This window comes from Urocampus carinirostris, chromosome 11, assembly GCF_059441175.1.
Source record: "Urocampus carinirostris isolate Australia breed hairy pipefish chromosome 11, RoL_Ucar_1.0, whole genome shotgun sequence".
NCBI classification, from domain to species: Eukaryota; Metazoa; Chordata; class Actinopteri; order Syngnathiformes; family Syngnathidae; genus Urocampus; species Urocampus carinirostris.
In genome coordinates, this window is record NC_142359.1 from 15,161,556 (window position 1) to 15,272,320 (window position 110,765).

The 110,765-nt window shown below is 41.0% G+C and overlaps 4 protein-coding genes, 2 long non-coding RNA genes and 1 pseudogene across 9 annotated transcripts; 3 read left to right on the top strand and 4 right to left on the bottom strand.

Moving 5' to 3' along the window:
• Nucleotides 1–4,421: 4,421 nt before the first annotated feature.
• Nucleotides 4,422–15,763, bottom strand: nicol1 (NELL2 interacting cell ontogeny regulator 1). Its single transcript, XM_088346940.1, has 5 exons — nt 15,650–15,763; nt 10,651–10,760; nt 10,462–10,583; nt 7,581–7,669; nt 4,422–4,925 (listed from the first exon to the last, which is right to left on the bottom strand). The coding sequence occupies exons 3-5, from the start codon at nt 10,580–10,582 to the stop codon at nt 4,857–4,859; spliced, it is 279 nt and encodes a 92-aa protein (XP_088203066.1). The 5' UTR covers nt 10,583; nt 10,651–10,760; nt 15,650–15,763; the 3' UTR covers nt 4,422–4,856.
• Nucleotides 5,830–5,970, top strand: LOC148356533 (U2 spliceosomal RNA; annotated as a pseudogene).
• On the top strand, nt 15,198–21,899 carry nelfa (negative elongation factor complex member A). The gene is made up of 11 exons (XM_088346937.1): nt 15,198–15,458; nt 17,394–17,565; nt 17,645–17,806; nt 17,878–17,967; nt 18,132–18,259; nt 18,354–18,423; nt 18,515–18,603; nt 19,435–19,543; nt 20,523–20,854; nt 20,944–21,043; nt 21,434–21,899. Exons 1-11 carry the CDS (start codon nt 15,249–15,251, stop codon nt 21,616–21,618), a joined length of 1,647 nt encoding a protein of 548 aa, XP_088203063.1. The 5' UTR covers nt 15,198–15,248; the 3' UTR covers nt 21,619–21,899.
• A 1,383-nt stretch (nt 21,900–23,282) lies between these two features.
• Nucleotides 23,283–43,055, bottom strand: faah2b (fatty acid amide hydrolase 2b). Of its 2 annotated transcripts, none has more exons than XM_088346938.1 (11): nt 42,754–43,055; nt 39,431–39,513; nt 35,052–35,188; nt 32,921–33,130; nt 31,693–31,812; nt 29,751–29,886; nt 28,568–28,685; nt 28,384–28,503; nt 25,371–25,482; nt 25,120–25,308; nt 23,283–23,751 (listed from the first exon to the last, which is right to left on the bottom strand). In XM_088346938.1, exons 1-11 carry the CDS (start codon nt 42,934–42,936, stop codon nt 23,555–23,557), a joined length of 1,605 nt encoding a protein of 534 aa, XP_088203064.1. In that variant the 5' UTR covers nt 42,937–43,055; the 3' UTR covers nt 23,283–23,554. The 2 variants fall into 2 exon arrangements, with proteins under 2 accessions (XP_088203064.1, XP_088203065.1); XM_088346939.1 differs by lacking the exon at nt 42,754–43,055 and adding an exon at nt 39,657–39,729 and having other exon boundaries at nt 23,284–23,751.
• A 6,040-nt stretch (nt 43,056–49,095) lies between these two features.
• tesk1b (testis associated actin remodelling kinase 1b) lies at nt 49,096–68,696 on the top strand. 3 transcript variants are annotated; one of them, XM_088347686.1, is made up of 11 exons: nt 49,096–49,221; nt 52,515–52,791; nt 56,429–56,550; nt 57,265–57,313; nt 57,387–57,533; nt 57,602–57,684; nt 64,068–64,158; nt 64,404–64,487; nt 64,798–64,884; nt 64,956–65,157; nt 67,093–68,696. In XM_088347686.1, exons 2-11 carry the CDS (start codon nt 52,618–52,620, stop codon nt 67,755–67,757), a joined length of 1,704 nt encoding a protein of 567 aa, XP_088203812.1. In that variant the 5' UTR covers nt 49,096–49,221; nt 52,515–52,617; the 3' UTR covers nt 67,758–68,696. The 3 variants fall into 3 exon arrangements, with proteins under 3 accessions (XP_088203812.1, XP_088203811.1, XP_088203813.1); XM_088347685.1 differs by lacking the exon at nt 49,096–49,221 and adding an exon at nt 49,295–49,577; XM_088347687.1 differs by lacking the exon at nt 49,096–49,221 and adding an exon at nt 49,295–49,510.
• A 16,186-nt stretch (nt 68,697–84,882) lies between these two features.
• LOC148356537 (uncharacterized) lies at nt 84,883–89,170 on the bottom strand. The gene is made up of 3 exons (XR_015852037.1): nt 89,069–89,170; nt 88,892–88,985; nt 84,883–85,435 (listed from the first exon to the last, which is right to left on the bottom strand). It is a non-coding gene; the product is annotated as an uncharacterized LOC148356537 (long non-coding RNA).
• A 1,917-nt stretch (nt 89,171–91,087) lies between these two features.
• Nucleotides 91,088–107,826, bottom strand: LOC148356538 (uncharacterized). The gene is made up of 3 exons (XR_015852036.1): nt 107,709–107,826; nt 105,008–105,109; nt 91,088–91,540 (listed from the first exon to the last, which is right to left on the bottom strand). It is a non-coding gene; the product is annotated as an uncharacterized LOC148356538 (long non-coding RNA).
• Nucleotides 107,827–110,765: the final 2,939 nt, after the last annotated feature.

Sequence of the window (110,765 nt, forward strand, 5' to 3'; positions counted from 1 at the left end):
TGACACTTGACCATTAAGAAGAAAGTGCTGTTTATGTCACGGTTGCGATGGCGCCCAGTTGGTCCGAGCCGGGTGGCGCTGGATTCCAATTGGCCCCGCCCATGGACACCGCCTGAGACGCATTGACTGATTGCTCCTTGGCAGTACTTAAACGTGCTCCTTCGAGCCGTTAGTTGTCTGAGCGTCTGTGATACTTCTGTGAAACTTCTGCAAGACCCCTGTTTAATTCTGATTGGTTCCCCGTCCTACTTAAGCTCAGTCCTTTCACTCGCCTGTTGTCAGTCCGTCAGCGAACCTCTGTTTCTACAACGCAAGCACTTTGACTCTGACTTTTGTCGGTGCCGCTTAATGCACCCGTTTTCCACTCGTCCGTTCCTGATTTCTCCGTTTGTCTCCGGCTACGACCTGTTTTTTGACCCCGACCACGTTTTGTTCTCCCGTCCCGGCTTACGACCGTTTTTTGATCCCGACCACATTTTGCTCTCCTTTCCCGGCTATCAACCTTTTTTTCCATCCTCGACACCACGATCTCCCGCTCCGGAAGATCCACTTCTGTATTTGGATCACGTTCCAATTCTGTGAGCAGCTTGCCTCCTGCGTCCAGCAAGCACCGGATCGCTGGCGCTGCCTTTCCTCTATATCTCAATACAGTGGGACCTCGCTACTTCGCGGTTCCACGTTTGCGGGTTCAGAGCTTCGCAGGTCTAAAAATAATAATAATAATAAAATAAAATGCTTTTAAAAAAATGAATTTTTAAAAACATTTTTGAAGGGGCGTCGCTACTTCGCAGATTTTCACTTTTCGCGGGTGGTTTTGGTCCCCATTAACCGCGATAACCGAGGGTTTACTGTAAACTTGTGAGAAACGTTACGCGATTGGTCGACCCTTTGTTCTGGACGTGACAATTTATAGTTCATACATGTCTCCATTTTAATGTATTTCAATCCATTTATATAAAAAAATAAAGATTTCTGATGAGAAAATGATAAATAAAAATTGCTATTAAACACGGGCATTCCTATTAATGTCCAGTCAGTTATTTTAATTGATTGCAACAACAGGTTCCTACGGTGCTTTTTAAAACAATTGTTTTCTCTTAGAATTGCAAAAAGCGTGGTGCATAAACTTGCGATTTGTGCAACTCTAAAGACGCAACTCACGATACAAATGTTCTCTCGCTCCATTCCAAGTCGAACTGCTCCTCCCGCTGTTTTGAGTCAAGAACGCGCACGCATCCTGGGCTGATCCGGTGATGACGTAGGTTGGGAAAGGGGTGTGAAGACATTCGTCCAAACGTGAACTCCATTCTATCCCTTGATGAGCATTCATAAATTCGTGAATTTGTTATGAAACAACACTTGCAGACATAAAAACTAGGATTATTGTGATTTTTGTTTTGTTTTGAAGGACTGCACATGCTGCAGAAGCTCCTGGGCCATGAACCCTATCAAAGAGTTCAACTTTGGCTACTGGCTTTCCGTTGGAGATATCAGGTGACTTTTGCAGTGTGCATCACATTTTTGCAGTTTGCATCACAAACCCAAGAAAATCTAACGGTATTGCATTAGGGCAACTGCAGGTAGCGCTTCGATTGCAATTAATCCCCTCATAGAAGATTTTGGCGCATCGCTGCGACACGTCAACCTCCCCGAGTTGTATACTAGCGTCCTCTAGTGGAATATACGGAGCTATAATCAAATTATTTATCTATTTCAATGAATAAATAACTAGATGGGTACAAAAAGAAATGGTTCCTTTGAAAAATAATGATTCCAAATAAGTTACATAAATACAAAATACAATAAAATGGTTCCATTAAAATACATAAATTGTTCAATAAAATATTTCCTCGAGAAATGTATAGATAAATAACTTTCTAAATAATTAGAGGTGAATATATACGGATGTTAAAAAAAGTGGATCAGAAACACAAAAATATGGACGTACTGTATTTTTTTTGTGTGTATAGCTGCGAAAATAACTGTGTTTGAATGTAACATTTTTTCGTATTGTATCCCAAAGTTAATTGATTCAGTGTAACCTTACTAAACATGTAATTCTTGAGACCTGCGACATATTTTTAAAACTACAAAATAAGCGTCACTTTTGAGGTTGTATGTTTAAAATATTATTAGATATAACCAGTGTCGGGCGCATTTAAAAGTAGTAGCACGTTATTCTGAAAGTAACTATCTAGTTACAAAGTACTGTATGTGCATTGTTATTGCAACATCCGATTCAGCCTGGTCATCCTGGAAGGGGGATTACCTCATGTGCAGTCCGACCTGTTTGAACTGCTTAAAATAGCCACATAATGAATTAAATAGAAGAAGACGTATACACCAACCTGTGAAAGCGGTGAGCCCTTTATGTTTCCTTGCATGAGAAATCTTAAGAGCTTGGATTCGAACACTTAACCGAGACACTCCATATACATTTTGTCTCTGGGCTCCAAACCACTCGAAATTCTCCATCCCGGGTTATTGTCACGGTTGCCCATTGCCCACACTTGGCCCTGCCCTTTTGGCGCCAGCTGCGGCTCGTTGCTTGATTGGCTTCCCTCCTGTTTAAGCCCAGTGCTCCTACTCACCCCTTGTCAGTCTATCAACGAACCTCTGCACCCGGAAGACGTGTGTTTTGACTCTGTCTGGTATCCTGCTTGTGAATCCTGTCCGGTATCGATCCCGTCTATCTCGTCCTGTTTGATATCTGACTCCAGTCCCCAGTGTCTGGTATCAATCCCGTCTGTCTCGTCCTGCCTGATATCTGACTCCAGTCTTTAGTATCGGCCTCCGGTATCCTCTATTGATTCCGCCTGTCTCATCCTGTCCGATATCCTACGCCTGTCTCCAGTATTCGGTATCAATCCCCTCCGTCTCGTCCCGTCTGAGATCTGACTCCAGTCTCCAGTATCCAGTATCGATCCAGTCTGTCTTGTCCTGTCTGATATCTCACTCCAGTCTCCAGTATCTGGTATCGATCCTATCTGTCCCGTCCTGTCCGGTATCTGCTCGTGTATCTGGTATCGATCCTGGCTGTCTGTCCTGTCCAGTATCGACCCCGTCAGTCCGCTATCTGCTCCTGTATCTGCTCCTGTATCTGCTCCTGTATCTGCTCCTGTATCTGCTCCTGTATCTGGTATCGATGTCGTCGGCCTCTGTTTTCCTGTTTTTCTACGCCGGACTTCTGTCTTACTTCTTCAGCCCAGCGATTGCCGAATCACTGGCGTTTGTGTTCACACGCATGACTGCCCCATTCCCGTGAAATAAAGCTTGTGTGAAAACGTTACGCATCTGGGCCCTCCTCCTGTTCTGGTTCTGACAGTTATATCCAAGATTTTTTCTTCTTTTTCCAGGAATGGTTTATTGCAAAAATAATTTTACAACTAAAAGACCAAAATTCAGCACTCTTACGGTACCCCATTGATTTCATTGTTCCTGTTTAAGACATGCCCCTGCCTACAATTCTCAAATGAACCCCTGATTGTAGTATTTTCATGTCGTAAACATGGCTTGGATGCAAGTATATACGGTAGGGAGAATATTAGAATATCTCTGCATGAAACTGCACCACCGTAACTGCATTCAGTTGTATTTTATAGGTAGATATAAACATGCCCACCGTTTCTAAATGTTGTGTTCATTGTTGTGTTGCTGGTGGATTGGGAGTTGTTAGTTGTTATCAAAGAACAGAATTCATTGTAATTCATGATCCGCTACCTAAAAGTAGCAGAGTGACGCACCATTTTGTAACGGGAATTGAGTTACAAAATGTCAGGACCTGAACAGAGACAGAACCCACTTGTGTTGCGTTTCTCACGAGTTTTATTGGGAAGAAAGAGAAAGGGTTGCGCCCACGATCCGGTGATTGCTGGACGTGGGAAGCAGGTCGCTCTGAATACAGAAGTGGATCTTCCGTGGCGCGCGATGGCGGTTAAAGGAACGGAAAATGGGTCAGTAGCCGGGACAGGAGAGCGAAAACGCGGTCGGGATCGGAAGCGAGTCGTAAGCCAGAAAAGGAGAGTAGACATGGTCGGGGACAAAAGAGGTCAAAAGCCGGGACGGGAGAGTAGACGTGGTCAGGATAAAAAACGGGTCGCAGCCGAGGGACAGACAGGAGCAAAAACAGGTGGGAGTCAGGGTCGAAAAAGGCTTGCCTAGTGTTGACTGAGGTTCGCAGACGGACTGACAAAAGGGGACGGATAGAGTGGGTTTGAATAGGGACAGGGAGCGAATCGGAGTCCGAGGCAGTTGGCGCCAAAGGAGCGGGCACGGGTGATTCTCATCGGTAATCATGAGACAAAATTGCATTAATAATGTGAGAAGTTGTTACAGAGAAAAGTAACTTTGTTCCAGGAACACGCTCCTTTGTAATGTGTCACTCCAAGCACTAGATATAACTAATAATCAATGACAACATGTAAGTACATACATTTTATTTAACTACTGACCGACATAAAACAGTGACAATAACATGTCAAATTTTCACATTGGCGCTCATTACAATCCTTTTAAGTATCTCCACTCCAGTGAGCATTATAGTAAATCGTGGATAAATAATTGTTACTTATTTCAATTCCTAATATATACAAACACATTCTACGTTTACAAAAAAGGTGCCATGGATTCATGCTACAGTGCTGTGCTAAAGAAAGCTCAACAAATACAAGTGTAGTCTCTCTCAAGTAGTCTTGCTTAAAACAAACATTCAACTCAATTCCGTGTTTTAAATATCCTTTTACAAGTAAACCGGTCGCCAGACAAGAGAGAAACCTCAAATAAAGTGTCCGCTGCTTTTAGGGTGAAAAATTCATTGTACACAAGTGTGATGGAAGATCTGTCTGCATTGGGAGTATTCAGCGCAGTGAGCTGGGCATGCAGTCGCAAAGAGCTCTCCTCTCCGCCCTGAGTACCAGCGTCTCCGTCTGTGGCACAAAAACAACAAACGCAGTCAGTTAGTCTACTACTACTGCTTTGATTGCCAAAAAATAAAGCCGATACGTGTTCTACAAAGTAGTGTCTGAGGCGATGAATGTGCATGGCTGCAATCACCATTGCTAATATGACACCATCATGCTACAGTGTTCCAATACATAGGAGGATTTTAGCGAGTTTAATTGGTCACGCCTGAGACTCACAAACTTGTATCATTAAAAAAATATATAGTAACATCTTTAAATACAGTGGAACCTCGGTTCTCGACCATAATCCGTTCCAGAACCCTGTTCGAAAACCGATTTGTTCAATCACCGAAATCGTTTTTCCCATTAGATAGATAGATAGATAGATAGATACTTTATTCATCCCCGAAGGGAAATTCACTTTTCCAGCAGCATCCCTAAGCTGAGAACAATCGAAAATAACTGAGAACAATCGAAAATAACACGGGAGCTGCTGGAGTGGCTGCCATTCGTGACGGCGCCGGAGAAACGATTCAATTTGAATCATGTACAAACAAACAAACAATTGAATCATGTACAAGAAACGATTCAATCTGAATCATGTACAAACAAACAAACAATTGAATCATGTACAACAAACAAACAAAATATTTATGTTTCATTAAAAGTAATTTAAAATAGTTTTCCAAGTGTGGAGCCACGACCATGAAGATAACCCAGGCTAATCGTACGTTCGCATTAGCGTAATCTTTCGTACAGAGAGAAAAATCATCAAAAGTTTTTCAACCTCTTCCAAAACTTGCGGCAGTTGCTTGCTTATAGCGCTAACTTCCTTAGCCGCATCACTCGATTTCACAGCCTCCTTATTCTTTACTATCATACTGAAAGTCAACTGTAGTTCTGGAATTGTGTACTATCTAATTGCTGTTACTCTTCATTTTTATGAAGTTACAACACTGTGCACTATGCTCAGTTGATTTTTGCAATTGGGAGATGGAATAAGAGCTTTCTCTGTCCACTCCACACATCGGCCCGGTATTGCGGTACCTCTGGGATCGGTGCATTCGAATTGATCGCTGCTTGGCCCTGTGGCTAGGACCTTGACTCAGACTCTTGGCTGGGAACAAGTGTCTCGGCCTCTTGGCTGTGCAGTATATTATGATTTGACCGATAACGGATAATGGATAATTGATAAAGAATATAGAACAATAACCCTCTACAAAACCCCCACTGATAGTAGATTTAGCCATGCTGTATTCACTAGCAAGATCGGAAATTCGTACACCTCTCATATTTAGCTATTATGTCTTTCTTAAAGGCAATAGTTGGACGAACAACTTGTCTTTTTTCACCTGTCCTGCTTGCACCGACCTTCTTCTGTGGCATAATTAGGGGCTAAAACACCTGTACGCCGCTCAGCATCGCACCCTAGCGTACCGGCGTTCGAACTCCGATTTTTTGACCGAACAGCAAGAATTTCTCGAAATTTTTGGTCTTGCTAGTGAATACAGCATGGCTAAATCTACTATCAGTACGATAGTAAAGAATAAGGAGGCTGTGAAATCGAGTGATGCGGCTATGGAAGTTAGCACTATAAGCAAGCAACTGCCGCAAGTTTTGGAAGAGGTTGAAAAACTTTTGAGGATTTTTCTCTCCCCACCGTCCACCACAAAGGTAAGAAATCCTATTCATAATCCTTTTTTTATTTTTACACGTTCATGTTAGCGTAAGGCAGCACGGCGGCTTAGTGGTTAGCGCATGTGCGGCACAGTTCTAAGGTCTTGGGAATCTCCTGTGTGGGTTCAAATCCAGCTACCAGACTTCCTGTGCGGAGTTTGTATGTTCTCCCCGTGCTTGCGTGGGTTTCCTCCGGGCACTCCGGTTTCCTCCCACATTCCAAAGACATGCATTTCAGGTGGATTGGTCGGTCCAAATTGTCCCTAAGTGTGAATGAGCGAGCGAGTTGTCTGTCCCTGTGTGCCCTGCGATTGGCCGGCAACAAGTTAAGGGTGTCCCCTGCCCACTGCCTGATGATTGCTAGGATGGCTCCAGCACCCCCGCGACCCTACTGAGGATAAGCGGTGCAGCTGATGAGATGAGATGTTAGCGTAATCTTTCGTACGGAAGATTACGATAACGCGAACGTACGAGTAGCCTGGGTTAGCTTTGTTTACGTAAAACATTTAGGGTGTTGGAATGCAGCTCCCTTTCCAATGAAGCGCTAGCCACTTGTTGTGGAGACCAAGGTGCTAAATGACGTGTAAACGACCTGATTTTTTTATTTTTACACGTCCATGTAGCGTAATCTTTCGTACAGAAGATTACGCTAACGCGAACGTACGATTAGCCTAGGTTAGCTTCAAGTTTACGTTCATGTTGAACATTCAGGGTGTTGAAACGGATTAAAATGATTTTACATTACTTTTATTGGGAAAAACGATTTTCGGTGATCGACCAAATCGGTTTTCGAACAGGGTTCTGGAACGGATTAGGGTCGAGAACCGAGGTTCCACTGTATACATATTAAAATAAATATTGGTTAGGGTTTATTTATTTATTTGTAATCATTTAAGATCTTAATTCTCCCGTCTGACTGGTGAAATCGAGGTTATATTTTTGGGTTATGTCGACCTACTTTAATACAGTATGTTCGGAATATTTTAAATTCTCAATACATACCCTGGCGTCTAGGTTGAATGCAGTCTTTTTTAGGTCCTGCAGTGCCCTCTGCATGAACTCAAATGCATGGCAGTCAACGCATGGGCGACCTAGAAAAAAGAGACAGCATTGCGCCATTATTTCTAGTTCGAGCACATATTGAATATTTATAAGCATATGTCATCAGTACCCTGCTTACAGAGCTACATGATGAGCCCAAGTGTTTCTTATGCACAAACAGTATGGGATGGTACTGTATAGGTACAAAACTCTGACGTGCAGTCAGAGGAGGCAGTTGAGGCACAGTTAAGTTTAAACTTTAGTAGATACTCAAAACAAGGAGAGAAGACATCAATTGATTTTGAACATGCAAGTAGAAACAGAGAGAGATGCCTTCAGATAAGTGAATTCCGTTCCCCATTTCTGTCAACACAACCCCCTTCCAACCGCTAGCCTTCTCTTTTCGTTAAATCTTCATTGTTACAAAAAAACGACTCAGCCCTAAGAGGTGTAGAAAATAAACAACAAAAGCGACAATGATGTCAAAACAACAAAAAACAGAGGGTAATAATAGTCAAAATAAGGAATTGGCAACGTTTGAAATCAACTTTGCATTTCTCCAATATTGAAAACAGAATAAACTTACACCTGTCGTCATTTAAATTAATGATTTATTACACAGTCAGTGATAATGTAGATGGCAGCATATTTTTGTAGTATTTCTACTGTAGTATTTTCGTATTATTTCAATACTAGGATTTTTGTAGTATTTATATAGTGTTTTTGTTGTATTATTTTAAGTCTGAAAATCCTACTTCAGAGTATTTTTGTCCTATTTCTATAGTGTGATGAATGCAGTATTTCTATAATATTCTTGTAGTATTTGTATAGAAAGATTTTCTTAGTATATCTGTAGTACTCTTGTAGTATTTCTGCAGTAGTGTTTAGTAGGATTCTTGTTGTAAATCTGCAGTAGTATTGTTGTACCATTTCCGTAGTAATTACCTAACAAAGATGCTGGTTTGTGTTCTTTACTTGGTAAATAAAATTGTTTACACAATGTATCTATTTTTCATTTTACACAGTCTGTCTTGCTGTGAGTAAATAGGTACCTTGTTGTGTTTGTAAAGTTTATTATCTCTTAATAAGAGGAATTGCAAACATTAATAATGTAGATGTCAGCATATTTTTGTAGTGTTACTGCTGTAGTATTGTTATAGCCTGCCAAGAAGCGGACCGGGAAGCAGGAAGTCGGAACTTATATGCGTAGACGATCTGTCACTTTAATTTGAGAAAGTAAAGTTGTCCAACACACAAACGGACCAAAAACAAAACAAAGCAGGTTCAAAGGCAGGCAAAATTACAAACTAGGCATTACTCAGATCAAACGGGCATGAACAGGGTTTCAACGAGGGTTAGACAATGGTCTGGCAACGGGCAGTCCCAAAAAGGAGCGATTAAGTACTCCAAAAGCAATCAGTCCAATGTGTCTCAGCCGGTGTCAAGGAGCGGGGCCAGCTGGGCGCCATGACAACCGTGCAGGACATGACAATAGCCGTAGTTTTGTAGTATTTTTGTAACATTTAAATACTAGGATTTTTGAAGTATTTCAATATTATTCTTGTAGTATATATGCAAGTATTTTGGTGGTATTTCTACAGCAGTACTCTAGTTGCAGGATTTTTGTAGTATTTATGTAGTAGGTTTTTCTGAGTATTTTTGTACTTTTTCTTTAGTGGGATTTTTGGAGTATTTCTATGATATTCTTACAGTATTTCTAGAGAAGGAATTTTATAGTATTTCTGTGGTACTCTTGTAGTATTTCTGCAGTAGTGTTTTGTCGGATTCTTGTCGTGAATCTGCAATAGTATTTTTGTACTTTTTTCGTAGTAATTAACTAAGAAAGATGCTGGTTTGTGTTGTTTACTTGGGAAATAAAATTATTTTGACAATTTATCTTTGTTTTCATTTTACATCCATCTTGCTGTGAGTACATAGGTACCTTGTTGCGTTTGTAAAGTCTATTATCGCTTAATAAGAGGAATTGTAGATGTTAGCATATTTTTTGTAGTATGTCTGCTGTAATATTGTTATAGCAGTAGTTTTGTAGTATTTTGTACTACAGTATTTCAAGACTAGGATTTTGGAAGTATTTCTGTAGTATTCTTGATTTATATCTGCAAAAGTATGTTTGTGGTATTTCTGTAGCAGTACTTTAGTAGCAAGAGTTTTGTAGTATTTTTGTAGTGTTTTTTGTTGTTGTATTCATGTATTTCTGTAGTAGGTTTTTCTGAGTATTTTTGTACTATTTCTTTGTGGGATTATCACAGTATTCCTATAGTATTCTTGCAGTATTTCTAGAGAGGGATTTTTATAATATCTCTGCAGTAGTATTTTGTTGTATCATTTTTGTATATCTGCAGTAGTATTTTTGTATTATTTCTGTAGTAATTAACTAATAAATATGCTGGCTTGTGTTGTTTATTTGGAAAATAAAATACCTCTTTGTTTTCATTCAACATACTGTAGTCTGCCTTGCTGTGAGTAAATAGATGCTGGGTTGTGTTAGTAGAGTTAGTATTATCGCTTAATGAGGGGAATTGCAATCATTTACAAGGAGAGTAATTGGCTGAGGTTGTCTGGTATATTAGCTCGTTTTTACTCCATTTTAATATTTACTGCAAATAGTGGTTTGTGCGTATGTTTCTTTTCTTTCATTACGAAAAAAAGGATTTTCCTTGTAATCGGGAATTATTAAAGCGAATGCCTCGCACAGATTCGGGTTCGTTTGGATTATTACGTCGCAGTGGTTGGAACGGACATTCTTTGTAAACCGAGAACTCATTCCCTCCTGTTGTTTGAGCTATTTAGCGACAGTAACTAATTAATCAGGAGCACGTACTTTCTGCAGGGATGACGGTTCCAGCCTCCCGGTCCAAATCCGCAGCGCCACCGCGGCATAGGACGAGCTGGGCCGCCAACAGGAGCATCCCTGCCCGCATCATCCCTCCGGATGCCATCATCCTAAACGTTTGAATAGACGTTTGTATTTGCACCGAAACGTTTTATGAATGAGGTGGAAGTGGTTTACCTATCTCGGATCCGTCGACGGTATTCCTATTTTAAACTGAAGAGCAGGTCAACACGAAATGCCCGTGGAGATGTCTTTTTAATGTGAAGGTTGCGCATGCGCACGGGCCCCTGCGTTTATTGTGGGCGAAATATAAACAAAAATGGAGATTGCACATTTTAAAGACAATAGTCAAGTCAAATCACGTTTATTTTTATAGCCCTTAATCGCAAGAAGTCTCAAAGGTCTGCACAGACCACAGACAACAATTACAGGAACGCCTACACCAGGGCATAATATACAAATATGGCGATCTCTCGCCATAATGCGGTTTTCTTTTCACAGTTTTGCTATCTGACCGATTTGCATCGTCCATCTGCATTCTGATTGGCCAAACAGTCACTTTTTCTCTTCGCTACATGTGCGTCAATAATTTTAATATGCAAACAGCTTGCCAAATTGACATGACGTAAGTGCATATTCTTTAGCTATTTTGAGTTTATTTAATGAGTTTCTTTAAACCCTAGAATGCCGACAAAACGCTCTGGACCAACAAAAGCACCAGCAGGGGGGGTTACAAGATAGCGGAAGATGCTATCTATTGCAGATGAAGTTAAACTACTGGACATGCTAAGGCAGGGGTGTCAAACTCATTTTAACTCGGGGGGCACACGATAGAGCAAACATTCTGTCGGGGGCCGGACTAGTAGATTAAAGAGAAAGAAAAAGAGGGATACAAAATAAGAGAAAGGGGAGGGAAAAGGAGAGAGGGCAGGACAAAGAAAGAAAAAGAGAGAGGGAGAGAGCGTGAGAAACTAAAGATAAAAAGTCGTGAGAGAAGGGGAAAAGAAAGGGAGAGGAAGAAAGAAATCCAAAGAGAAATAGAAAGACGAAAGGAGTGAAAAGAGAAAGGAAAATGCAAAGAATATGAAGAGAGAAAGAGAAAAGAGAGAAAAGGAAAAAAGGAAGTTAGAGCAAAAGAGGTTAAAAGACACCGAGAGAGAAAGAGACAAAGAGCAACAAAGGAAGAGAAAAAGAGAGACACACAGAGTGAAAGAGACAGAGACAGAGTGGGAGAAAAGGGGTGGAGAAGAAAGAGAGAGAGAGAGAGAGAGAGAGAGAGAGAGAGAGAGAGAGAGAAAGAGAGAGGGAGACAGAGAGAGAGAAATAAATACAAGCACAGTGTCTTTGTGAGAGGCACCTGGCTTTGGCAACATCAAGTTGACATATTCCAACCGGCAGCTTGATTTTCTCTTGCACTTCTCTGAGTGTTGTCTCGCGGGCCGGATTCAATCCCTTAGCGGGCCTGATCTGGCCCGCGGGCCGCCTTTTTGACACCTGTGTGCTAAGGTAAGGGGAAAATTAGGCAGTTCTGGGTGAAACAAAATTAAGGAGTCTCACATTTGATCTATAAAGAGCCATCCGCCCCGACCAGAGGAATTGGATTGAACAGGATAAAATGAAAATTATTCTAAAAAAATGCAAGGTACACTCGGAAAAATAGTGACTTAGGTGTATTTCATTGCTCTTCTGAAAGAGCCACTGTATCCTGGCTCCACTCTGAAGAATTTTCTTCTTCTGAAGTCCGCAGTGCAGGTGTGTATTTTTGAGAGAAGAACACAATAATGGGCATTTGCAACCCTTTTTTGCATTGTTATTGAACATATAGGTCATGATTTGTCAATTGCCCTCACCTACGTTCACTCTTTCAGCCCCAGCTGCCACTCGTTCCCTAATCAGTCCTCCTCCTTTTTAAGCACGTCATTCTCGTTCACTCCTTGTCAGTCCGTCAGCGAACCTCCGCACATGCAAGGCAAGCATTTTTGACTCTGGCTCCCATTCTGTTCCTGACCTATTCCTGTATCCTGCTCAATTCCGTCCCTTATTTCCTGTATCGAGCCCCTGTCTTCCAGATCATCTCCGGTTACCTGACTTCTTTCGATCTCCGACCACACTCCCTTCTCCCATCCCGGCTACTCGACTTGTTCCGATCTCCGACCACGCTCCGTCTGCTGTCCCAGCTACCCAACTTGCTTCCGATCTCCAACCCCGCTCTGTTCTCTTGTCCCGGCTACCCGACTTGTTTACGATCTCCAACCACGCTTCGTTCTCCAGTCCCGGCTGCCCGACTTGTTCCGATCGCCGACCACATTTCGTTTGCGAGGGCTTCCTGCTCCTCCTGCCCAGCGAGCACCAGATCGCAGTCTTTTCCCTCTCGCCCTGACTTCCCCGATCCCTAAATAAAGCATTGTGTAAAACGCTACGCATTTGGGTCCACTGCATGAACCGGTCGTGACAGTATATGCTTTCTCTTCCTCCTTTATAGATCAATGGACCATTCGAGTTAGAAATAATTTATTAAACTCACTTTATATTTTTTACTGTCGATTGTTTTCTTATTATATTGTTTACTGTCACGGTTGCCATGGCGCCCAATTGGCCCTGCCCGTGTGGCGCCAGCTGCGACTTGTTGACAGATTGGCTTTCCGTCTATTCAAGCACAGTGCTCTCACTCTTCCTCAGTCAGTCCGTCAACGAACCTTCGCAAGACGTGGGTTTTGACTCGGTCCAGTTTCCAGTTGGTATTTCCTGTCCGGTATTGTTCCCATTTATTTTGTCCTGTTTAATATCGTTTTCCAGTATCGTTCCCGTCTAGTTTGTCCTGTTTAATTTCGATATCCTGTTTTGATATCAATCCTGTCTGTCCCGTTCTGTCCGGTATCGACCCCATCTGTCCGATATCTGCTCGGGCAATTGGTATCGATCTCGTCGGCCTCTGACTTCCTATCATTCCACGCCAAACCGCTGCCTAACGTGCATGACTCCCCATTCCCTGTAAAATAAAAGGCTTGTGTGAGAAACGTCACGCATTTGGGTCCTGATCCTGCTCCAGTTTTTGACAGTTTACTGTTGATTTTAAAGTGTAGGATAAATCTGTTTCTGGTGAGATGCAATAAATATTACAAGGTTCTATAACGCGGCTCAGCACGGCGGCGCAGTGATTAGCGCGTGTGCGGCACAGTTCTGAGGTCATGAGATCAAACCTTCCTGTGTGGAGTTTGCATGTTCTTCCCGTGCTTGCGTGGGTTTCCTCCGGGTACTCTGGTTTAAAAAAAAAATTGGCCGGTCCAAATTGTCCCTAGGTGCGAATGAGTGAACGAATTGTCTGTCCCTGTGTGCCCTGCGACTGGCTGGCAACCAATTCAGGGTGTCCCGTGCCCACTGCTCCAGCACCCCCGCGACCCTACTGAGGATAAGCGGTCCAGATAATGGATGTTTGGGTTCTATAACACGACTCCCTGTCTGTTCTTGGCTATTCAACTGACTCAAATAATGCGCAAAAAAATAAAATTATTTGAAATACAACTATTTTTAAGTCGCGAAAATAGTTACTTTCAGTGGTGACAAGTTACTTTTACTGTGGAGTAATTCAGTTACTCGGTTACTTTTTTGGAAGAAGTTGCAACTATAACTAATTACTTTTTTTAGAATAACGTTCCCAATACAGCAATTAAGCTTCAAATCAAGTCATGTTTATTTTTAAGTATAGCCTTTAATCACAAGGAGTCTCAAAGTGCTGTATAGACCACAGATTATTGCAAACCGCAGACTATTGTTGCACCATCCCGATCTAAAACCTTCATGAGGGCAAGGAAAAATTCAAAAACATGAGGAAAATGAAGAAACCTTGAGAAGGTAATCCCCTTCCAGGATGACCAGCCTGCAACAAATGTTGCAATAACAAATAATGCACAGATATTGTCAACATGAAATATAGGTCATTCATAAGCTATGGAATAGAAGTGTGTTTTAAGGCCTAGATTTAAACAAGATTCAGTACAATATTTATAGAACTCTTTATTTATTAGAAATATGTGACAAGAAATGCATGGAATAGAGCAAAATGCTTGTGTCAAATAACTACAGAACTAAATTTCATACCTGTCAACCTGTACATTTTTGCCGTACAAAGTACGTTTATTATGCATTTTAAGACGTGTACAACAAACAAGAAAATCTGTTCGGAAAAACGCAAATTTATCAATCATGGGTTCCATCCGGTAAACAATGACTCACAAAACGGCAAATCAACCAAGTCTAACGAGTTCGCCGCGCTAGCCTCTATCTCGGTATCGTTTTTTTTCGTTGCAAACGAAGCGAGGGGTTTGATGCTACTGTGCGCATGCGTCTGCCGCCTGGGGATTTCCCATCATGCATTATTCCGAAAAAAAAAATATATATATATATATATATATGGTGCAAGGAGGAGGTTGGCATGTATGAAATTTGATGTAGATCTTCAAAAATTGGCTTGCACCCGCTCATTTGAGAAACGTCTGGCATTGAACGAGTTAATGAAACATTGTGAACTGACTGCGCATGCGCACCACTGGCACCGTAAAATGACTACTTATTAGTTTATCTTTGTATTTTGGGTTGATAGTGAACCAAAAAAATAAAACCTAATTGTAACCTAGTGCCATCAAAATGTAAAAACATAAAATAAAGATACTTCGATGTTGTTAAATGGCCTCAAAACAGTCGTGGGCGGGGTCCTGACGGCAGTTTTCTTAGTAGTCCATTAAAATGCCCGAACTCGAAGCACTCCTTTTTCCAAGATGGCGTCGGTGAAGGACAGCGACACTGGCCTGTGGCTTCACAACAAATTGGGCAGTACAGACGAATTATGGACGCCGCCGAGCATTGCTTCGCTCCTCACAGTGTCCGTCATCGACAATATACGCCTGTGCTTCTCCAGCTTGTCGCCGCCCGTCAAGCTCAAGCTGCTTCTCGGGATGTTGCATCTTCCCCGGCGGACCGTGGACGAGGTTGGCGCCCCCGTGCTTATATTATTTACTTGTATTTAAGCAGGTTAGCTTAAAGTGAGAAATTACATTTTTATTCTAACCTTCCCCCTCCGAACCTCGGTGCAATTGTGCATCGCCGCCACACATAAACATTGATAAACTGCACGTTAGCATTAGCACGCTAGCTTCCTTAAACGATGACGAGTAGTTACCTAGCGGAATTAAGAAGGAACCTGACGTGTTTCCTACATCGCCGAGTTATTCCTTCGAGAAAATCGAACGTCGCCATGCAAGAATCCACTCGTTAGCATTCATCATCGATTGTCTGCTGTTCTCAATGCGGACATTGGGACTGACTGGGACAAACACAGAACAGAGGGGGCGGTACCGTCTTTGCGTATTTGTTTTGCAGCCTTGTATTGGGCTGAGTCTCCCTATTTCAATTCAGTTCATATTATATTTGCATAGCACTTTTCAGACGCCGAAATGCAACTCAAAGTTATGTATAAAATGTTTAATGTACAATCAAAAAAATCTGCCCGCTCACCTCCCCTTCCCCCTACCCAACATCCCGGAATGTCAAATACAGAGTATAATGAGTAGAGCGACATGCCAGATTCGTCCATAATTGACAGAATACAGGAACAAATTGCATTATTTTTCTTCAGAGTTTTAATATTTTTCACAATTCTCATTCCCTAGAACAGTGTTTTTCAACCTTTTTTGAGCCAGGGCACGTTTTTCACATTGGAAAATCTTTGCGGCACACCACTAACCAAAAACGTTATAAAATGACACTGAACAGTATGTTTAAATACAATATAATTTATATTACCCCCAGTTTCTACAGCACAGACACTTGATAATGACATAATATTTGCAGAAAATGATTCATAAATCTTTTATAAAAGTTTAAATTTGAAAAAGTGACATTGGATAATTTCTCATGGCACACCTGACGATCTCCCACGGGTCACTAGTGTGTCGCGGCACAGTGGTTGAAAATCACTGCCTTATAAAAACATCCCGCTTGTGATTCCTAAAAGGGACACTGTGTATTATTTAACCATTGATGGCGCTGTATTGACCATTTTTGTGTGACGTCACACGCAGACCCTTAGTAGACAGTCAGCCATACTACTTGGGTCCCACAAACTCTGGTGTTATCAGAACAGAAAAGCACGGCGGCGCAGTGGTTAGCGCATGTGCGGCACAGTTCTGAGGTTATGAGATCGAACCTCCTTTGTGGGTTCAAATTCAGCTCCTGGCCTTACTGTGCGAAGTTTGTATGTTCTCCCCGTGCTTGCGTGGGTTTCCTCCGAGCTCTCCGGTTTCCAACCGCATTCCAAAAACATGCATGTCAGGTGAATTGGGTGGTCCAAATTGTCCCTAGGTGTGAATGAGCAAGCGAGTTGTCTGTCTCTGTGTGCCCTGTGACTGGCTGGCAACCAGTTCAGGGTGTCCACTGCCCAAAGATAGCTGGGATGGGCTCCAGCACCTCAACGACCCTACTGAGGATACGCGGTGCAGATAACGGATGGATGGCGCTGTATTGACCTTTTTTGTGTGACGTCACCCATATACCCATAGTAGACAGTCGGCCATACCAGTTGGGTCCCACAAACTCTGGTGTTATAAGAATAGAATAGAATATACTTTTATTATCATTGTTACAAAATGTGTTTAACATATTGTGACAACGGAATTGGACATGGCACTCCAGTTATACAGGGCTACACTTATTTTGCTGGATGTTCAAATGAAAGAGGAACGTGTAAGGTTTTATTTTTTGTGACTTCAGTCTGTTTCTCAGGAACTGCTTGTCTCTCAGCTTCTATTACGAAAAAAAAAAACTATCTCCTTGCTTACTGGGATCTGGAACACGCAGAAGGACAAAACGTTTATTTACAACAGTTTGAAAAGTATATTGATTCTAAAAAATACTGTCTTCCCCAGATGAAAGAGTCTCTCTCAGAGATAATTCAGCTGGCAACGGTGGACTCCGAGCCATGGGTGCTCATGGTCGCGGACATCCTCAAATCTTTCCCCGAGACGGGCTCGCTAAATCTGGATTTGGAGGAGCAGAATCCAAACGTGCAGGACATCCTTGGTGAACTCCGGGAGAAAGGTAAGCATTTTTAATTTTAATTTTTGCTGTGCGAGATATTTTTATGAATAAATCTCCCTCTCTTGATATGCCCCTGTAGTTGGGGAGTGTGAAGCGTCTGCCATGCTTCCTTTAGAATGCCAGTACCTGAATAAGAGTGCATTGACTTCACTGGTGGGACCCCTCACGCCCCCTGTTAAACATTTCCAGCTGAAAAGGAAACCCAAGAGTGCCACCCTCAGAGCTGAGCTGTTGCAGAAATGTAACACTTTTCCATTTTGCTCCCCAACGACTGGAGTACGCCTCGCTAAATGTGCTGGTTTTGTGTTTCAGCCACAGAGACGGCGCAGCAGCTGAAGAAGACTGCCGGAGTGCCTTTTCATGCCAAAGGACGAGGTTTAGTCAAAAAAATTGATACAACCAGTGAGTGTCACACTAAACAACATGTAGTATTGTTGTTTTGTCTGATGGGAAATGGCCAGCTCAATCCCTCAATATGGCAGAAGCTCAATACTGCAACCATTTAAGATGAGTACATGGCTCCTCATTTGCTAAGTGCTTACATGTATGTCATTGTTATGCTTTAGCCCCTCTCAAAGGAATTCCTAAGGCCCCGTTTCGGAGCCCCACAGCTCCAAGCATGTTCAGCCCCCCCAGCAACCGAACCCCCATTGCCCCTGCGCGCACACCCCTGCGAAAGGAGCGTGGGGTTAAGGTATGTAAACATACAACCAAACCAACATGGGACGATCAATTCCGATTTTTGACTGAAAGGTTGAGAGGTTGAATTTTTTGCTCTTCTTTTGCAGCTTTTGGATATCAAAGAGTTGAACATGGTTGGTGTGGGAAGAGAAGCAAAAAGGCGTAGAAAAACTTTGGGTAAATACAACTCATCTGCAGTTCAACCATGTGGACTTAGTTTCAAGTATCTTGACTCTCAAACGAATGGTTGTCATGTGTGACTTTGTAGAAACTGAAGCGGAAGAAAAAGCAGCCAAAGAAGAAGCAGTGGTGGAGAACACCACGCCGGATTATGCCGCTGGCCTAGTCTCCGCACAGGTGCTCTAATATCAAAGCACTGCTCTTTTCAAACACAGCTATACATGTGGGGCAAGGGCGTATGTTTGAACTTGGCATTCGTTTGGGGACCAGATCATATGTGAAATGGGGGAAAGTCACAGCCAATCATGTTGTTTCTATGCGTCAGCATATTATATTTGTGGGGGCAAACCGATGATTGCTCAATATTATTTGGGACACGTAACCTCCGACCATACTAAATCCACGCCCCTGAAGTGGAGATTTTGTACTACGCTATTACCAAGGCTTTATTCTGTGCAAAAATATGTTAAGTGCTTGAACACATGCAGGTTTTTAAGTCCTGGGTATAGGAGTTAATACGTAAAATATGGTGGTGATATTTTAATTTTGCAAGGTTTGAATAAAACTTTATTTGGAACATAACAAAAACAAGTCGAAAAACAAAAACAATGTTAACGTAAAATGTTCGAAAAGGAGTAGGAGGAAGTATATGCTTATTTAATCCTACCACCTTCGACTTCCTTAATTGTCTCATAGTTAGCTCTTCTGTGTATTTACATATAACAAACACCTCACATATATACATATTTACATACAGTCCTATTACAAAACACTAGGGAACAAACAATAATGAATAAGAGTAATACATTTATATTCTGCTCTGCAAAAATCAGATGAAAAAAATCACATGAAGGAGGGTAGCAAATGATAGCACGAGAGGGGAATGGGTAGCAGATGTGATTATTTGGTCCCACGCCCTCATTCAGTCTTATATTTGGGTTATGCTGGAATATATGACTATAAACAGGGTATCAGTGAAAGAGCTGTTTGGTCTGTTTTCTGTTGTAGAAACTTGGCGCGCTGAATGAGAACCCACTGCCGTCAACAAGCTACCTGCCGGCCACCCCCAGCATGGTCCCCTCCTCATCCTACATTCCCAGCTCTGAGGCTCAGCCAGGTCAGGGATCCAGTGCTTCTCAACTATTTTCTGTCATGCCCCCCCTTAGGAAAACGAACACTGCTCCGTCTCTGCTTGTCTTCACATCCCAGTTAAATGTTTTTTTCAGTGTGCAACTTGAGGTTCTGCTCTAGTTACTGTTTCCTCTTCATACTTTGCTATCATGCTATGGGCCAAGCGTCAATGCTCAATGGCAACAACTCCTTTTGACACCGAGCGCACACTCTGCCAATGAAAGAGTCACTGCCCCCAAATGTAGTGGAGGTACAATATCCATTTATTCTCAGGTAGAAAGAAAAAAAAATCCCAGAGGTTGATTGTGTGTGTGTGTTTGAATGTGACCAGTAGCCTCCAAAACAGCTGAACAAATTTCGTGAAAATGTACACAAGTTGTAGTTTAAAACTCTGCAGGTGTCGTGGCACCCGCAACAAAATCAATAAAGATTGTTGGCGTTGCTGGGCATGAATCTTTGGCAAAGTTTTTGGGGCCGTGGTTTGTTTAAACATGTGCGTTAAAATTGAGCATTGGACAAAGCATAGCGTAGCTCATTGGTGGTGAGAGCTTGTGAGGTGAGACGTCTTTATTTATTTTTGGTAGCCATTTGTGGCGGGCGACACTTTCACAGGCGGGGTGAGAAGCCATACTGCAGCAATCTTATACCGGGCCGTAAAGACATAGGAGTGCCGGGCAAGAGGTTCATGAGTTAGTTACGCCGGGTCCTTTTCGGACGAGTGATACATTGGCGTGCAACGGCCCGCAATTCATATTTTTAATAATACAAGTTTATGAGACTCTGGTAGGACCATATGAAAACCTGGCGGCTTGCCAAAATCATCCTATGAAATGGGAAATAATGCCTCCTAAATTGAGACCCCTCTTTAGAATTGGCAACTTAAAAAACTTTTGCTGCTTGAGTGAAGTTGTAAAAAAATATTCTGAGTGTCAACTTTGTTGGTGTTGTTTGGCCTTTTTTTACAGCAAATGCAGGTGGGTCTGGCTGGGATAACATGCAAACTGCTCGGCAACCGGAGGAGTCGGCGACTGTGGGCGCAGGCGCCCCTGCCGCCACACTCCCTGGTCAGTACAAGCAGAGGACGCCCATGTATAACGCGAGCACAGCCACCAACCCGGCAACCCCCACGTCCCCAAGCACACCAGCCTCAACCCCTGCCAGCAACGGACCCCCGGCAGCAGCAACTGCCGGCCAACCCGAAACGCCTGCTCAGCCCCCCAGCACACCTCAAACGCCTACACCTACTCCCACCCCAACACCGCAGCAGCCTCAGCCCAAAAAGAATCTCTCTCTCACGGTAGAATGTCACTTGTGGTTTGCCGTTCGCTCGTTTCAGTGCTTCATACCAAAACCTGTCTTGAACTGATTTTTTTGCATGCCGTTCAGAGGGACCAGATGTATGCAGCTCAGGAGATGTTCAAGACGGCCAACAAGGTTACCAGACCAGAGAAGGCTCTCATCTTAGGCTTTATGGCAGGCTCCAGAGGTATGTCCTAAGTTGTACTGGCATATATATATTTGGTTTGTCAAAGGTAAAGTGAGGAAGGCCCATGCAAGGCACTCGTTTTTCTATAGCTTTACTTCTCTAAGCAGAGGGGAATAGTGCAAGTTTTGTTAGCTTCCAGGTAGTCAAAAAACATAACTTATCTAGTAGTTTGCAAGCACAAACTGGAACAAACTCTTATATATAGATATATATTTATGTCTTGAATCAAAATAGTAGAATTTGTGTTCGTCTAAAGAGGTACCATTGTTTTTTTAATGATATTTTTATGACTTTTATTTTGAGAGCCAGATTGAAAAGCCTGGTCTGTGGCCTGCGGCTCATAGTTTTCCCACCTTTGATCTAGCTACAATAATCCTTTTTTTCTTAAAGAGAACCCGTGCCCGGAGCAGGGGGACATCATTCAGATCAAGCTGAGCGAGCACACGGAGGTGTTGCCCAAAGCGGACGGCACGGGCAGCACCACAATGCTAGTGGACACGGTCTTCGAAATGAACTACTCGACGGGTCAATGGACCCGACTGAAAAAGTACAAGCCCATAACAAACACCTCGTGAAAACAGGTGGACTCCACTCACTCATGAACACATTCGCTCACATCCGGCAGTTCGCTTTTGGGCCGAAAACAAACAGCAGGGGGTGCTGACAACAGGAGAGAAGGTCCTTCCTCCTGCACAAACGTATCACATTTCTTCATTCATTTCCTTCTCTCATTTAATTTTGGCGTACATGTAAATGTTTCGCAACTCACACTGGAGGTAACATGGCTCCGTTTCCCCTGTGCAGCCTTTTTTTTTCAGACAAAAGGAAAGAAAATAAAACAACAAAAGACTGTTAACATTGTTGTTTACAAGTTCTGTGTGATGTGCAGTAAAGCAAGCTCGGATGTTCAGTGGCATTGACAGAACTAATGTTGCAAAATGGATTTTTAAAGCTTTTGGCTGCAGAACGTCAACGGCGTCGTGCCCCTCCACACATGAAGCCGTTTTTAGCTGCACCCATTTCCTCTTCTTTCTAATTTGCCTCGGACCCAGGTAGGTAAGCCAATATTTTGCGAGGGTTATAAGGAACCACCCAAAAGAAGAAATAAGTGGAGCTGCAAAAATTAAAAGCCTTATATAAAACCATTTTTAAATGGAAAAGAAAAAGGGGATTCATACAGATACCTTCGTCATTCAATATGTAATATTCATGTAAAACAAATTTGGGGCATTGGAAAAGTTAAGTGTGAGGTGTGTCGTTTAAGGTTTCCTTGAAAATTTGAAAGTATTTTCTTCTATTGGGTATGGTTTAACAATGCCCAATTGAGTCCAAGGACTCTATATATTTTCCCCCCTACCTGCTTTTAGCACCGCTGTTAAGATACTTTCATCACATTAGCGGAATGGGGGGCAGGGGAGGTGATTTCATGCTCATCCTGGGGTTTGTTTTCTTATTGTAGCCAAAAATGGTAAAAGTAAGAAAAGGCCCAAAACCGGAAAAAGGTGAAAAAAGTTTTTAAGTACTTGAGGAATGAGCTGACTGATGCTGTGTCACTCAAATTGTTAGCCCAATATATGTCAGCGGAAGTCATGTTGTCATTGGCGGTTGCCACGGTAACAAACCATTTTGCATGCGCTTGCCATAGTTCCTCAAAGATTAAAGGAAACTCCGTCCAAAGACTTCAATCCGGTGTTTTGTACTTGGAGCCCATGTGTTCTGGTAAATGGTTAACTGACGCCAGAAGCAAAATGCTGTTTGCCAGTATTGGGCATTTATTCTGGGCCATGCAAAAAATTAAGGTTGTGTTTCCTAGTGGTAAATTGTTATGAGAAGATCTTCCTGCAATCGAAAATGTAAGCTACATATTACTGTCATATTCACCCAACACCTATACAGGGAGAGATTTGTCTAAAACTATTTTTGCAATTTACTCAAGTTTGGAAAAAATCTTAGGTCTTTATAAATGTACACACAAGATTAATATGCGCATTGCAGATATTCGTTTCACTGCAAAATATATGTTTAACACAGGATTTCTTTTATTTGTGCTGGAGGAATTGGAAAGTTGGCTTTTAAAGTCCCTAAAAGTGCTTGAATTATGCCATGAAAAAGGTGAAAGAACCCTGTAACATAAAATGTTGAGGCCAAGGTAGAAATTGGAGTTTTATTATACGGTGCAATGGCAAACTCCGCTAATATTCCTTGGTCAAATAGGGAACTTTGGGCATATGCATGGAAATCAAGGAAATCACATACTGTAATTTTATAATTGTCTTGTTTAATAGAATAGATCTTTATCTTCAATAACAACGAAGTGTACATTGTTTTCAACAGAATTAGACGTGGTTCACCAGGACAAACATGTAATCAGAGATGTTAAAGAGAAAAAGAATACAAAGATAAGCAATATTCACAAAGCAATTCACCATACATGTAAAATCATTTACAGTTCTGTATTGGGAGCACATAAAAAAACACTTTTGCATAAATGATCTGCTTTTGTAGCAGTCACTACATCATCTTCATTCTGTGGATGTTACCTGGGGGCTCCTTCCAGCCTCCGAAAGCCTTTTCCAGGTAGAGCGCCACAGCCAGTGGGAGGCGATCCTGCAGCTTTCCACTCACCACCTGCACACCCATGGGAAGACCCTCCTTGTTTAGTCCCAGAGGGACTTGAGTGATTGGCAAACCCAGAACATTGAAGATCCCTGAGTGGGGAAACATTAAGTACGGTAAAGTGAGTATTTGTCCTGAGTAACGCGTTACAAATGAAGCCAGTTCTAGAATGCAATTACTTTTCTCGGTAAGTATGGAACTCAATTGTCATTACAACATTAAAAGCAGATCGAGATGTATGTTTTATGCTGTTTACTGTTCATCCATTGCTTCCAATAAGTCCTCCTCAATCTGCCAGCAACATAATGCTGAAGTGAACAAATAGGCAGTCTGTGCATGTTTATATCTGTACAAAATACAGGGTTCATACGGGTGTTTGAAATCCTGGAAAAGTGATTGAAATTTGGGTTAAGTCCTTGTGTATGCTTAAAATTCTTGCCATGTTGCACCACAAGTCTGCTTAAAGTAAGTCCGACACTGCTCTATAGTGGCTTTGCTATTTTATGTTTTCCCATGTGATTAACGGCAGCTGGTATTAGTTTTATGACTATGTCCTACGAAGCATCATTGCCCTTACAGGTCCCTACATATTAACAGGGCACTATGAACTGTGTATTAGTGCAAGCATTACATATAAATTATGGAGATTATCATTGGATATGCAAAAAATTAAGGCAACGTTTCCCGTGGGTAAATTCTCATGGGAAGGATTTCCTGCAACTGAACATGAAAGCTACATATTATTTTTACTTATTACCTATATGGGGAGAGACTTGTTCAGATCCACAAGTATATTGGTGATATATTTCGGATCTAACAATCATGTCCTAATAAATGTACATGAAAGATATATTTGTGGCTCTGCTAAATACATGATACACACAGGATTTCTTCTTGTAATGGTACTGGAGAAAATTTAAAAAATGGCTTTGAAAGTCCTTAAAATGTGCTCTAATTTGGCCATGAAAAAACTCAACATACCCAGATATTCGCCCTACTAAAGAAAACTCCTTTCTTAGCCGTAATCACAACTACAATATCAAATACTGAACTCAAGTGTCAGTTTTTAAGCTCACATTTGATTGTGTGTCACTTGTAACAAAAGGTAGGAGGGGAAGTGGCTTATTCAGGAACAACAAGATCAATGGGGCAATGGTGAGCACAGAATTTATGGTAAAGTGCAACATGTTGGTCTGCATTTGTGAAAATATTTCCAGGAACAATAAAACACCTTGGACATTACCCTGAAATGGAAATCTACAAGTGGTTCGTAGACAAAAAACAAAATGAATATGGAGTGTCTCCGTTGTGTTACCTCAAGCTTTCAAGATTGCACAAGAAAAACAAAGGCTGGGGGATTAATTACAATTACTTTTTAAATGGAGTAACTGTAACTTCTTTTTTTTCCCAGTAACACTCTGTCTTACATAGCAGAACGGTTACCCGGTGGTGTTACGTACCAGTATAGGCAAAATCGAACGGTCGGAAAAGCGCATGGTGATGTTTCGGGGCCACCCGAGGATGCGTCGGGTAAAGAAGTATGCCGTCCGTTCCGAGTATTTCCTCCACATCCTTCTGTAGTTTTTCCTTAGTCTTCAACAAGAATTTGGACGGTGTGGAACTTGACATATTCTCAAAAACGGCCAGACCTGCAGATGTCACTCAGGTAAAGATTCTACCTCGAAATGCTGCCTTGCATTTTGACACTCACCAATGGCGGCGACCGTATGATCTGATTTTCCTACGAGACGTTTCAGCGCCTCCCAAACGGGATAAATCGGCCGGCCAGGCACCCCCACCTCCTCGACGAACGGAACCGGAGGCTACGGTAGAACATTAATCATTTTAGCTCGGGGGCCACATGGTAGAAAAACACTCTCACAGGGGCCAGGCCCGTACAATAATGGCATCAAAAGTTTGCCCTAGAAGCATAGTCTTCTCCGAGGCTTAAACTGTGATACAGGGATGTCTTATGTGTAGGAGTTATCTTGCGCTCCCGTTTAATTTAACGGATAGTTTTGCATTCTTTTTTTCTTAACGTTTATCCTCAAGGGCCGCAGGAGTATATAATATATTTTTTGATGCAGTATGCGATAATACAAAACTAATTCAGTGCCGTACGTAGAGCAGCCTTAAATTACTATAGCATTTCTTTTGACCAGGGATGCTAAGTGTGCCTTGGCTGGAAGGTTGGAGGTCTTTTCGGAGACTCGCAATACAATTATGATTAGGGGTTGTACGATTCGATTATAAAACGATTATTGAGATTTTTTTTCCTCTACATTTTTTTAAAATTCACTCAGATTCAATCTCTAGTGTTTATCAACTGTGCATTTAAAATAATAAAAAAATGCAAAACAACAATTAACTTGGGAAATTCTTGCAGACTGAAATGTGACAAAAATGGAATTTAAACACTAGATATAATGATTTAAAAGTCTGCTTACCTATGTATGGGAACTTCGCTGTAAGGCTTAGAAAGGAGCTAAAGCTTCTTTAAACTTTTGCAACGACACCCAATTGCTATTTTATTTTAATATTCTATGTTTTGTATTTGCTCAAACAGCACAAATGTATGTGACGTTTAAATAAAATAAGATCAGGATGGAGTGACTCAATGTTTTCTCATACATGCCAACCTATTGACATTAAGGTGGTGGATTTTCTCTCACACATTTTTATATATGAACTACTATGCGTCTCCAGAATATTAAGACAAATAAAACGAGCATGTTCTTGTTTAAAAACGGAAGTGGCAAATATTTACATAAAACGAAATCTAGGAAAATTAACATTGTGGTGAAACAGTTGAAACGTTTAATGCAGTGTCTGAAACGGTGAAAAAGTTACCGGATACCAGGGCAGACAATTCTGAAAAGTTGCCTGCCCAGCCATAAAGTTGCCTGCCCCATTTTTCACAACTTGAAACACAAGAAGACGACTTATCGCAAAAAAAAAAAAAAACATTGTCGCAAAGTATTACGGATTGATAATCAGAGTATATAACGGAACAACACTTTAAGTTTATTATAAATCTACTTATAATATTTATTGCATGTAAATGACATCACTGTTTTCCATCTGCCATCAGTATCTACCTGTATTTACTCATCTTCATTCATGCAATGTTTGCGTTACGTCGTCTGCTACAAGCCACGTGTACTCCTCTTTCCACGATGCTTTTAATGTACGTTTACGTTTTGTAGCGTCATCAATTTTGTTAGCTTCTTTTGAATATTTCTTCTGGGGCTGAGGTTTTGGCTTGATTCCTAACCACTTTTCATTTTTTCTTGTGTTCTCTGTGCGTCTACTTTGGAAAATTATATGCAAATGCACGACCTTATAACGAGAGTCCGGAAGCACGAAGTTTTTCGATGCATGCTTCTGATTGGCTGCCGAGTATGCAAATTGCCAAACGAATTGAAATTCAGAAATTTCCAAACCGAACGAAAATTTCGAAATCGGAATAAAGCAAACGTTTGATTTGAAAAAAAAAAAAAGTCTGCCACACGGGCGGAAACGTTTTGTAAGTTGTACGCCCGACGTAAAAGATGCACGCCCCGGCGTTCGGGCAGACGTTATTTCAGACACTGCTTTAATGATAAGAAACATTTGTTTCATAATTCATTTATAAATACATATGTAGTCAAATTCTACTGCTATAAGGGAGAAACCACTCATAATAGTTACAAAATCAGAAAGTGGTCAATGGTTATCTACTATCGTAGGAGTAAACTAACTAACTTTTAACTTGTTGTTGTTTTGGAGGCTAGATTATGTGTACTTAGCTCCATGTTTGGTGTCAACTAGAGGCAAGATCTTGGGCCTGAACCCAACCTTAAAGTCAGGTTGGGCTAAAATGTCAAACATTAAGTTCGGGTTCGGGCCAGGCTGGGATTCCATTTCGTTTTGTTTTTTTCTTATCTAAAATAGTCCACTCGTCTACACGTTCTTTGTTTCTTTTTCTTTGTGTCACATGGTGAAGGATCCGCACGATGGATTTAGCCCCCTTCTTACACGGCGCATCCTGCGCCGCCTCGTTCGGTGGTGGCACATTTGGCGAAGCGCTTGACAGTGTGTGAGAAGCGGACTGAATCTATCGCCCAGATCCTCCACCGTACAAAACAAAAAAGAACAGAAGGATTTTTTTCTTGAAGCAGCGAGAGAGAAGCCCCTCTCAGGTTTTCTTAAGGCTTGGTTCCTCAAATCAAGTTAAGTGGTCCAACTCAGGCTGTTTCGAGCTTTAATACCCGCGGGTCGGGTTGGATTTTTTTAGGCCCAGTCTTACCTCTACTGTCAACTGACATGTCAACCTTTTGCCCTTAAAAAGCATTTTATCGCGCCTTATTGTTGTGCACAAAACAACCCGTCTCCAGAATATTAAAATAACGTGCTTGTGAAAAACAGAAGTGGCAAACTTTTAACCAAAAAGAAATCTCATGCGATCGTTAAAGCACAAAGACTTCTTCTCGCTTCAAAATAAAGCAGCTCTACACTATAACACGAGTGTAGAGTCAAGATTTTTTTGTTTGAATTTTAAAAAGTGTTTGTTTTTTTAAACAGTGGTGGGCCTTTTTTTAGGGGCGAAATGCGGTAGTGTTGGTAGGTATGTTCTCTGGTTGATTAATGGTAGTCAGAAAATTCAACTACAGTGGGTTCACTGCGAGTAGTGCCTGTCCTTGGCGACATCCAGTGGACAGTTTTAAAGCTGCATCTATTTGCACCTTGCCATCCTTGTCCGGTAAAGCCATGAACGTCTCCCAGATGCGGAACCCGTAGCGGAGTTCGGGGAAGCGCACTTCTCGGACCGACACCCCGAGATCCGTCTGCAGACGTTCCACTACCTGAGAAGAAATAATTGTGAGTGAATAACTTTTCTTTTTATGGAGAACAAAAACAACGACTCACTTGCTTCTGTATTTGTTTAAGTTCCGTGCTAACTGGGGACGTCAAGGGAGAATCGCCGTCATCGGGGACTGTGAAGAACCGAAGTTTTTTTAAGTCCACCTTCTGGTCCAGGGACAACCTGCACAAAAACACAAAGTTGTGACCAGTGCGCACTGTTCGCACATTCTCAGCGCACAAAAATGAGGGCTCAAAATTACTAATTAAGAAGCGAATTAAGTCAAAGTTGCAGTGCATGAAGGTAAAAATACATGGGTTCCCCTGACGTTGTGTCCTAAATGCGGTATTTTGAAGTCGAGTAAAGTTAGTACAGTTTGTCGAGAACCGGCTTCTTCAGCTCGGCTTACTAAAAGGAATTGGCTCCTTCGGGTCCTAAACGGCTCTTCAGGTTGTTTTTGCTTTTTTAATCCCAATATGACCAAAAATTATGCACAAAATGACTTAAAGGAAGGGGGGAATAGAACAAAAAAAAAAAATACCAAAATGAAAAAGTAGTGAAAAGCTGAGAAAAAAAGAAACAAAAGGTAGTGAAAAAATGAGTGAAAAATTTAGAAAAAAGCCAGGAAAAAAAGAAAAGAAAGAAATGTAGGAAAAAAGTAAATAGAGAACAAAAAGAAAAAAGCAACAGCTCAGAAAAAATAAACACAATGAGATTTTTTTTAAAGGAATTTTTAAAAAAGTAGAAAAAAAACACAGAAAAAAAGAAAGTTTGTGTTGCATTCAAATAATTTCCAATTATATCAGGTGAATCTTGTTGCCAACATTGTACTTCCACTAAAACATGTGATTAAGTACAGTTCTGTATCTTGCAACCGACTAAATAAGCCCCCAAAAATGTTCATATTATGCGACAAAATATATCAGGACATAAAAAGAAATGGATATCTCGTGAAAAAATTGTAAGAACAAACGACGTTTGTAGGCCGTACAACCTTTGCAATAGTACATGAGTCAATTCATTCAAAAGAGAAAAATCATTTTGCATTGCCGGAAACTCAGCAAAATGTAACTTGATGTCAAATTTTGTTTGATAATTACTTATCTTGCCACACTTGGGATTATGGTTGCTCACTGTTGTTTCAAGCGTTGCTCACCGACTTTGTGTGAACGCTCAGACCCGTGGAAAATTACATGGAACATTGGTTGTGACCTCTTGGTTGCATCTGCTAAGAGTGAAGACACTTACATATTTGCGTTTGGTCCGGCCATGATTTTCAACATGGGTATGAGGTCCTCGGCGTAGCGGCACATTGGCCCTGTGCTCACGTATTCTTCGTGTCTGCCTGTGTATGGCGGGTACTGGTTGTCGTTGGACACGATACCTGCGCGTACAGTATACATCATGAAAAGTGAAGAATATTTAATCATCTAGCAAAGGGGTGGGCAAACTACAGACTTTTTAACCCAGCCAGCTGAACAAAAATAGTAGCGATATAACTATTAAAAAAAAAAGTAGTACTAATTCCGTCAATGCTGAGGTCTGGCTTTTCTTAAAAGACACGACACCCAAAAAATAGACAGTGACCAGATGATGTAAGTGCTGTATTTTAGTCAGACAAAACTGCTTGCATGGGCACTCCCAGGTTGCACTTGCCCAAGACACACCACAAGAAGTGGTGCCCCTACAACTCCTTGTGGTCAATGGAACTGTGAAAAAACATTGTTTTTGATGCTTTGTCCTTATTTCACCTTTGTGTGCCAACTACAAAAACAGTACTCTAGAAATACTATTAAAAAAATCAAATTGCTTTAAAAAACAGTTCCTAATATTTTATTTTGCTTTATTTCTGAAAAGGACATAATACTGCAGGAATACTGTAATACCAAAATAGTACAGGAATGCTTTTACAGGAATCTTACCAAAATACCACAATAGATATACTACAGTAGTGATACTAAAAATGACTACAGAAATACAAGTACTACAGGAATACGACAACAAAAATACTATAAAAATACCTGAACAGAAGTACTACTTCAGTCATACTACAAAAATACAACTACAGCTATACTCAAAAAAATAACACTATGGAAATTCTTTAATAATACCACTATGAAAACACTACAATATACAAATACAGTAATACTACAAAAAATACTCCAGGAAAAGTACTACAGAAATACTTTAAAAATGTGATGACGAATAGACTAAACAAAAACCACTATGGAAATAGTACTAGAGAAACAATCCAAATATACTACTAAAGAAATCCGGAAAAATAAACTAATAAAATACTACTGCAAAAATACTACTTTTATAGTGCAGCAGAAATACTACTATCAGTAATACAGAAGTACTGCACAAATACCACAACATAACTTTTACTACAGTAATACTACAACAGAAATACTATAAAAAGTACAACTAAAGTATTACTCCACAAATACTACTAAGGAATCTTAAAAATAATGCAATTTCAGTAATATTACAGAAATACTACAAAACTTAAATTAAACTTAAATTAACTCAAATCAAGTGCTTTGAACAGGGACCTTTTATATAATTTTGCTTTTTTTGTTAGTGTTTCAAAACCACTTTAAGGAAATGAATTTATCAAATAACTAATATAAAAATAACTTTTACATGTGCATGTCTACATCTATATTTATTCATGATTGCAAATGAGAAAAATAGGATAGTTCTGCAGGCTGGAACCCTGGCCAAATTACTTTCATCCAATGTGACTCCCAAAAACATAAACCTTGTGAAAGGCTGGGCAAAAAAATGCGGAGAAAAATGGCAGTTTGGTCACTTTAAATCTCTGTAGTTAAGTTTTTTTTGATCATCCTTGTGATTTGTAGCACTTGTTTTTGGTTGCACGACACAAAAAGTGGGGCGGGCATGTTTGACTTGGGGGAAAGATCCCCCTTGATACACAATGTCCCTTAAATTTGTAAAAATGGTTCTGATGTTGAGGTTTTCCTTGCCCTCATGTAGGTTTTAGATCAGGGGATGGTGTCATAATAGTCTGTAGTTTGCAATAGTCTGTGCAGTCCTTTGAGACTCCTTGTGATTACGAGATATGCAAATAAACATGACTTGATCTAGCAAGAACCTGAGGCTCATCTATCTAGCATACTTAAGAAATCAACAAAAAGTGGATGTATATATCAGTTAACAGTCTTACCTGGTGTAGTTTTGTGACCAAATATTCCATTAAAGAAGCACGGCATGCGGATGCTACCGCCAATGTCGGAGCCCAGACCGATGACAGAGCCGGCCGCGCCCAGCAAGCTGCCCTCGCCACCTATGCGTGACAAAATAAGTCAAGTCAAGTCATTTTTATTTGTATAGCCCTTAATCACAAATAGTCTCAAAGTCATATTGTCTCCCCAGTTGAAAGTATAGCATAGTGGGCACCAACCTCTTTGAAACTGAGAGCTACTTATTTGCAGGGTTGGGTAGGGTTACTTTAACTTGATTAATTTTAATTACTTTTGGATTACTCCGATACCAAATATGCTAATAAAAGACAAAAGAAACTAAATATAAATACTAGGAATAAGCTATGTTCTCTCACCACACTGCTTTAGTATGCATACTCGCCACGGAGGGTTACCCACACACTCTCATTTAGTTGATACAGGAACCAACACTAGAAAGTGGGGGCTCCCTCAATGTGGGGACAAAGGTCTGATCAAAACCACTCCTGCCACTAATGGTGGTTTTTCATGCTGAAATCACTCCTGAGGCTTGATACTTACTGATGAGCACGATATGTCATGGTTGCCATGGTGCCCAATTGGCCGCGCCCGTGTGTGACACGGTTGCCATGGTGCCCAATTGGCCCTGCCCGTGTGGCGCCAGCTGCGGCTCGTTGAGAGATTGGCTTTCTGTCTATATTAAGCTCAGCGCTCTCTTGCTTCCTTTGTCAGCTCGTCAAACAAACTTCTGCCTCACAAGACGTGGGTTCTGACTCGGTCCTGTTTTCCTGTTGGTATTTCCAGTCCGGTATTGTTCCTGTTTATTTTCGTCCTGTTTAATTTCGGGTTCCAGTTTTGTTTCCGTCTGTTTTTGTCCTGTTTGTTATTTTTTCCAGTTTTTGTTCCCGTCTAATTTCTCCTGTTTATTTTCGATATCCTGATTCGTTATCTATCTTGTCTGTTCCGTCCTATCTGTCCGGTATCACTCGGGCAATTGGAATCGATCTCATCGGTCTCTGGCTTCCTGTCTTTCCACGCCAGACCGGCTGACTAAGTGCATGACTCCCCGTTTCCCGTAAAATGAAGGCTTGTGTGAGAACGTCACGCGATTGGGTCCTGATCCCGTTCTGGTTCTTGACACGTTACGGCACTTAAGGAGTTAATATCACTGCAAAAGAGTATGCCTTAAATGTACTAGAGAATAATACTGACCTGAGCTCCCTCCCGGAATCCTCTCCAAGTCGTAGGGGTTGTTGGTGATGCCGTAGAGGTGGTTGTTGGACTCGGCCCACATGCAACCCTCGCTGGTGTTGGTGACACCGAGCGGAATGGCGCCCGCCCTTTTGAGATTGGAAACGGGCGGAGCATCGGCGGTCGCTAACGCTCTCCGCCTGGACACTATGCCGCTGCTGTTGGGCATGCCTTGGTTGCAGATTAAGTCAAATGTCAATGTGTAACCAATGTGAGTCCATTACCTCAAATATCGGTGAAGTTTGTGTGCTTTTCTTCTGTTGATGTTTATTTTCCTGTCCTTTGATACTAAGGCTGAAACTAGCGGCCATTTTAAGAGTCGACTAGACTATTTTAAACGTTTAGTCAAATGATCGGATAATTTTTCTTTGATTTCGCATGGAGTCGATTTTATTTTGTGGCAAATGATAGTAAACACAAGAAACATTATTAAACATATTGCAGATTCGTATAAAAAAATCAATAATAATGCACATCTAAAACCAATTAGGCGTAGTGCTCGCTCGGTCCAGGGACAAATTCTATAAATAAGTCTCAATTTTTAGGGACAGGCAAATAAACAATAACTTAAAATCAAGTTAACATGTTTTTACCCTTGTTAACCAAGAACAAGCTCATTAGCAGTTGTAAAACAGTGAATAAAACACATACAGGGTTGGGTAGGGTTACTTTAACTGGATTACTTTCAATTACTTTTGTATTACTCTAATACCAAATATGCTAATAAAAGACAAAATAAACTAAATATGAATAAAATGACGATTCACAACACGTGGTAAGCTTTCTCTCCTGGCTTTGATCTCTTTGATCTCGGCAAAACTAACATAAAATGCGACGGAAACAAAATGAAAATAAATACAAACTGCTTGCCAACATCATTTTTGCCGTTCCATGTATTCCGTTATTCCCCAAGCCTGCACAAAATTTAGTAATTGTATTCATATTTAGTTTCTTTTGTCTTTTATTAGCATATTTGCTATTGGAGTAACCCAAAAGTAATTGAAAGTAATCCAGTTAAAGTAACTTTACCCAACCCTGAACACATTTGTGCATTGTGTAAAGTACTTTCAGTGGTCAACTGTGAGGTCTGTAGGAAGAGTACTTAAAGGGACAGTGTTTAATATTAAGTGCCTCATAGTGGTGCAAAAAACTTTCATTCAGTAAAAAAAACACTTGGATTAAAACAATAATCAGACAAACCTGAACTATCCTACTAATGTTATGTTCCATTCATAACAAATTATCGGTCGATAAATGTGTATTTCCTTTACATTCCTACCTAATGTCGCCGCCATGTTTGTCTGGCAACTTGCTGCCACGCTGTCCTCTGTTGACCAAGTTTCAAGTGGCATTAGACAATGCAGTCCCATCTAGTGATCAAATATTACACACTGGGGCTTTAAGGATTCCCCTCAGTTTAGAAACAAATGTTTTTAACAACCGACGTTTTTACTGCTGAGACTGGTTCTTCGGACTTCATGCATTTAATTTTTAATCTGTCAGTCTGGCATAAAGCTTAAATTTTCTTTTATAGAAAAATATACACATAAAATTGTACAATGCATTTGATCAAAACTTCATGCTTCGACGTTACTTGAATCTTACCGAGGCGAGTCAGACTCGTTCAACTGTCCGACTGTTCTCATTGCGAACGTTGCTTGCCACGGAGGGTCACCCACACACTCTCATTCAGCTTATAATAATAATAATAATAATAATAATAATTTCCTTGTATTGTCATTCTACAGTATGTAACAATGCACACAGAACGAAATGTCGATACACCTGACCCGTACAGTTAAACTGTAGCGAAGCCGATGCAAAGCAACACTAGAAAGTGGGGGCTCCCTCAATGTGGGGACAAAGATCTGATCAAAGCCACTCGTGCCACTAATGGTGATTTTTCATGCTCGGATTAAATTGCTACCAAATTTAAAAAGCCGTCATTTCTGTATTTTTCCCGCTAGAGAAGTGATGCTATTGCGCACAAGTGCCTCTAGGTGGAACTTATTTTTCATTTTGTCCCAGAAACTATAAATTGGAAACTAAAATACTGCACAAAACGTTCTGTGTATCAAATAGAACACCTTACCTTGCAGGCCGAAAGCCTCTTTGACGGAAAAAGGAACGCCGAGGAAAGGCAATCGGTCCGCAAGCACTTCCTCGCCGCCATTTTCTTCTTCGATTAGTTTGTCGACCTGCGCCGCTTCCTGGAGTGCGGCCGAGAACCTACACAGTGGTTTTAAGAAAAACAAATATAGTAACGGCACGTGGCAAAAAGAACGGAACTGTGTGAATTATTTGATCACTAGATGGTACTGTATCGCAGGCGTGGATCGTGATCTACAAGTGGGTCTCTGGGGTAGTACTTGTAGATGGTTGGAAAGTATTGAGTGCTTTGTATATGTTGGATTACGCTGCAATCTAGCAGTCAAATGCAGTATTTCAGCATAGAAATCAATGTTTCTTAGCAGTCGTGGCAAATTGGAGAACTTCAAATTTGGTCAATTTAATGTGTAATTTATTACAATTATTACTGTTTTACTTATATGTAGCAAGTATTTCATGACTAAGAGTCATACAAATACTGTTAACTAAATTACTATTTAAGTATATGTTGAAATTTTGATTACTAAACCACAAATGTATTTAGAAGTATTCACCTAGTTAGAGTACAGGTTGGTTAAGATTTTCCGATTAATCAAATCACTTCAACAGTACAGTTATACTTATTAAGTGCATGATTGGACAAAAACCTTGGCGAAGAAAGAGTGAATCATGGTGTTAACAATTGTATTCGATATATTTATTTTGAAATAAATGTATTTGATTTATTTAAGTATGCATTGAGAAATATCATGAGACTTCGATTTCACTAATTAGGACCCTTTTTTTGAACGCTAGACTGCTCTTGATTCTCCATTTTTTTTTTGGTGGGTAGATGATTTTGACTTGGTCATTTTGTAAGTAGCTCGCGTACTGAAAAAGTGTGAGTACTGCATTGTAAAATGCAACTGATCCACCATTTTCATCAATTTAATAAGGCAATATTTTGGTGATATCAAGGTTGCCGTGGAGCCCAATTGGCCCCTCCCGTGTGGCGCCAGCTGAGGCTAGTTGACAGATTGGCTTTCGGTCTATTTAAGCTCAGTGCTCTCACTCTTTCTTTGTCAGTCCGTCAACTAACCTCTGCCCCACAAGACGTGGGTTTTGACTCGGTTTTGTTTCCTGTTGGTATTTCCGAACCGGATGGTTCCTGTTTATTTTGTCCTGTTTAATATTGGTTTCCAATTTCGTTCCCGTCTAGTTTGTCCTGTTTAATTTCGATACCCTGTTTTGATATCAATCCTGGCTTGTGTGAGAAACGTCATGCATTTGGGTCCTAATTCTGTTCCGGTCCTTGACAGGTGAGCTATGTTTCATTTGCTCACAATTGTTTTTACCACTCGTTTTTTAGCCAATCTGTTCAATGCAAAATTTGAGGCAAATGTCCTAAATGAATGCAAGAAATGTGCAGAACTAAACTTCACTTTTATATTGTTGCTTTTACCACATGATAACTTTTATGGTTCCAAGGCACTATGTGGAATTGTGCTGAGGAGCTTCATCCAGACACGATCAAAGCGTTAAAGCAGGGGTCTCAAAATTTCCTTGGGGGCTTTAGGAGCTGAATTAGGTTTTCCATAAGAAAACATTAGAAGGATATTCCACTGTAATCTTAAAAGTATGCTACACAAATTAAGATCTAAATTAAAAAACCCATCAAGAATTAATCTGAAAATAAATCTATCAATCAGTAATAAATGAATCCATAATGTGCATGTAATTTACTTACATTGAAGGAACAATTAGGTATTGGACCACTAAATGTCGGTGTAACGTGTAGTGTAACTGAAAACAAGTGCTACACACAGGCAAATACGAACTACAGACACTCAATGACCAAACCATTTTACTTCTCATTTTTTTGTCCAGGCTTTAGCAAGTGTTTTTTTCATACTCTTAGGAAGATGGCTGAAAATTATGCCAGCTCCCCATAGGTGAGGTTTATGTTATTTAAAATAGATTACTATTACTATGTTGCTACCATGTTATTACCAGATTGTGATTTTTAGAAGTAGAGCTAAAATAGGCTTTGCCAGTCACTATAACATCACGCTAGTTAAAGATCGAATTTCCGAGAAAATCACGATGCCACATCATTGATGAGCTGTTTTCAGAACCTTTCTGTGGGCTACTCTGGTATGCTTAGGGGGCTACCTGGTGCCAAGGAGCATCATATTTGAGACCCCTACGCTAGATAATACAAACTATTCCTTTAAATTGAGAAAAATAATTCGTAAATCCCCATATATTATTTTTTGTACTTTTTGCATTGAGGGCCTGACAATTGCAGAAAAAAATCTAATCAAACAAGAAAAAGTGTTCAACATTTAAATATGAGCATAAGAGAATGATAAAAAAATACTTACAAACATTAACTTTAAATATTTAACTTCAAATGTTTGCAGAATACTGTGTTCTGACTGGGAGCATGACTAAATTGCCCAATGTTTGCTTTTAAATCCAGTTCCGTTTGATACAATTATAACATATGACAGAAAAATAATCCCCTTGTTCCTATAAAACAGTGTTTTAGGTTTAAGATTGCACTGTAAAAATAATGAAATTAATATTTAAACCCGGGCAGCACGGCGGCGCAGTGGTTAGCGCGTGTGCGGCACATTTCTGAGGTCGTGAGAACCTCCTTTGTGGGTTCAAATTCAGCTCCTGGCCTTACTGTGCGGAGTTTGTATGTTCTCCCCGTGCTTGCTTGTGTTTCCTCCGGGCACTCCGGTTTCCTCCCACATTCCAAAAACATGCATTTCAGGTGAATTGGCCGGTCCAAATTGTCCCTAGGTGTGACTGAGCGAGTGAGTTGTCTGTGTGCCCTGCGATTGGCTGGCAACCAGTCCAGGGTGTCCCCTGCCCACTGCCTGATGATTGCTGGGATGGGCTCCAGCATCCCCGTGACCCTACTGCAGCTGATGAGATGAGATAATTAAACCCCCAAGAAAAAGTATGGAATCACCAGTCTTGGCCAAGCCCTCACACAGACATTTTATTCTGTCGAAAAAAAAATCAGATCACGAACATGAAACAATCGTAAAGACATTCCAAAGTGCTACATATTAGCATTCAGAAACACAAAAACAAATTCAGAAAAAAACATTGCAATGGCCAGTAAATATTCCTTTTATAGAGAAAGTGCAGGGAAATAAATATGAACTCACTCCAGTCTGAGGGAAAAAAACGGAATCAGTGCATTTTGAGTAGAAAATAAGGACACCCAGTCAATTTTCTTTTCTTAGTTGGGCACCTGGCTTAGATTGAATCTGCTCGATAGCCAGCAGTTAAAAACAGTGCAGTTATTACACCTTGGAGGGCTCCTGGACTAAGTGGATTGGCAAGAATCATGGCCCCATGAAGAGAGATGTCTCTTGAGACCGAAGACGGGATCGTCATACTTCTTGAAGACGGTAACTCTGGTTGTATGGTTGCCAAAGATGTGGGCTGTTCACAATCAGTTGTATCGAAGATTTGGACCAAGTCCCAACAGCATGAGAAGGTTGTTAAAGTCAAGCATACTGGTAGGCCAAGGAAGACATGTAGGCGTCAAGACGAACAACTGAAGGCCATATGTCTTGAAAACAGAAAATGCACAACAAGAAAAATGAAGAGGAAATGGGAAGAAATGGGAGTCAATGTACGTGACAGAACTGCAATATTGACTAAAGGAAATGGGATTTTCATATAAGAAAGCTAAAAGGAAACCATCGTTGATGCTTAAACACAAAAGAACAAGACTGCAGTGGGCTAAGGAGAGGCAATCATGGACTGTGGATGACTAGATGACGGTTATATTCAGTGAGGAGTCACGAATCTACATTGGAGTGATTCCATAATGGTTTTTCCTGTGCTTAGTCTATAAATGTAGCATTTACTGACCACCACAAGGTTTTTTAATTTTTTTTTAGTTTTTCTGAATGGCAAGGGGTTGCACTTTTGAAAAAACGTTATTTTTTTCATGCTTTTTATGAGTTTTTTCTACAGAATAAAATGTCTGAATGAGGGCCCTCCCAAGACTGGTAATTCCAGGCTTTTTTGCTAGGGGTTTTATAACTTTTCTGACTTTGATTAGAAAAAAACAGGAAATATTAGAACTCAATTAAAAGTATTTTTCCACTTAGCTCATTTTCAGATAAGTTTTATTATTCTGAATATATTCACTTTTTTCGAAAGGACAGTGTGTTATATTTGACCACTAGATGTCGCTGTATTGTGTTTTGAAACAAAAAAAGCACGGGGGACAAACAAACTAAGGAGACTCAAAGTGACCAAAATGCACTGTTTTTCGTCTTATTTCTTGCCCAGCTGTTTGTGAATGAAATCTACACCGTATTTCCTTGGGGGAGGTATAAACGAGCTTGCCTGTCCTTGACCATGGCGTTGACCAAAGGGTTGACTTGCTGAATCCGGTCAATATAAGCTTGTACCACCTCCACACTTGACACCTGAATGTAGTGACAGAAAAAAAAAAGAAATATAGATTACCATACAGTTGTGGTCTTCCGCAGGGTTCAGTACTTGGCCCACTTCTTTTTAGCATTTACATGCTTCCATTAGGTGATATTATTCGCAAGTATGACCACTCAACTATATCTTCCGACGGAGGAGTCTGCCCCACTAAACTGTGGAAATTTGGAGGTCTGCCTCAATGAGATAAAAAGATGGATGTCACTCAACTTCTTGCGCCTCAACTCTGAAAAGACCGAAATTTTAATTATTGTCCCATCTAAATGCCTCAAAAACTGCTCTGAATATTGACATGTAATATCACCCAGAGTGACTCAGTGAAAAATGTAGGTCTCCCATTTGACCCCAATCTGTCTTTCTAAACACACGTTAACAATATTACTAGAACAGCTTTTTTCCATATTCGCAATAAAATATAGGCTTGAAACACAATTATATTCTATAGCTTATGAATAACCTATATTTCACGTTGACAATATCTGTGTATTATTTGTTATTACAACATCTGGTTATCCTGGAAGGGGGGATTACCTCATGTGCGTTCCCTTCTCAAGGTTTCTTCATTTTCCTCATGTTGAGGTTTTTGAGTTTTTCCTTCCCCTCATGTAGGTTTTAGATCAGGGGATGGTGTAATAGAAGTCTGTAGTCTGTAATAGTGATGTGTGCAGCCCTTTGAAACTCCTTGTGATTAAGGGTGTCACAAATAAACATGACTTGACTTGACAACTTATTTTGGAGATGAGTGCGGTTATTGATTCATTGATAGACATTCGTTTTCTTCTGTTCATCAAATATAAAGTTACAATGAATTCAAAATGGACAACTTGGATAAACGATTAAGAAAACAAGAGAAAAAGGGAGCATTGGGAAAAGCCGGAGCTTATCTTGATATCTCCAACTTGACAATCAAAACACTTTTCTCATTGATCAAATCGTGAAACCGGTTTTTACAACAAAGTATTGTAGTGGCTAGTGTTGGCCTTCCAAGAACTTTTGTCCTACTGCCAGATTTCAGACTTCAAAATTAAAGCTGAAAACCTGGAAATATTTTCTAAGAATCAACATATGAGACAACTATCATGTAGAAAAACCTAAATGACTTCAACAATTTATATTTTATTTAAAATGGAAAAAAAAAAAGAAAAGTAGTGGTTGCAAAAATATAGATCCTTGTTCTCTCAGCTCAGCCAACTGACTTCAAAAGTTCCCCGATGACTTCTAAAAGATCCAATGTCGACCTTAATGACTAACAATGGAAAAACAGAGTACACCAGTATGTCATTAAGTCCCAGTTAAAAATGAAAAAGAGCATAAAATCACTGCAAACCTACCAAGACCTGGCTGTCCCTCTAAACCAGGGGTCGGGAACCTATGGCTCGCGAGCCATATATGGCTCTTTCTATGAATATCAATGGCTCAGAGACAAATTTGATTGCATGCAAAATTTCTCCATCTTGTTCGATACTTGAGTTGTTCATCCTATTCAGGTACACGCAAATCCAATCCAAAGCTAAGCGTCCGAAGTTACTTCGCAGTATATATAGGGCACGTTTTTCACTACAATTTACAGTCAAGGTGTCACACAAAAAAGGGGGGAAAAAACTCGTTTTGGCTGTACAACGCTAAAGAATCCTTTATATAAAAGTTCACTATATAATCTGTGTTCAGTGTTCAGATACCTTATGATGAATCCACAGAACACACTGTAAATACGCAAAAACACCAGAAGAGAACTTAGTCTTTTGATTGGGTGAGTGGGAGGGATGGGTGGAGCCATGCAAAAAGCGCAAGCACTCCCTCCCATCTCTCGCCCTACGCCATCTGCGCCAAAAGTGAGCTCATCAGGCTCCCTATTTGCAGAATGTTGTGACGTTTTTACACAATAACTGCTTGCATCTGGTTTTGAAACCAATATGTATGAAAAAAAAGGGTCAAAAGGAGTTTAACCGATCTTGAGTTATTGCAAGAAAGAGACAAGTTTAAAGTGGTATGTTTGTTGATTTTGGGACAGGGGCTCTGGCATTATTCTCTTTTCATATTTTTTATCAAATCATCAAAAATAAATGTGCTGAAGACTAAGCTTTTGTCTGGGGTGCGGGTTTAGCAATTTTGTAAATTTGTCTCATAATATATGGTGTGGCTCTTTCCCAAAATAAAATTAATATTTTTTGCTTTTATGGCTCTTTGAGTCAAAAAGGTTCCCGACCCCTGCTCTAAACTTTTGGCCAGAAATACTAAAACAAAATCCTACTACAGAAATAGATAGATAGATAGATAGATAGATAGATAGATAGATAGATAGATAGATACTTTGTTCATCCCCGAAGGGAAATTTACATTTCCAGCAGCATCCCTGAGCTGAGAACAAACAATCGAGAACAATCGAAAATAACACGGGAGCTGCTGGAGTGGCTGCCATTCAAAGTACAAAAAGAACCCTACCATAGAAATACTGTATTACAGTAATACCACAGAAACACTCCTCCTATTAAACGATAATAAACTTCACAAAAGCAATGCGGCACCAATCTATGTCGAAAAAAAGGTGATTTGTGCAAAAAGATTTATATTATATTTTTCCAAAATAAAGAACACAAACAATTATTTCAGCATCTTTCTTAGTTTTTTTCCCCACTTGCAGTAAATTTAGTGTTTATTACACGTAGCAGTGCAGAATGTCATCTTAAATAGCATTCTACGATTATATCGTCTGCTCCCAGTGATCGAGACGATCTGAAATTAGAGCCGAAATGAGCAAGACTAAATTGGTGTAAATATAGAAACGAGTTTTCTCCTCTCTTCTATTCTATACTACATTAAATTACATAATTATTTCACATTATATTATATCATATTAAATCTGCTGTCATTCCTATAAGGTCTTCTTCCTCACATGGTTATTCTTTGCCTTGCTATGATTGGATTTTATTTCAATTATTCTATTATTATTTTGTTTTTATTTTTTTAACCATGTTGTGTGTCTGTGTATGAGGTGTTCCAAGTCGTTGGGTGGGGGGGAAATGAAGAGAGTTTATTGTGTTATTGGACAGCTCTTATTTTGTACCACACTTTAAGATATACGGGGCACCTAATTTGAAATGATTAAAAAACATATAAAATGGGGGGAGAAGTATAAATTGACAGGTATGATAAAAAGCTAAGTAAGGAGATTTTTGGAGTAAATCAATCTTTTTGAAAAATCTCGACGTGACGCTCACCTCTCGTCGCCGGATACGGTCGGCAAGTTGCGTTGCTGATGCTGTCAAGAGCGGGTTGCTTATTGGCGGCAACTTCCGCTTGTCCTCAACCGGACAACAAAGGAAGCGATACAAGGCGAAGCACACGGCCAGAGACGTGTCGTAGAGCAATTTTAGGAGATAATCGCAGAAACTAGAAGCCATTTTCGACGAGACTCAAGTCAGACCGGCCAGACGCGTCTGCAGCACGCCTGTCACATTCATTTAAGTTCGCGCAGCCAGCCAATCGGCGTTGAGCGTTGCCGGCTATTGTCCCGTGTCAAGCTTACGTTAACTAATCCACGAGGACGAGAAACCGAAAATCGGATGCCAAAATAATGTGTTGTTGAGAATTCTGGCGAACATCAGATAATCCAACCGTGCAATAAAAATGATTGACTTAGTTTATAGCTAGCTGGTGGGGCAAATGTTTAACTCCGTGACATTAAATGAACCTGACTGGGGCTAAAGAATACTTCAAGGATATTGTTTTTGTAATGGATGAGTGGTTGGCACATCTGGATCAGGGTTAAAATGTCGCGGGTTCAATTCCAAGCAAAGGCCTCACTGTGAGGGTTTGTTTGTTCGCCGGGTGGTTTTTTTTTGCGGGCACATGGTTACATCTGATTATCAACCCTTAATATTTCGCAACAATGGTTTTTTTAGCGATTAGTCTTTTTGTGAAATGGGGCAGGCAACTACAGTAAGACCTCGGTTATCGCGGTTAACGGGGACCAAAACCACCCGCTATAAGTGAAAATCCGCGAAGTAGCGGCGCACCTTCAAAAAAAAAAATTAAAAAAAAATCTTTTTTAATTATTATTTTCAGACCTGGTTAATGGGGAACAAAACCACCCGCAAAAAGTGAAAATCTGCGAAGTAGCGACGACCCTTCAAAAAGAAATTAAAAAACTTCTCATCTCATTATCTGCACCGCTTATCCTTATTAAGGTGACGCCGCGTCCGCCGAACTCGCTCCATCACGCGGCCCGGGAGTGACCTCCGCCGACTCCCTCCCATCCCCCGTCACATCCAGCCGGCCGCCTTATCCCGTGTCCGCTGACGTTCCGCCGAAAAAACCTGCAAAAAGTGAAAATCTGCGAAGCAGCGAGGCCCCTTCAAAAAAAAAAAAATTTTTTTTTAACCATTGCAGACCGCGAAGCTCTGAAGCCGCGAACGTCGAACCGCGAAGTAGCGAGGTCCCACTGTATATGGCTGGGCAGGCAACTTTTCAGAGTTGTCTGCCCTGGTGGCCGGTAACTTTTTGTCATTAGTTTCAGACACTGTTAAAAGCTATGTAAACAAAACAGTATTTGGAAGCAGTGAAAGAGTCAAATAATACTAAATAAAAAACGAAAATGATTAGTACTCGCCACGTTTAAAGGTATAAATCGCTATCAATGTGCGCACTGGGTATTGGTAGGACATCTCGAGGGTTAGGATGGAATTTCAGAACACAGGTCAGGAGCTAGTAAGTGAATATTTGAGGCAAAGCCAACATAAGAGACAAGAGCTTATTTGTCATTTTACAAACGGGATCCTCTGCTCCTCAGGACTTTAGCAGGATTGTGTCCATCAGGTAGATTTACTGTGATATACTTGTTTTAATAATTTAATAACAAGTATATTGAAGATGGCGTGCCACATGTATTATTTACAAAACTGTAATGTTATTGTGTGCATGAATGTGTACTTCTATGGACGTTATTTTTCAAACAAAATGTGGCGTAAAAATACTTTTACCTTACTTTGGCATCGTGGTTCCTAAATCCGTCAAGGTCGGCGCAGGCGGGTTGGATTTAAAACAAAACATTAAGTGCAATTGCACCTTAACTACACTAGGGAGCAGTAAAAAGCTGTGCACTGTATTGCAAAACGTGCTGATTTATTCATTTCGCCTTTGAGTAAAAAACAATCAGCACGAATTACTAAATATATTAGTTTTCCAGATTTTGAAATATTGTATACGTGAGTTAAGGATAGTGTTTACATGTTTTAATGGGGCAGCATGGCGGCGCAGTGGTTAGCGGATGTGCGGCACAGTTCCATACCTGTCAACCTCCACTGCTCCACGCCCTTACAAACTGTCGTATTTTCCCTTACAAAATACAAAATAATCTTACACCATATATTATTTTTCCCAAACGTGTTTATTTATGTAGTTTAACATGTTATATTGTACATGTGTTTCGTTATCATATATATTGTTAATTAACATTTTCTTGTAAGATACTGAGTTGCTCGACATGAATGAGGTTTATTATAAAAAAGGTTCAAAAATTAAGTACCTTGGATGTTCATTGTAGATGGAAAAAAATGTAAATATAATTAAGTAGAATAATACATTTTCTTATTTAAATTATTTGTTCATTTTCTGCATTAAATTAATATTGGTAATATACTGATTAAAGGGAAAACCACAAACCTGTCTTTTTTCATTTTCTCCTTTTATACTTCATCTTTATACCACATAATAATTGGTAATATAATGCATCAAAGCAAGTGAGCTGTTTGTGAGCCGGCTCTCTTTAATGATTTGAGCCGAAAAAGCCGGTTCTCTAAAAAGAGACGGACTTCCTTTCACTACATAACTACCACATGAAATCCGAGGCTGCAGACGCATGCGCACAGTAGCATCAAACCGCTCACTTCGTTTGCAATGAAAAAAACCCGATACCGAGATAGCCCCGAACTCGTTTGACTTGATTGATTAGCCGTTTCGTGATAGTCGGTGTAAACCGAATGGTACCCATAATTGACAGATTTGCATTTTTCGGTACAAATTTTCTTGTACGTCGTACACGTCTTAAAATGCATAATAAACGTACTTTGTACGGCAAAAACGTACAGGTTGACAGGTATGCAGTTCTGAGGTTGTGAGATCAAACCTACCTGTGTGGAGTTTGCATGTTCTCCCCGGGCACTCCAGTTTCCTCCCACATTCCAAAAACATCCATGTCAGGTCAATTGGCCGGTCCTAATTGTCCCTAAGTGTGGATGAGCGTGTGAGTTGTCTGTCTCTGGGTGCCCTCCGACTGGCTGGCAACCAGTTCAGGGTTTCCCCTGCCCACTGCCCAAAGGTGGCTGGGATGGGCTTCAGCACCCCCGCGACCCTACTGAGGATAAGCGGTGCAGATAATGGATGGATGGATGGATGTTTTAATGCATTATTATCTATTGATTTTATGTAATTTCATTTTTTTCAGTATATGGTTTGACATAGTCAAAAAATGTTTATAGTTTAAAGATTTTTATTTTGTTTTTGAATTTCAGATGCACTTTAAATCTTGTCTGTTACGGTTACAAAGCTATTTTGTTGTAAGATGGTCTATATTTCTTTCTTTTATAATTCTCTCTGATGTTAAAAGTCTACAAAATGCAAAGGAGCCTTTAATATGTCACAAAAGCAAATGACTTATCATCGCCACAAAGTTTGTTTTTCAACTAAAGACACTATTATATGAATGCCACAAGGGGTGGAATGCACATGATACAATGTGACACTCGTTATTTCGGAAGAAAATATTTTTCCCTCAGTATCGTCACAATGCTGGGATGTCTCATCTTGAAGAGCAGGATGACGCTTTATGGTGAAAAACGACAGCGACCAGATGATGAAGGTGCCGTATCTGAGTCATATCAGGGGACTTATCTTACTTCTGGTAACCAAGGAAACCAGTATTCCCTGTTTGAAAGGGGAAGGAAACCCCTACCCCAAATAAATGGCCTGGAGAGGGATGGGGGCAGCCAGGCTTTACTTGCCAAAGCCCCCTACGACCCTGGCATCCCTGAGCCGTGAACTGTGAACATTTTTACTCCTACAAAGAGTTCATTGAGATATGCATTTTTCCTGTCTTACTTAGCAAATTTGCACAATTTATCCTGGTATCTGCATGTTATTTAAATATCCAAAAGGTGAGGGATCTTACACGAATCTTACCCAAAGGGAGCTGACATGATTGTCAGACATCTTGCTGCTACAGGTACCCAAAAAACTAAAACCTTGCGACAAAAAAATGAGAAGACAAATCCATGCAGTTTTGTCACTTTGAGTCTATGTAGTTTATATTATATCAAGAATAGAATAGAATAGAATAGAATAGAATAGAATAGAATAGAATAGAATAGAATAGAATAGAATAGAATAGAATAGAATAGAATAGAATATATTGGATTGGATTATATCATAAATCATGTCAAGTCATGTTTATCTGTACAGCCCTTAATCACAAGGAGTCACAAAGGGCTGCAAAGAACCACAGACTATTGCAAACTAAAGGCTAATATTGCACCATCCCCTGATCTAAAACCTACAAGAGGGCAAGGAAAAACTCAAAAACCTCAGCATGAGAAAAATGAAGAAACCTTGAGAAGGAACTGCACATGAGGTAGTCCCCCTTCCAGGATAACAAGGCTGCAACGGATGTTGCATTAATAAACAATTATAAAATAATTAAAGCAAACACTCTCGAACCTACCTATCTCATTTTGGCTATGCGATCACTAGTAAACCAGCATTTTCAGACAGGAACATAGGGGGAAATTAAATCTGAAAGATATGAGGGAGCAAGTCCGTGCATGATTTTGTATCATACCAATGTAACCTTAAAATCACATCTTAAACTAACAGGGAGCCAATGCAGGTTAGCTAAAATCTGGGTAATGTGATCAAACTTTCTTGTTTTAGTTAAAAGCCTCGCTGCAGGATTTTGTACCAACTGAAGGCTCTTGATTTTGGACTTCGGGAGACCGGAGAGTGGTGCATTACAGTAATCGAGACGGGAGGTAACAAACACATGAATTATAATCCCTGCATCAGACTGGGATAGCATAGGGAGAATTTTAGCAATGTTGCGAAGAATGAAAAAAGCTGATCTAGTAATATTGTTGACATGTGTTTGGAGGGACAGATTGGGGTCAAATGTGACACCTAGATTTTTTACTCTGGGTGATATTACAAGTCAATGTTCAAAGCAGTGTGTGAGAACAAGTCACTGTATTTAGATGGACCAACAATTAACATTTCGGTCTTTTCAGGGTCGAGGCGCAAGAAGTTAAGTGACATCCATCTTTTTGTCTCAGTGAGGCAGACCTCCAAATTTCCAGAGTTTAGTAGGGCAGATTCCTCCATTGGAAGAAGAGTTGAGTGTCATCTGTGTAGTAATGGAAACTGATATCATACTTCGAAATAATATCACCTAATGGAAGCATGTAAAAGCTGAAAAGAAGGGGCCCAAGTACTGAACCCTGCGGAACGCCACAGGTAACACTAAAGGCGTCAGATGTCATTTCACCATATTTAACACAATGCGTCCTATCCAAAAGATGGCACTGTGTTATATATATTGTTAGACTTTTATGATACTTTTCTCTTTAATGTCTTTATAACATGTTTACTCTGGATTGCCATGTCTAATCTTGATGCATTCGATGTTTCACCAATTATATTTCAATGCCAATAAAGACAATTCTATTCTGTTCTGGTTTGTGATTTTAAGTATCCACTTCCGGTAGCACGGGTTTAATTTCTTTTGTTTTTCTTATATATTACTGTCTTTTTAACAGAACGAAATCTATAAACTGGGGAGAAAAAAAGATACGAATTAAAAGCGAAAATGTGCTTCTTATGTGACGCAGGCTGATCACGTGAGTAACAACGCTACTCAAAGAAACAAAACGCATGAATGAAAATTGTATTGTGTAAAATAATATATTGTATTGTATAAAATGTATTAAATAAATCAAACTAAAGGACGGACTTCAAATTAATTTAAAGCAAAGTTGTTATGGGCGGAAAAAAATAAATCTCCAGTGCAGCAGCCACGCCCCCTACCGGAAGTATCAGCTAAACGACTCGAGACGACGTCATTGTGAAAATGTTTTCCTTAAAACAAATGCAGTATTAAAGTGGATACACCTAAATGGGTACCGAATTAATATGTTAATGGAAATTTTTCATAAATTATTGCATGCTTCAAAAACCTGCTATGAAAAAAAGAAAAACGATAATCTTACTGCTCAGTCTCCGTATTAGTGATTTGTCATTCGCGAGCGAAGCGGCTTTATGAGCTAGCTCTTGAAAGCGATCGACAGCCACTCTCAATGGGTTTAATATGCATGTTTTTCAGGGATTCCACGTTGTTGACTTTGCATTTGAGTATGTAGCTTTTAATTTATGTTTCCTGGGTTTTCCGGGAATACTGTTTTTCAAGTTTTGTACTTTACATAAAATTGTAAAGAAAAAAAATTACCGATAGAATAGCCGTTTGGGAGCCAAAAGAGTTGGCTCTTTTTACAAAGCCGAGCCGAAAAGAACCGGTTCTCTAAAAACAACCGGAATTCCCGTCACTCCCCCGTATGTGATCACGTGAGCAACAGCGGCTCTTCTACCCGGAAGTGGCACCTTTGCAAACAGACGAAGCGCCTTCACAAGCCAACGCCGTGACGGAGGTAACTCATCACATTTCATTTCAATTCCCAATCGCGACAATTCTAATCAGGCGCGTTAACGCTCGTTAAAATATATAAAAGGGGGTGTGGGTGTCACGTGAGAGCCCCACCCCCTCCGTAAAACCGGCGCTCCCCTCCTCGTGTGCAAACTGCAAAGCGCAGCCGAGCGGGGCCGAGCGACCTGCGGGGGCCTTAAGCTCCATCGACGGCTACCAAGCGGCCTGACCTCCGCTATTGGCACCTCGGCTTCTACCGGGTGCCACATTTAGGGGCTTTTTAATGTCTGCGGGTGAGTGACGTTCATTAAGGCCGTTTTCGCCGTTATCTTTCCTTCATACTGGGCCGTGAAGACACTGGTAAGACTTCCAATAATGTCGCGTCTTATTTTTTCATTCCTACTTGAATTTGAATGCGCGATTCTGCGTGTTCGTGCGTGCCCGAGCGAAATGGGGCTAACAATCTGCAGAGTGCAGATAACGACTACAGTAAATTAATATCGACACATTATTTTCTTATTAAACCCGGCGACATTTTGATGTGCGTTCTTCATCTGCTCACCATCGTTTTTGTTATTCGTTTTTATAGCTTATCTCTCCACTTGTTTAATTAGATACAATATAATGCAAATTTTAATGCACATGTGAAGATGGAATGTAAGAAATATGCTCTGCTGGTGATTCCAAGAGCCAAGAAGAAATCTGCAGGTTCGAGAGAGCGTTCTCCGGTGCTGTGGAATGCTCTTCTCTCTGAGATACGATCTGCAACCTCAGTGGAAGTGTTTAAATCCGAGCTTAAGACACACTGTAGTTTATGGGTGATTTTGACTTCCTGCTCTCATGTTACCTGGAAAACAAAAATGTGACATAAAAATGCATTACCCTCCTTTAGCATGTGGAGAAGTCTAACTTTGTGAGCCAAAGAAAGCATATTCCTATGCCTTTCGGTGCTCCAGTCAGTCCAAAGTGTTTTGTTGACATGACGGCTTTTAGAGAAACTCAACATTTGAAAAAATGTGAGTGTACGTAATGTAGTTTTGTCACACTTTTTTACGTACAAGTACAACTTAGAATACAAAATTTTGGACGCACTGTCACAAAAGGGGCGCAGCGACTGTTAAGCAAATCAGAATGCAGAACACAAAGCATAGTGATCCGGGAAGTATCTAAACTGCGGTACACCGAGGTATTACTGCAGGGAACTCAAACACACGGCCCAGGGGGCAATTTGCGGCCCCAAGGATCATAGTTTGAGGCCCCCGCCCTATTATGAAAGTTAAAGGGACTGTGTGTATAACTTTCCCAATAAATGTCTCTGTATACTGTTGTGCCACTGAAAACGAGTGCTAAAAGGACCACAGAAGGAGACCAAATTCGGAGACTCATAGTGATCGAAACGCACCTCATTACTTTTGAAACGAAGACGAAAGAGAAAATAAAAAATAATTAAAAAAAAGAAGAAAATGGGGAAAAAAGTAATACAAAAAGTGAATCTGGAAAACGAATGAAAATAAAAAGAGAACATTGCATTTTTTGTTTTTTTTCTTCTCGGTCGTCCTTTTTTTTCATTTTCCATTTCAGCTTTCTTTTTCCCTACTTTTTTTATTCATAGTTTCCTCTTTTTATTATCTTGTCCCTGTTTTGTATTTATTTTAAAAAACATTTCTCCCTTTTTGTCTTTCTATAGAAAAGGCTTAGAAAAAATGTGCTCTATGCTTACTTTCAGTCTCCGTAGTTTGTAGTCTTCCTCTGATTCATTTTTGGTTGCACTACACATTGCAGCGACATCTAGTGGATAAATATAAAACACTTTCCATTAAATAACAGCGGAATATTTTTATCAGTGCTGTTTTTGTGGAAAACCCCTTTTGGCCCAACCTTACCCGGTCCGTAGCGGCACCGGCCCCCAACTCCGTTGAGTTTGAGACCCCATGTATTTGAATGAAAACATGAACTAAATTAATGGAAACGGAGCATCCAGGATTTTTTGCCAACAACAAGGTTCATATGGTTGCTTGAAATCCTTCAGAATACTTACGTATTTTAATGTTGTGTTTTCAAGGATTGACTAATTCTTGCATTTTAGGTGAAGTGCTTGAAATTGTTGTCATGTCTCTCAAAGAGTGCTTAAAATGATGCCAACACTGCTCTCTGATGGCTTTGCTTTGCTTTTGCATTTCTTCTTCCTTTGTGATTAAAGGCAGCGGGCATTGATTTCTATGGCATTGTCCTATGAAAAGACATTGCCCCCTACAAGTCGCGTCCACGAGGACAGGTGCATGCTATACCTAAACAGGGCAGTTTGAAACATAACACCAATTATGGACATTTATTATGTGCCATGCAAAAAATTAAGGTAGTGTTTCCCAGTAGTAAATTTAAATGAGAGAACTTCCTGCAACTGAAAATGTAAGCTACATATCACAGTGGTACCTCCACTTACAAATTTAATCGGTTGTGGAAGTAGCTTTGGAACATAGAAACTTCATAAGGTGAGACGCATTGTGAATCCAAATGTTCTAATCCGTTCCAAGCCCAGCAAAGGTACAGTATATTTTTTAAAAAAAATTATAAAATTGCATCTGAACATGAAACAAAAACATGTTACAATTAATTATCGAACAACAAACATAAAACGAGAGGCACATCATGTAAAAAAAATAAAGGAAAAATGATCCTATAACCTCTGCTTTTGACAATCAGTCAGAAATGCGCGAGGCAGATGTAGCAATAGCTCGACTTGTCAACACTTTTCCCGGGCGACTCCTTTCCATTTATTCAGAAACTTCATGGAATTTTGCTAAAATGTATTAATTTAGGCTGATTAAATGATGGGCGCCTCCTACTCCCCGGTATCGTGTCCGTACCGCTCTTCTTCCTCGTCTCTGAACTCTGAACTGTGCAATTGACTCAAAGAGCATGCTGGCAGCACGCATGCGCACTGGGTTTCTTGGCAGATTTTAAGCTATAGCCTGTTTGTTTACGTCTGGGAACGGCTAATAGCACCGCATACTGTACTGTATTTTTTTACTCCGTATCCTGAACCACTTTTGTAACTAGAGGCAATGATTTTCTGTTCAGGTACTTTGTAACCTGAAACTTTGTATGTAAAGACATTTTTAAGTAGAGGTACGACTGTACTGTATACAACAGGAGAAATTGGAAAATTGCCTATGAAAGTGTTTTAGAAGTGCTTGAATTTGTCCATGGAAAAGGTCTTCGAACTCTATAAACACTTCTCCTGTGCCTTGTCATTCTCGCGTCATCAACCAATCGTTTTACTGTGTTATCTCGCAGCCCTCATTTGGATTTGGACTGGATCGCAATCCCGGAGGAGGGCAGAAATGGCACGCGTTAAGCGTACACTCTCCCAAGCGTGAAGTTGCATTTGTATCCAGAGATGGAGCCGGAGCCGGAGAGCGAGGTGGAGCCGCCCCTGCACAGCGTGCACGGCTCCAACCGGACTCGGCCGTCCTCCTACCGGGCCCTGCGCAGCGCCGTTTCCAGCCTGGCCCGCTTGGACGACTTCAGCTGCGAGAAGATCGGCTCCGGCTTCTTTTCCGAAGTCTTCAAGGTGGGTCGGTAAACGCTGCAGCCTTTAGTGCTGTGACTAACGATTATTTTAGTTGTCGACTAGTCACCGACTATTGAAACGAGGAATCAAAAACTTGTTTATGTTGGAAATTATAATAAACACAATATAAATGGAAGAGAAATACATCTTTTATTGAACATACTTCAGGTTCCTACAAAACAAATCAAAATGCCTCATCTAATACTAATTAAGCACAGTGCTCTAAAAATCAATCCATAAATAAACCTCTGTCCATTTTTACGGCCAGGCAAATGAACTAAAATCTCCGTATCCCCAGTGTAACCCAAGAACAGTCTCGTTAGCAGCAGAACAACAGTTAATAAAACGAATATTCCGTACATTTTGTGACGTACATTCAGTGGCAAACTGCAATGTTCGTAACATTAAACAACTTAACAATTCTCATCATTTTTAAATGAAACGTTTTTTACAACTGACGTTTGTTCTGCAGACTGTATGCATTTCATTTCCAATACATTTGTAAAGCACAATGTGGAATAATTATCGAGCTCCCTTTTATAGAGAAATGCACGCGTATAAAATGTACGATGCATGTCATTAACCATATTGGCTTGAAGGTCACTTGAATCTTACCGATTTCCGGCGCTGTTACCAATGATTCTTTGTTTCGCCAGCTTGCAGGCTGGGTGTTTTTGTCCGTCTAGCTTCCTGTTCGCATCAATGCTACTGCGTTTAATCCAGGCTGGCCCTGCGTTGTCGCTATGGCCGGTGCTGGTGCTGTTTCCAATTTTTCCCCGAGTTTTAGTTTTTCCTGGTGGGCTTTCAGGCTCGCTATGGTCGTCGCTGTTTTTGGGATCTCCCAGTTGGCCTGCTTGCTGGGCGTAGTGGATGCCTTCTACTACGATTCGTTTTGGCCAAAGCTGTCTACAATTCCCGCCGCTACCTGCTTTGGCCTGTCCCTTACGACCTCTGCCTTGCCCAATGGCTTGTGACTTACCCTTTTGGGGCTGCCCTTGCCTCCTTTCAGCGGTTGACGTGTTGCCTTTCTCCCACATATGCCGCCAAGGTTTAGTGCGTTCTCCTGGTGAGCTGCTCGCGCCTGGCCAGTCTAGGGGCTGTGTGCCTACCCAGCGTTTATTATCTAGTCTTTTGGCTTTTCACCAGGGTCTCCTTTGGCGGTGGCGGCTTTATCCTGATGTGGTGAGTCAGGTGCGTCTGTGCTTCGGCGTGGCAGGCGCGGATCTTTTTGCCTCCAAGCCGACAACCTACCGTTCTTCGATGGTCTACTGCTTGTGGTGGTGGATGGTCCTTTAGGCACACCCTTGGCCGATGGGTCTCCTATTTGCCTCACCTCGCTTTCCTCTCCTTTGTTCGGTGCTCCGGGGGGATCTTCAGGTGACTTACATGCTGCTAACGTTGCCTCCTTATGGCTGGCGTGCACGTGGTTACCCCTTCTGCACCGGTTGTGCTTGGGTGTTCCATGGCCTGTGTCCGACTGGCAGGCTCTCTTATCCCGAAGGGGATGCAGGTTTAGCGTCTAAGGGGCCCTGGGCTGGTGCTAGGTGGTTGTGCAGACCAGCTCGGTCACGCCATCCTTGGCGCCGGAACGGTGTCCTCTCAGTTGGGGTCACAGCAGCTTTGTCAGATTCTTGTTGGGGCTCTTGTGCCTTGTGCATTCGTTGTGCTGTTACATTGTCGTGATGGCGAGTTTTCATTTGTCCTGTCACCTTTTTGTTTGGTCTGAGTGGCCCTTGTCCCGATGGATTTCCCCCTGCTTTCAGGGGTTTACTGCCATTCTAACAGTGCTGTTTCGACTTCCTGTGCCTCTCTGACGGAGGGTATATTGTGTTGCAGCCTCTTGGGCATCACCTACCACTTTGGCCAAGTTCTAAAGCATTCAGGTGGCTTCCCCAACACTGCTTGGTATTGTCCTTGTTCCAGATGAGGCTTCAGTGAGGTTTGTTTCTGGGGTTCCTTGTGACTACACTGATATTGGTTATTTCGTGCTTGAAGCACCTCCTCTGGTGGTCGATAGCGACGAAATGGAACAAAAGTTACGATTGTAGCTACAGTTCTTTGAGTCCCGTACGACTGCCAGAGCATCTTGTCACCTGGAATCCCCGTGTTCACACGAGAAGATTCTGGAGGTAACGCGCCTGTAACTGGAATTTATAGACATTCTTATTGAGACTTGTGTGATGGAGTGACTAATTTTTAATATGCATTTCTCAAACTACGCATGCGCAAAGGTGAAATTCTGCGCTTGTACAGGACTCGTAGAACTCTAGTTACATACTTAACTTTCGTTTTATTTGCTGTATCCAAGCTAAAATGCTCCCAATCTTTCAAAGTTGTTGTATGCAGACTTAATGTTGATTCTGTCATTTCTGTGTGTTGCCACACAAGACAGAGATGCCATTGAGCATGAGTGACTCTCAGTCGAGATTATTTTCATCTACAGATGCCTCTTTTGGAAAACGTGTCTGGCCAAAATTGTCGATAATGGAATGAATTGTTGACCACATATGATCGATCTTTGGCAACAACATCGACTAATCGTTGAGGTTTTTAAGCGCAGCTGCCGTTGAATGTAAAATGCTACACCCGGCAGTCTAATGAAGTCCAGGAAATGGATGTCAGAATTGACTACAAGCAACTGTTCCATTAAGGATGGCTATCCCATTAGACATACCCAATTACAGAGATCCAGTCTCTCAAGCGTTTCGCCTTTTGAATGGCAAAACGAATGGGCAAATGTCAGCGCGTTTGCTGTCGCCAGTATATTAACAGCAATGTCAGAAATGCTTATCTTGCCTGCTCGCTTTTGGTTCTGTGACGTCCTTCCAGTCTGTGCTGTTGACACAGATGAGTGCCAACATCATCAATGTGGGAAAACCTCTCCCTTGCCTGAAGGTAAACAAAATGCACTCTGTATTTAGATCGAATGGCTCTCGCAAGCTCAACTAGCTCGGTAGCTGGAATCGAACCCAAAACCTCTGTGAGGAGGACATCTAACCAGTCATCCACTTGAGCTTGTTACTAATCAGATTGAATCCAACAATTGACTAGTTCCCAACTAGTGTTTGATTGCCCAAGTTCTGTGTATTTCAAATGTCACGCAATGTGTACAATTTTTTTCAAATGGACTTTTTTTCAAGTGATAAATTATCCGAATTAATTCAATTTGTTACCCCGCCTAGTGTTATACTTTACGTGGAAATTTGCACCATTTAGACTTCTACCACTTAGACCAGAATCAGAGATTGAATAGAATTTCAATTTTATTGTCATTGATGACAAGAACATATTCCACCTTGTCTTACAACAAGATTAGATGTGGCACTTTAGGATAAACGCGTAATAAATAAAAATAAGGTAAAAGAATGTCAGGATAGTCAAAAATATTTACAAGGTAGTGCTTGGAAACTGCCTGGAGAAGTTTTAATAACGGTGCAATGAAAAGTAGTTCAATCCCCATTTTGCAATGCGCCTTACTGTGTTTTGACTGTTTTTACGTTTTATCGTGGCAATATCAGCACTGTCTTTTGACGGTATTTTATCAACTTGGCCTGCTCTAAAAAAATCAAATTCCATTTCGTCATGTTAATAAGACTGCTCAAAAATAATAACTGTTGGCGCTTTTTATGTGCTCCAGGTGCAGCACCGCGTGTCAGGCCAGGTGATGGCGCTCAAGATGAACATTCTTGCCAGTAACCGGGCCAACATGCTCAGGGAGGTCCAGCTGATGAACAGACTTTCACACCCCAATATTCTCAGGTAACGGTTGCCAACTTTGCTTTCTATACGGGTACTTGAAACCCTTCTTGAATTTTAATGTTGAACTGTAATGCTTGAAATTGTTGCCATGTTTTACAACAAGCTTGTTTATAAATGACGCTGATACTGCTCTCTGGTGGCTTCGCTTTGCCATTGTATTTTTTTCCCTCCTAGTGACTAACGGCAGCTGGCACGAGTTTGTATGACATTGTCCTATGTAGCATCATCGGACCCTATAGTACAGGCGCATTCTACACCCAAACGGGGCACTATGAAATGTAAATTAGTGGAAGAATTATGTATCAATCATGGAGATTTATCTTGGGCCATGCAAAAAATTAAGGTAGCGTTTCCCAGTGGTAAATTGTAATGGAGCGAACCTGCAACTGAAAATCCAAGTTTCATTTTACTGTCATTTTACTCACGTATTTGGGGAGAGATTTGCCTCAAAATATTTACACTTGTTTAGATCCACAAGTATATTAGCAATTTACCCAAGATCTATAAATGATATGTCTCGATGAATGCACACGCAAGATTAAAAATCGCAAATTTAATTGTGGATCTCCAATTTACCCGAGTCACACTGGATTTAATCTTTTCATGGTGCTGGAGAAATTTTTAAAATGTCATTTTAAAGTCCTTAAAAATGCCTGAATTTGGAAAAGGTATACGTAGCCCGGCGCACATGTAACTCCGTCTTGTGCATTTCAGGTTCATCGGTGTTTGTGTCCACAAGGGGCAACTCCACGCGCTCACTGAGGTAGGCTTCGAATGAGTCGGCACTCCCCACACGTGTTCATCTTTTCATTCACGATTGTTTTGGGTTGACCCAGTACATCAACGGCGGCAACCTGGAGCAACTTTTGGACAGCGACTTGTATCTATCGTGGAGCACGCGGCTCAGCCTGGCACTGGACATTGCCCGCGGTCTGCGTTACCTGCACGCGAAGGGCATCTTCCACCGAGACCTCACCTCCAAGGTAATGCATGTCGTCAGTTTGCAGCGTCGAAGATCCCTGTTGATTTATTTGTTTCCGCATCGGTGCAGAACTGTTTGGTGCGATGGGAAGGCGGCACGTGCTCTGCCGTGGTGGGGGACTTCGGCTTGGCAGAGAAAATACCCGATTACAGGTGCGTGATTCATAAGCTGACCGGAAATGGATTCGATATGAATCAAGATACAAAGGTTACAATTAGATTTTTGAAATAAGACGAAATCAGAGGGTGGAACTGTCATATTTGATTTGATTCCAGGGACAGTCTAAATGTAAAAAATGTAATTCTTAAAAAACAAAAGATTGTTTTTATTAAAAAGCAATAATGAATGAACTCTCATAGATGTGCATTTCCCTAAAGGTGGGATGCATCGTTTAAGCCTTCCTTAAAAAGTTAAATATTTTCTCCATTAAGTATGCCTGAGTTCAAAGAGCCTTTATGCTTTATTTTCCACTGCGCCTTTTCTTTTATTTTAACCTCAGCAAAGCTATCCTGGCTTAAACGCATTCGGTTGGAGGGATAGGAGGTGAAGGGGGGGTGCTCTAGAGTTGCGTCATGCGGGTTTCTTCTTGCTTTTTGTTAGTGTAGCTTAAAAACTGTGAAAGTAAGAAGAGGCCTAATTCAGGTACAGTCCAAACGCCTACCGTACGCCTTATGAAATGACTCAGTCCGTTGGATTCCTAGCAACGCATCACAGTATTTCTGCAGTATTCATTTTGTACTGTATTCTCTAGTATCAATTTTGTCGTATTGCTATAGTGCAATGTTTCTAAATGAAAAATAATATTGCATCCTAACAATACTACAATAAAAAAAAAGTGCAACAACATTTATTCGCTCCAACAAAAAATGAAAACGTCTTAAATGAGTTGCAGGATATGTTTTCAGTTTTGTGCGCTTGTTTAGGGTGGTAATGGCCTTGGCGAAGAAGGTATCTCGGAGCCTGTTTTTCCTTGTTTTGAGGGACATGGAGTACCTTTGTTCTTCTTTGAGCTTTGTAGGACTTGTTTTCTTTTGCACTAAACTATAAAGCTATATATAGTCCTTAAAACCCGTTACTAAACAGAAGAACAATTTTGCTTTTTTTTGGTCACTGAGTTTCCATAGTTTGTGTTCTGTTTAGTGCATTCTAGCACTCTCTTTTGGTTGCATGAAACAATAAAAGCTTGTGCAAAAATTTAGGTTTGCCGTGTCTTGCAAATAAACAATGCTAACATCACATGCTACTTCACAAAGCTAGTACAACTAAAGTTCCCTAGTCATAGTCTTCGCGTCTTGTCCTTCGTGGCAGTTAGTTTTCACCCTTAAACATGATATATTGCATGTGTCTTTTACCACATGGCTAGCTCCTCTCAATAAAAGCACATTCCTTCACTAACTGTTCATCTGGATTCGGTGCCTTATCAGCAGCTTGGTGTCCGAAGCAGGTGAGGCGTAGGACTTTCTAGGTCGGCATGTCGAGGCAATCGAGAAGTACGGCGACAGTGTTTAAACCATCGCCTTCCACTTGTCTTTATTGCACCCTGGCATTTACGCTGCAAATTTTATGGACACTATAAATGGTTGTGGGAGAGTGCACTGGGATGCAATCAACCGTGCGTCCTTCTTGAATGAATGCCATACAAGTTTCTCTTTTCCACTCACACAATGTCTCCCACTTTTACATGGTGCTCGCGTTACTTGGTACCAGGGTTGGGGAGTAGCGGAATACATGGAACAGCGTTACGTAATTAGGGTACAAAAAACAGGAACTGTATTTCGTTGATCACAGAAAAAAAGACAATGAAATTGTAGGTGCATATTGTTAAAATAAGGATTATCTTGTAGGATTACAAATTATTTTGAAACTATATACAGACGCTGCCCTACTTACGAACGGACGATCGTTCGTAAGTCGAATTTGTTTGTAAGTTGCTTCAGTGCTATAATTTGTATGTTCAAGGCTTGTATAAGTAATCTATTTTGTATTTTAAGATAAAAATTTCATAAAATATGCTCTCTAAAGGTAAATTAAGTTAAGTTTAATTTTTTTTGGGAAGATGAGCTTAAATAGTAAGGCGACTTCCTCCTCCGTGGTAGAAAGTGGCCGAAAAAGCGATCCAACCATTTTCTCAACCGCATCAAACTTCTATATTCCACTTTTATTTCAAAAGAAACCGCTTGCCTCTTCTTTACACTGTACATCAATCATATTGAATGGATGCACGAGATATTAAACAATAAAAACGTCAAAGTTCTTGGCGCGCTGGAGATGCAATATAGAATGTTTACACACGAACTAGAGGAAGCAGATTTTTTTTCTTCCGGGTGGATGCTGGCTGACCTCCCACAGCGCCACACGGCAGAAAGAAGCACTACAGTCATGTCCTCTACTCGGAAAACGGTGCACACAATACAATATCTAACTTATAGCAATGTCCAGATATTTTCCGAAAAAAATATTCGTATCTACCGTTTTTCGTAAGTCGAATGGTCGTAAGTAGGGGGGCTTCTGTTTACATAACTCAAATTATCTCTCATAATATCGATCCCTGACCAAAGGAGAGGGAGATGAGGGCTGTGCATCATAGTGTCAGTATCCGTTGCGCAGTTTGTACAGATGGGCGACTCATAGACTGTGCTGCAGGTAAAAGCACATTTCTTTTTGACTATTCCTCCTTCAATGTCGCACTCATTTTGTTGAATTGGCATGAGCCTGCAGTTTTGTGTGGGCAGCACAGTTGCGGGCTAGTGATGCGTTAAGGGACATTTGGTAAATCTGATTTTCTTGTTTTTGCAGTTAATTGGTGTTCAAAATCTCTATACGATCGCTGTATTGTTATATTGTGAGAATGTTTTACTTGGCCGACTAAATCTGAATGTGGACTGAACACAGGAAATTTAGAAAGTGAACATTCAGTGTTTTTAAAACCATATTTGGTTCTTAATGTGAACTAAATCAGACTATCTTGTCTGCCATGCAAAGGCAAAAGTTTTATTTTGGCTTAATAAAATATACTACAGGGTTAAAATGTAAGAACATTTTGTAGGAGAAGCAACTACTTTGGTTTATTTCGGTTCTTTTTCAAGATTACATTGTTCAAAATTTAGTCATTTTATATATATTGTGTTTATTTTGGTCATTGTTATTTGAGTAATTGAAAGTAATCAAGTGACATTGCTGCAATAGAATGGCATTCGGATTATGTTACTGATTACATTCAACAGGTATCGAGTAACTGTATCGGATTAAATTTTTAAAGTAACCCTCTCCACCCTACTTAGTACTCAATAAACTCAACCCAGAAGGAGCATTATTAAATTGGGTAAAATTCTAAGAGAACATTTTGTTTTTGTCAAAAAGTAGTAAATATTTGAAAAATCAGTTCCCACATTCTGTGTCCAATTGCACAATCGCATCTTTGTTAGTTTTTTTGTTGGCTGTGGGAGGAAAAAGACTCTTGCCAACCGAGATTGCATGTTCTTTGGGCGGGCACATGCAAGTTTGGCACTAAAAATATGGTCAATATATCCAAACTATCTCCTTTGACTCTTTACTCTTCCTATTGAGACTTTTTCCTTCCATGTCGTTAAGTGGAATTAATAGATCCGACAGAGCGCTAAGCTACGCGCACCATAGTTATTGTATCCATGGATCACACACGGAGCAAATAGAGCGTCCGAAACGACAGCTAGTGGCTCTTTAATCGCTATTCCTGATGGCATAGCTGTACTATTTCTTCCTTATTATGCAAACTTATCTCAAAAGTCAGTAGAAAAGGTTCTCAGTTATTATATACAGAGTTGTATTTATGGCATCAAGGTGTCCAAAGGCGCAAATAACATTGTAAGGGTAGACGCAAAATGTTGGTGATCTATGAGGAAGTCAGAATCCCCGTACCAACTACCGATGAAGATACAACCAATTTGTTGAATCGTCTCATACGCGTTCACAGAGGATGCAGGAATCAAATGACGTAAGAGGGAGCTCTTTTTTTTATTGATACACAATTTCAACAAGAAACTCTAGGGTCTTTATAGTTTCAACATAGCACGTGTACCCGGTTTGGCCCCGTCCCTTTTCACGCTACACTCTTTCACATGTACATGCCCAGGGTTCCGTCCTTATTTGGAAGTGTTTTTAAGTTTATGCCAGTTTATGTCACCTTGCCCTTTGCCGTTATCTCTTGTCCTCCCTTAAGGAGGATTGTTTATACTAATTTGTCCGCCGAGACCTTCCCGAGATGTAAGCAACATTTCTCCCAACTGTAAGCAAGTCTTTCTACATTTCTTTCTAAATGTATGTAAATCTATTCTACAAACGCAAGTTTATTTTCTACAACACTACACATAGAAATAGATTCAGATTCAGAGATAACGGGATTTAGAGGATATACAAACGAGTGACCCAGCACATCAAATTCACAAAACGAGTTGTGCCATCTCCACCTTTTCTGAGTCTCTGGCAAGGAAAATATGAAAACTACTATCAAACCCGATACACTGGATCACGTACTGCACTTCCCATCTATCCCATAATTGACAAGTTTTACCTGAATAATGAAAACGCTACCTTCGCTTGCATTTGTTTACTCATATGCTAGCCAGGTATGCTAACGTGGACGCAGTTGTACACCCAAAGAAAATATGGCTGCAGTAACTTACAAACTTCTCACAACTAACCGACACAACAGCAGCGTAATAAAAATAAAACACTCTAGAACAAATAACTTTGTTTCGGTTACCATTGATCTTATGCACGTTAAGATGGGGAAGCCGCTAGTATGCCATGCATTGTGTGTGATACAAAAGGGGCAGGGCTGTCGTCTGCCTTGTGTTCTGATTGGCTGAAAACAGTGCTGTCAGATTTATTAATTCATTTTCGGAAGTAGCTTGGAGAGTAAGTCAGGAACACCATTCATCCTTTTTCCTGGTTTTATATCCGGGGTGTCAAATTTGTTTGAGTTCAGATGCCAAATGTTAGAAACACCACTTTTGCGGAGGCCAGAATTGTAAATTAATGCCATTAAAAAGGTGCCCTAACTGTAGGGTTTGATCTTTGCAGGGGTATAAGATTTCATTATAAACAATTATTGAGGGTTTCTTTGCCCAATATTCGGACGCTCCCCTACTTATGAACATTCGCATTACGAACAACGGTACATACGAACATTTTTTTCGGGATGTCGAAAAATATCTGGATATCTCTGTAAGTTAGATTTTGTATTGTGTACACCTTTATCCGAGTAGAGGACAGTGCTGTAGTGCTTCTTTCCGCCGCTACTGGCGCTTTGAGAGCTCAACCAGCATTCACCCTGAAGAAGAAATCCGGCTTCTACTTCCTGGTTTTTGTGTACACACACTGCACGGTATCTCTAGCACGCTAAGAACCTTGACATTTTTATTGTTTGATATCTCGTTCATCCATTCAATATGGTTGGTGTAAAGAAGAGGCCAGCCGTTTCATTTGAGATTAAAGTGGAATAAGAACGCTTGATGCGGTTGAGAAAACGGTTGGATTGCTGTTTTAGTCCACTTTTTACCACAGAGGAGGAAGTCGCCTGAATCTTCCAAAAGTAAGTTAAGCTTAACTTTTATCTTGATAGTCAAGTCATGTTTATTTGTGACGGCCTTAATCACAAGGAGTCTCAAAGGGCTTCACAGACCACAGAATGTCAACGCCTAAAATGTGGCTTTGTTTTTCAGTAGTATGCTTTATCATTCAGCCTGATTTTTAACGTTATTGAGCATATTATTAAACGTTTCTTTTTCTGTTTCAAAACAATACAGGTTACTTATACAAGCCTTAAACATACAAAATATAGCACTGAAGCAAGTTACTGTCCGGAACCTCGTTCGTAGGTCGGGCAGCGTCTGTATATTCTTTCCGTCACTAAGACTTGATTACCCTCTTTATATTTATCAACTGTGCAATTGTAAAAAAAAAAAAAGCAACACTAATGAATTAATTTCCACCCCACTTTATTTAATTCGAGGAAACTCATGCAAACTAGAAAGTGACAAATATAAAACACAAACACTAAGTTACAAATGAAAGTTTCAAAAGTCTTTGTCTTTTTTTTCATTCAATGAAAGTTTTCCTGAATTGGGGAATTTTGCTGATGAAAAAAAAAATCTGGTGTGCCTTATAGTGCGTAAAATACTGTACAGTATACAGTATTCGGGGGACTCCCACTTAAACAGAATGCCAACAGTTACTGCATTGTTTTGAAGCTCCTTTTAGTACTACTTGGCGATGAGGGGGCAGTACAATGATGTCACACGTACACACAACCAAATCCTTTCACAACTGCTGCCCTATGAGTTGTGTAACGGCAATAAAATCGTCCCGTTTTCAGAGGATAAAGAATATGGGATTTGTTACATTGTGTGTGGAAAAAGAAGCATGAAGTGAGGGCACACGTTTGTCTCCACATGCACCCCAAATACTTCCATTTTCTACAGGTTTGCACAATAAGAATAAAATTGATGTGTCTAGTTTCATATTTGACTTCAATTTTGATGTCTTTCTGGTGTAGCGGAGAAGGGGACCAGGAGCCTTTGGCAGTGGTGGGCTCCCCTTACTGGATGGCTCCGGAAGTGCTCCGTGGCGAGATTTACAATGAAAAGGTAGGTTGGGAAACAAGGATGACCAATCCTGTTATTTGTAGAAATAAATATGTTATAAATAATTAAAAATGTATGCCATGTAAATGAACACATAAATATACATATTTTGTAATACGGGACATAAATACAATTGATTGATATATTTGTTTTTGTCTCATTTGTTGTGTAATTCATCGTATATTTATCAAGTTGTCATTTATTTTGTCATGCACTTGTCACAATAACCGTCTTGTGGCTGTCTGCAGGTGGACGTGTTTGCATATGGTATCATTCTGTGTGAAGTCATTGGAAGGATACAAGCGGACCCTGATGTCTTACCACGGACTGAGGTAAACCTTATGCTTTTTCATTTGTCTATCACTAATAGCCTAGTGTATAGGATCCGCTGCAATTCAGGTTAAATTCTCGTTGCATCCAATTTGATGCAATAATAATCAGTGATGTATTCCGACTGATTGCGTGATCTTATAATTTTTTTTTGCAACCCTAGCCCTTGGTGTAAGTTTAATTTCATGTAAATGTTGTGCCCTATATGAATAAAACATCACAAAAGACTATTTTTTTGTTAGTGCGCCTTGTAATCTGGTGCGGAAAATACGGTAATTAACTGGTTTCTATTTCTCATTTCTTTGCCTGAAGGACTTTGGTCTAGATGTTGAAGCCTTCAAGCAGATGGTGGGCGAATGCCCCTGCCATTTTCTGAATCTGGCAATCGTCTGCTGCAATGTACGTCAAGTGAGATCTTTACCGTCTGTTGTCGAACGTTCCCCTGAATCTGATCGTGTTGGTCCCTGCAGATGAGCCCCGAGCAGCGTCCGTCTTTCTCCCAAATCGTCACCGACCTGGAACGGGTAGAGCAGCCCCCGGCCGCCGAGCCTTTGCCCGGTCCTTCACCGGATGCCTCCCCGTCCCGCAGCAAGTCGGACAAACCGCGTTTTGACGGAAAGCCGCCGCCGCCTTTGAGGGTTAACCCATTTTCACAGCGTGACGACCTGAAAGGTATTACCAAATTCTTTTATGTGCAAAATATGAGGAAATCTTGTGTTTTTTGCATAAAATCTAAACATATTTAATCTGTATATTTCAATTATTTTTGAGATGATGCATTTTGAAGACCGCATGTCTTGTCTTTGTCATCCTGAGTTGTGATGTCATTGGAGGAACACGAGAACCCTAGCAAGCTGGTCTCTGTTGTTTTAGATGTTAAAGTCAGAGGTTCCGAGTGTGTGTAAGCGACGTTTCTGTAGTTCTTGTGGAGATTTTCTAGGCTTTGTGCAGGAATGGTACAATAAAGGGCAAGCAGCCATAAATGAGGTAATTGGCAGAATAACTAAGTTGACGAGACTAACGGGGACGATTAACAAAAAAAAAGTCGGAAAAACGAGAGGCTGACAGACCAAAAAAACAAGCAGTGAACAGGCAGGCTAACCAGGAACCAACAAAAAGCGGTAACTGCTATGGCGACAAACGCAAAGCTGGCTAGGAATAAACCAACCGATACTGCAAAACTGGTGCTAACGACAGGCTAGCTCAGACCTGGGCACTCCGGTCCTGGAGGGCCATAACGTCCTGCCAGATTTTGAAGTTTGCTCTTCTTTAACTCAGGTGATACAAATTATAACCTCGTTAGCAAGCTAGCAAGTGCTCGTTAACGATACTGGTGATTGGAATCACCTGTATTGGATCAGAGAAACTTCAAAAATCATGCAGAACATACGGCCCTCCAGGACCGGAGTGCCCAGGTCTGGGCTAGCTGGTCAAACACACAGTGGACAGTAAAGGTAAGATTGGGCCACAAAAATCCAGCCTAACCGGAACAGAGCCCGCGGCTAATAAAGCCTGACCCTGCCCAAGCATGACCAATTCACTTCATTTCCAAGACCTAAGCCAAACACAAAATTTCTTATTTTATTTGTGAGGACTCTGTAAGATTAAGTGTTTTTTGAAAACCCCTGCCACACGCCCCTGTTCTCTGGGGGGCGCTGATCCTTCACTGCATGATACTTAGCTTTTGTGACAAAATCTAGGTTGAATAAGACTTAGGGGAACATTGGACCCTACAAAGAACTTTTGTCAATTTTGCGCAAAAACTTCAGTGGTATGGTCACGTCACAAGATCATCAGGACTGGCCAAGATAATTCTCCAGGGCACAGTCCAAGGGGGCTGGAGGAGAGGCAGACCCAAAAAGAACTGTGCCCGACGACATTAAGTAATGGACTCGTGCCGACTTTGCCACGCCCCAAAAACAGCCCAGGGACTGTCAACAGTGGACGAGGCTGTCCAGAGTTTTGTCCCCATTGGTGCCCCAATGACCCATGTGGTTAAGGAATGAACCGTGATAAACATTTACATATTATATATTTCTGGGTTTGTAGAGTTGTAAACAACCTACAATTTTCCATGGTTGACGTTTTTTTTTTTTTTTTTTTTTTGGGAGTTGACGGGAAATTATTAAGGCACTTCAAGAGAGGGACGCAGAGAGACAAAGAAAAACAATGACGGGTGACGAAACCTGACCAAAATGTATAATAGACATACCTCAGCAAACAAGAAGGGGCCGATAATCTTACCTCACATACCTTTTGGAGGTCGAAGCCCGCAACGGTGACAAAACGGTCACAAACGCCCTCAGCAACAGGGTAAACAAAGTCCCCAAGCAAAAATGAGCGGTATGCAATTGTTGTTCAACTAAAATAGCTGTCTGTTGCGGAGCTGCCTCACGTGTTGTGTTAATGGGATTCGTCATTTTGTGTTCCTTTAATGACATCATAGCTCTAGAGGAAACAGGCCATATGGGTCCACTGCGGGACTAAATTTCTCGAGTCCCCCAGCACGTGGATTATATTGCAACATACTTCCGCATTGTGGGGGAGGAATGCTACATGTACTGGTCTAATTGAAAAATAAAATCCGTTTGGGAATATCTTTTAAAGGCGGCAAGATCAAGCTGTACGACACGCCCAGCAAGTCGGTCATCTCCCTGACTTTCGCCTTGCCTCAGCCGCCCGAGTCGCAGCCAAGCGAGCCGACGCCCGGATCGCAGCGCCGCTGCCATTCTCTACCGTGCACGCCACTCCTCTACCTCTCGCCTCACCTTTGCGACTCTGGTCTGCCTCCATCTCCTGAGCAGAATGCCTCGGACCAAGAGAAAGGCGAGAGCTTGCCGATGGATTGTAGCAGCTCGCCGGAGACTCTGGACTGTTCCTCGTCTTCTACGTACTCCAAAATGTCTTGCCCCCCCACCCAGAGCTCTACCCCATCCCAGACTTTCCCTAACGGATGGCCTAGTTTGGACAACAACGACGTGGTCCTGACTGGACCTTTGGTGTGGAGCCCGTCCCCCGCAGGGATGGTGATAAACAACAACGGGGGCGGCTCGCCCACCAGCGAGCCGGACGGCCAGTCCCTGGACCAGGATGAGGTGGTGTCGTGCCCGGCGTGCTGCTTGGCGGGCTTGCGTTTCCCTTCCGTGTGCCTGCGCACGTCGCACCGGAACTCCTACAAAAACCTGAACAGCGACCGGGCCACGTCCCAGGGACTGCTGTGTCCGAAAAGCTTTCCGTCCTCTCCACCTGCCGCCCGCCTGGAGCCCGAATAAAGGGCCCCTGTGGAATTTGCACAGATTTTAACACAGCAATAGATAGAGTACAAGGAGTGGAGACATTTCAGTCAGTTTGTAATTGACCACAATCTAACTTTGAATTCTCTAAAGCAGACCCGGCACTCCGGCCCTGAAAAGTCGCTTGTCCTTCATGATTTTGGAGGTTTCTCTTCTTCAACGCAGGCGATACAAGTTAGAGGTAAGATCGGGCCTAAAAAAAAATCCAGCTTGACCCGGGCCTAAACAGCCCCAACCTATTAAGCTCAGAGTAAACCTGAAATTTCATGTTTGATTTGTGAAGACGCGCGAGGAGGCGGGGTGATTTTTGCCGACCCAACCCGAATTTCTTACCTCTAATATAAATTATCAGCTCGTTAGCAAGCTGAAATGAGCCCATTAACAAACCCTGGTGATTAGAATCAACTGTAATGGAGCGGAGAAACCTTAAAAACCCTACAGGACATGCGGTCCTCTAGAACAGGAGTTCCCAGGTCTGCTCTAAAGACAAAAGGCCTTTGCTTGCCTCGCACCCTCTGCTGGGTTGAGGGTGACCCAACTGTAATTCCGTCCTCTTGTTCCCAAGAAGCTTCAACTGCAGGGACCTCAAGTATCCAATCCAGCATGAAAAGTCACCTGACGCAACTCCACCAGTTTCAACAAGGAATGTTCATTTTTGTATTATGTTTGCAACAATCCTGTTTTGGGGATGTTTGGTGCTGTTAAGTCTTAAGTGTTATACTGTGCGTGTGCGTGCGCGCGCTTTCTGTTTTTGTTGCCCTCCAGTTTGCTACTCAAAGCACTTCAACTGAATTCCTGCTGTTGTCCAAACTTTCAAGGGAATGAATGGTCTGAGACCTGCTTACAAGCTGTTTGTATTGTTATTTAATGGTGAATATAAAATACATTTAATTAAATAAAGAGTATATTTAAAATGGACGTCCTTAAATTGGTGTAATCTATAAGCCACATCAAATATGGCGGTGATAAAGACGTAAGAAAAGGCGATGTGAATTCATGTCCACAAGGCAGCAGCAGAGCAAGAGACCCAAATGAGAGAGAGTGCGCAGTGTGATCAGCAGATGGCGCCATTGCAACGCGTGGCGACAAAAAGAAGCTGACAACTGATATGGGCTCTTCGGAGGTATCCAAGAGAAACACGATATCAGGATCTTATGATAAAATGCAAATTTGAAAAGGATAAAAATGAAATATCTCAATGGTAAAAGCGACGAAGGGTTTTTAAATCTTTACTTTGACGTTCTGTTGTTTGCAACCCATTTCGGCATGAAGGCGAATAACTACTAAAATTGTGTTGTATAATTGTTTTCTTTTCCACTGTTTGGCACTCACAATTGTATATCTGCGTCCTCTTTAGCTTTCTTTACACCATCTAACTTTTTTTTTTTTTAAAAAGCTTTTTTTCTCCCACCTACTCCATATCACCACTTTAAATTTTTGCACCCTAATCTTTACATGCATCTTATTTAATTCCAATTTCTATTTCCAAAAGCGGGGAATAGAACCACAAATATTTAATTTGCTCCTGAATGGCAACTTAGTAATTTACCAACGTTTTCTTGTCTATTAAAACACCTCCAGGGAATTGCACCTTTTGGGGGCTGTTGTTATGCAACAATTTTACGTTTGAAATCCAATTATTGGTTTTATCCATGATTTTTATATCAATGGAAATGACGACCAGCTAAATTTTGCATAATGAACAGTTCATTCAGCATGATTTCACGGTTCAAGTAGACTCATCTTAGTTATGTTGAATCTCGAAACGTTGATGGTGTTCTATATGTAATCATATATATTATTTATGTTTATTTGGGCAGAACACTTAAAAGGACTGTGTGTGTCAGCACCTCCATCAAAAAAAAACTAGATTTAAAAAGCACAAATAAAGTGTGTGAAAAATAAAAAGTTAAAAAAAAAACATGACACATGGTACAAAAAAAGTTGGGGACCACTGAAATACATTAGTGTAGCCAACTTGCTATGTCTTTATGAAGCGCACGAGAAGAGAACAGAAAGGTATTGTGGGAAGTAAATCGGTCATTCTGAAAGATATAAATAAATGCATGGGTGCACCTATTTAAAACATTAACAAAAATTATACGGATTTTTAATCATTTCCCATTTTCCCAATTCTCTAACATTTTTGGTACCATGAATAAAATGGTGTGATGAGGAAAAAGCACAAATATAAACGTGCATATTTTGAAGGTCCTCATCGGTTGATTGATTTGCATTCATTTTACTTAATATGAGCCACACCTAAAGGGAGTTAACAAATTGTCCGCCATCTTTCTGCAACAGGTGACCTGAAACGCTTGTTGGAACTCTGAGCAGAAATAAAGACAAAGAAATCACATTTCTAGGAAAATCACAATGACCCATCACTTGTGAGCCATTTTCAAAACGTGTCCGCAGGCTACTCGGGTGGTCTTGTGGGGCTACCTCGTGCCCGCAGGCACTACATAATGCAGCGATATTCAGTGGTCAAATATTACACAATGTACCTTTAAGCTAGTCGTCGATGAGTTCCTCAACAGAGCATCTGCTCATTCATTTATTTTCCTACCGCTCGTCCTCACATGGGGCGCGAGGACAGTGGATCCCATCCTAGATGACTTAAACAAAAATAACAATCAACGACCAGGGTGGGTAGGGTTACTTTAACTTGATTACTTTCAATTACTTTTGGATTACTCCGATACCAAATGTGCTAATAAAAGACAAAAGAAACTAAATATGAATAAAATCATGACTCACAACACGTGGTAAGCTTTCTTTCCTGGCTTTGATCTCTTTGATCTCCGGCAAAACTAACATAAAAGGCGACAGAAACAAATCCAAACAGCTTGCCAACATCATTTTTGCTGTTCCATGTGTTCCGTTACTCCCCAAGCCTGCACAAAATTTAGTCATTTTATTCATATTTAGTTTCTTTTGTCTTTTATTAGCATATTTGGTATTGGAGTAATCCAAAAGTAATTGAAAGTAATCCAGTTAAAGTAACCCTACCCAACTCTGTCAATGACACACATTAGGGTAGGCGATTCTAAGAATTTTGGTATTGATCCAAGTAAACAGGGTAGCATCAATTGATCCCGAACCGATACTCTTGTTTGGAAATGTCATTATTTTTGAATAATTGAACCCGACTCCCTTAAGTTAGTTTAAAATTTTGATAAACATAGCAAAAATGTTTTAGACACCAAAAAGTTATTTTTTCAATTTTTCGTTAAACAATTAATTCAAAATTAAAAAGGATAAATATATATAAATGTTTCTATTACAAATGTTTCGGAATAAAAGCCAAAAGAGGGACACCAAAAAAGCACCAATTTAAACAAAAAACACAGACTATAAAACAATGTCAACGGGATAACTAAAGTATTTTCCGTAGCACAATATCTTAAAAATAAAGTCATGAGCTGAAATAAATGATCAATGTCCGCTCATTGGCTCTGTTGCCATAGTGACAATGGATTAACAGGTTTTTGTTCAGAAACAACATGTTTACATTTTTAGTTGCAGCTTATTGCCTTCTGCAGGGTGAGCTTTTTTTATATATGTTTATGTAAATGTGTGGTCTTTACCACACCCGGTACAGACGCTGCCCTACTTACGAATGAGAAACGTTTCGGACGATCTTTCGTAATTTGTTCGTAAGTTGCTTCAGTGCTATATTTTGTATGTTTAAGGCTTGTATAAGCAACCTGTATTGTTTTGTACTAAAGTAACCCCAAAACATTTCATAAAATAATATGCTCTATAAAGATAGATAAAGTTGAGTTTAACTTACTATCGAAAGATGTGCTTCAAGAGATCCTCCTCCATGGTAAAAAGTGGCAGAAAAAAGCATTCGGACCATTTTCTCAACCGCAACAAGCTTTCTTGTTCCACTTTTATTTCAAAAGAAACAGCTCGCTTCTTCTTTAAACTTCACACCAACCATATTGATCGATCCACCAGATATTAAACAGTAAAAATGTCAAAGTTCTTAGTGCACTGGAGATAGTATAGACATAGTATAGACAGTATAAAATGTTTACACACGTACCAGGAAGTAGAAGCCGGATTCCTTCTTTGGGGTGGAAGCTGGGTGACCCCTCACAGCGCCACCACACGCCAGTAGCAGCGGAAAGAAGCACTACAGTACTGTCCTGTACTCGGAAAAAGATGCACACAATACAAAATCTAACTTACAGCAATGTCCTGATTTTTTTCAACATCCCAAAAAAAATGATCGTACCTACCTTTTCACGTAAGTCGAACGGTCGGAAGTAGGGGAGCTTCTCTATGGTCTTTTTCTGTTGTTGGAAAATAAAATCGACACTGTTGCGCTTCCTGTTTGCTTCTGTCTTTAGTATATTTTGGTAAGGGTGGGTGCATAGATTTGGCCCCCTCTTCTGCCTGGCAGGCAGAATGCAGCACAAGTAAAGAGAGGTGCTAAAAGTGTGCCTGTCAGCCTGACTCAGGTATAAAGAAAGTGGCTGAGGAAGAGAAGAGCTGAACCATTTATTTGGTCAATCCCAGGACAATAGTATCGATCTGATCCAAGTACTTGCTTTATATTGAGATTAGCGATATTTGAATTGATCTTTTCTTTTCTTTTTGGCTTCTACAGAAAAATGCTTACTCGTACCTGAAGACAATTTTGACTGGCTAATCAACCTACCGTGCATGTTTTGGGGATATGCGGGGACACCAGAGTGCCCGAAGAAAACCTACATGAAATATCTACATCAATAACCAAATTTGAACCCTGGTTTTAGATCAGGGGAAGGTGTAATATCTGTAATAATGTAAAAATGTCTGTGCAGCGCTTCGAGACTTCTTGTGATTAAGAACTCTACAGATAAATATAACTTGACTTGACCTCTGAACTGTGAGCTTGATGCTCAAACCAAGTCCTCCACAGTCTTGCTCATATTTTATTATATTCCATATGCTCAGTCTAAAACCGTAAAACCACAGCTAAGCAATCAAACGCGTCCGTCTTGGTTTAGATGATGGATTAATCCTGAAATGTACGACAACCGGCGCGCAAACACACGTATCCTATTTGCGCAGCCGTGGATGCTAATCGTACGCAAACAGGCTTTGGAATGGGGGTGGGGATTGTTGGTGTGTGTATGTTGTCGCTTTTCAGTTTTTGATCACAGGAACAAAGTTTTCACTCGACATCTGGCTCGCAACGATGTCAGGATTTTTTGTTTCTCACTCTGACGCAGGTGAGGGGCTTTCGATTGTCGCCGTGTCACACTTCCACGGCCGCACACCCAGCAGGAGGTGGTTGGCATCCAGGGCTGTGAGGGTTACTTTAAAAATAGAATCTTAAACAGTTCGCTGTTAAAAAGTAATCTGTGATGTAATCTAAAAACCTTGCAGTAATATAATTTGATAACTTTCGTTTACTTTTTGTTTACTCCAATAACAAAGATGCTGGTAAGGAACAAAACAAACATCCATTCATCCATTATCTACACAGCTTGTCCACAGTAGGGTCTACGGGGTGCTTGAGCCCATCCCAGCTATCCTCAGATAGTGTGCAGGGGACACCCTGAACTGGTTGCCAGGGCACACGGGGACAGACAACTCACTCGCTCATTCACACCTAAGGACAATTTGGACCAGCCAATTAACCTGACATGCATGTTTTTGGAATGTGGGAGGAAACTCACGCAAGCACAGGGAGAACATGCAAAGTCTGCACATTTCATTTCAAGGCTGGTAGCTGGATTTGAACCCATGACCTCAGAACTGTGCCACGGACGCGCTAAACACTCAGCTGCCGTGCCGCCCAAAATAAACATAATATAAATAAAATTACAATTTTTTTTTTAAAACAAATGAATGTGACCTTGAAAAAGATGTAGGACTCCAAGGTCAGGTAGTTTCTTGTAGTCCTGCAAAAAATTGCTCAAACACTAAGCACGTAGAATAGTTTTTTAAGCAAAAATAAAACTTTCTCTTCCTCATGACAGGCAAGATATGCTGTTTTAGTTTACCTTCAGAACCCAATATTGTTTTAAACACACCAAGTGTTCACTTTCTAAGTCCCAAGTTCAAGTTTTACCTGTCCAAAGTGGCGATGCCAAACCTCTTGAAAATATTCAGATTTACTTGGCTAGGTAAAGATTCTCACAATATAACAAGACAGTGATCGTATAGTTTAGGGGTGGCGAACAAGTGGCTCTAGAGCTGCATGCGGCTCTTGGCCAATAACAATGCGGCTCTTTGCCTCATCATATTTTCTATATACTATAATATAGTTAATTATATACTATATATATACTACACAGCATTATCTCCAGACAGAAGAACAGCTTCAGCGACAGACTGCTGTCACAGTTTTGTACCATGGACAGACTGAGGAAATATTTTCTTCCTCATGCCATGAGGCTCTTTAACTCCACCCGGAGGAGTAAAGGCCCACATTAAACCACACCCCCCACATTGCATATTACCGTTTTTTATTGCAGTGTGTATTCTGTGTAGCACTATCTAGATACTCTATATAACATGCTGCATTGGGTATTAACACGTCACACTGGGTATTTGTGTATTGTATTCTTTTTGCTTTATTATTGTTTTGTTCTCCAGCGCAGGGATGCTGCAGGAAGTGTGAATTTCCCTGCGGGGCTGACTAAAGTATCTATCTATCTATCTATCTTGGCTGTTTGCCTTGTTTCATGTTTAGTTTTTTGAGTGTATTGAAGGTGGACACTTTCCTTGGAATCAACACAAGAATAATGTTTGTTGTATTGTAAGGAGAGGAGTATGTTATGGGAAATAATATGTTTGTAATTGTGTGTGTTTGTGTCTGTCATGGCAGGTCAGTGCGTGGTGCGGCTCTTTGACTCTCACATTAAAAATTTCGTCTCTTTGTGTCAAACTTGTTCGCCACCCCTGGTGTAGTTATTTTGAACACCAATTAGCTGCAAAATACAAAAATAATACAACCAATCCTATTCACTAAACGTCCCTGAACGGATCACTCGCGAGAAACTGTGCTGCCCTCACAAAACTGCAGGCTCACCCCAATTCAACATAATCAGTGCTGGCTGTATCTCTCTTTGTCTCTCGAGTGTCAGTGATTGAAATGATGATTCGATAGTTTTTCCCGTCAGCGGATTATGTATATGTGAGTAGGTTTAGATTAAACTGTCCCTGCAGTTTGATTTCATCTTTTTTTCTGTAACTGTAACCGAATACAACTAAATTTTTTTGTATACTAATAACATAACACCGTTACATGTATTCTGTTACTCACCAACCCTGCTGTCATCCCTGGCGTGTGCATGCATGCCTGCAAACATGCTCAAGCATGGCTCCAGGTGCCAGAGAGTGAAGGGATCAGCCAATCACGGCCTTTGCCTGAAGCTGGATGGCGGCCATTGGCTGAGTAAAAGCAACGGGAGATCGGAGCAGCTCCCTTCTACTCCGAGCGAAACGGGAAAATAACAAAAAACAGAAGTAAGATTTGGTTATAGAGACAAATTAAGTCCTTGCTATTGGGAATTTGTAGTATCGATCCGTACAAATTTGATACTTTTTGCTTGGAAATGTTGTGATCATTGAATAATTGAACCCTCACACCTTGAGTTCGTTTATAATTATGATAAATAGCGCACAAAGATTTTATACACTGAAAATGTTTCATTTTATTAATTAATTACATTGTAAACTTCAACAGTATTAAAAATAGTATTTCTGTTACAACTGTTTCAGAACAAAAGCCAAGAGAGTCAAACAAAAACAGCAGCTATACGTAGGACGAAAATACAAATATGTCAGGACCAGAACGAAGACAGGACCCACTTGTGTGCGTTTCTCTTAGTTTTATTTGGAAGAAGGGAAAGGATAGTACACACGATCGGTAGATTGCTGGTCGTGGGGAGCAGGTTGCTCAGGTTGTGGCGAGTGAAGGCAGTGTCGAGAGCGGGAAAAGACACATCTGTGGCCGGGACGGGGGAGCAAAAATCGTAGTCAAGTTCAGAAAACGGGTCGGAGCCGGGAAACAGACAGGAATCCGAACAGGAGAGAGTCGGGGTCGAAGGCTTTCCGAGCATGAGCTGAGGTTCGTAGACGGACTGACAACCGGTGACAGAAAGGCGGAGGTTTAAAAAGAGACAGGTAGCTAATCAGCGTCCAAGGCAGTTGGCGCCAAAGGGGCAGGCTCAGGTGCCTCGCATCAGTAATCATGACCAAATACTGTTTAACGATGTCAACTACAGGACCGAAATACGTCTCATTGCACTATATTAAAAAAAAAAAAGTCAGTAATGTGAATAAATTCAACTGTCAATTGTCTCTCATTGTCTCTGTTGCCATAGTGACAACAGATTTACAGTTTAAGTTTTTTTGTTCAGGAACAGCCACATGTTTACAATTTAGTTGCAGCCTTTTGCTCTTTGTGAAGTGATTTTTTTTTAACGTGTTCATGTAAATGTGTTGTGTCCTCGCAGTAGCGGACCACTTTACTGCAGAAATTACATCTGTTTGTTCCTTTCTATAATAAAAAAAAGTCCACACTTTAGCTTCTGTAAATTTGGCCCTCTCTCCCGCCTGAGAGGCAGGATGCAGCAGCAGGCCAGGTAGGGAGGGTTGCTAAAAGTTTGCCAGTCAGTCACGCACTCGGGCATAAACTTAGAGAGTTGCCGAGGGCGCTGTGTGAGAGAGAGAAGGGCTGCGCTATCGACACATGGAAGAAGCGCTTTGAGGGAATCGGTGGAGTAGTAAAGTATCGATCCCAGGACAATAGTATCTATCTAAATCAATTACTTGCTTAGTATCGATGATATCGATATTTGATATCTGCCCATCCCTACTGAGAAGGAACCTAAATGTCTCATAACGTGATGGCGTCAAGCGAGATGGTCAAAATACAATTTCCACAATGTTTTCACGTGTTTGCCTGTAGCCAAAAAAAGGAAAACAGCGGACTAATTGCGTTTTGTTCCATATGCAAATGATTATTATCAAGGATTCATTTACTGCACTTCCTTTGCCAATTTCCTAAATTAAAAAAAAAAAAAAGTGGCGATTTACGGCAGAACCTCCCCCTCACACGTTTTGGGGGACAGCTTCCAGGGTCGCCACGGAAACCACCAATCCGCAAGGACGGCGCAGGTGGGAAAGAGAGGAACAATGGAGGCCGTTTGAAATAAAAAGCAAAGTGCAGTCTTTGTTTATCATTGTGATCCGAACGAGATGTTCTCACGACATCTGACAAACAATCCACTGCAAGAAACAGAATGAAGAAAAAAATTAAGCAGTATCATTTCAATTTTGGCCATTCACCAACTCAGTAGTTTTGGCATCACAGTACCCATCATAATGATTGATAATGGAAAATTACACTCAATTTAGGTGCGTTTGATTGCATCTATCCAAGGGCCCAGTGGTCAATTAAAAAGCTCCACAAACTGACCTTGTGATGCGTTTCTAAAAATTGTGAGAATAAGTTAAAATTGTCTGATTAGTATTCTTTGTCAGCTACTATAGCTCCATTGTAGGTAAAAATAACAAGAAATATATGTCCTACAACAGAAACCAATAATCCATTCTTGTTAAATTCTTCCCTTTTTTGCCTATTTCAAGTTCTGATTTTTCAAAATTGACGGACAAAATTCAACAAAATGATGTGCTAATTACCACTGCAGATCACTCTGCTCATTACAAGTATGTTTATTTTAACAGAAAAACAAGTAACAGAAATTTCGTAAAAATACGACTGAAAATGGCTATTTCAGTGGAACAATACTTGAATTTTCATCGGGAGTTGTACAAACATTTCCTAGTCATAGATTTTATACAAGAATCTCTATATTGGAATAGAAAAGTATTAATTGTCATTGATAAACGTAGTGAACATTGGTTGCAACAAGATTAGACATGGCACTCCAGGATAAACAAGATAAATACGTAATAAAGACTTAAATCTCTTGTTGTCCTCGGGCCAAGATGACCCACACCCGTATCTTAAAAAACCTGGGAAGAAATCCCCTAAATGATTTTTTTTTTTAATTTTAAATGTTATGAATGTTCCCACATGGGTCCCAACAGTAGATAAAATGAAATGTTGTTCTTTGCATTTTGTATGGTGTGCACCTTTTTCAGAGTACAGGACAGTACTGTAATGCTTCTTTCCGCCACTACTGGCGTGTGGCGCTGTGAGAAGTCACCAAGCATCCACCCGAAAAATACGCTTTGTCTTCCTAGTTCGTCTGTAAACATTCTATACTGTCTATGTCTATACTATCTCCTAACTAACTTTGACAATTTTATTGTTTAATATCTCGTGCATCCATTCGATATGTTTGGTGTAAAGTGTAAAGAAAAGGCGAGCAGTTTCTTTTGAAATGAAAGTGGAATAAGAAAGCTTAACACGGTTGAGAAATTGGTTGGATCACTTCTCTGCTACGGAGGAGGACCTGTTGAAGCCCATCTTCCAAAAGTAATATCTCTATAAAGCATATTATTTTATTAAATGTGTTTTTTGGTTCCCTGTCCTACTTAAGCTCAGTCCTTTCACTCGCCTGTTGTCAGTCCGTTAGCGAACCTCTGTTTCTACAAGGCAAGCATTTTGACTCTGACTCCCTTCGGTCCCGCTTTTTTCACCCGTTTTCCACCTGTCCGTTCCCGATTGCCCCGTTTGTCTCTGGCTTACGACTCATTTTTTGATACGCTTTAAACTCTTGTCCCGGCTATCGACCTGTTTTTCCGTCTACGACACTTCGATCTCCCTCTCCGGAAGATCCACTTCCGCATTCGGAACACGTTCCAATTCTGTGAGCGGCTTGCTTCCCGCGTCCAGCGAGCACCGGGTCGCGGGCGCTGCCTTTCCTCTTCATCTTAATAAGCTTGTGGTTAACGTTACGCATCTGGGTCCTAATTCCGTTCTGATAGTGACAGTAAAGCAGCGTCTGTATTGTTTTTTTGTTTTAGGACATATATTTCTTATCATGTTCACCTACAATGGAGCTATAGTAACTGATAAAAAATATGAATCAATTTTGGAAATTTTTGGACGACATTCAACTTTCCATTCCCGATTTCACACATTTAAAAACCAAAAGACGCGGAATGTGGAAACCAGCGTTTGACCTTTTGTGTTTTTCTCCGTAGTAATCACCGAAAAGATGGATTATAAAATGATTCGTTTATGGTAGGGCAATTTTGTCCGCTAATGGCGAGCACAGTGTGAGTAAATGATTCCCGACTCTTCCTGGAGATGATCGAGCTCCCCAGTTCCGACATCGTCAAATGGCAGGTTTCACCTATTTAGATCTTGAACGTCTTTTGTGGCCACAGTGTTATGGAAATGGCGAGCGTGCAGAGTAAATAAATCAATCGGGCGGAGGGGCCTTATCTATCAGCGCACATTTAGGCAGCCGGCTCCTGTATTGGGTTCATTAAAGCACAATGGCGAAGCTGGCAGCCGTCCTGCCCGCGTTTAAGCCTCCTCGCGGCCTGCCGGGCTTCGGCTTTCCACGGCCAGATGATAGTCGCCCGTTCGCTGGCGTCACCCGCCCCTCGGCCCAGCTGAACACATAAATCATCTGTGAGGGACTCTGGCTCGGACCGCCGATTCCGAGGAACAATGGCGTCAGTCCGCAGATACCAAACAGAATCGCTGGATTGTCTTCAAAGCGCAACCAAACAAACAAACGCCCCCCCCTGCTCAAAAACCCCCGCAAAAATTTATCTCGGGGCATATAGAGCAGATTTGGAACAAATCAATTAAGGTGGAGAGCTGCGTCCCACATGCTGCTGTCAGAGAGCCGTGCTTTGCTTTTATGTGTTGTGTGAATCGCCAGATAAGACTTGAGCGCTTCCCAAGTGTTGCAGGAAGTGCGTAAGCGTGTCGCAAGCGTCAAAGTGCAACTAAGGGTGGGCGATAACAGCAAAAATACAGGGTCTTTCAAAACATTTGATAACCATTGATTCTGAATCATAATTATTAAAATCCGTATACAGTACTTCCTCGGTTATCGTGGTTAATGAGGACCAGAACCCTTTACAAAACTTTAAAATCCGGCTATTGCCTATAAGAGACAGTTTCTTGCCCAGGGCTATCACCACGCTAAACAAGCACACAATGTGATGAAAACATATATATCTACCTCGGAGTGTCACGGTCGCCTTGGTGACCAGTCTGCCCCGCCCCCTGGGCAACAGCTGAAAGCAGTTCCACTAATGGTGGGTCTGTATTTAAGGCTGCATGGTGGGCTCTGCGGTTGCGGGTTCATTACTACTCATTATTCACAATCCCGGTCTGTTATGCCTTGTCCTGTTTTAGTCTGTTATGCCTTGTCCTGTTGAGTTCGTGCCGGAGGAACTCTGTATTGTTCTGTTTTGCCTTGGAGTATTGGGCGACTTTTATTTTATTAAATAAAACCTATGGATCGTCAACGCATTTGAGTTCTCCCTTCATGCCTCCTGCCTCCGTTCTGGTCCGGTCACCTTCCACGCCACCTCGTCTCCGTGACACGGAGAATCGGGCAATGAGATCTAATTTTTTAACTTATTTTGGTGTTGCTTCTGAATGTCATTGCAGCAGTACTTTTTCATTGCATATATATATTTTAGAAATATAAATACTATATGATGCACTTATAACCTAGGCCAGGCTCCAAACATTACCTTTTATTCAGACATTCTTTATCGATTTTCTTCTCTTTGAAGCCTTAATTAATTATTTTACTCTTGAGTGCCATGCCTAATCTTGTTCTAAACTGTCAGGACCAGGACGTAGCGTTTACAAGTTTTATCGAAGGAAAGAGGAAGGGCGGTCTTCGCTGGACGCAGGAAGCAAGTCGCTCTCGTACTCGGATTGTGATCCAAACACAGAAGTGGATCTTCCGTCGCGAGCGATGGCGGTGTCAGGGATGGAAAAACTGGTCGGTAGCCAGGACTGGGAGAGCAAGGCGTGGTCAGGGTCGGAAACGAGTCGTAAGCCAGAACGGGACAGTAGTCGGGGACAAAAAAGGTCGTAAGCCAGGATGGGAGACCAGACGGGGTCCGGATCAAAACAGGTCGTAGCCGGAGACAGACGGGAGCAAAAACGGGACAGGTGGGAGTCAGGGTCGAAAAAGGCTTACCTAGTATACACTGAGGTTCGCAGACGGACTGACAACAGGGGACAGACAGGACTGGGTTAAAATGGTGACTGTCACGGTCGCCATGGCTACCAGTCTGCCGCGCCCCCGAACTCAGCTGCAGCAGATCAGCTGATTGCTGGTCTGCTATTTAAGGCTGGATTTTGGGTTTGCGCTGGCTCATTACACAATCCCAGGTCTGTTATGCCTTGTCCTGTTTTAGGTTTAAACATTTTCCGTCTGTTATGCCTTGTCCTGTTGAGTTCGTGCCAGAGGAACTCTGTATTGTTCTGTTTTGGTCCCGGAGTATTGGGCGACTTTTATTTTGTTAAATAAAACTTATGATCGTCAACGCATATGAGTTCTCCCTTCCTGCCTCCTGCCTCCGTTCTGGTCCGGTCACCCTCTTCCCTCCACCACGCCACGTGACAGAATGAGCCAGCCACGACAAGAACTCAGCGAACGATCCCAGCGCGATTTGGGGAGACCTGGAGAACGCAGCTTGGCAAGCGCCCACTGAGTCCGAATTCGACTCCCTGCCCGTTCGAACCACGGCCCCGCCCGTCGTGGCCATTGCTGTGCCTCGAATGGGGTCCCGGGAGGAATTGACGCCTGCCTGTTCGACTCTCATGCCTGCCTGCCCGACTCCCGTGCCGATTGCCTGCTATTCAGTCTCCCCTGCGTGCCAGTCCGACTCCGACTCCGCTGCCTGCCGGGCCGACTCCGACTCCCCTGCGTGCCAGTCCGACTCCGACTCCGCTGCCTGCCGGGCCGACTCCGACTCCGCTGCCTGCCGGGCCGACTCCGACTCCGCTGCCTGCCGGGCCGACTCCGACTCCGCTGCCTGCCGGGCCGACTCCGCTGCCTGCCAGTCCGACTCCGCTGCCTGCCAGTCCGACTCCGCTGCTCCTGTTTTGCCGGTTCTGATTTTGACTCTCTCCTGTTTTGCCGGTTCTGATTTTGACTCTCTCCTGTTTTGCCGGTTCTGATTTTGACTCTCTCCTGTTTTGCCGGTTCTGATTTTGACTCTCTCCTGTTTTGCCGGTCCTGATTTTGACTCTCGCCTGTTTTTGCCAATTTTGACTGTCCTCTGTGTTTGCCGGTTCTGAATCCCTGTCTGTCCTCTGTGTTTGCCGGTTCTGAATCCCTGTCTGTCCTCTGTGTTTGCCGGTTCTGATTCCCTGTCTGTCCTCTGTGTTTGCCGGTTCTGATTCCCTGTCTGTCCTCTGTGTTTGCCGGTTCTGATTCCCTGTCTGTCCTCTGTGTTTGCCGGTTCTGATTCCCTGTCTGTCCTCTGTGTTCGCCGGTTCTGATTCTCTGTCTGTCCTCGTGTTTGCCGGTCCAGTTTGCCTGCTGGCCCCCCCCCAACCCTGCCGAGCGTCGAACCATTCCGGGGCGTGAGGTAGTATTTTATTTTTTTTTCCTTTTTTGGGGACCTCAGGAGCTGTCCCTTAAAGGGGGGGCTCTGTCACGGTCGCCATGGCTACCAGTCTGCCGCGCCCCCGAACTCAGCTGCAGCAGATCAGCTGATTGCTGGTCTGCTATTTAAGGCTGGATTTTGGGTTTGGCGGGCGCTGGCTCATTACACAATCCCAGGTCTGTTATGCCTTGTCCTGTTTTAGGTTTAAACATTTTCCGTCTGTTATGCCTTGTCCTGTTGAGTTCGTGCCGGAGGAACTCTGTATTGTTCTGTTTTGGTCCCGGAGTATTGGGCGACTTTTATTTTGTTAAATAAAACTTATGATCGTCAATGCATATGAGTTCTCCCTTCCTGCCTCCTGCCTCCGTTCTGGTCCGGTCCCCCACGCCACCACGCCTCGTGACAGCCCCCTTCCACGCCACTCCACCACGCCACGTGACAGTGACAGGGAGCCAATCAGAACCCGTGGCGGTTGGCGCCAAATGAGCGGGCACAGGTGAGTCACATCAGTAACCATGACACTAAACAATGTTCATTACGTTGTTATAAGTGACAATAAAGACCATTTTAAGTATTTATCCTAGCTTTCTTTTTTATCTTAGTCTCTATTAAGACTCGTCTGTACCCACCCGGAGGGGGGAGCCGGAGCTACACTGTGGGAGTCCCGGCAGCAACGGCCTGGGTTGTGGAACCCAGAAGGGAGAGGACCCACGCAGAATGGAAAGGACCCACACAGAGGACTGTAAGAATGCTGCTTGGGAGGGTGGGATGGCAGAGCTATGCCCTTGCACAATAGTATTGCCTTTTACACGCTGGTTTACTACTGTTAAAAGAAAATAACTCTGAAATTGTTTAATTGATGTTGAAAATGTCAGGAAAAAATGTTAAAACGTCATATCGTCACGTCATATTGTCAAATATAAAAAAAATGTGAATATGCTTGATGGATGTGTTTTGCTGCTGTTGGTGTCGGTGGATTTGTTCAGACCGAGGACAATCGACTTTGGCCTGGACGGATCTATTGACACTAACAAAGATGTTATATAATGAAATTGTGAATATGTTTGATTTTCGAGAAGGTTTGTTCAAACCTCACTTTGTGTTTGCTGTTAAAAACGTAATATTGGAATATAATATTGTGAATGTGCTTAATTGCTGTTGAGATTGTCATGATTGTTTTCTGTTCTTAGTGTCAATAAATTTGTTCAAACCAAAAAAAAAAAAAAGTCTTTTATTTTATGTTCATCCTAGAGTGCCACGTCTAATTTTATCGTAAACAATGTTCACTAAGTTGTTATCAATGAAACTATTGACAATTCTAACTGTATGTACCCCAAAATTATTTTTCTAATCTTATTTTTCTCTTTTAAGTCTATTCTTGCATGTTCATCCTAGAGTACCACTTCTTATCTCAATGTAAATGATATTCAATGGGTTGTGATCCAGGAAAATAAAAACAATTCACTTACAGTCTGTTTTAAGGGCACTCACATAAATGGCACTAGCAGTAGCTTCTACATTAGCATTAACTGCTAATGTGATGCTAGCGAGTAAGGCGAAGCTCGCCACCACACTAAAAACATCCATCCATCCATTATCTGCACCGCTTATCCTCAGTAGGGTCTTGGGGGTGCTGGAGCCCATCCCATCTTCGGGCAGTGGGTTACACTAAAAAACAGTTTGGGCCGAAATTGGACCAACCCAATACTTAATAAACCTCCACAAAAATGGATTAAGGTTCATTAAAAATCTACAAGAATAATATTTTTGTTAAAAAAGAAAAACAACAACATTTTTTGTCCATTTCACACTAAATAGCCTCGGTCATTTTGTGTAGAAAAACCCAAAATATGGGGTTGTTTTAGTAAAAAAAAATAAAAATCATAAAATGTGGTCAAATTCACCCAAGTATTGGGTTGTTCCCATTCTTGGCCCAAGTTTCTTTTTTTTTAAGTGCAAAGTCATGTAATCTGTAAATGCAGTTAGCGGTTGCGTTAGCAAAAATATGCGATAAATCAGTGTCTGAAATAACGTCTGCCCGGACGCCCAGGGAATGCATCTTTTACATCGGGCGTACAACTCTTCAAAACGTCTCCGCCCAGGGGGCCTACAACTTTCTCAAAAAAGAAAAAAAAAGAAAAAAATTTAATAATAATAATAATAATTCAAATCAAACCTTTGCTTTATTCAGATTTCGAAATCTTAGTTCGGTTTGGAAATTTCGGAATATCGGTTCATTTGGCAATTTGCATACTCGGCAGCCAATCAAAAGCCTGCATCGAATAACTCTGTGCTTCCGGACTTTCCCGAGCCTTATGAGGTCGGGCATTTGCATATCATTTTCCAAAGCATACGCACAGAGAAAGAACACAAGAAAAACGGATAAGTGGTAAGGAATCAAGCCAAAATCTCTGCCACAGAAGAAAGATTCAAAAGAAGCTAACAAAACCTATGACGCTACAAAACGTAAACGTACATTAAAAGCATCGTGGAAAGAAGAGTTCACGAGGCTTGTAGCAGACGACGCAACGCAAACATTGCATGAATGAAGATGAGTAAATGCTGATGGCAGATGGAAAGTGATGTCATATACATGCAATGAATGTTATAATATAATAAACTTCATTTTAAAGTGTTCTGTTATATGTTCTGATTATCAATCCTTAATACTTTGCAACAATTTTTTTTGCGATTAGTCGTCTCATTGTGTTTCAAGTTGTGAAATATGGGGCAGGCAACTTTATGGCTGGGCAGGCAACTTTACAGAGTTGTCTGCCCTGGTGTACAGTAACATTTTGTCATGAGTTCCAGACACTGGATAAATCCATGTTAGGGGCATGGCCATGTTCCGGAACAGAACACGATCTAACTTTATAACTAAGCAGGTGCAGATTTGATCTAAAGTGAAGATCTTCTAAGGTAACTTGCACTTTTTGTGACCTTGTTAAGGTGGGTTGAGATGCTATATGCGTGCCTTGGCTCCGAATAGAAATCGGAAAGTTCCTTCCTTTGGGGAGGAGTCGATGAATGTTAAAACGGAGGAAACTGTCCAACGACGTCGTCGACACTGAAGGTATTTTGCATCCGGCGATTCATCAGATGGCTTTCTCAATTGATTTATGGGGCATTGTTTAAACCTAAAAAAAAAAAAAAAAAAATCAATCTCCCTTTCACCGTCTAAAATGAGTGCTTTGGCTGACTCATGCTGCCTGGCCAGCAGCTCTGCCTTTATTCACATCTTAATTATCTTTGATTTCCATTCCACTTTATTTGCGCAGAGGAAATCAATGGGCCCAGTCCGTGCTCAAGACAAATTGTAAGATCAGTAGCCAGCTGAGTGACCGAATGCAAATGTGAGTCCGTGCATTGATTTGTACAAGATGGATGGATCCTGCTCAGTCTCATACCTCATTTTTTTCTTACATTGGCAAAAATGTGCTTTATGTTGTCCTTTTTGTCTGCAAAATATTCAAAGGGAGAGGGAATTGAATAAAAAGATTTGATTTTTTTTACTTATCACCAGTATTTTTTAATGCTAATAGAACAAAATATACTCTTATCAAACACACATACTTAATGAATGCAACACGAACCTCTTATATGTACTTTTGAGTTCTAAGTCATAAAGTACGTGTACAAAAATTATAATTCGTATGCACAATACAAAAAACAAAACAATTTGCCTCTCACAACTCACAACACTAATTGATGATTCTTTGAGAATGCGAAGTTATCCATTCAATAAACAAGATTCCAATCACCAACAAGAAGGAAAAGTGATTTCGAAAGTCAAGTTTAGAAAACAAAGTCAAAATATTTACTGTATTTTCTGGCCTATAAGGGTTATAGACCGGAAATACAATTATTTAAAAGTCAGAATTACTATGATATGCTCCTAAGTCCGGTAACTATTTATGGTTTAAGTTTATTTTGCTGTGAAAGCTTGCTGTGAAAGATTCCCTAATATTTATGTTCTATGAAATACGTTTTTCCCCAATGTTTTTAATGCAACCCTCTGTCAGACTGGAGTTTTAATTTCATGTGGTCCTTAGAAGTGAAAGTTATGAAGGAGCAAGTCCATGCATGATTTTGTATAATACCAACAGAACTTTAAAATCACATCAAGTCAAGTGATATTTATTTGTACAGCCCTTTATCACAAAAAGTCTAAAAGGGCTGTACAGAGCTCAAAGATAACAAAAAATAACAAGTAAAATATAACATCAGCTGTATAAAATACTTTTGTGGGAACGGGAATATTTTAAATAGAATATGGAAAATGTAAATATGTAACTTGGTTTACATAGAATCCAAATGCCAACTATGATTATATAAATTATAATAATAATGTAATGTAAATTTCATACTAAAGGTAAAAAACAACTATAAGGGAGCTAGCTAGCTAAGAGTGAAATCCATCAAAATAGCCAGACCAAAGCTAGATTGCTAGGTAGAAAAGAGCCCAAAATTTAGCTTGTTAACTAGTAGAAAAAGATGAAATATCAGCTAGATTGCATGCAAAAAATGCAAAAAGCTAGGTATCTAGCTAGCTATATAGCTAAAAATGTAGGATGATAGCTGGCTACGAAGCTAGAAAAGTAGCCACATAGCTAGCTAAAAAAATTTGCACATTTCTTTGGTGATTCACTTTACAAAACCCATAAATGTGTATCAATATTTGTAAGAAATAATATACAGAGGAATATTATAAGGGTGCGTCTTATAAAATGGTGCGCCTTATAGTCCAGAAAATACGGTACTAACCATCCTAAAGGAGAAGTCACCCCAAAAATTTCCCTAAAACTAATGACATTCAAGTCAAGTCACATTTATTTGTAAACCCCTAATCGCAAAATGTCTCAAAGGACTGCACAAGTTACAATTGCACCATCCGGATTTACATTCTGATGTTGAATTTGTGAAACAGATTTTATGAAGTCGAGCCGGGCAAAATGTCCAATATTTGGGTTAGCTTCAAAATTGGTGAAAGTTTCTATTAGATCCGTGGTGTCAAACTCATTTTAGCTTGGGGGCCACATGGGGGCCGGACTAATATCGTGCCTTAGCTGGAGGGCTGGGGGTCTTTTCGGAGGCTCGCAATTAAATTATGATTCAGTGATTATTTGATTTTTAAACGATTATTGAGGTATTAAAAACACAATTGAGATCATTTTTACTACATTTTATTTAACTTCGGGTAATGCCTGTAGACTGTAAAGCGACAAATATAGCAGCCAAACACTAATTGAAATGATTAATTGAATGAATTAAGTCTTTCTTGCTTTTCATTTGTATTTATTTAATGAAATTATTTACCTAAATTTCGGGACTTTGCTGTTAAATTTCATAACTATTATAAAAAGGAGCTAAATCTTCTTTAAACTTCTGCAAAGACAGCCAGGTGCTCTATTTTTAAATTTTGTATTTTTCATTTTGCCTTATAAAGCACGTCTGCGCCTTCTGTTTTAAGTAAAATAACGATGGGATGGGTTTCCTTAATGTTCTCTGATTGATTAATGGTAGTTTATCAAAGCGGCGCTGCCACGAGCGGCTGCCTTTTCCAGCAGCTGCCCTATTGTTTTATTGTCTGCTCCTATCTTCGGTGTTTTTTCTTCCCGTTTTGACAACTACACTATGGATTACTTCTATCCTATGGACATGGGTTTTAGCGCACAAAAAATGCGTGTATTCAAGGAATTTCAAATCCTTGCCCTGAAGAATTCTCGTGCCGGCGTGATGAAGGGGCCTACCGTGGAAGAGGAGCCGGAGCTAGCGAAGCGGCTAGCGGCGTTATAAGTCTTCGGTACCATCCGTAAGCATGGTAAATGCGAACTTACGACCAAATAAGATCATCGAGTGCTGGTGGAAAATATCGAGGCGCACAGGGAGCGCAGTTACTGTGTTTTTGCGGAAACGTGGCTCACGTTTAGCATTCCGGACGCTAACGTGTAGCCACCCGGAGCTACCCGGAGCAATCCGGCTTCAACGCCGCTAAACAGAGACACGAAAGCCGGGGGGAATCGGAGAGGAGGCGGACTTGCTAACACGAGGTGGTGTATCCCTGGATTTTCACAAAGAAAAGTTTTCCATCTGCCGCAGGGATGTCGAACTTTTGGACTGGCGTGACGTCATCCATTCCGCTACAAGCACCCCTAGGGCATCATGTTCATCTGTTAATAAACAACGGGGTAGACTGCTGGAAGTGTGAATTTCCCTACGGGGATGAATAAAGTATCTATCTATCTATCTATCTAGTGAACAAACCACAGTGGGTGCTCTGCGAGTGGTGCCTGGCTTTGGCCACATCCAGTGGACATATTTAAAACTCCAGGTCATGTTGGCTCATTTTTCTCTTGTGCTTCTCTCAGCGTTGTCTCGCAGGGCCACACAAAATGATGTGGCGAGCCATGGGTTTGACACATGTGTGCTAGATTTTTATATCAAACACACAATGAATCAGATGGCCTTGTATTCAACAGTGAAACATTAAACACATTATCATCAAGAAGATTTTGTACATCAACCTCCTATGTGATTCAAATCAAATCATGAAAAACAATAACTGAGAAAAGATGAATTTATGCTAATCTTACCGAATCAAAAATGAAATCAATGATGACTCCTGCTTTCATCAGGACATCATCGAGATGAAATGTTAATCACGGCGAGCCAGCTAACGGTGGGCTCCTGCCAACAAGACAGATGGAGGATTAATGAGAATAACGAGGGCTCTTTGTCTATACCCATCCTTCAAAAGCTGCGATTCGGACCAAAAAATGGAGGGAGATCATCGGGCTCTTTCACCGCCGCCGCAAATGGCCGACGTCGGTCGGGCAATCGGCGCCCGCACCTGTCACACGCACTCCTTGTCGAATATCTCTTTGCTGTGCGTCAATGATGAATAATTACTCTGGTTTCAAAAGCCCGCCTATTAGTGCTAACCAGGTTACATTGGACATCTGTCTGCGAGCGCCGAGCGATATAATTGGCCGCCGCCGCCGCGTCGCGCTCCGCGAGCCGACCGGAATTGTGCGAGATGAAAGCCGGAAAGAGAACACAATATGTCCACGTGCGCTCTCGGCTGGCATGTTATTGGCACGCCGGGGCCAGAGAACATATGTCAGCGACTCGGGAGGCTCGGGGCAGGAGGGAATAGGGGGCCGCGTTTGAAGTCGAGCGCCGCGTTAAGGAGGCGATCGGCACAGTTGCGGCTCTGCCGTTGCCGCTCGGCGTTCAAAGGGAGGGAAGGAAACGCTCCGGGGAGCGTCCGACATCAAGAGCTGACCTCGCCGTGGTTTCCCGCTACCTTCTGCAAGACCGGCGGGCCCGCGCCATCTGGCCTCGCAACCGATTCCCCGGACACACACCGGGAATCTGAACTATGCCGCCTCGCTTCCCTCCGTGCGTCATGCCTGCATGGGTGGAAGGAGCTCCGCTCTCTGAGTGATCCCGGTTGCCCTTTCCCATTCTAATCCCTCTCACGATGGGATCTGCCCGGAGCGCTCCACACTTTTTAGGATGAAGGCCGTTTCCTGGGCTTAACGGCCAACACATCGAGTGGGACCTTTAACTTGTCTGCAAGTCCTTAACAATTTCTGTTTCACAAGTGGCAACCCTACATTGTAAATAACCAGGGCGGCCTGGTGGATGAGTGGTAAGCATATCAGTCCCACAGTTCAGAGGTACCAGGTTCAAATCCAGCTGTGTAGAGTCTGCATGTTCTCCCTATGCCTGCGTGGGTAAACTTTGGCCTCTACGGCTTCCTTCCACGATCCAAAATCATTATTGGCAAGTCCAAAATTGTCAAATGGTATGTGTGAGCATGTGAATGGTTGTCTGTGTCTGGGTGCTGGCAACCAGTTCGGGGTGTCCCCTGCCCTTTGCCTGAAGACAGCTGGGATGGCCACAATGCACCCCTGTGACCCTAGTGAGGATAAGCGGTGCAAAAATTGAATAGATGTATTTTCCAGACCCGATACATTTGTAAAGAAAAATCAACTTCAAGTCAAAGTGGCTATATTGCTCCCCTTCTTAATGATTGCAAATACCCCCATTTTACAGCTAGCTGCCACATCCACAATGTAAGCAATTATGACACGAGCGTGATCTGCTAAATCAGTTAGCGTTAACTGCTAATGTGATGCTACAGGTAAGGCAAAGCTTTCCACCACACTTGAAAAGGTGGGTTAAAAATAACCCAAGTTTGGGTCAAAAATAGACCACACATCCAGTGTTGTTTTGTTTTGTGGAAACAACCCCCCAAAAATGGAATAATATTTAATTTTTTTATGCTAAAGAGAATCCTGCCAAAAAAAACCCAAACAACAAACCCCCTCACCAAAAAACGAGTACTTTTGTTTTAAAAAAACAACATAAATGATTTATTTTACACCAAGCATTCTTAGGTCATTTCGTCAGGAACAACCCAAATAATTGGGTCTTTCTGTGTAAATCAACCCAGAAAAAAGGCTCAAATTGACCCAAGGTTTGAGCTGTTCCCATTTACGACCCACGAGTAGAAAAGGTTGCAATTTTTTTATGCAGTTAGGTTGTAATAGCGAAAGTATTGTCTCAGTAACCCTACTTCCCATAACTAAATTGGCAATCAGATAAGGTGTTATTTTAGAAATGCATATAAAACTGGTAGCCATTTGCGCTAATTATAACAAAATAATCTCTCAGCTTGAAAAAGGTTGGAGACCTCTGCCCTAAAGCAAGTGATATTTCAACAACCTCTGTTCTAATTCTTAATATACTACATTATATAATCGATACATAATTACTCAATGTACGATGCCTCAACTGACTTTATGCATACAACTAAACAAGATGCAATAATTTAAAAAAAGCTAAAAGGAATAACAACAAACAAAGCAAATTGCGGTTGTCAGAGCTGACGTATTTTCCAAAACATCGTGTGCGTACATTCGCCCCTTGAAGACCCCTCCGGCAATCGTTTCTCCATTTGTGCCATGAGGATCTGATCCTCTAATCTCACAACGGCAGCTTTCACTCAATGTCATCTGCCACTGAGCTGCAGCCAGGCGCCAACATCCCGCCACTGCAACCGCGAGGCCGCCCATCCACGATTGGTTTTCCGACTCACTGGTTGCTAGGCAACGCCGGGCACCTTCATCCCCACCCGAGTTTTGGGTGGCTTCCACCGATGCACCGGGGGACCAATATGGCGATGTTCCCAGAACTGGGATGAGTATGAGTAATTTCAGTAGAGCCTCTCCGTTCTGTTGGGAAGCGGAAATTGCATTTGGTAAGGGACATACATAAGAATGTGCATACCGAAATTAGAGCTAATGTGCGATTCCAAAGTCAAAGAAATAATGTGTTAGCTTCCTCAAATGTGTCCATTACCGAGCTTAGTTTCGGGTGGGGTAGTTTCAAGCCTTGCAGTGATCTAGTGCTTGGGCGGTGTGGTTTAGGTGTCTTGGGTTGCTCGACAAAGAACATCTGAACATGTGTACGCGCTATCAAGTCCAATTATGCACATACACGATGGTTCAATACTACCTGGTACCAAAGCACTGCTGCCATGAATGAAAATTGATATGCTTTATTTTAGGGACCTCAAGCTCTGAGGCCAGATCCAGACTTTTTGACCTAAGGCAAAAAAAGGATGTCATTTTTATAATCTTTTAGCTTACCATAGTTTTTCAGTTTTCCTCTTTCAGCCTGCTTTTGTAGCCTACCTTATAGATTATAATCATGGATGGCAATGGATCTTTTCTAAGCACAACACATTTATTCACAAATATTTTCATGTTTGGCATTAAATGTGTTTGCTGCTTTACTTTATCAGTTGAGTGAATGCAGTTTTACACCTGAACCAACTCTCCATGCTGTTCAAACTCAAGTGGGATCAATAAAAAAAATATATATATACTTTTGCCCTATCGCCTTACTGGGTTTAAAGGGATAACAAATAAATACAAATTAAAGTTTTTAGCAGTGTGTGGGCAATAAGATGAACTACTATCCTAGACCAGAATGACATTGAAGATCAACACCATATGTTTCAGGCAGTTAAGCAAAGTACCCTAGATGTGAAAATATATATATTTTAGTCTGTGATCTGTGCAGCCCTTTGATACTTCTTGTGATTAAAGGCTATACAAATAAATATGACTTGACTTGACTACATCAAATAAAACTATGAAACAAAAGCTGAGAGTATAATCTTTATTGACCTATAGCAGGTAGAGCGAGCATTTGGTTTGCATTTTATTCAAAAATCACAACTATAGATATAGATGATGCAGAGGCACGTTTTTTTTTTTTTTTAAAGACTTAGAACTTCATGGCAGGTAGGCTTAAATCAATTAAAGGGCCGGGCCGGGTCATGCCTACTTTATTTGATTTTCAGTTACAAAACCTGAACGTTGGTTTTATTGTTTGTTTTGACCAAAAGAAAAAACAGTAACATCTACTGTAATTCGACTCTTCATTTTGTTCCTTGACCAATTTAGAATTGCCCTGTTGTTGCCGAGTGCAAGAAGGGCAAGAAAGAGGATGACGCCCTGCCCGCGCATGCGACTTAGCGGGTGGGCGGGGGGAGCAAAGCTGTCAAAGGCGCCAAATAAAAATGCGCCGATGCACTTTTCATTTGAAAAGCAGCCAAGTTCTCCACTGAAGGATCCTCCCATCTTAGATCGATGTCCGCCCACACATTCTGCAGGAAGCCAACCGTCAAAGTCTTTTTGGAGCTTGACGCTTGATGCGCGAGAAACATTTTGTACGTTCGACCGAAGGACTCCATAAATCCTCTCCCTCCGTATTTTGACCGCGGAGAGCCAAAAAACAGATGCTCTGGCGCCGCCATGTTACAAGCCAAGACGACGGAGAAGTTGCCAACGGAGCCCTCCGAGGCTGGCAGGACGCTCGAGAGCGTCTCAAAAGCAAAGAGCGGCATATTATCTGGGACATGATTGCCATCTCTGATGGCAGCCTGGGACCTTTGGCATCAAATACAAATAAAAGACACCAGGTGCATTTCATCCCAAATGTGTGTCAATAAATGAGCAATAAAATATTTTTTATGGTCTGGCTGTGATTTATTTTTAATAATTGGAAACTATAAACATTGGTGCCCTCAATTCCTCTTGGCGTTTCAAACAGAAAACTTCCTAATCCCCTTCAATCTGCCATCCGTGGAGACCAGGAGGATCTCGTTCAATTTTCAAGCTCGCGCTTCATCTCGTCTAGACATCTCGAAAAGTCAAACGCACGTCAATATAAGATGGATGTCAATACACCGTGGACGACAGTTTGTTGACCGAAGAAGAAGAGAAAAACAAAAAACGGTCGTGTTTTAATAAAGCTGATCAAAAGCCTTTCAATAATATGGTGGGTCATGGACAAAACACCACCAATGGCGTTTCACATTTGGTAGACCGTCATTAGGGCTAGCATGGGCAAGATTTGGACGTTGATTGATTGAAAAGTATCAGAACAAGTTTTGTTTCACCACCAAGTTCTGTTTTTAAAACAAGTCCACTAAGGAGATCAAATATTTTGGGCCATGTGAATTGAAATCAATGGCACAGATGTCAGTGAGCAACTCATCACCAACTGGTATGTTTTTGTCATAACCACATTACAACTACTTTCTACTTAAGTGTCTAAGAATTATGGGCAAACTACCAGAATGCAGCAGATCCAAAGCAATCTGAACTTTGTCAGGTTTAGTCCTGCCTTTTGGACACATTTACTCGTGAGTAAAACATGTATATTATTTCTGGTGAGAAATTGGACTTGATTTTCAGGAAAATTGTTCTTAATTTCCATTTTGAAACCATGGGAACTGGTTTTGTACATTTACACACATGCCAACCTTTCGACATTTAGAAGCAATACATTACACGCAAATAAATTCCATCTCCACAAACATGTGCTTGTTTGACACCAGAAGTGGTAAACTTACCAAAAAAGAAATAGAATGATCGTTGGAGAAGTTTATTCGCGCACAAAATAAAGCCACCACATACTAAAATACTAGTCACGAATTAAGATTTTTTGTTGTTGTTTAAATTTGAAGAAGCACTAAATTTCTCTAAAATATCATTAGATTTTTTTTAAGTGAAAAGAGAAAAAGAAATAGTCAAATGCGTAAAACAGAAATGTTGATCAGTATGTATTTCTACAAGTCAAATATATTGATTAGCCGTCGTATTTTTTTTCTTTACAGAGGATAAAATACAGTCGTACAAGCAATACAAATAATTTAAAGGTTGGGATGTCAATCATTTGCTCATAATCCACAAAAACCTAGACAGGCAGCTGCTGCTGGCCTTCTACTGCTCATCCACCGAAAGCCTGCTGACCTACTGCGAGGTACGGAAGCTGCACTGCGGCGGACAGAGGGAGGCTGCAGAGGACAGTGAAACCGACATAGCACATCATTTCCTGCCCTCTTCCCTCCCTGATGGACATCTACTTCACACGATGCCTCAGCAGAGGCCAAAAAACATCAAGGACAGGTTACATCCAGGTGCTCAGCTCTTTGACCTGCTGCCCTCTAGGGAAGCGCTACAGGTGCATCAGAGCAGGAACTAACAGAATGAGGAAAGGATTCTTCCCAAAAGGCATTACTGCCCTGAACTTTCCTATAAAGCATTCATAAGCATAAGGTTTTCTACTGCTGCCCCTATGAATATGCACAGATTTATTGTATATCATTAAAATCATTAAAATATTTTTTGTATGTCTTGCATATTTTTACCATTTTAATTGATTTTGAATGCAATGAAAGGAAAAGCTCTCCAATGTCATTATACTTGTATAATGACAATAAACGCCATTCAATTATTTGTTTTGCTAGCAGGACCATTTTAAAGGCACTTAAGGACACAATTCGTATTTCTCTTAACTCATTCAATGCCATAACGTGAACAATTATTTTCGGAAGCATTGTCCCTGAGTGCACAACATGTAAAAATACTTTTTCCCTGTTTTATCAAAAAAATACATATGTATTATAAAGAGTTTGGTGCTGCTCGTCAGAAAGTATCAAGCCTCTGGGAAATATTTTAGTTTGATAAATTACCATTAGATGGTAGGAGTGCCTTTGATCAGATCTTTGTCCACACGTTACTAGAGACTACACTTGCTAGTGTTGCTTCCTTTTTCCAGTGAATGAGAGTGAATGAAAGCAATGGTAAGAATTGCAAAACCATGGGTAAATAGCAATAGGAAGTTATAACTCTTCAACCGAGCTTAATTCTTTCAAAAAAAGATGATGAAGTTCCATCATCATTGTTTATTCAGAGACATATGACGTTTGGTAGACGTCCGCAGGAACACGACCGCTAAGGTGACCAAAAGTTCATGCATTGTTCATGCATCAGTTCAGTGTACTTGCAATAAAATTGTATTTTGCAAGTATAGTTAGATATTGAAGGTATCGCAAATGAAAAAAAGCATCCTTTCACCGAAAGCTGTTGTTCTCAGACATTTTCTTGTTGATGAGCCTTTTCAAGAAACTTAGCAATGTTCAACTGTTGTTTACTAAACAATGGCAAAAATCTAAAAACATTCTCTTTTTTCCTAATGAAAGACAAGGGTTCAAGCTTTCTTTTGGCATGACCTATGCCTATATAAGTATATAACAAAATTTTCCGTAGTCAAGTCAAAATTGGCTCTTCCGAATTGAGAGAAACGTCTGGCATTGTATGAGTTGAGTTCGGTGTTATCTAGTCAAAAGCTATATGAATGAATGAATAAATAAATACGTGTGGACAAGCCCCATACAACCTTATGACTGTTGTTTGCTGCATGAAGACATCAAATACACTGGACGCAGTAAAGTCTGTGGGAAGCAGTGAAGCAGAGGCACCCACACACACAAATACACAACGAGTCTCACGCACCGTGTGAACAGTGGTCTTTAACAAGGGGAGCAAAGAGAAAGCATGCGTGATTGTTTTAGAGGGGCTGCCCTAAAGGCACGTTATCGCTCAATGCTTCTCTCAGTCATACGTCCTCTCTTGTTGATTGTGCGCCGTTGATCAGCTGCAACAAAGGCGTCATTAGTGGGGCTTTACTCCCCACCAGGCCCGGGGTAATTATGAATGGGGGGCCCGGTAATAATTCAAGGGCCCATCAGTGCCGCTTGAAACTGAAGAGAGCTGGGGGATAGAGAGAGAGAGAAGTTCACAGATTCGGCGGCAGCAGTGGGCCCACTGGGCCCATCTGCCTCGATTTCCCGGCCACCTGCCTGGAGATCTGACCCACGTCAGCCGCCACGGCCGCACGCTATTCGGCACCAGAGAGAGGTAGTCGCCGGCATATGGCATATACAAGTTGTAGTAATGAACGATTGACGGCGTTGTTAAAGATCTCGATTGAAACCAATGGTTTGTTCCATCATTTAGAGAAGGTGGTGATGAGCTAGGGGATTAGCAGCCACACCTTTGTATTGACAGCAGGAAAAGTCTTTGTCAGTCCAAATTGCTCAGAGTGAGGCTTGCGCCAGAAGAGGGCAGTATGCAGTTTCATGGGATAGGTTTTCAAAAGTAAAGAATAAAATCTTTTAAATCTCAAAGATTGTTAAACTGTTGTATACGATATGGAACTACTGAGGGGTTCTTAGGGCTGGTGGAGCTAGGCAGACGCTACAGTCACTGGAGCTACAGTACTTATTCTGTTTATTTCATAGTGATCTAAAGTAACACGCTTAAAACCGTCTTCAGATTACAGAGAAACGATCGTATTGATTTCCTTTTAAGTCAGTTAAGATACGTCGATTACAATAGACGCATGAGCCAAAGAGACCAGAGCAATAAGCCAGCTAAGCCGGGTTAGCTTAATTGTCAAAATCCTTTGCCCTGTCAGACAACAAAAGGGGCTCCCACCTATACACACCTACAAATTAACCTGCCCCCCCGTGGATAAAACAAAAAAATAGCAACCAAAAACGAACAAACGTTTTGGTTCCAACACACATCGAAAGTCATAGTCCGAGGTGATTTCCACCTTTGCTTCGTTTGGTTATGGCCACATCATGACTGTTGGCATACGATACTGATGGACAAACTACAGAAGAAATACTGCACAAAATGCACCCAGTTAGTGTTGATCATTAGGCCTGTTAGGATAGACCAATAACAGCTACTGATAAGAATGTGATTTTGACATAGAGCAAAGTACAATGTAAACATTTCTTTTTCACCCTTTTTCACAATGCATAGGACATTTTAGAGCAAGTCTTGGTTTAAGGACAGAAGCAGACGGGTAACACTAAAGGTCTTGTCTGGAAGTGGATTCACTGGCCTGGAATAATTTTACCCAGAAAACGTCTCGTGTCGCTAGGTATCTGTGACAGGAAGCGAACAGGAGCAATAATGGCAGGAAAAATGAACAAATTCTGTAACTTGGTTGAAGATTGGCTGTGCCTGTTCAAAATTGGCTTGACAGGGTTATACAACCTTATAGATACCATAAAAAGAGAGAGATCAAGTGAAAAACAACTGTAAAATAAGCAGAAAACTGCTGTAAAAATAGAATCATACTATTAGAATTTCCCATCACTACTGCCACAAGTGGCCAAAGCGTAAAGTCCACCCTCTTATCCAACGTATACTCCAGCAACTGACATCCCAATCGCAGACACAGGGACAAGACATTTCAACCGTAATTCGGTGTTTATTTCTAAATTACAATAAGTTTGGGTCATAATTAGTCAAATCAGAAGTCTATTATAGAAATATTTCTGGGACAGTAACGGCAGCTTTAAGTTGCTGGATTGTTAGCATGACATGTACAAGTCACTCCGGTTTTTGAATCCCAGGTAAGGTAATAATAAATACAGAATGCTTAGTTTATTTATTGTGATGTCAATTTGCTGCCGTGACGTCTTTGACGGGGTTTTGATGTCATTGCATTGCACCCGTTTTGTCAGAATACCGGAACTGGTTCTGAGCAGCCTTTGCGAGGGGGGATTTCGGGAGACGGGTCAAAAGGCGCTTTCAAGCCAGGGTCTCACCTACTTCCTAATGAATTCCCAGGTTCCGTCCACCTGCAGGCGCTCCCATGCAAGCTTGCCAATGATTCCACCTTGAGGGAGGTAGGAGAGGGAGGAGACAGGGCTGTCTGTAGGTTGCGGGGCGGCTGGCGAGATGCAGCATCCCTGGCACGCAAACACACATGCGTACTCACGCAGGCGCAAGCATCACCCCCCTGTTTGGAAGCAGGTGCAGCGGCAAATCAAGCCTCATTAGCTGTACCTTCTGCTAGCATATACCGCTGACAGATGGATGCTCGCCCTCACATGTTACCTCACATCAGATGGCAGTCGGAGGAGGGTGGCTAGGGGCGAGCAGGGCCGTACTGTTCCCCCCCTGCCCCTTTTGCCACCCTTCCGCCGGCATCACTTCCTCACAGCTACAACATTCCCCTCCCTCGCCGCAGCCTCTCGGAGCGCTCGGGAATGCTCTTTAACCTTAATAGCGCTGCTGGCTCCGCTGTTCTATCCGGGGAATGTCTGACACAGGATCGGGTTATTCCTCGCCTCTTGGCCCAAGAAGAAGCCAGTGATGGTTGAGGTGGGGGCTGTGATTTCAGCTTAACAGAGGAAGGGAAATAAGACAAAAGTGTGTCGGCATGTTCGCGTTTGTAACACTTAAAGCACTGGTACCAAAACTGCGGCCTGCAGGCCGGATACAATCCACCTCCGTGTTTGATCTAGCCCCCAAAAAGCATTTTTACATGCATTTTCTATTTATAGCTACAAAAAAACTCAAGTATTAGTGTGCATTTTCGGTTGTAACGGGATTCAAACCCAGGTTGCAGCGGTGCGGGCTGAGCAGTGATAGAGATGACATAGGAAAAGGCATTGTGTTTTATCTAAACACACTTTAATCATGGTACCAGAGACGAATGTCAATTTCATTGTGAGTTTCGAAAGTTACAATGACAATATAATTGTCACTTACAATGCTTAAAATAGAATATGATTTATTGTCATTTTAGCATGTTAAATGTATAATAAATGTTTCATTTGTCTCTGGTACAGTGACTAAGAATACAATGACTGTGAAATAAATTGTCCTGCAGAAGACTCCAACTTGATGCCCATGAGCACAAGGGTGCCCCCTAAGGACAGCTGAGGAGCCGACAAACCTGGGCTGAAAATAACTCACCAGTACTGGGTTATTGTGATTGTATTCTAAAATTATTTATTAGTGGTTGACTGAGTCTATTTAACCCTTCTTCCAATAATTAACTTAGTAATAACATAGTAACAGCAAAGTAATAACATAATAACTTGTAATTTTAGAAATGCATATCAAACTGGGATACCTTTGGGCTTATCAGTATCAAAAAGTAGTGCTCAGCTTAAATAAGGTTGAAAACCTATGATCTACTACCTTTTCGCAAGTCATCTATACCACTGTTGGCCCAATGCATTGACATCTAAGTTAACTTGGACCTGTAACTACTGTACACTGCACATCACAAAGTTTATGTTCCATGAACTTTTTCTCTGTGAATAACTCATGGAGGGTTATCTGGATATATTTTATTTCATAAAAAGTGTTATTTATTTTCTCACTTTTGTTTTATGAAAGATCCAGAGATGAAGATTTGGTTATCATTTATTTCATTATTAGCTTAATTATTTATTATCAGACTTTTGTTCTGCGAAGAAACCAGAAGGCTCATTTTATTGCGTCTTTCTGGAAAACAATACATTTTTGCAATAAGGCATTCCTAAATACTAACACTTTCCTGTTACAAACGGACCCCAGCCTCTCATCACAAAAGGGAAAAGTTAACTGTCCCTGACAGGAAATTTTTGGGGGTCGGGTGATTTAACGAGAGAATTGACATTTTGTGTGATTTTATTGATTTTTTTTCCCTCTGCCCTCCTCTATAAACATGAAAAGAAGCAAAGACATATTGTGGATCTTCTCTGGGATTAGAAGAATCCAAAACTGTATTCATATTTGGTTGCTATGCTGCAGTTCCCCCAAAGTTTGGTGCGATTTGAACAAGCTCCTCGAGGGAAAGTCGGACATTCGTTTTTTGGAGAATTTTGCGTCAGTCATTTCAGTCGAGCCTATGACGAGCGACTTCTGTTCCGGACGTCAGCTAATGAAGGAAAACACACGCACATATGGGACTTCTTTTTCGTCCTCTTCTTTTGTTTTAAGCCGCCACATCCTTGCTCTGAGATCCATACACCATATGGGGGGAAAGTGTGTGCGATGCCAGTTGAATTTTCCCACAAACAGTGGAATAACGCCCCCTGCCCCCTTCCCTGTCTTCCACACTCCCATGGGCACATAAAAGTGAAGGTTATACTTGCACAGTAGGCACTGTTTTTAGGGGGGAAAACCATTTCGTTTCACACAAATCAATGTCACTTCTGTGCTCTTTGCCAGTTTCGAACACGTGAGCCATATGCTCTTCTCGCTGCTGCTATCTTACCTCTCTGGCTTTGGAAGCAAGGATGCCAGCTAGCGATGCTACCAAACAGAACAAAATTGAGAAAGTCATGTTAGAGGTTTAGGCTTGGGTTTGTTAAGAGGTGTCAGAGGTGGTGGTCAGAGAGTAGCTAAAGATTGTACTCAAGTAAAAGTACTGTTACTTCAGAATAATATTAAGTCAAGTCAAGTTTATTTGTATAGCCCAAAGAGTCGCAAAGGGCTGCACAGATCAAAGACTATTGCTAACTACAGACTATTATGACACCATACCCTCATCTAAAACCTACATGAGGGCACATAATACACATATTATCAATATAAGATATAGGTTATTCATATGCTATAGAGTATAAGTGTGTTTTAAGCTTAGATTTAAACATTTCCACTGAGGTTGCAGATCTAATATTACTCAAGTAGAAGTAGTCATCCAAATACTTACTTGGGTAAAAGCAAAAAAGTACTTGGTGAAAAATTACTCAAGTACTGAGTAACTAGTGATGTCGTATTTATTGATTTTCTTTTAAAACAACCAATCAGATTGTCAAATTATCAAAGTCCGGCCAATCGACAAAAATAATATTAATCTTGAGTAGATTGAAATAATCAACGTAAATTCAAGTGCTTAAAAATTATCCATTCATCCATTATCTGCACCGCTTATCCTCAGTAGGGTCGCGGGGGTGCTGGAGCCCATCCCAGCCATCTTCGGGCAGGGGACACACTGAAATGGTTGCCAGCCAGTCACAGGGAAGAGACAGACAACAGAGACAGACAACTCACTCGCTCATTCACACCTAGGGACAATTTGAACCAGCCAATTAACCTGAAATGCATGTTTTTGGAATGGGGGAGGAAACTGGAGTGCCCGGAGGAAACCCACGCAAGCACAGGTAGAACATGCAAACTCCACACAGGAAGTTTGATCTCATGACCTCAGAACTGTGCCGCGGACGCACTAACCACTCATCCACCGTGCTTCCTGCTTGAATAAACAATAAAATAAATAATACTACTCAAATAAATAAATTAAGCACATATTGCACCAAGTAGCACACTTACAGCCCTAATACTTATCTTAACAGGCTCTGCAAGCAGAACAATAAGTTAGCTAGCCCATCAACTCGAAGAATGGAGACATTGCATATTGTAACTGGTGTTTGGCAGCCTATTAAGGGAAACCTGCTTTTGATGTGAGGCCAGGGGTGCGCCTCCTCTTCTGTGTTTTCATAGTTGGTATTGCTAAGTGACATTTTCGATCTCTTTTAACTGTGAACAAAATTTCCCTCAAACACTTCTTAGCCTTTTGCTGCAAGCTTTCGGTCAGGATATTGCCTATTTGCACTATTAAGTGACATTCAAACGAGCGTTGACGTATTCGAATACGGGTAAAATAACTCATGCCTGGTCTCTAACACCACCTCATGAAGCATTTCCATTTGGTTTATTGGCTACTTATTGGTGACAAAGAGGTTGTAACAAGAGATTGGAACTGAATAGTTCTACTTTCAAATGAACACAATTGAGGATTTCTTGTGCAATTTTTTTAGAATGCCAAAGAGGTCAAAGAAAAGGAAGAAAATGTGGTGTGTAAGTCAGCCAGTATCTAACAGAGGAAAGGAAATCTGGAAACGGTTAATGGTGAGAAGAGCATGCAGGCCCTGTACACTAAGTACTGTAAATGCTAAGCAGGTGAGGAATTTCAACACTTTAATGATGCAGATTTCGATAATCAATCTTCAGCAGAAAGCAGTTGGAAGTCAGAAACTCCGGAAAAAATGTGTTCAGTCATCAAGTTTCGGAGGGCTTCGGACACGGCTTGCGAAAGACTAACAATTATTCCATTATGTGTTTTTGCAGGTGGGCGTGCGATATTACGCTGCCAGGCTCGATACGTTGCACCATTCATCACCTAATTACATTTTCGGGAAGTAGATTGCCTCCTTATTGGCTGTCACTTCCACTCGTTGCTGTCAATTGTGGAAGGTGGGGGGGCACGCATGCCAACATAGCTTCTGTGTAAAGAAATTGTTGGGGGTAATTGACATCAACATGTACGGACCGTCACTGAGAGAATTTCGCTTTTGTTCCCTTGTTGGGTTGTGAAAAGGGGGGGGAGCTAATGTGCCATAATACTTAATTCTTTCACACACACAACCGCATTAGCAGGGGTGCACCTGTTATGATAGGCTTCAGCTTTTTAATGGTACGCAGGTGCCCAAGCACCGCACAGCAGCAGCGCTCCACACAAGTCAACAAAAACCTCAAGGGCGCGCAAGCTTGCAGATGTGCGCCAGGCCTTCGCATTGAGCTTCGGGGAAAACGACAAGAATTCTTTGGGGAATTTTCCTATGCAGTTACGGCATCCCACAAGGAAGAGGAATCACTGATTACATCTAAAGAGCACATTAGGCAGGGCACATTGACTTTGCTTGTACAGTTTTACAAGAAATTATAATAAGCAATATAGTTGTTTTTAGTTTTTTTAAAACAAAACACGAACCATGGCTTGAAAATGGTGGATATTTAACAGATTCAATGCCAGACGTTTCTCTCAAAATGAATGAGCTGTTGCCAGCAAATTTTTGCCGCTTTGACTCATTTTTGAAGGCCTAAAAAAATTTTGTGTAGCTTTATAGATGTTTGAAATATCAAAGGAAAGCTTCAACTCTCATCTATTAGAAAAATGTATTTTTAGTTTATTGAAAATACTCTTTTCCAAGAAAAACTGAGAAACACTTTTATTGAAAGGATGCATTTCAAGCAAAACTTTCACTTTTTGCATTTGTGACACCTCCAATATCTAAACAATACTTTCCATTAACACGAGGGAACTTTGCTTTCAAAATAACAATGTATTGCAGGAACACTGAACCTATGCATGAACGTTGCATGGACTTTGCAGAGCCAGATTTTTCTGGTGATGTGATCACACGATTTCGGTCACAAGGGAGATCGTCTTCCTGCGGAGGTTCACAAAACACCATCCCTCTCTGCCCCGTCAAAGACAAAGGGACTTTGTCATCTTTTTTAGATATAATAAAGCTCTGTTGAAGCGTTTGTCATTATACATATATTCACTTTTCTGAACAACATTGCTTCACTACTTCTACTCAGGGGCATCCCAACCACTGTCATCTACTGGATACAGGAAGCAAAATTAGGAGTTGGGGGCTTCCTCAATGTATGGGCAAAGATCTGACCAAAGCAATTCCTGCCATCTAATGGCTTGATACTTATTGAAGGTTGCCTTATTTACTAATTTGTCTCTTTTTTCTGCTGACAAAACGTGAATACATTTATTGGGAAACAATGTATATTTTTTCGTTTGTTTTTTGGGTGTTCAAAACTAGCTACCTGCAACGTTGACAGAATTAAATGGCACTGGGCTTTCAGACTTTAAAGCTGGTCCATTAAACACTTTGTATTAAAAAAACTATTTCTAACTAATCATATTTGACAACTATTACATCATTGTTACTGTGTCGCCTGCATTTTTCATTTTTGACTGGGTGAACGAAATAGGGGCAATGCTACCTTTGCAAACCCTAAAAGTAGGGTGCGTTGTTTGAGGTCCCTAAAAAGTTGTGAGTAAAATATTTTCTAAGTATGTGTTAAAAACGCCCAACTGAATCCACGCTATATTTTCCACTCCATCGATCTTCTTTTACCTTACCTTTATCAGAGCAGTTCAGGACAGAACACATTAAGTTTCAGAGAATGGGGGCTGAGGGGAGTACTGGAGAGAGACGTCATGCTCGTCCTTGCGGGTTTTTATTTTTTTCGATTTGTAAGTGTCGCATGAGAATAGTGAAAGGCATGCTTCTAATGGAGTCCAAGCGTCAAGCGAAACCTCAAAAATGATGCAAAAAGAAGAGTTTATTCGAGCAGGTCTAAGAAATCTACATACTTCCACGTACATCATGACCAATTTGGCGAAGGCTGCAAACAGACTATAAGCCAGGAGATGGCGGCAGAGAGTAAAAATGTTAAGAATTCTACGCAGCTCCTTAAATGTGGTTTAAGGGGAGTATTATGCTTAATTCACATTCCGAAAAACATAAGCAGCGGGCATATACATGATTTAGAAACAGTTTGAGGGGAAAATTTAAATGTTGACTACACATTTACTTACATTTTTTATTTTAAAACCATGAACTTCACATTCAAATAGGACTACATTTAAATGTCAGTATGACAAACTGCTTGTTTTTGAAGATTTATTAAGGTAATATTCCATTGAATGTGCAAGTCGATTCAGTGGTTTCTCACCTAACCTACATCCCTGTGTCTCGGGAAAGCCAAACCGCAGCTTTGTCTGCTGGCGCCATCGAGGAAGCCTCTGAACAGAAATCCAGCATCAGCTCCAGAAATCTGTAGAGAAACACACACATGCAGTATTCCTTGAAAAGATCGCATCCATGTGACGTTTTAGCCGACATGTGCCACAACGATCAATTGGCACGATGGAGGCACGAAGACGCCTCCGGCGCTGATTTCGCACGCCTACCTCGAGGTATTTTGGGAAAAGCTCGACAATCAGAAGAAACATTGGCAAACAGTCGCTAGATTTTTATTAAAAAAAATGTAAGAACCTCCACTTTGTTTCATATGTTGTGCTCATAACACCCCCGGATTTTTCACGTCATTTTTAACATAAAGTTGTTACAAGAACCCGGATGTACATACCTGTCAAGCTCAGCCACTTGCTCCCTTTATTAATAATTGCAATTCCTCTTACTAGTAATACGAAACATTACAAACATAACACGGCACCTACTGTATGTATTCACAGAAAGACAGTCTATGTACAATAAAAATAATGGTAATCTCTTTAAGATTACCTTTTTCACCAGATCTTTTGACCAGCTGGCTGAGATGGAAAGCTGCGTCGTCATGTCTTGGACTTTTTGAATAATTTTTCATATTAGCTATGTTTACGGTTGACTGTTAAAGCCTGGTCATCCTAAAATGGGGATTACCTCGTGTGCGGCCTCTTCTCAAGGTTTCTTACTTTCCTCATGCTGAGGATTTTGAGTTTTTCCATGCCGGTGAAAGTAAGATCGGGCCTAAAAAAATCCAGCCCGACCTGACCCAGGGCTATAAAATCCCTAAACAGCCCTGGCCCGACCAATTAACTTGATAAGAGGGACCATACAAATAAATGTAACTTGAGCAAATAAACACCACAAACAATTTTTTCAGTCTCTTTTTCCACTGATGCAAAGACGATTCAGATTAAAACCGTTTAAAAATAAATAATCTTTTCCCATATAAAACCGAATTTGAAATGTGTAAACTTTTTAAATATGGGTAAAACGTGTACGTTTAAAGCAGGGATGTCACACTCAATTGCACAAAGGGCCAAACCAGGATTTACATTTATTGAACACACTTAAACTGAATGTTTTTGGAACATAAATATGAATAAAAACAGACAAGAATATTAAATTTAAACCTTAAATCACTTATACAGTATTTATTATTTTGCTCTAAATAAAAATATCTTGTTAAATTATACAACTTAGAACTTAACTTAAACAACTTAACATTAAAATAATATTCAAATTCCTTTGCTCCTATGTCAATGTATATATTAAAAAAAATTAAATATCCCAAAAGATTTTGCTCTCCTTAATATATCTCCTGTCAAAAGTAGAAATATGAAAATGCTACAAAACCTGGAAATAAACATAAAACATGTATTTTTCAGAAAGAACAATTCTAATCATTACGTTTTCTTTGCCCTTATGACTCAAAAGCTTGGTCTTCACCACATGTATTTTTAAAGATTTTATAAAAATTATGAAAAGAGAATAATGCCAGAGCCAGTGTCCCAAAATCAACAAACATACCACTTTAAACTTGTCTCTTTCTTGCAATTACCGTACTCAAGATCGGTTAAACTCATTTTGACCCCTTTTTTCACACATATTAGGTTTCAAAACCAGATGCAAGCAGTTATTTTGTAAAAACGTCACATTCTGAGAACAGGGAGCCTGATGTGCTTACCTTTGGCGCAGACAGAGTAGGGCGAGAGATGGGAGGGAGTGCTTGCACTTTTTGCATAGCTCCACCCATCCCACCCACTCACCTAATCAAATATTTCTAAGTTCTCTTCCGTTGTTTTGGCGTATTTACAATTTGTTCCATGGATTCTTTAAAAAGTATCCGAACACTGAACACAGATTATATAGTGAGCTTTTATATAAAGAATTCTTTAGCGTTGTACAGCCAAAACGAGTTATTTTTGTGTAACACTTTGACTGTAAATTGTAGTGAAAACGTGCCCTATATATTCTGAAAAGTACTGCTTTAGGATTCAGCCTTGGTTTGGCTTTGCGTGTATCTGAACAGGATCAATGGCTCAAGTCTTGAACGAGATGGAGAAAATTTGCATGCAATTAAATTAGTCTCTGAGCCATGGGTACTCATAGAAAGAGCTATATCTGGCTCGCGAGCCATAGATTCCCGACCCCTGTTATATAGTATAGTATAAATCATATATGAAGGAATAGGTACAGTGACTAAAATGTCAGAATATGATGTGCAGGGATGAGACGGCATTGTTTATATTAACGGGCCATTAATAAAAATAATGTAAAATGGTCTTGCGGGCCGGATATGGTTACACGGCGGGCAGGACGTGGCCCGCGGGCCGGGAGTTTGTGGTTTGAAGGCATGGGTTTACACATTTCTAAAATGTAAGTAAATATTTTGCAGTCAAATACCAATCACTTGAGTACTAATTTCACTCTACTTTAATTACAGTCAACTCATGACTTGGTAAGTATTATCTAACAATCCTTGCTAGCTATAGCGGCTAAATGCTCTAAAATTAACAGGAGAAGCCAAGGGCGCAAGTGTTTTTAGTGACACGCTTTAAATGCTGACCACAAATACTAAGTATGACACAAGTTTGTCAAAATATGGGAAAACAATTGAAAAAAAGACTTATTTTTTGTCTACTCACATCAATCGTGAGATTCGGTAATCCAGGCATGTATGACGTCTTAAACGCATGTGGTCTCATTGGTGGCCGTTGTAAAGCACTACCACTGACTGATGTTCACTCGACGTGTTATCGTGACGTCACATCAGCAGGTGTACAATTATGGCTGTCACTTTCTTTTTTGTGTTTTTATTTGAAAACAGAATTATTTTTCCGAGTGTGTTTACTAGAAAATGGTTGAACCGCCTTAAAGCATTAAAATGAGTACATGGGAAAAAAATAAAATAAAAGAGTTCAAGGTTTACCTTCAGAGTCGCAGACTCTTGTTCATTGTGTTGAAACATCTTCATTCAACGCTGCAAAAACACAACAGTCAATAATCTATGGCTCTTATTTCTGTTTTTAATGAGCCATATTTAAAAAAAAACAAAAAACGTTTTACACTGCCGGAAAATTAAGAACAAACATGGCATCAACAAGCACGCATAATGCAAACAAAGTGGGGTAAATTACTTTTTTGGCATCACAACCACAAATAATTATGAAGTAAACTTTGTTTGTTACCTTGTTACAACTTTCAAGTATCTAAAGTTTAGGCATCTCGTTTTACTTTCTCGTTTGGGTTTCCGTATGCCTTCAAAATAAAAGTTCAGCCCGGATAGGAAGTCTCAAAATTACAGAAAATTACCTGATTTTTAAAAAATTTTGATCAGAGTATTTTCCTTTTTCTAATTTAATTTATTTAGAGACTGTCTATAAAAACATAGCCTTCTTTTTTTCCACTTTTTTTTTGTTTATTCTTTTGGAAAAAACATAAATAAATAAAATAAAAGGATTAACCCCGCCTCCTAACGCCCGAGTAACAGATATTCACTTACACTGGCATCCATTTTTGATAAAACCGAAACGTCATTTTAATTGTATTTTTAATAGACAAAACACTGCCAGTGTAAGGCACAACATATTACAAAATTGAATATTTCAATTTATCAAAAATAAAGTTATCCCTTTAAATAAAATGCTCTTTAAAGTTAATTCTATGCAACCTTTTGGATTTCATTGACCTATCTATTCTGTTTTTTTATCTATCTATCTATCTATCTATCTATCTATCTATCTATCTATCTATCTATCTATCTATCTATCTATCTATCTATCTATCTATCTATCTATCTATCTATCTATCTATCTATCTATCTATCTATCTATCTATCTATCTACCTTGGTCATATCCCTCAAGAGGGTGACCGACAGCAAGACACACACATACAATAACAAAGAAAATAAAAGGGAAATAAATAACAAACAAAAAAAACACACACATTTTTTTGGACCTGTTTTTTACCTGAAATATTACCTAATTTCTGTCCAGGGTTTTTATTTTCAAGCAGGCAGCATTTTTTGTAGTATATAATAACGATGCAAATGTGAATAATGATACTTGTGTCTGTTTTACGTTCACAGACTATAAATGACAATTAGAAACAGCTGCAATTCTTTGCATTTCATTCTAAAGGCACAATATAAATATAGTGAACTCCAGAGTTGAACAAGAAAAATGTAACAATTTTCAAGCTCTGACTTACGATACCTTAAGCCATGGGTGTCCAAAGCGGGCCGGATTTAGTAAACATATGTGTGAGGGCAGACTGTTCAGCCTGGCATTATTCGAACAGTCTTTAATAAATTCAACCTGCTTGATAGTTTTGCAGTGTTTGGCAATCAGCATCACAACCTCGTAGCTCGCCTTTGTAGTATTTTCGTTTGACTCACAGGGTATTGTGAAAAAGCGCTGCTGTGCCATTAAAACAGCCTCCAGTTGCTTCACCTTTTCACAGTATTTGTTTCCACTTAGCTTTTTGTAGTCAGGATGCTTTGTCTGGCAGGACCAATCGATACAATATTCTTTGAAAACAGCCACAGTCTTTTGGCTAATTAGGCAGACGCAGTTACTTTGGATATTGGTGAAAAAGTACTCAAATTTCCACTTGTCGTAGATGCGGCGGCCCCTTACCGTCAACTTTCCTTTTTTTATTTACAGTTGCCATGTTGGAAATGGGGTGGGCTGAAATTCTCACAGAAAGCCACGGGCATACCGGCCAAAGGGATACTGCCAGCATCTGGTGAAATGGTGATTTTTTTTTGCACAAAATTATTTTATTGTTAACACATACTTGGTAGAGAACTTTTTAAGGACAATTACGATGCACCCCATCCTGTGAATTCCTTTGTTATACATTGAAACCAAATAACGACCCCTTTTTACAGGCTCAAGCAAGCACTGTTCTTTACTGTTCTGTTTTACCAATAACTTCTGTACTGTCAAAATGTAATTTCAAAATAATCTTGCTGCTATATTGCCTGTGTGGAAGTTACTGGAAAAACAAAAGTGTGGCATCAAAATGCTTTTACCCCCGTTGGCGATGGAAAGCACCTTCCCCTGCCGTCCGGTGCATTTGTAGGTCCATGTTGACATAGGTTTTAGAGAACTTTGAAATTGAATGAGATTTGCGGGTAGGGAATCTAGGTTCGTCAAGCTGTTTTTAACCTGTCTTTTGCCATTTCTGTAAAGCACTTTGAAATGCCTTGTGTATGAATTGTGCTGTACAAATAAACTTGCCTTGCCTTTTATGTATGTCTATAACATAGACTGTGACATGATTCACACGCAGGCAGACACAAGCAGAAACGGTGAAGGGCCACAGTGAAGCCAATCAGAATGCAAAACACAATGCACGATGAAACTCTGTGAAGTAGCGAAACCGCAAAGAGTAAACCACTGTAGAGTAAACCATTGTATGCTGTCGGGGCTCTCTGCTAATGAAAGGTTGCATGGCACAGCAGCGCACCGCTGGTTGTGCTGTTGGCTTAATATTCAGTGTCAGGTTGGGAAGAACGAAGGGGAATGAATGTCTGCTGAACGTGAGTGTGTTCTTGACTGGGATATGGCTTAGATAGATAGATAGATAGATAGATAGATAGATAGATAGATAGATACAGGGATCAGAATGGAGATTTTCATTTTCAGCTGAAATAGCCAGGGTCCAGGGCGGAGCCCGGTGGGGGGCTCAGGGGGGC

Bases quoted from the DNA above. Each gene is read 5' to 3' on its own strand.
- nicol1 (XM_088346940.1), bottom strand. From the start codon at position 10,582: ATGATGGCATCCGGAGGGATGATGCGGGCAGGGATGCTCCTGTTGGCG. The intron at 7,670-10,461 runs GTACGTGCTCCT...TCTTTTTTCTAG, and splicing joins AACCGTCATCCCTGCAGAAA to GTCGCCCATGCGTTGACTGC. The intron at 4,926-7,580 runs GTATGTATTGAG...TTTGTGCCACAG, and splicing joins CATTCAACCTAGACGCCAGG to ACGGAGACGCTGGTACTCAG.
- tesk1b (XM_088347686.1), top strand. From the start codon at position 52,618: ATGGAGCCGGAGCCGGAGAGCGAGGTGGAGCCGCCCCTGCACAGCGTG. The intron at 52,792-56,428 runs GTGGGTCGGTAA...TATGTGCTCCAG, and splicing joins TCTTTTCCGAAGTCTTCAAG to GTGCAGCACCGCGTGTCAGG. The intron at 57,685-64,067 runs GTGCGTGATTCA...TTTCTGGTGTAG, and splicing joins GAGAAAATACCCGATTACAG to CGGAGAAGGGGACCAGGAGC.
- nelfa (XM_088346937.1), top strand. From the start codon at position 15,249: ATGGCGTCGGTGAAGGACAGCGACACTGGCCTGTGGCTTCACAACAAA. The intron at 17,807-17,877 runs GTAACACTTTTC...TTTGTGTTTCAG, and splicing joins AGCTGAGCTGTTGCAGAAAT to CCACAGAGACGGCGCAGCAG. The intron at 19,544-20,522 runs GTCAGGGATCCA...CTTTTTTTACAG, and splicing joins CAGCTCTGAGGCTCAGCCAG to CAAATGCAGGTGGGTCTGGC.
- faah2b (XM_088346938.1), bottom strand. From the start codon at position 42,936: ATGGCTTCTAGTTTCTGCGATTATCTCCTAAAATTGCTCTACGACACG. The intron at 39,514-42,753 runs GTGAGCGTCACG...CACTACATTCAG, and splicing joins ACCGTATCCGGCGACGAGAG to GTGTCAAGTGTGGAGGTGGT. The intron at 28,504-28,567 runs GTGAGTCGTTGT...ATTTCTTCTCAG, and splicing joins TTAAACAAATACAGAAGCAA to GTAGTGGAACGTCTGCAGAC.